The 140,272-nt window shown below is 48.2% G+C and overlaps 6 protein-coding genes and 1 pseudogene across 10 annotated transcripts in view; 2 read left to right on the top strand and 5 right to left on the bottom strand.

Moving 5' to 3' along the window:
• The window catches only part of NUP85 (nucleoporin 85), a 25,969-nt gene extending 11,906 nt beyond the window's left edge, over positions 1-14,063 (top strand). For both annotated transcript variants that reach the window (XM_052657504.1, XM_052657503.1), the window contains 16 exons: positions 15-85; positions 715-758; positions 1,776-1,845; positions 2,999-3,120; positions 5,753-5,887; positions 5,981-6,103; positions 6,305-6,436; positions 6,677-6,783; positions 9,884-9,967; positions 10,122-10,187; positions 10,380-10,531; positions 11,250-11,367; positions 11,470-11,570; positions 12,803-12,954; positions 13,463-13,564; positions 13,895-14,063. In XM_052657504.1, the coding sequence (XP_052513464.1) occupies positions 15-85; positions 715-758; positions 1,776-1,845; positions 2,999-3,120; positions 5,753-5,887; positions 5,981-6,103; positions 6,305-6,436; positions 6,677-6,783; positions 9,884-9,967; positions 10,122-10,187; positions 10,380-10,531; positions 11,250-11,367; positions 11,470-11,570; positions 12,803-12,954; positions 13,463-13,564; positions 13,895-13,996 (1,681 nt within the window). In that variant the 3' untranslated portion in view covers positions 13,997-14,063. The remainder of the gene's footprint in view (positions 1-14; positions 86-714; positions 759-1,775; positions 1,846-2,998; positions 3,121-5,752; positions 5,888-5,980; positions 6,104-6,304; positions 6,437-6,676; positions 6,784-9,883; positions 9,968-10,121; positions 10,188-10,379; positions 10,532-11,249; positions 11,368-11,469; positions 11,571-12,802; positions 12,955-13,462; positions 13,565-13,894) is intronic.
• A 417-nt stretch (positions 14,064-14,480) lies between these two features.
• GGA3 (golgi associated, gamma adaptin ear containing, ARF binding protein 3) lies at positions 14,481-28,906 on the bottom strand. 2 transcript variants are annotated; one of them, XM_052657564.1, is made up of 17 exons: positions 28,841-28,906; positions 23,435-23,519; positions 23,233-23,308; positions 21,783-21,881; positions 21,050-21,173; positions 20,786-20,889; positions 20,594-20,674; positions 20,136-20,273; positions 19,414-19,495; positions 19,193-19,309; positions 18,689-18,913; positions 18,283-18,353; positions 17,773-18,068; positions 17,371-17,579; positions 16,904-17,073; positions 16,689-16,799; positions 14,481-16,461 (listed from the first exon to the last, which is right to left on the bottom strand). In XM_052657564.1, exons 1-17 carry the CDS (start codon positions 28,878-28,880, stop codon positions 16,351-16,353), a joined length of 2,139 nt encoding a protein of 712 aa, XP_052513524.1. In that variant the 5' UTR covers positions 28,881-28,906; the 3' UTR covers positions 14,481-16,350. The 2 variants fall into 2 exon arrangements, 1 of the variants encoding a protein (XP_052513524.1); XR_008201008.1 differs by lacking the exon at positions 14,481-16,461 and having other exon boundaries at positions 16,904-17,008.
• Positions 28,907-29,180: 274 nt separating this feature from the next.
• On the top strand, positions 29,181-32,467 carry MRPS7 (mitochondrial ribosomal protein S7). Its single transcript, XM_052657115.1, has 5 exons — positions 29,181-29,280; positions 29,817-30,008; positions 30,126-30,189; positions 30,562-30,729; positions 31,819-32,467. The coding sequence occupies exons 1-5, from the start codon at positions 29,198-29,200 to the stop codon at positions 32,038-32,040; spliced, it is 729 nt and encodes a 242-aa protein (XP_052513075.1). The 5' UTR covers positions 29,181-29,197; the 3' UTR covers positions 32,041-32,467.
• MIF4GD (MIF4G domain containing) lies at positions 32,366-36,509 on the bottom strand. 2 transcript variants are annotated; one of them, XM_052657962.1, is made up of 6 exons: positions 36,438-36,509; positions 35,416-35,547; positions 34,161-34,270; positions 33,823-33,978; positions 33,634-33,726; positions 32,366-33,117 (listed from the first exon to the last, which is right to left on the bottom strand). In XM_052657962.1, the coding sequence occupies exons 2-6, from the start codon at positions 35,495-35,497 to the stop codon at positions 32,890-32,892; spliced, it is 669 nt and encodes a 222-aa protein (XP_052513922.1). In that variant the 5' UTR covers positions 35,498-35,547; positions 36,438-36,509; the 3' UTR covers positions 32,366-32,889. The 2 variants fall into 2 exon arrangements, with proteins under 2 accessions (XP_052513922.1, XP_052513921.1); XM_052657961.1 differs by lacking the exons at positions 35,416-35,547; positions 36,438-36,509 and adding an exon at positions 35,263-35,362.
• A 1,324-nt stretch (positions 36,510-37,833) lies between these two features.
• On the bottom strand, positions 37,834-49,308 carry SLC25A19 (solute carrier family 25 member 19). 2 transcript variants are annotated; one of them, XM_052658209.1, is made up of 9 exons: positions 49,247-49,308; positions 48,679-48,731; positions 47,685-47,759; positions 46,490-46,659; positions 46,154-46,309; positions 44,353-44,523; positions 43,164-43,347; positions 42,389-42,519; positions 37,834-39,318 (listed from the first exon to the last, which is right to left on the bottom strand). In XM_052658209.1, the coding sequence occupies exons 4-9, from the start codon at positions 46,619-46,621 to the stop codon at positions 39,136-39,138; spliced, it is 957 nt and encodes a 318-aa protein (XP_052514169.1). In that variant the 5' UTR covers positions 46,622-46,659; positions 47,685-47,759; positions 48,679-48,731; positions 49,247-49,308; the 3' UTR covers positions 37,834-39,135. The 2 variants fall into 2 exon arrangements, with proteins under 2 accessions (XP_052514169.1, XP_052514171.1); XM_052658211.1 differs by lacking the exon at positions 47,685-47,759 and having other exon boundaries at positions 49,247-49,302.
• LOC128065706 (uncharacterized) lies at positions 42,138-42,238 on the bottom strand (annotated as a pseudogene).
• A 24,677-nt stretch (positions 49,309-73,985) lies between the features above and the next one.
• GRB2 (growth factor receptor bound protein 2) lies at positions 73,986-138,443 on the bottom strand. Its single transcript, XM_052657353.1, has 6 exons — positions 138,252-138,443; positions 129,675-129,890; positions 84,669-84,766; positions 78,363-78,485; positions 75,270-75,438; positions 73,986-74,525 (listed from the first exon to the last, which is right to left on the bottom strand). Exons 2-6 carry the CDS (start codon positions 129,750-129,752, stop codon positions 74,340-74,342), a joined length of 654 nt encoding a protein of 217 aa, XP_052513313.1. The 5' UTR covers positions 129,753-129,890; positions 138,252-138,443; the 3' UTR covers positions 73,986-74,339.
• Positions 138,444-140,272: the final 1,829 nt, after the last annotated feature.

The following is a 140,272-nucleotide window of genomic DNA, read 5'->3' as shown; positions in this document are numbered from 1 at the left end:
TTCATCTTTTGTAGATTGGTTCGAGTGAGTAAAAATTACCGATCAGTCATAAGAGCATGCATGGAGGAAATGCACCAATTTGCAGGTAAGTATTGTGTGTGTGTGTGTGTGTGTGTGTGTGTGTGTGTGTGTGTGTGTAATTGGAGTATTTACCTGGCTATAAGTACTACAAGGTAAAATCTGATTGACATTCTAGTTTAACACTCACTTTCCTGTCTTACATAATCTTTAATTTTCTGGCAGTTGTCTTGAGTACTGCTACTGCTGCTGCTAAGTCGCTTCAGTCATGTCTGACTCTGTGCAACCCCATAGTCTTGAGTACGTTTTAGAGCAAATTAGAACATATTATGTTAGCAGGTATGAGGCTAAAGGGCCAAATTAAAGACCTGTGACAATTACATTCCAGTTCTTTGATCTTGGTGATTGAAGGTTACCATAACCCGAAGAGCCATGTGACTCGTAGGTGCTGGTAGAATCTTGTATAGCAAGGTGGTCTCTACGTTTGCCACATTGTAGTTGAAAGAGACACTTGTCATTTCTGGGCCGTGGTTTGAGATCATTGATGTACAGCAGAGATATGAAGCATGTTTCCAGAAAAATCTGTAGTGAAAATGGGTGGTCATTAGAAGGCACAAGCCATAGTACCTGCATATGAAGCTCTAACAGTAAGACTCAAGTTACATTGCTCACTTAAAATACTTTGTGTTTTGTTAGTTGCTGATAAAGATTCAGCCAGGGGCCGCCAGTTCAGCAGCCAGGTAAGGGGGTGGGGCCGCCTGTGTCATACCAGCACCATTCATGTCCTTCTGAGTCCTCAGTAGCCACTGGGGGAGGCTTTGTAATCACTGATACTGCAGACGTCTCTTTTCTTGCCAGGTAGACAGGCACCTCCTTGGAGTGGTAAGAAGCATCTTGAACCTCCTGGTGCCCTCTTGAAGGCTTAGCACCTTGGAGCACAAGGATGTGCTTGATAAACACTTGTACAGGTTTTTAGCTCTTAAGGGAAATATAAATCCTAACCACGTTGTGTCACCTGAGATAGTGAGCTGAGGTTTTAGAACCACTGGTTAGTCTCATGAACAATACTCAATGAACCAGTACTTTTAAATGGCAGATTGTTACATTTTAGTTGGAAGGTGACTTAAAGAATTCTCATTCTTTGGTTAGAATTTTGATATTATTCAAACTCAGTAGTCAGTAGGGACTGGTGCACCATCTCTGAAGTCATCAGACCATTTATTTTTCCTTATGATTAAGGTATAAAATTCTGTGATTGTATAAGGAGGATGATAGGGGTACTGCATATTCCTAAGGTCAGGGTCCACAGCTGATTTATTTTGGAGTCTTACATTGGGTTTACTTTTTTAATAGACTGTTTCCTAAACATCAGTCCCTTGAATATCAACATCATTAATTTTTGCTGTACCTGTATATTATTATATTATTTGCTAAATATTTTTCTAAAAATCAAATCTCCCTTTTTACTAAGAGCTGCTTCCTAAAGTATAATATTCATCAAGATTGGGTGTAAAGAGCTTCCTACATTTTCCTAACGCACATTAAAGTAAAACCACAACCATTAAAACAGAAACTATTATTCTGTGTCCCATCCCCTAAAATTCTCTGACTGTCTTGAGGGAACCCTACCATAGGAACAGTCTATAAATGTTGAGTTAATGAATGACCATCATGTGTTTCAAGCTCTGCTTTGTTTCTTAGCTCTAGGGGAAAAAAATCTTTGGAACGTTTTCAGTCAAAACTTGTTCCTTCCTTAGGTCTCCATTCTGTCGGCAATGGAACTCATTTGGAACCTTTGTGAGATTCTTTTTATCGAAGTAGCCCCAGGTGAGCACAGAATGATCTTGTCACAGCGGCAGAGGTGTCCCCCTACCCTGTCCTGTGCTGTGCTGAGTGTTCTGTTGCCTAGAATGCTCTTTTCGTTGCTTTTCATCAATATAAGCATTGGGAGGTGTTACAGGATGCCTGAAGAAGCCTGTGTTTTTGTCAAGATACTGCAAAGAGTCAGAGTATCTTCTGAAAACCTTAAGTTGTAGGCAGGTGACCCCTAAAAAATATGAAGAAACCGATATTAAACTAGTGTGCGAAAGGAGTGGTCCATATTTATATCATGGACTGGTGAAGCTTTAGAAAGTTTTAGAAGCTCGGGAGAGGTGTGTGCAGGTTCTTCAGCCTCCAAGGGAACCAGCCCTCCCAGCTCCAGAGACTTTTAGCCTCCTGAAACACGAGACAGTACATTTCTGTTGTTTAAAATTTTAAGAATGAAAAATGTTGTATGGATATGAGGCAGGATTAGGTGGTGGAAGGCAGAATCCCTTAGAGAATTCCTTTGCTGGTGATTGGGTCAGGGGCAACCCTACGGCTTCATGCGTCCACTCTGAATTATTCCCTTGATCTTGAATTTGATTGTGGTCAGTACAGTATCCTGGCTTGAGTGGGCTCTCTGTGGAGGGGCTGTAGACCTTTTTGCTTTCTTCTAATGGTTTGTATTTACTGTTGTCCATAAGTGTGTACTAGTAGTCTCTCTGCGGTCACAGCTTTTTATTCATACTCCTGCTCAAGTACTGAGCAGCTTGAAATTGAATTGGTTGGTTGTCTGCTTGCCTCCTCCAGTAGATTCTGAGGACTGTTGCTGTCTTTTTATCATGTTTGTGTACCTGGCACCTAGTCAGTACCATCCCCATATGGCCACTACTGATGTGGTCACTGAGTATTGTATAGTTGTGAAGAAGCTGGGGGTGGTTGGGCTTGTGAGATCTGGGTCTCATGTTCAGTGCCCCCGACGATTCAGTGAAAGGTTGAGCTGCCTGGCACAGAGGAGGCGCCCACAGAAGTCCGTTCGCTAGCTCAGCCCTGTTGTCAGGAGCACACGCCCGCTCACTGAAGAGGGACAAACCACTTCCACCATAGTTCGCTCGCCTGCCCTGCATTCTCTGTACTTCGAGAAAGTGGAATCTACTGCTTGTGTGTTTCCTCCCAGCTGGCCCTCTCCTCCTGTACCTCCTTGACTGGGTCCGACTACATGTGTGCGAGGTGGACAATTTGTCGGCAGATGTTCTGGGCAGTGAGAATCCAAGCAAACACGAGAGCTTCTGGAACTTGGTAAGACCCTTGTGCGTGCTGGGCCTCCCTGCCTTCCTCCTCGTATTCTCTTTGGCCTGGGCCCCTGGGCTGGCCTGCGGGCTTCCCTGCTGAGCCCGTGTGCGTGTTGTTCTTTGAGTCTGTGATCATGGAGATGTGCTTAGGGAGGTGTTTTCTTCCCTGCTCCATGGGAGAGTTTTGAACTAAGTTATCATGTAAGAAAAATAATGCTTTGTAGACTTCACAGTGAGAAGGGAATTTTGATCTTTTTGTGGATCTAAGAATGAGACTTGGTGAAGACAACGCAAAGCCGATGGATAGGTGCTGGGGTAGGGGTTTGATGTCAGTGAGCTGAGGGCTGTTTTGAGGTGTTAGATGTGTTCTGAAGCTGAGTTGTGATGATAGTGCCCAACTTCATAAACTTACTCAAATTCACCGAATTAGACACTTAAACAGGTGAATGTTTATAAGGTGTACATTGCAATCAGTAAAGCTATTAAAAACAAAGACATTGATGATCCCAGTCATTTTGGATGGTCAGTTTGAAAGTTAGTGTGTGTGTGTGTGTGTGTGTGTGGTCAGTTTGAAAGTTTGTGTGTGTGTGTGTGTGTGTGTGTGTGTGTGTGTGTGTGTGTATTCTATGTCTGGGAGAGCAGTACTTTTCCATTCACCTATACTGACCTATGACTCAGTATGGAGCGACCAGGGCGGAGGTTGCTGGTTGACTTGAATGTTGGAGACTTATAACATCTGAAATTCAGGTAAAGAGCTGCTGCCTTTGATGCTGTTTCTGAGGCCTTCGGGTGCTCTGAGATCTGTGCAGGTAAAGGGGAGAGCCTTTGTTCAGAAATGGTTGGGCCTAGGGTTTAAGTGTGTGATTCATTCACTGTGTATTTGAGTGGTGCTGTGTGCAGGCCCTGAGGAAACAACCAGGACCAAAGCAGGCAGTGGTTCCTGCCCTTACGGAACTTGCATTCTGGGTGGGGAGACAGGAAATAAATACAGAAGCAAGTAAAATATGTGTAAAAGCGAAGTGCTCTGGAGAGAAAGAGCAGGAGAGGGGAATTGGGAGTATTAAAGTCGAGGAAGGGCACCCTTGTGAGGTGACGTGTGAGTAGGAACCTGAGGAGGTGACGAGGAGTAAGGGCTCAGCTCCTAGAGAGGCAGTGTGGTGGTGATGCTTAGTCACTCGGTCCTGTCTGATTCCTAGGACCCTGTGGACTATAGCCCACCAGGTTCCTTTGTCCATGGGATTTTCCAGGCAAGGATTCTGGAATGGGTTGCTGTTTCCTTCTCCAGGGGATCCTCCCGACCCAGGGATCAAACCTGCATCTTCTCATTGGCAGGAGGATTCTTTACCACTGAGCCACCAGGAAAGCCCCAGAGAGGCAGGGTAGTTGAATGCTAAGAACAGGGTCTGTGGTGCCAAGCTGGCCAGGTTAGCATCCCAGCTCTGCCTCTTACCAACTGTGAGCTCTAGTGAGTCACTTGACTGCCTTTAGTTTCTTCGTGTGTAGCCTGGAGAATGTAACACCTGTCCCACAGGGCTGTTCTGATTCGGTTAGCTGAAGGAGATAAAGGTATGACCTAGTAGAACTCCCGTTCTACTCCTGAGTCAGCTGGGGTATGGAGGACATTAGAGAGTCAAACACAGGAACACTGTGATCTGACTTAGAGTTTCTTTTCTTTTTAAAAATATTTATTTGGCTATGCTGGGTCTTAGTTGTGGCATGCAGGCTCTTTAGTTGCAGCATGTGGACTCTTAACTGCGGCGTGTGGGATCTAGTTCCCTGACCAGGGATGGAACCCAGGCTTCCTGCATTGGGAGCACTGAGTCTTAGCCACTGGACCAGCAGGGAGGTCCCTGATTTAGGTTTTCAAAGGCTTTTCTGGCTGCACTGCTGAGAATAGAGCAAAAGCAGAACGGAGAGACCAGTCTGGAGGCTCAGGTCCTAAATCAGGCAGCTGTGGTGGTAACTTGGACCCGGGTAGGAGCTGAGTGGAGGAGGTGGTAAGAAGTGATTTGATTCTGGATGCAGTTTAAAGGTACAGTGATAGGATTCGCTAATGAATTGGATGTGTAAGAAATAGAAGAATGTGGGTTGGTGGGTTGGAAGCGACCCGGTGTTCACTTCGAGGCATGTTAAGGTGCCTGTGAACCCAGTGGAGCCATTGGCAACAGGATGTGCGTGTCCGGAATCAGGGAGAGGGACTGGGACTGGGCAGCATGTGTCTCCTTGGCTTGCTGCTTCTTCTTCCTTTTCTTTTGCTGTGGCTTGCAGGATCTTAGTTCCCCAACCAGGAACCCAGGCCATAAAATAGCATGCAAAAACTTGAACCAAATTTGGCTAACCCAGTATTTGAACTAGAACTTTTTCTTTTAACTGAAACTTTTACGGATCAGTGCTTTATTTGATGCACTTTGGTAATTTTTATTTTCTGTTTCATTTTTAAAAAGTCAGTCACCTGCAGTGCGATACAATAACACGCAGTTTGAAAAGCATGGTACGGGTTAAAACTAGAAGGTTGGATGAATTAAATTACCTCTGACGGAGAAACCATCACGCTTCTCCAGGATGAGGAAGCCAGAGCAGGCTGAGGGGACTGGCTGCTGAGCCTCCGCCTGGATGCTGTGTTCTTGGTGTCCTCCCAGGTGACCACCTTGGTGCTACAGGGCCGGCTGGACGAGGCCCGACAGATGCTCTCCAAGGAAGCTGACACCAACCCCACCTCTGCAGGCATGTGCCGAGTCCTGGGGGACCTGATGAGGACCATGCCTGTTCTCAGCGTATGTGAAGCCGCCCGGGTCGTGGAGAGGGGTTTATACAGGGAGCATGAGGGGCCGCCGTGGTGACCGCCCCTGTCTGCGTCTCTCCCACAGCCTGGGAACACGCAGACCCTGACGGAGCTGGAGCTGAGGTGGCAGCACTGGCACGAGGAATGCGAGCGGCACCTCCAGGACGGCACATTCGCCTCCAACCCCCACCTCGAGTCCCTCTGCAAGGTCTGCTGGGAGCAGGTCCTTGCCAGGGGCCAAGCCAGCTCCTCCTGGGGTCCTGGCATCCAGCCCAGCAGCAGCAGCTCCTCAGACGGGGCTCTGTATGGGCCCTGTTGGGAAGGAGTGAGCTTTTGACTCAGCTGCTCCAGCTGAGATGAGCCTTACGGGGAAGTGTCCCCAGAGTTAAGGGACGGCGTCTCTTCTCAGGTCCTGCTGGGAGATGATGCCGCCCTGCTGGAGCAGAAGGAGCTTCTGAGTAACTGGTATCACTTCCTGGTGACCCGGCTGCTGTACTCTCAGCCCACAGTCAAGCCCATGGATCTGCACCTCTACGCTCAGGTGCGTCAGCTCCTCCGGGAGGGGAGGGGAGTCGGCGTCCGGGGCTCCCCTCCCTGCCAGTCACTTTCACCGTGTGGCCTTGTTGACCTGACCCTCCCTGGAGAACAGAGGGGGCTTTCCTTGGGCCCAATTTGAAGGACCCCATTGCCCTTCTCCAGGATCCCCTACACAGCAGCCCTGCCTGCCCCCTTGAGTCTCTGCCACCGTCCAGGGACTGAATGGGTCACCACCTTTCCACAGTCCAGCCTTGACCTGTTTCTGGGAGGTGAGAGCAGCCCGGAGCCCCTGGACAACATCTTGATGGCAGCCTTCGAGTTTGACATCCACCAAGTGATCAAGGAGTGCAGGTAGGACCCGCTGTACCACCACCGTGCTGGGCACCTCGGGTGCAGTGCAGCGGCTGGTGCATTCACCGTGTCGCATGCCCGTCACCGCCGTCCTTTTCCAGAGCATCCTGCTCCTTCCTGTTGGTGTCTTAGGCTTCTTCCCACAGACCCGCGCCCCCCGCCACGGCCACATTAGGTAGACAGTGTCTTCTCTCTGGACAAGCCTGGGGGCCTTCCTGAGGCTTGCAGGCTCCTGTATCTGTACCAGTTTGCACTTTAGGGATGTTTACTTAAAGTAATATTGCAAGAAATTACTATGGTATTTAAAATCCAGAAATAGCCAGCCAGCTTGTTTCTTGGAACCTGATGGACATGCAGCTACCTTACAGGACAGCACTTCTCTGGTGAGCCAGGAGCTACCACGCCACCACACGGGGCTGGGTCTGTTCGGAGCAGACTCTACACCAGCCCTCTCCCCAGATCTCTCCCCAGACCTTCAGCAAGGCAGGAAAGGGAGCGTGAAACAGTGAATCTAAAGCAAAGCTTTCCAGAATCCACACGTGTAGTCGGTCAGAGAGAACTTCCCCTCCCTCCTCGTGCAGAGGGAGAAGGCAGGGAACCGCTGGGGCAGGTGGCCCTGCTCAGGCATCGAATTCACTGACCTCCACTGGATCTTTTCTTTGTTAGTGCATCTGGGCAGTGGGAAGGTCTCCCCGCTTCTACCCCCCACCCCCACCCCCACCCATGCTACCTGCTCTTCTGTTTGGCCAAAAGAAAGCCAAGGCCCACCATTCAGAAAATGGTGTTAGACTTGGAGAAAGGAAGGTTTGTGTCCATATTCTTTTCACAAACCTCTAAAATAGGGACTGGTTGGAACTGGAAGATAACTTAACAGAATTCAGCTGATTTTGGCGAGGGGTTGTATCTGCAGTGAAGGATCAGTGGGGATGGCTCCCAGAGGCACAGACACTAGTCTTTAGCTTTGTCAGTGTCTCTGTCTATAATTCAAAGCATAGGCATTCCAGAATGTGTTGTCTGTTACAGGCAGTGGGTTATTTCTTCAAGGGCTTCCTTCATAAGCCACATCTGGGATTTTAGGATCAAGACAGATTTGAGCTAAAGAGGAAGGAAGGACAATAAAAAAGGTAAAGCACCTTGGTGTTTTCAGTGGTTGTAGAAGGAAAAGATAAACAAGTGTAACGAAGAGGCGTGGTGCTAATGAACGCCGCTGAAAAATGCATCACCTCTGCCAGTCTTGAAGGAGGAATGATCAGACTTGCAGCCCCTCAGTCTGGGTGTCCGTCTACCCTGGCAGGCAGGAAAAAAATAGAGGTATTTCCATTAGCTCGGAATCTAGGAGCTCGGGTTTTCCTGACCAGTAAGCTTCTTTCTGCCGTACTCTGAAAAGCAGGTCCCAGACCTCTGCCCATTAATTGAAAGAAGGGCTGAAGTATCCTCAGAGAGAGAGTGCCCTCTTGGATGAGGAACGGTGGGATCTGGGGTCTCCTGAGCACTTGCTTTCTCATGGGTTGTTGCGGTCAGGCCCCAGCTCGCTTCCCAGGGGACAGTAGCGCCTCTGTTTGGGCTGGGGCACTGGTGGTGTAGGGGAGCCTTGAGCTTCAGGTCTGGTGTCAGCTGTTCACTCCTCTTAGGAAGAATGAGGGAACCCTTCCTCAGCTAGAAGGAAGCTTTCTATAGGGGTACTTGATGACCCACATGTCAACCATGCCTGGCCGTGGGGCAGACAGGGCTCCAGAGGCAGAGCAGAGAGACCCTGAAAGTGTAGTCACTCAGTCATCTCCGGCTCTTTGTGATCCTATTGACTGCATGTAGCCTCCAGGCTCCTCAGTCCATGGGATTTTCCAGGCAAGCATCTGGAGTGGGTTGCCATTTCCTTCTCCAGGGGATCTTCCTGATGCAGGGATTGAACTCACGCTGCCCGCGTGGTGGGCAGGCTCTTTTACCGTCTGAGCCATGAGGGAATCCCAGGGAGGCCCTGGGAGATCACAGTTTACCAGCTCCTGCTGAAGGGCCACGTGTTTGCCTGGCATATCCACAGCTGGAGGAAAAATTGGATTTCTTCTCTTGTGGGTTGCAGCTGCCAATTCTTGCCATCCAGCAAAAGGAAAAGGGGACCTGGCATGTACTTCACAGGACGACAGCAGCCGCAGGGCAGGGCAGACAGCCCATTTAGTCAGTCATTCAGTGTAAACCAATCCCTATTCTTTATATCCTGAGAGCAGGATTTTTTACCCTAGCAACATTGAAGGTGCTTTTCCCTCTCCCAAGATTTAAAAAATACTCAAGCATTATATACAGATACAGAAAGGCCTATGCCAAGTAACAAATTAAAAATGTAACTCAAAATGATGTGTTCACACTGCAGGAGTGCACTGGTATATTCTATACAGAATGCTCGTGAGCTTACAAAATTTGGCGATGTAAAAAAACATCTGGAACATTTAGAGGGCCCTAGAAAATGTCATTTTTAATAAGGGCTAGAGATGATTTTAGGTTTTGATTAAATGTGGTTTGGGGACGGACTTTTATACCCTCGTTATGTGTCAGATTACATATCCAATAAAACCAGATTATTAATCATGTAATCAAGCAAAAAATTTTTTATGCAAAGTATTAATAGACAATACAAGGTGGTTTTTAAAGTGCTGTCATGTATATATAATTGTGTTCATCAAATACGCTAATCAAAACTATGCAACAGTGAGAAATGTTAATAGGACGTAAACAGCAATCCAGATGCACACAGACATAGTTCTTTGAATTCCGTGTTTCATCAAGAATCAGATCCCATTGGTTTTTTCATCCTTTTCTTACCCATTACTCTGTATCTGCATTCTCTATATCTCATTGGGTCCTTGGATTTTATTTTTCGGTGTGACGTTCTCCAATGAAACGTCTTGCTGGCTGCTGTCTTGGGGTTGAATGTCCTTCTTGGTGTGTTATTAGTCCCCACCTAGCGGGCAGACAGAGTCCAGCTTGACACTGTCCCTCCCCTCCTTTTATAGCAAAGGAGGTGTTGGGCTCCTGCTTATGCTCCATACCTGGGGGCCGTGGCCGCTCATCCTGATGTTGCTTCTTGCCTTGCTCTCTGAACCCGTAGCATTGCCCTGAGCAACTGGTGGTTCGTGGCCCATCTGACAGACCTGCTGGATCACTGCAAGCTCCTGCAGTCGCACAACCTCTAGTAAGTACGCCGCGGCCATGCCAACCTTTCTGCTTGCTGCCACCCAGGCCCTTCAGGGTAGGGTGACCAGAATGCCTCAGGGGAGGTTGGGCTGCCGAAGAGGGCCCTGAAGAGCAGCCCGGGAGCCTTGGTCTCGTGGTCTGTTCTCTGCCAGCTTTGGATCCAACATGAGAGAGTTCCTCCTGCTAGAATATGCCTCAGGACTCTTCGCTCATCACAGGTAGGAAGGCCGCAGGGTTGAGGGGCAGCGGGGTGCTCTCCAGCAGGCACTGCCGGTAGACGCAGCTCTCTCCCGTCTGGTTCCTTGAGGGCACAGGGTCTGGGGAAGAGCTGCCTTGGAGGCTGGTTCCCGGCCCCAGGGCAGCCTCTGGGCTCTCCAGCCCTCATGTCTGTCCCCCTCGGACCCACGCAGCCTGTGGCAGCTGGGTGTGGACTACTGTGACCACTGTCCAGAGCTGGGCCGGGTCTCTCTGGAGCTGCATATTGAGCGGATCCCTTTGACCACGGAGCAGAAAGCCCTCAAGGTACTGCGGGTCTGTGAGCAGCGGCAGATGACGGAGCAAGGTGAGTGGACTCTCCTCCCATCCTTCAGAGAGTCTGGGCAGTAGCTGCGAGGTGAGCCAGAGCGTTGGAGAATCCCTGGGGCAGGGGGAAGAAGAGCTGGGGGCCCACTGGGACCTAGAAGCAGTCAAGCATGCTGCCTGCTATAAAGGTCCTGACCACTTCTATGCTCGTGCTTCCAACCAGAGGTCAGGCTGGGGCAGCCGTGGTTTGTCCTGTCCCAGGGGGGTTGCCGTTGCTGGCTCAGGCTAGCTTGGGGGGATGCAGGACTGGAGATGACTCAGGAAGAGCACGGGGAGACGTTGAAGTTTGCCCCGTCTCTTCCCCCTTCGCTGTTGAGTGGTACAGGCCTAAACAGTTATTCTTCCAGAGGCACTGCGTGTTTGACTGTCCCTGAAAGCATATAGCACTCAAGACCCAAAGCTTGGTAGGGTTTTCAGCATGTGGACAGATAATGACGTGCTGATATGTGGGGAGCCTTGCATATATTCTTGCTACCCCTGAAGTGAAACCTACTCAGAAAGCCAAAGCCTACCAGGGTGGGTCAGACTGTTAACGAGGCCAGAAGACAATTTATAAACCTCACAGTTCCTAGTTCTGCTGCCCAGAGAAGCCACATAAAACTCAGAGGCAGTGGGAAGGCTGTTCCTATCTCAGCAGGGTTTGGGAATGGAGCGATTTGTAGGGTGAACGGTTTGCCTTTTCTCTTTTCCCTGCAAAGTTCGCAGCATCTGTAAGATCTTGGCCATGAAAGCGGTCCGCAACAATCGCCTGGGCTCTGCTCTGTCTTGGAGCATTCGAGCCAAAGATGCTGCCTTTGCCACGCTGGTATCAGACAGGTGGGCTCCCCTTCTGTGTGCTTCCTGGGTGCTGCCTGGGAAGCTGCAGGGCTGAGGAGGGGGCCTGGGGCTGCCGCTCTCATCTCTGGGCTGGCCGTGCAGGTTCCTCAGGGATTACTGTGAGCGAGGTTGCTTCTCTGACCTGGATCTCATTGACAACCTGGGGCCAGCCATGATGCTCAGTGATCGACTGACATTCCTGGGTGAGTCTCTGAGCTGTCCCCTGGACCTTCAGCAGAAGCGCACAGAAGTTGTAGACTTCTCCAGTCCAAAACACATAGAACTCTGAGGGGCTTCCCTGGCAGTCCAGTGGTTAAGACTCCGTGCTTCCACTGCACGGGGCGCAGGTTTGATCCCTGGTGGGGGAACCAAGAGCCCACATACTATGTAGCATGACCAAAGGAGGCAAAAAAACATCAAAATACATAGGCGCCTGTGTGGTCTCTGCAAAGAGTATTTTTTGCTAACATTTTCTGGTAATTTGAAACTTAGAAATTGTGAAAGTAGTGTAAGGAATGAGACTACCCTGCACACTTTACCAAGTTAACCAGTTATTTGTTTTGCCTCATTTGTTTCTGTCAGTCAGGTTTTTGGGGAATAGTTTGAAAATATGTTGGAGACATTGTTTCTCTTCCTCCCTAAATATCTGAGCATGTATATCCTAAAGAATAAGAACATTCTCTTACTTAACCAGTTATGAAAATGAGGCGGTTCAGCATTGATAGAATACTCACCCAATCCATATTCTGATTCCATCAGTTGTCCCAATAAAGTCCTTTGTCATGAATTTAGTTTTCGTATCTCATCAATGCCTCTACCTTTGTTGGTCTTCCTTAACCTTGATGTTTTTGCAGTCTGTTCAGCTCTCTTGTAGAATATTCTTACTTTGGGTTTATTCATGAACAGCCTCAGGTTATATACTTGGCAGGAATTCCACTGAGGGGATGTGTTAATAGGAACTCCCTTAGTGGAGTTCACCTTGATCACTTGGTTAAAGCAGCATCCACCAGGGGTCTCCTCTAAAATTTATTAAACAGATTTATTAATCTGTGGAGCTGTACTTCAGGATTATTGACATCTCCTCAGACTTTGATCCACTAGTGTTCATAACTACTGGTGATTTTCTGACTGCCAATAAAATTGTGTTTTAGTTGGCATGGCCCTGTATGGAACTCCCCTTCCTCCCATTTATTCATTTATATCAGCCATGGCCTCGAGGGTTATTTTATTCAGTCTGTTATCACCCATATCTCTCGTTCATTTTGATGCTTGTATTCTCCCAGGTTTGGCACTTTGGAGCCCCCTTTAAGCAAGGATTTTGAATCCTTTTGGTCTTGTTGGGTGATGAGCTTAGAGGCCACTTTGGAAGAATTTCCTTGCTCTGGGGTCTCTTGTTTAGGGTCACAGGTGATCTAGTGCTCTCTCTTCCCAATAGGGAAGTACCGCGAGTTCCACCGCTTATACGGGGAGAAACGCTTTGTCGATGCCGCTTCTCTCCTCCTCTCGTTGATGACGTCCCAGATCGCCCCCCGGTCTTTCTGGATGACGCTGCTGACAGATGCCCTGCCCCTTTTGGAACAGAAACAGGTACAGGTTGAGTCCACAGTGTCTTCTCTTATCCCGTAGCTGTTGCAAATGTATATCATCCATCGTCTCCTAAGTAGGGGTGTGTGTTTGTACCCCCACTCTGGAAATCTAGTATCTCCAGAATTTAGTTTTTGTATCTCATCAATGCCTCTGCCTTTGTTGGTCTTCCTTAACCTTGACGTTTTTGCAGAGTCTGTTCAGCTCTTTTGTAGAATATTCTTACTTTGGGTTTATTCATGAAATAATAAATACTAATTCTAGTATTTGTAGCGCCCACTCTGGAAATCTAGTATCTCCACAAGAAAATGACTTGAAATGAGGCAGCCGTCCACTGACAGTGCTCAGCCCAGGACCCTGACGAGAAGAGCTGGGAGTGAGTGGGGCCTCTCACCCCCCAGCACACTTCTCCACATGAGATACGAGAAAGGCTGTCTTAGCCCAAGCCCTCGCACAGACCACTACAGGCGCTGGCTGGGGAACAGCTCTGCGAAGCAGCCTCTCCCCACAGGTGATCTTCTCCGCGGAGCAGACGTACGAGCTCCTGAGGTGTCTGGAGGATCTGACCTCAGGAAGGCCGCTGTGTGGAGAGCCTGACGCCCAGCAGCTCCAGGTCAGTCTGATGGTTCCAGGATGGAGAGGAGAAGGCCCCTGCCCCACAAGATGTTGGCCCCTTACAAACTCACACGCCTCTCACGTTACCACTTGTGACTATGGCACACTAACTTTTTAGGAGGAAATGGGGTGATTTTAGTGTTCTGGGATCTCGATTTTTTTTCCTTTCCTGTCAGTTGTGGTGGTCCTCTGCATGCAGCTCGGTCTCATATGAAGAACTTGCTGGAAGATACTACTGACTGTTGTGTGCCCTTTCTCTCCCTTTGGATTAGTCTTGGGAAAGAAGGAAAACTTCCTGCTGGTCTTCACACAGGCTCTTTGCTTTTAGGATGATGATATTGAGACCACCAAGGTGGAAATCCTGAGACTTGCTCTTGCGCGGAATCTTGCTCGGTCAATTATAAAAGAAGGCTCGTTGGAAGGTTCCTGAAGCTGGCTCCAACATGGTATCTTTGTAAAGGCAATGTATATACACTTTAAAAAGAATAAATGTTTCTTTTTGCAAATACAGGCAAGTTCTTACAGAACTTAACAGTTCTTATATGTGGGGAGGTTTTAACCTGCCAGCACTGGAAACCTGAAGTAGCCACCTTGGTGAGAAAGCATCCCTGAGGTTACAGGGAACACAGAGCCCTCCTGCCTGCAGGTAGAAACCTGAACAAGAGTGTTCAGTGGTTTGCTTGTGCATCTGAAACTTGGCTTCACCTCAGAATCATCTGTTAACTTTCTGGTTATCTTTTTTATTATTTAGCTTTTTATTTTGTGCTGGAGTATCGCCGGTTAACGTTGCTGTGATAGTTTCAGGTGAACAGCGGAGCGACTCAGCCATACAGATACATGTGTCCATTCTCCCCCAAACTCCCCTCCCACCCAGGCTGCCCCATCACAGTGACATTGAGTAGAGTTCCGTCCTATACAGTAGGTTCTTTGTTGGTTATCTCTTAAATATAGCAGTGTGCACATGTCCATCCCGAACTCCCTAACTAGCCCTTCCCCTCATCTTTCTCCTTGGCTGGTTATCTTCTTTAAAACAGGAAAGTCTAGGAACTCATCTTTTAACAGAAACCTCAGGTGGCACCGGCATAGCTGCCTGCCTGCCTACGTCTGGAATTCCCAAGTGGCACCTTTCCCCACATTGGGGTGACACTTTCCCTACTGGGGTGACAGGTATCTGTATTAGAAAGATTCCAAATAGGGCAAAAATGGTTTTATTTAACATGCAGCAAAACAAGGGAAGCAGCTGATGTATCCAGTAGTTTTTTGTCACGAAGTGACCTCAATAGTAACAAGTAACACTCATAAATAACGAAAGCCTAAAGCTTATTGTAAAGGTACATTCCATGTAGTAGTCCCACAGAGCTTCCCAGGGCTGCAGCAGCCCATCTCTGGAGAGCTCTTGGATTTACTCCTTAAGGAGTGAAATGGATTCACTTTCTTTCCTCTGTCTTAACAAAGCAGTGAAACCTGCTCGCTGATGAGGGGAGGGGGCGATGGCCTCTTGATTAAGGAAGCCTGGCAAGAGCAGGGAGGGGTCAGGGCTGCCTCTCCCTGGAGCTGGCTCTGGCTCATCCAGCTGAGCGCAGGTGAGCCACGTGCTCATTCCCCAGCGGCTGGGTCTTACCTGCCTGTCGCCCCGTGAAGCCTGGACTCCCCGGCCCAGCTGTAGCCAGTGGATGGGGCACTGTTGAAGCAATAGGGCCTGGTGACTCGATTCAAGCAAGGCCCCTAATCTCACCACCTCCAGACCCAACATATCGCCGACAGTGCCCCTCGGCAGCTGGGGACACTCGGGGTTTCTGGGCAACAGGCAAGGACATAAGTTTAGTGCAACGCGCCTGTTCCTGAGGCCTCCTGTTCCCAACCGCGAGCCACCCTGCAGGCCAGCTGGTAGGAGGAGGGGGCCAAAGCAGGACACGGGGTGCTATCCTCCCCTCGGAGGCATGAGGGCAGCACAGCGGTGTGCTCCACGCCAAGCAAGAGGTAGTGAGTGAGAGAGATGGCCTGTTCCTGCAGCAGGAGGCACCCTTTTCCCGGAGAGTGCTGGGCATCTGCTTCCGGAGAGTGCTGGGCATCTGCTTCCGGAGAAGGCGCAACACTGCTCTTCCATTTCCTTTCCTGGTTGTGGTTTAGGCTGCCGCAAGGCCAAGTTCTACTTCTACCAGCTGCAGTTCCTCATCCTACTGTGATGTCCATGGGACACAGCCTGCCGCCGCCAGGGCCCAGCACAACTCCTCGTGGCCGTTCCAGGGTCGTGCTGCCCACGAGGGCAGGAGCGGTGATCCAGCAGCACCAGCGCCCTGCTCTGGGCCCAGGGCCGTGCGGGAGCTGTGGGCTGTGCCCTCCTCCCAGGAGCCTGCCAAGGGGAAGCCTGGGTAGCAGCAGGGCTGAGAACTGGGGATGTGAGGACGTGGTCCTGAAGGAGGGCCCTGAGTCTCTGCATCAGAGGATGCCAGCGCAAGGGGAAAACCCACTCCAGCCTTGGGGCCATGTCCCGGGCCGGGGGTGTGGGGGAGAGGGGGTGGCACCTGGGGCCACTCCCCACTCCTGATGTATGTGGCCACTTCAAGTCACACAGGTAGATAAAAACAGGTCCTTCTGGGGGCCGAAGGAAGAGAGATCACAGCAGCGGCTCGGCTCCTGGCAGCGGCGCCCAGGGCCCCTGTTCCACATCAAAGCTCTTAAGCACAGCGGTTAGGATGTGAAGGAAGACCAGGCCTGGAGAGCCTTCCCTCTCGGGGTAGCCTGCCTGGGCTCCAAAGTGCAGCCAACATGTGTCCTCTGGGGTTATAGGTTCCCCCACTGCTCCACGGGGGGGAACTGGTCCACCTCACCCACCTCGGTGCTCAGCTGCTCCCCCAAGGCAAAGGTCAGCCTGTACCGAAGCCTCGCCTTCTCCTGCAGCAGAGGGGCCGAGCGTCAGACACCCCTTCTCTGACACCCTTGGGGCGCTTTTGTGCAGGGGACACGCCCTGCTCCTACCACCCCATCCTCACTTGGCCTTTGGGCCAGGGTGGAAAAGGGACGTGGGAGAAGCGGTAACAGTCCAGGCTGGGAGGCAGTGGACGTGGGCGTCCAGTTTTGGGAGCCGGGGCTTTCAGGTGGGGTCCCCAGCTCCAGCTCACCTTCAGTGGGTTGGCCAGCAGCATGACCTGCGTGATGGCTGCAGGTGGCTGGATGGGGCTGAAAGGAGAGAGTTCTGTCCCAGAGGGTGGCTGCAACTTCACTTTCATTGACTAGAGAGAGAGAGAGGCTCCTTTGAAGAGATGGCAGGTGCCCTTGAGGTGGAACGGGGTGTGGACATGTGGGTGCAGGAAGAGGCCCCAGGGAGCGAGGATACCTTGGGCACTGCGGCCTGCAGCACGATGCTCTTGATGGGCAAGGGAGCCGTATTCAGCATGGACACCACCACCACCAGCACGTCAGGCCGTCCTGGAGGACACTCCTTGGCAAAATGGAAGAGGATGCGGAAGCCGTTTTTATCATAGGCTGTCACAGGAAGGGCACTGCCTGTGTGTAAGAATGGGGCAGGTGAGGGCGGGGGGGAGAGGTGGGCCTGAGACAAAGCACCGCAGCCAGGTGGGAGGGCACAACGACCCCGGGACCAGGAAGCTCCTGAAGGAGCCTGGAAAGAACCTCCCGAGTGCACAGCCGGGACAAGCACAGACTGTGACACGGTAGGGAGGGCCGTGTGTGGCTCTCAGGGACTCTGGCAAGAAAAGCCTGGACCCACCCGTCCCTTGCCATGCGGCCCACACATCTGCAGGCTGGGACCCCCACCCCTCACCCCAAGCCTCCAACACCTACTAGGCTTGATAGACTCCAGGGGCACGTGGACACTGGCCAGGGAGAGCTCGGGCCCCTTCACAGGGCTGCCCTGGGCCTGGAAGAGAGGGCTGCTGGGCCCCGCGGAGAAGGGGAGGAGAGGCCGAGTGGAGGCGCCGCTGGGGAGCAGAGAAGGGGCGGCAGCGCCCGGGAAGCAGCTGGAGGTGGCGGGTTTCACCAGGCCCGAGGTCCTGGGCAGCAGGGAGGAGGACAAGGCATGTTGAAGACCAGGCAGAGCTGCTGACCGCCCCACACAGGCACCCCCAGACTAGAGCCAGCTCTCCCCTCATCCTGCTTCTAGATTCCAACTGACCCACCAGACTGAGAGGGAACTCCCACAACCCCCTGGGGCTGCCTCCCCAGCGCCCCTCTCCCACTCATTACACTTTGGCCTCTTCAAGAAGCTGGTCGAGGGCATCCAGCTGGTGCAGGGTGCTGTCGCCCAAAGCGGAACCACGGTGCCCAGGGGCGATGGGCTCAGCCTTTGGGGCCAGAGCTGGGGCCAGGCCAGTGGAGAAGAAGAAGGGGCTGGCTTTGGGGGCAGGAACGCCAGCTGGGGCCACCAGGGCCTGGGAACTGCCTGCGGGGGCCACCGAGGGCTGGAGGAGAGGCCCGTCTGCGGGGCTACAGGCTCCCGGCCTGGGTTTGGGGCTGAAGAAGTCCAGGTCCGACCGCTCGCTCTGGGGAATGAAAGTGGGAGTGAGGGGCCCTGCAGGTGGCGAAGGCTGCAGGCTCTCCACCCAGCCCACCCCCGACGCTGTTCCTGGGGGCTGGGCTGAGCCCTCTGCAAGAGCAGCCGTCCTATGGATAGAGCGCGCAAAGCGCTGTGTGCAGGATGGTGCCCAGGGCCAGGACAAGGCTGGGAAGTAGAGGCAACACGGCGCCCGCCCCCACCTGGAGCAGGGGCCACTGGCTGTTCCCAGCTGCCTTGGCGGGAGGAGCACTGGGTGCCGGGTCGGTGAGGCCTGAGGACAGAGGAGACGGCTGTGGTGGAAGAGGCTCTGGGCTGGGGCAGCCCCAGCCCCACCTCCCCTGAGGGAGGGCCACCCATGACCACCAGGCCGCCCAAGGGTGACAAGGCGTCCCCTGTAGCTTCTGGAAGGGAATGGACCCTCTTCCGTCTTTATGCTGCAGGGGGCGCCTGCTGAGGAAGGGGGAGCACAGCCACACAGGATGTCCACCAGAGGACACTGCCCTGGGCCCTCCTTCCCACCCTTGCTAAGCACGCAGGGTCCCCCTTGGGCCTCCCCGCCCCAGCACCTCTCCTCGCTGAGGCCCCGGAAGCCCCTACAGGACGCACCCAAGCAGAGCAACTCCTCGTCCAGCAGGCTGAGGGCGTTGCTCGTGCTGCTGGGCCCTGGGGGGGCCTCAGGCTGGCCGGGTGAGTGGCTGCAGCCAGGGCCTGAGGCCTGGGGTGGCGGAGGGAGGACAGGGATGCCTGAGCCGGCAGGGGTAGGGGCCAGTGCTGGGGGCGGGCCGCTCGGCACCTCCACCTCGGCAAGGTCGATGAGAGTGCCTTGGTTTCCTGGATGGATAACAGAAGAGGACAGGAATCACTGGGGGCCCCTCCCGGACTGCGTAGAGAGAGAAGGACCCTGAGCACAGCCTCTGGCCACCTCCCAAAGCACCTGTCCGGGCAGCGGTGAAGAGCTGGTGGAGACGGCAGGTGGGGGAGACCCTGTGTGACCTCCCAGGAGGGGCCTGGGGGGCTCAGAGTCCCCTCAGGCCCGTGGGCTGATACAGGGTCACCCTGCACCGGGGACCCAGGCTGCTCTGGAGGGAGTGGGGAACCAGAACACTTTACCTTCCGAGTCGGGACTGGCTGAGGTCACCACCTCACCGTTGACAACCTGCCCTTCAACGACTGTCTTATAAGAGTTGATGACCCGGGAGAGATTGTCACTGGCCTGTAAGATGTCCCCTAGTACCGGAGAGAAATCTGTCACTCCCGGCCTGACAATGCCCCCACCACACACATCTAAATCCCCGGGTCACCCCCCCAACCACCCTTCCCAGTCCACTCACCTAAACTATTGTCACTGTCCTCGGTCTCACTGGCGAGTTTGAATAACGTCCGCCTCTTATTCTCACACCGATCAAACAGCTCCTAATAGAGACCCAGAGAGGAAAACTCAAGCTGCCAGATCACCATCCACGCCACCAAGTTCCGGCTCCCCTGGTACATGGGTTAGGTGGTACCACACTTTACCCATATCACCTAACCCAGCATCCACGCAGAGTCCTGGCTCTCCTGGCACCGTGGTCAGCTATAGATCACCCAACCCAGCATCCACACCAGAGTCCCGGCTCCCCTAGTATCAGGTCAGCTCCTGGCAGAGTCAGGCTCTGCACACACGTCTTCCTGCTGCCAGCCTCGGCCACTCTGAGTCACAAAACACCTGCTCAGGCGGAGAGGCCGCCAGGACAGCAGGTCCCTTCCCACTCCCGGCCTGGCACACGCCTCAGAATTCAGAGTCTCTATGTGACCGAGGACGGAGGAGCACATCAGGGAACCAGGGTGGGCCTTTCTCTGCCCAAGTGTCCCCAGGCAGAAGGCGAGGTGGAGAGCAGGGGTGCGCCCCGAGGCGGATCTGCAGAGCCACGCAGACGGAGGGGGCATGGAACGAGTCAGCCACGGCTCATGGGCACTTGGGGGCACCACCCCTCGCAGTCTGGCTGCTGGCAGAGGAGGACTGCCAGGTGTGTAGCAGCGTCTCGGGGCAGGAACGCCCACTCTTGGGGCCTACCTTCATGAGCTCCTTGTCTGCCTCCGCAGAGCCCTCTCTGCTATAGTGACGCAGCATCTCACCAAGCAGCTTCACGCTGTTATCGACCTCCTCTAAGGTGTGCAGACGCTCGGTCACCTTCTGGACCCGCGCCTCATCCTGCGCCAGAGAGGACCAAGGAGCGAGAGCTCAGCTGGACTTGGCCCACTGCCCCCCAAAACCCCGCCAGGGAGGGTGCACACCTGCCCAGGGGACACGCGGGCCAAGGCCCGCCCCACGGAAGCTGCTTTCAACACATGATTCTTGGAACCACTGGCCTCAGACCCAATCGACAGCTCTTCTTTCAAAGCAGCAGCCCGCCTGCCCCCAAGCCTGGCCCCACGACTCCTGCTCCCACGTGTGGGTGAGCCCTGGGGACAGGGGAAGGGACCGCTGCTCTGGGGCCACGGGCTCCTCCCCAGGGCTCAGGGCCCACCCACCTCCTTCACCATGGACTTGATGAGCTTGTTGGCCTCCTGTAGGTCGTCCGGGTTTTTGCTTTTCAATAGCTTGGCTAAAAGCTGGAAGAGGAGGGCATCAGAGGCGGAGGGACGGCAGCACCCCCCGGGGAACACACAGGAACTGAGCGCAGCCCGGTGCTGAGTGAGCCCACGCCCCATCGAGGACTTTACCTTGGATTTCTCCTCATCATCAAAAACGGGGTTTTTGGGACGAGGCGGTGGAGACGGGATCAGCGTCCTGTCCACAGAGATCAGCGGGTCGGAATGCACGATGCCTGAAAGGGGATGGAGCAGCGGTCGCACAGGCTGGGCCGCCCTGGCACCCTTTCCCACACAGCAAGGGGGCGCCCCCGGGACCAGGCCTGCAGGCCGCACACATCTCAGCCCCCTCAAAGCCCAGCCCAGCGGCCCCTGCTTGGGCAGACATCCGCGTACCCTGTCTCTTCAACATGTGGTAGGCATCCTTGATCTTTGATTCTTCCGGCAGGGCCAACGTCCAGCTATAAAGCAGCTCAATAACCTTGGTCTTCACTTTCTCAGACACCCTGTCCCCCAGGTACTAAGGAGCAAAGGAAATGGGAAAGCTGAGTGTGTGCAGCCTGGAGGCAGAGACAGAGGGAGGCTGTGCTCACAGCAATCAAATGGCTGCTAACTGGCTGCAGTCCCCAAGCTGCCTCCAGACCCATGGGTGTGAGCCGGCGTGGGGGAGGGGAGCAGCATCCATGGGGCACAGACTCCGCTCAGGAAGGAGGCCGGGAGCTCGTCACTGTGTTCACGCACAACAGGCCAGACACACAACTGCACTTTCTCCCGAAGGAGTGAACAAGAATGCCTTCACTGTGAAGAAGTGTCCCCTCTGCCGTAAGCGGGGGCCCAGAGCTGAAGCAACACTAGTGTGTGGCCGTAGTCGAGAGACGAGGGCAGCCGCGTGAGCACGGCGAGGACCAGTGGCTGCTGTCGCGGGAGCCCCATCAGTGGGTGCAGAGGCCGGGAGGGCGGCAGAGACATCCCTGTGTGCACATCCACCCTCAGCACGGCGTCCTCTGAGCACAGGACCCAGGGAACCCCAACCCCGTGGAGGCGCTGGTCCGCGTGGTGAAAGCCGGTGAGCCAGGACCAGGGAGGGACACAAAAGAAGTTCTGAGAAACAGAACTGCCACCGACTGACCTTCGGAGAGACGACTTTGATCAGCTCATTCAAAAACCGGAACTTCCCCACTTCGTTATGGAACCTCCTCCCGCAGTTCTTCATGCAGGCTTCCAGCACCTGGAGCACAGAGGCCAGGCACTCAGACCAGGACCTGGCGCTCGGCCAGACCCCACACGCTGGCCGCACTGCAAACATACTCGCCCGAGGAAGGACCTAACCAGAAGAGGCAGCCCTGGGGGACATCAGGGCAGTGGGATTACTCACAGAAGAGTCCCTCAAGGTACAAACCCCTCTGGGGAAGCTCAGCAGAAACTAAAGTAAAAAACACTGAAGCCCAGATAACGAGACAGTCAGACGGTCAGCCCTGGAGGTGGCCTGCCTGCAGATCCTGCCCTCGGGCTTCACAGGTAAGGAGATGGAGGCAGAGACCACACGCTCCTCTGATTCAGGGTCCAGGGCTCTTTCCACAAGCTGATCAACATGTTGGGCAAGCCGGAGAGGATGTTTCAATTCTGTTTTCTTCATCTTAGACGGACATGCTATTTTCCCGCCCTGAGCCCCATCGATCTCCCTCTGGGGCCTCAAGTTCTCAGGTGCTGCTGTGGGCCTAGCACCTGAGTTTATGCCAAGGAGCGCACCACCCAAGTGCTGCCCCCTGCCCAGCTTCCATCTTTGTAAATCGGGGATTTTCAATCACACTACTACAAACCACACTACTTCTGGGCCAATCACTTGTTCTGGGAGCCTGTCCTGGGCGCTACAGAATACTCAGCAGCACCCTGGGCTCCACCCACGTAGATGCCAGTAGCACCCCCCAACCTGTGACCACCAACAGTGTCTCCAGACGCTGCCCAGGGTGCCTGGGGGACAGAGCTGCCCCCGCTGGAGAGCCAGGGTTAATGAAGTCTTCGCTCTGCAGAGCGCACGGCACAAGCATGCGTGCAGGCTAAGCGCCTTTCCCCAACGACCCCCTCCCATCCTTCCAGGAGCTAAAGGGAGTCAGGAGAGAACCCAGGCATCCTGGCTTAGGGGAAAGCCCGGAGGCACCCCAACACCGCACTCCGCTCTGAATCCCCCGAGTCTGAATAAACGCTAAGATCTGCCCACTGGGGTGATGTCTTCACTAGTGACCCGCATCATTTTTAGCTACAGGACAAATTACACTTGGCCAGCTCTTACCTGGCAAGACAGCTCTGTCAGCCTCTCTGTGCCCCACCCGGGGCCCACGGCCACTACCCCTCTGCCTTGGCCTCTCTGCTTCTCCCATCAGACCTCGTGTTCACACTCAGTCACCCGTGATGCTTGAGCCTGGCACGGGGCACACATGTTTGTGGAACAACTGACTGTGCAAGGTCCAGGTAAGTCTAGTGTGTATCCAGGATGCTCAGCTGGCCGAGGGCGTGAGCCATGACCCCCTCACAGATCCCAGTGGACTCGTGAAGATCCATCACCAGCAAGAAAAACCTACCGTCAGGGCCTGGACCGCCTCCCATTCCTGCGGAGACTGGATCTTATGGGCCAGCAGTCGGACGGCGATCTGTGGCCTAGAGACCAGCAAAACCACAGCTTCAGGACGCTGCCCCTCGGCCACCTGGCCAGCCCTCCTTTGCCAGTTTTTCACTTTCCCAGTCAACCATCTCTCACCTGCCCCCTACCAGTTTGAGACTCACCCTTCAAGCTCCTTGTTGATCTGATCACAAAAGCCAATTATGTATTCCCAGTCTTCCTGGCGGTTAGAAGGATTGGTGGCTTTATCTGGGGAGAGAACGAAGAAGACAACAACTAGTTGTTACAGAGAGCAAGGAGGACACCATGGAAGGTTTTCCTCACATTTTTAAGCCACTGATGTGATGGTTTCTTCTCTAATGGAGAAGACTCAATAATTCAGTCAGACAGCAACTCAAATACAAATACTTAAAAAAAAAAAACTTTTTTCTGCTTGTGCCACATGACTTCTAGGATCTTAGTTCCCTGACCAGGGATTGAACCTGTGCCCTAAGCAGTGACAGAGCAGAGTCTTAACCCCGGACCACTACCAAATTCCCTACAAATATCGCTTTCTGTCCAGTATTCTGAAAGTTACAAACAAGAAAGAAAACAAATCGGAAGCTTCCCATTTTAAGGTAAGCTAACGACGTTTACTGAGCCCTCTAAGCACAAATTGTGCTGTCTGTCCATGGGGTCACAGAAACAAAACCTAAGCTTGAGTAAGCAGCATCCCTCAGTTTAAACGGTCTTCCACGATCAAGGACAAAGACAAGCACCGAAGAGGGTGTCCCAGGGTTTAAACTCCAGGAGGTAAATGCCACGTCTCCTAACACTTGCCGTGTGTCGTCTTTTCTCCATTATGCCCAGATCCTGTGCTTAGAGAGGACGGCCCCAGCTGAGGGTGGTTAAATGCGTTCCCATCTCTGATTCAGATCTTGGAGTCAGCCTCTTCCAGAAAGCACTCTCAAGCTGTGTGCTAAATTTAGGGCTTCAGGTTCAGAAAACAAATGCAAGACTGAAGGCGTGTATCCCTTTTTAAGTCCAGGCTCCTCCAGCGGATTTCCACCAGGGCCAAAAGCAGAGTGAGGGCCTTGAAAAAACCTTTCCCAACAAGGGGTGATGTTAGAGGTTCCTGAATTCTGATTGCTCGTGACTGTGTTTCTTTACTTCCCTTTTCCTAATGTTAAAAATCACTAGCTCCGCGCTCAAATCCTAACAGGGACTCCTAGCCAGCCCCAGCCCCCGCCCCTCAACAGGCATCACAAGGCAGCAGGCGCCACCCAGTGGCCGAGGGAAGACCTGCAGTGTCCAGCGCTGTGCGTGTGGGGCAGCTTTTCTGCTCTGGTGGTTTAGGATCATATTTGGGGGAAAAGAGAGATGTCAGTCCTCAGTCTTGAAAAGAGAATTAGCAGGCCCTTGAAAATGTCATGCTTGGAGGGAAGGGAGATTAATTCTATCCAGAGGGACTGTTTGTTGCCACAGGGACCTACTAGCTGTCACCCTCCAGAGAAGCTCTGCGTCTCCCCGACCAGGTGCCTAAAATTTTCTCAGGTGTCAGCATGGCTTTGTTACTAATCCCTAGCATTTGAGATGCTTGGAGTTCTCATATGACATTAAGAGGGTGTGGGATACAAAAATAAGATGGTTTGAGGAGCCATACCTGCCCCTGTCACTACAATCATTTTGGGAGCAGTCACACGCCTTCCACTGTTTGCCACTGGAAAAGATGCCACAGACACAGGGGACACGTGCACAGCCCCTCCCCTCCCCACACACAGACACAAAGCCACGGGCGTTCACCAAAAATGTGTCCTGCCTGGAGCTGCCACGACTCCATTTCTGATTCCAGGAACGCTCCCACCTACTTCTCATTTTCATTCAACAGCTCGAGAATCCCACTTCCTGTCCCCCAATGACTTTTCTACCGCAAACCCGCAGGGAGCTCTCGGCCTACACATGAACACAAAGCCGTGGTTTCAGCCACGGTTCGCCCCACTTCTGAGTATCTCCCCCCACTCTCCAGCCAGCTGAGACAGCAGACCTCAGTCACCCATAAAACTGCAAGAACCTCTGGAGATAGCCTGGGGTGACTCAGGCACTCCGCCTGCCCACCGCCTCCCGGCAGATGCACACACCCACCACCCACTCAACGTTCCCCTTCACCTGCAACGGAGGTGACGCCGGAGCCTCCCCTGTAGATCTTGCCTTCCAGAACGGCCCCTCTGGGCTCCAGGTTTCTGTTTTGGGGTCTCTGTTGAAAGCCTTATGCTAGTCTGTGTCTCTGCCTCTATACACCCTGCTCTCATTTTCAACTAGCCGTGACTGTCGTGGGACCTCTGGTCCAGAAGGGAGGGGAACAGCAATGGCCACCTCGCCCCAACACGGCTCAAACAGTCCAGTGACAAGTTCCACATAGCAAGGATAAGGATGGAGGGGAAGTCAAGGGTCAAACTTTAGTGCGAAGGTCTTGAATCAAGGAGACTTAGTCAACCCCCAAGTCTTTTGTTAAACAGCCACAGAAAACTAAGCAGATAAGTCACGCCCTGGAGGAACCACAGGAAAAGTACAAGATTCGGACCCTACCCTTGAGGAGGTTATGCAGCACGTGAGGAAACAACCAGAGCAAAACAAGACGGGAATTTTAAGTGCTCATCTGGTGCAGAAACGAGTCTAAAAACACTCATCATTTCTCCTCCCTGACTTCCCTATTTCTATAAATGGTGCCACCATTCCAAAGCTCCTTTGGCCCCCACCCAGGCACCCAGGTCTGAAGGCTCCTTCTTCCCTCTCCTCATCCATTTTCATTTGGAGAAGGCAATGGCAGCCCACTCCAGTACTCTTGCCTGGAAACTCCCATGGACGGAGGAGCCTGGTAGGCTGCAGTCCATGGGGTTGCTAAGAGTCGGACACGACTGAGCGACTTCACTTTCACGCATTGGAGAAGGAAATGGCAACCCACTCCAGTGTTCTTGCCTGGAGAACCCCAGGGACAGGGGAGCCTGGTGGGCTGCCGTCTGTGGGGTTGCACAGAGTCAGACATGACTGAAGTGACTTAGCAGATTTAGCAATCTCTTCCTTCTCCATGTCTTTACTATGTTTTTTCCCCTCAAGGCTGAGCCCTGGCCCTCGGCAGTTAAAGTGCAGAGTCCTAACCACTGACCTGCCAGAGAATTCACCTCAATGTCTTTTTGTGTGTTGTGCTCAGTCACTCAGTTGTGTCCGACTCTTTGCAACCCCACAGACTGCAGCCCACCAGGCTCCTTTGTCCATGGAATTTTCCAGGCAAGAATACTGGAATTGGTTGCCATCTTGTACTCCAAGAGATCTTCCTGACCCAGGGATCAAACCTGAGTCTCTTGCCTCTCCTGCATTGGTAGGCAGATTTTTTTTTACCACTGAGCCACCTGGGAAACCCCAGTGTCTTTTTAAAATTGTTTTCTTACTCCTGCCCTGACCTCCTGATTTCTCACTTGCTTCCAGAACTTCTGCTCCAATCCATCCTATGTAAAACACCTATAGGAACCTTTCCAGAACACTGAGTTAACAGGTACAGTATTAATGGGAATCCCTTAACTGGAGACACAGACTTCTTCGGGTGCAATTGGAGCCAGTCCAGAGTTTGGCTCTTCCCAGCTTCCTCTCCCATGTTCCCACAGGAACGCCCTGCTTGAATCAAACGTCTGTTACTGCGTGCCCCAAACATGGCCTGCTCCCTCCACACCACTGTCTGCTGTTTTCTTAGCCTATTTTCCCATTCTTTAAGGCCTAGCTTGAGTGCCATCTCCCCACTCGGAGAACCATCTCCCATTTCACTTATCCCCAATTTCCCAAAATAAACTGCCCTCATTTTAGCATTTAAGGTTCCTGCTTCTTTACTTAAAAATGCTTTATCTACTCCAGCACCACTATCATCACACTGAAGGCAAAGACTTTGAACTTAGTTTTTGTTAACATCTCACACAGCAGGTATTCATTAAGCACTGATTAACTGCAGCAATGACAGGACTTTAGAGAAGGCTGAAGTCATCAAGAGATGGTTTGTGGGGAAGGAGATGCTGGGATGGGTTTCAAAGCATGTAAAGGGGAACAGGGCTTTCAGGAAAGGAGAGGAATGTGTGTTGGTGGCTCAAGAACATCCAGCTGACAGAAGCAAGGAAGAATGCCAGGAAGTCGCAGCGAGGCAGGGGGACAGCAGTGCAATGACCTGACTGAGCAGAAGGGCTCTGGGAGCAGAACTGGGGGAGAGGCGGGGAGACCTGAGACCTGCCCAAAACGTCAGTCTAAGTAACAGGAAAGGGCCAAAGGCCAGTCTCAGCTCTAGTCTCTACAGACACCTTCCCTCTCCCCCATCACCATCTCCACTCTCCCTCAAAAACAGGTCTAAACTCTAAACCTAGCCTATTAGACTCAGCTGAGGTCATTTAAATTTCTACGAAGTCCCCATTAACATCTGTAAATGGAACCAATTCCAGAGTATTTATATCCAGTTGGTGGCTCTGGGCAAGTGAGCTGATTAGAGCCCAGGTGTCCTCTTGTGACACTGTGACACCAGTACCTACTTTGCTAGGATTCTTGATAAATGAACGTCTTTGGAGCACTCTGAGCTCCTGGGAGAACAGTTCCATATACACAGAAGGCTGTGACCTGCCTGCAACTGCAGACCGTGCAAATGTAACCTGCGTTCAACCACCTGAACAGGGTTTCTTATCAAGGGGACTCAGGCAATTGGAGGAAACGGGCATCACCCCTCAAGAGGCTGCAGGCTCTAGTAAGTAACTGACAATGCACAAGGCAGCGCCTCGGCTCCAGCCTGTCTTGTCACCCTGCCCAATTTGTCTTCACTTAAACAGGGCTCCAAGGACCTCCTCTAGCCCATACTTAGTAAACTCAACGTACTAACCTTTCAGCCAAATGCAACCTGCTAAAGTTAACCTATAAATGAGCGATCATAGCAATAGGCCGCAATAACTACAATATCGGGCTGCGTCTCTCAGCTTTACTGAGTAGTTTACCAACGAATGACTCGTTAAGACATGCGGGGGGGTGGGGAGAAGGGTCCCCCAACAGAGCTTTCATCATGCTTCGGTTACTGCAAGGAAAAGTACTCTTTTTTTCCTCTCTCTCTGGATTATTTTCACCTCAAACATTCAGCCTGCGCGAAGCAGTCACTTCTACTGGAATACACGGTCAAAATTCTGAAGCTATGTGGGTATGCTCAGCACCACCCACCGCTCCCGGAGTTTCAGCCTCAGTTCGGAGCTTTCCCCTGCGTCGGAAGAGCTCAGGGGTCCCGGAGTCACGGCCTTGCGCGGCCCCACCACAGTTTCCCCAAAACGCCTATGCATGTCATCCCGACGCACTTGGCTGTCGCTTTCGGGCAGCGCGCAGGAGCGAGAGGAGGCGCCGCGGCTCAGAGAGCACGGGCCGGGCCGCCGAGCTGAGGAACGGGCGCGATCCCGGGGCGCTCGTGGCGCGTGCGAGGCTTGGCGCGGGCTGCCGGGCGGCGCCACCGCAGGGCCGGGGGAGGCAGCCGAGGGCTGGGGAGAGGGGAAGCTCGAGCGCGAACAGACTCGGCCGCGGATACTCACTCAGCCAGGACTCCAGACTCTCCCCTTCCGCCTCCGCCATATTGCAGCCGCCCGGGCCGGCCCAGAGGCCTCAAACCTCGCGAGAACCTGAGAGAGACGAGCCGGGGCGGGGCCTGCATAGGGACCTGAGAAGACCGAGCGCCGCCGTCTAGGATCTTGCCAGGCTGCGGCGGATAATGCGAGGGCGAACGTTTCCTTTCTGACTCTCCGCCTTAGACCTCGGAGTGAGAGACTCTTCAGGCCCAGATTAACAGGGTGATGCGCAGAGCTAGGACCTTGTAGCTCTTTTCCCCCGTCTTTAGTCACTCGGTCAGGCACGCCAAGGGCAGTCTCAGTGGGGTCCTGCTGGCAGCCAAGATGGCTGCCCCCACGGTGAAGGTTGCGCTAGGGTGGTCCGGCTTGGGTCTCGGCGTGCGGAAAGCTGCCGTGCGGCTTCCAGGGTGAGAGGGTGGCGGCAGCTGGGAGTCCTCTTGGGTCTTCACGGAGAGACCTGCTAGGGAGGAAAAGAGGGGGCCACAGGCAAGCCTCGCAGGGACCTGGAGAGAGCCTGGGAGGCCGGGATAAATGAGTCCAATCCTCTTTAACCCTCTCCGTGAGTTTGGGTCAATCTGAAAGCTTAGTAGTAGCTCCCTGCCTGAGGAATTCTCACTTGGAACTGAAAGTGCGATCTTGTTGAAGAATTCAGAACTGGGATTTTCTTTGCTGGGAGGTGGGGGGGAGAGATGCATAGGCGGATTGTCTATATTCTGAAGTTCAGGAGCTTGTCCTTACTGTTGGCACTTGAGGAGCAGACTTTCCCGGCCTCTTTAGGGGAGGTCCTCCTACCTCTTGGGACAAGAATTACTGCAGCTGAGCTATGGCTGGCGATCTCCTCGCTGCTCGCTTGGCGGCGGTTTGGCATACATGCCTATTGTTAAGTCAAGCCTTTTCACTTGAGTCAGCTTTTGCCCTCCTCTTCCTCTTCCCCCCACCCCAGGCTAGTGCAGGTGAGGTGGAGCCGCTATGGCCCTGAGTACCAGGATCCCCAGACTGACAAGGAATATTACCGCAAGCCCTTGGCCCAGCTGACTGAGGAGGAGACGTATGAGCGGGAGCTCAGGAAGACTCAGGTTATTAAAGCTGCCCCAGCCACGAAAACATGCTCTGTGTTTGAAGACCCAGTGATCAGGTTAGCAGACAACAAACTGTTGTTCCACAGAGTGGGACTATACGGGGGAAGGCGGAAGGATCTACACTAAGGATATTGTGACAGCCTTGGGAACCTAAACATCTTTTTTTCTTAAAGTAAATTCACCAATATGATGATGAAAGGAGGAAACAAAATACTGGCCAGATCCCTCATGACACAGGTAAACAGTACCTCTCTCTGTCATCTTTGTTTTCCCCATAGCTTTGTGTTTGGCTCTTTCATCTTAAGACAAAAAACAATGGATTCTGTACCTGTCATTAAAAGTACAGAGTTTCTCTGTATTTATGTGTGGGAGTGGAGGCTTTAAGAAGTCCTACCGGAGTCAAGCACTGCCATCCCCCAGCCCCACATTACAAATCTTAGCTCATTCTTCTGTCCTAGTCCAGGGTTTTTGTTTCAGAAGTACTAAAGGAATAGCTGGGCAGCTATAGAAGAAGAACAGGATGATGGGAATAAAGGACAGGGTCCTAGCCCAGCTGGGTGAACCCTTTAGGGACCCTGGGGTATCCTCTTCCACTGTATCCCTTTGCAGACCCTGGAAGCTGTGAAAAGGAAGCAGTTTGAGAAGTACCATGCTGCTTCTGCAGAGGAACAGGCAACCATCGAACGCAACCCTTACACCATCTTCCATCAAGCACTGAAAAACTGTGAGCCTGTTATTGGGCTGGTACCCATCCTCAAGGGGGGCCATTTCTACCAGGTGAGTGGTCAGGGTGGAAAAGCAGGGCTGCTCGTGTGTGAAATGGTGGGGGTAGAGGGGGGTATTTAGAGTTGGGCCAAGATTGATAGCTTTCTTGGGACTGCAGAGTGCCAAGGTCTCAGTCCCATGGTATAAAGATTACAGGCAGAAGATGGAAGAGCGAAAAAATTATCTACATGACCTCTTTAGAAGGCCCACAGTACTTCCCCCATTGCCCCTTCTGTCCAGCATTCTGTGTTCCAAAGTATAAGTTTCTGATGGTGAGGAGCTATGTTTATACCTCATCTTTATACATCAGTGTCTAACATAGTGTTTGACTGATGCTTCATCACTGTTTAACTGAACTAGGTGAAGTGTTAGTCGCTTAGTTATATCCGACTTTGCGACCCCATGGACTGGGACTTGCCCTACTCTTCTGTCCATGGGATTCTTCAGCCAAGGATATTGGAAGTGGGTTGCCATTTCCTTCTCCAGATCTTCCTGACCCAGGGATTGAACTCGGGTCTTCTGCGTTGCAGGCAAAGGTGGCTTTACCGTGTGAGCCACCAGGGAAGCTAGCATTTAATTATACTTCATTGTCATAAGTGGGTGTTCTTTTCTTTTTTAAAAAAATATACGTTTGTTTTGTCTTTCCTTTTTCAGCGTAAACCTCACAGGGTAGAGACTTTCTCAGTGCCTGTGTTCCTAGGGTCTGGCACAGTACCTGGCACATAGTAGGGGCCTGGCAAATGATTCTTGGGACAAGAGGGACCTGTTTCTAGGCGTTCATGATCTGTGTTGGCTAAGTCATGCCAGCTGACAGGGCTTTTCCCAGTGGTGCTTTTATCAACTTGGCTGAACTCCCTTTAGAGGTGAAAGAGGCCAGTGCTCAAGGAACGTTTGTTTGATGAATGCCTATGATGTCTGCTGCACTGAGGTCAGCCAGGGGTGAGAGGAGCTCAGAGAGGAGCAGTCAGGCCCTCCTCCCCAGCACCCTTGCCAGGGCTGGCCCTGAGTGGACATGTGGCTACTTATCGGAGCTCTGGCAGGAAGGAGGCTGCAGTCCTGGCCAGTTCTCAGCCTAACTTGCCCCTGTCCCGTCTTGCCCAGGTCCCTGTGCCGCTGGCTGACCGGCGTCGCCGCTTCCTGGCCATGAAATGGATGATCACCGAGTGCAGGGAGAAGAAGCCCCGGCGGATGCTGATGCCGGAGAAGCTGTCTCAGGAGCTGCTGGAGGCTTTCTACAACCGCGGCCCTGTGATCAAGAGAAAGCACGACATGCACAAGATGGCCGAGGCCAACCGCGCGCTGGCCCACTACCGCTGGTGGTAGAGTGTGGGCAGAGGGTCAGGGAAGACGGCACCGCGCCCTGCTGCCAGAAACAGCGTGAGCCGCTGCCACGCTGCAGAACGCTTGTGGGTTAAGGGTACCGTTCCCTCTTCCGGGCAGGCGGGCCTCCTACCAAGGACGGAGCCGCGTGTTTACTGCCTGTTCGTCGTTTCTTTGGGGGCTGGAACTCGCTCTCCCTGTCCCATCTCCTTGGAAAGAGGGGGCATATCAAGTTGGATTTCCTCCTAAGAAACCTAGGGCTCACCCAGCCTTCTTTTCCTTCAGCTTGGGGTGGACCTTTGGGTGATACGAAAAGAAGCAGTTTTAGTGTCAGAAAGAGTTTATTAGAAAATTCTCGTCCTGAGCTGGTGTAACACGTGATGTGGTATTACGATTCATTAAAACCAACTGGAGAAAATACACTCAGTTCTAAAGTGGTCCTTGTACAGAATGTATAAAAAGCAGTTTCTGGTGTGACTCTGTTCGTCCCCTTTGATATCCCTAAGTGTCCCCACCAATGGCTCTGGGCACCCATTTTACAGATGGGGAAACAGGTACCAAGATAGCTATTGCACCGATGGTTCCACAGGGCAGGGCTTGTCGGGAGTTGCCCAGGTCAGCAGTGAGGGGAGAGAAAGGCTGTTGGGACTGTGGAGCAGGTGTGCCTGCCTTCCGCAATCCTGGAATCGGAGAGAAGGTGCTCAGGGCAGGACCGCTGCATTAAGTGGGAATCATCTCAGGCGCTCTTGAGTCTGGAAGGGAAGAAGTCTTTGGCAGAGGTGAAGACTCCGCTGCCAGGTTGGAAGGTGGGCAGAAGAAAGGCCGGCGCCACTGGGGAGGAAGCCTGGAGGCCTAGTCAGAGACCTCGCTGTAGTAATACTTGTGGGCAGCCGGGGTGGTCTTCCAGCCGGCTGCCCGGAACTCGATGATCTCCAGCAGCAGCAGCTGGGCCAGGGAGCTGAGGCCGGCTGGGAGCAGGAAGCCATCCCGGATCAGGACAAAGAGCTCATCCATGCGCTGCCCGTTCATCTTCTCCAGCTGCTCCCCGACCCGATGCAGCTGCAGCACCAGGCAGTCCACCTGCAGGGGCAGCGGGAGGTGACCCCAGGCACGGCCCTCCGTCACACAGAGCAGCCATTTACTGAGCGCTCGCTGTGTGCCAGGCTCCGGGCTTGGCCTGTGCACGTTTCCCCCGCTTCATCCTCACACGACCCGGTGGGCACTGTCGCTGCCTCACGTGAAAGGAACAAGCTCAAAGACTTGCCTCAGATCTCTCACCTGGGCCAGGTGGACGCAGGCCCCGTTCCCAAACTGCTTCTCAATCCCACTCCCCCTGCCCCCCCAACGCCCCCCGCCCCAGTTTAGTTTCTGGGCCACCAGTATCCACAGTTGCTTTCCTACTGGGAACACGGCCTCTGAACCAGGAGGTTCTAGCTGCACTGTGTTCTGGGTAAATCCCAGACTTTGTCCTGTAACCCTGACAGGCCATGAACACCCCCACCAGGTTCCTGCCCCACAAGTGAAAGTCTCCATGGACAGGGGCAGGCATTCCGAGTTGAGCCCATCTCCATAGTCTTCGGTGCCGGGGCCACCCACCTCCTCCTCCTTGCTCAGGCTGTCGGGCTGGGCCAGCCGGAAGAGGCAGTCGTAGACAGGGTTCACCAGGGCCATCATAGGCATGTTGTTCACCTGCGGGGGGAGAGCAGGGCCCAGAGCACTGGCTTAGTGGCGCAGGAGACAGGTGGGCCGCCTCTGCTGCACGGGGTGTGGCTGGCGGGGCCTCACCCTCAGGTAGTCAAAGATGTTGCAGATAAAGGTGACGTAGCAGACCCAGCCCTGCAGGGAGCGGGCTCGAAGCTGCTCCCGAGTCTGGTACTCCTGCTGCAGCCGGTTGAGGAGTCCACGGCGGAAGACACTCTGGCCCGCTTGCTTGCTCTCTGCCTGTGAGCCAGGGAAAGGAAAGGGCAGTCCCGGGGCCCAAGCTTCCCTGGCCTAGTTCCCTGCTGTCCTCCTCTTCTCCTGCCTCTGAGGCCAGCCCTTCGCCTTTCTGCCCTGCTGGCCTCTGCCCACTTCAGAAGCACCTTCCTCAAAGCGTCTCCCCTTCTCTGCCAGCCCCACCCAACCTGAATGATGGCGTGGCACATGCGTCCTGCTTCCTTGCTGAACACACTGTCCTGCAGAGAATGGTCCACAATCACATTGGCCACTTTCTCCAAGTCCACGGCACCTGGATCTAGGGTAAAGACAGGTGGGGAGTCTAGAGCTGCTTAGTTATATATGCCTCCACCTGCTTCTAAAGGATTTGAGGTGTTCACTGACGAGCACTCCCATTATATACTTCCACTGCTGGGAAAGATTGAGGGCAGGAGGAAAAGGGGACGACAGAGGATGAGATGGTTGGATGCCATCACCGACTCAATGGACACGAGTTTGGGTAAACTCCAGGAGTTGGTGATGGACAGGGAGGCCTGGCATGCTGCAGTTTATAGGGGCGCAAAGAGTTGGACACGACTGAGCGACTGAACTGAACTGAAAGGACCAGAAGGGGGAATTCCTCGGAGGTCCAGTATTTAGGACTCTGCTCCCCATTGCAGGGAGCACAGGTTCGATCCTTGGTCAGGGAACTAATCCTGCAAACCATGCAGTGCGGCCAAAAAAAATAAAGAGATCAGGAAACAGAGGAAACATCACACAGGAGCAGCTGCAGCCATAAGCCTCCTGGTGACCCAATAAGAGAACAGGGTTGTGTGGCTGATAGTCAAAGAGCGCTCATTTTTTTTAGGACACGTCTTTTCCTGGCACTAGGTTGAAGATGGGACACTGACAGCCATTTTACGGAAGAAAGTGTTCTTACAACACACACATGAACCCCTGACAAAAGCAGGCCAGGGAGGGCCTCTCTGCAGGCTTAGCTTGGCACGCTACAGGCATAGCTAATCGTTCGCTGAGTCAAACTTCTGTCCTGAGCGCTGCGGGAGGGCCTTGGCCCAGGACAGTTAGTGGAGCTCCTCTGCCAAGCAGAACACTCCATCTTCTGTCCCAAGTCAGGCAGCTCCGCATATTCAAGAGAGGGGCTGCAGCAATGCAGAAACCAGGTCCAGCATAAGGACTTAAGGGGCAGGAACTGGGTTTTCTGTGCCTCACCCTCCTTTCCTGGGTACTTTAAAAACACTTTACAATCTGAGGGGTGACTATGATCTATGATTCATACTCCCAAATACTGGCCTAAATGTCTTCCAGTTCCAGAATTATGTTGCGGACTCCTGCTCTCAGAAAGTGAAGGGAGAGGGTGGTGCCTTCCCAGGGTCATCCCGGTCCTCCGGTCCGGTCCCCTCTCTGGTGCTGTGGAGCCAGGCTCAGGGGGCTCCCCACGCTCACCTTTGAGAGCTGTCTTCAGCAGCTGCTGGGTCTCCGCATCAAAACACTGGATTTTATACTCCTCTTTACCCGGATCCCCCATGACTGTCCAGCCGCAGCAGCTCTTTACTGGGGTGGGACTAAGGACAACACCTGGGTTGGGGGAGAGGCGAATGGAGAGGTCTTAGGCGTGGAGCGCGGAGGCAGGGCTCCCAGCCCTATGGGCCCTGGATAGGGCTGGGCAGTCCATGGCACTCAGGGGTTGGCTGGGCGCCCACCAAGCTTGGCTTCTGGTGGAGACTGGGCAACAGCCAGGCACCTGCTGCTCAGTTAAAGAATCCTGATAGTCTCTGGGATTACACAAGAGTAGAGATGAGGGGTGAATGTGTTTGTCCTCCAGTCTGCCTCAAGGTTATTCTCAGCTGACACCAAAGCTGGGGTGGGGTCAGGTGCACTGAGATGAGGGGTGGATGAGTGGATATCAGACACTTTCCATGCCTGTATAAGACGATCGAGAAGCTACTGACTGGTCCACCACAGCTCCCTGCGAGTGAGAGGGCCGGGGCTCCAGGCTGTGGGCATCTGTCCCAGCAGGGTTCCAAGCCCCATCTCCCCATCCCTCTCCCTTATGTCAGAGTCCTCAGCCCAGAAAGCCCAGTCCCGGGCTGGGGCCGGCCAGAAGGTTGGGTGCCGCCTTGACTCCCCTTGTACCGGCCAGTTTCTCCCCGGGATGGACTGGTTAAACTGGCCTCCAGAGGGGCAGAAACCTGGCCCTCCCTTCTCAAGAAGGGGGCAGTGCTAAGCTCCATTCTGAGCCTTCTTCTGAAGGAGGGGAGAGCGATGACGTGACCCACAAAGGTGGTCCCCGCTGGGGTCTCCCCTCCGGACTCGGTGCCTCTCCCTCCGGCCAAAGGAGCGGATCTTAAGGGTCTCCAGACCTGGGCAGCTTTCCTAAGTCCGGAACGCCCCTCCCGGCGGCTCAGTGGGGCCCGCCGTCCGGTGTCCCGCGAGCTGTAGGGGTGGCGAGAGAGCCGGGGACCCACCTGCCGCGTCGGCGCCGCGCCCGCGTGCCCGGAGGCCGCTCGGCCGACATCGTGCGCGCGCCCCGCGTCCGCGGCGCTGCAGGCTGGGCCTCCGGCGCCTCGCCGCCGCTGAGGTCATTTCCTAGCGCAGGGGCGGGGCGGGGCCTCGGGCGGCGGGGCGGGGCCTCGGGCGGCGGGGCGGGGCCTCGGGTGGCGGGGCGGGGCCTGGGTGGGACCGCGCACGAGCGCCCCCTGCCGGAGCCCCGACGACGCTGCCCTCGCCAGCCGGCCGCGCCAGCTCAGAGGTTCCCGGCGTGCGACGGCGCAGGACGCCCGCGACCCCTGCCCCCACCGCCCCCTTCCTCTCCTCACCTCGTTCTCCCTGGGCCTGCCCGAGACCACGCCGGCTCGCGGGCGCTGGGTCGGACCTGCTCCTTGGCCTGCGTGAAGCCCTCGGTCTTGAGCAGTGGCACCCACCGCGCCCCGCCCCACGCCGGGGCTGAGGTTAAAACGGGGTCAGGAGCCGGGCCGGGCCAGCGACGTAGGAGGGGCCTGCGGGGGGCGCGGTCCGCAGCCGGGCTACAGGCGCGGGCAGCAAGGTGGGAGGGCAGAGCAGTCGGCGGGAGGGGCCGGACCTCACAGAGGGTAGGCCCGGGCTCCCCGCCCGCTGCCCCCATCCGAGGTAGAGAAGGCTAGAGAAGGCGAGGAAGCTCTCAGGGCTAGATCGAGTTCCACGAAGCCCCCCCCGACCCCACTCCAAGTACAAACGATATTGGTAAAATAAATTGACAATCAATGAACCAGCTCAAGAGAAAGGGGTCTGTTTGCCAACTTTTGATGCCCCAGGAGTTGGGAGTAACCCTGACGTTGAGCTTCCCCGGGGGCTCAGAAGGCAAAGAATCTGCCTGCAATGCAAGAGACCCATGTTCAGTCCCTGGGTGGGGAAAGATCCCCTGGAGAAGGAAAAGGCAGCCCACTCCAGTATTCTGGCATGGAGAATCCCATGGACAGAGCAGCCTGGCGGGCTACAGTCCGCTGGGTCACAGAGAGTCAGACATGACTGAGTAAACACATCCACATCCTGACTGATGGATGAGCAAGCGCCTGGCTCAGTCCGACTTGGTCTGGGCTTGGGGAGAGGTGTGGGCTCAGCAGCCCAGACAGGGCCAGGTCGGAGGTCAACCCTGCGCCGCAGGAAGGCATACAGGAGAGGCTGGGAAAGAACTGCCTTTTCCTGTAGCTTGGACAAGAAAGATGTGTTGATGGTGATTTCTGTATCCAGGGCTCGCTTCTCCTGCTCACAGAGCAGCCAAAGTGGTCTCCAGAAAATGGATCGAGGAAGAGAACCTCAGCTGCTGAGAAAGAAAACCAAAGAGCGGAGAGCTGAAGAGAATAAAGTTTACTTCCATGGATATCAAAAAAATACATTCGGACAGCGGCCCCCTTGGGCAGCCACAAGCCTTGACTGCCAGACACCCTCTAGCCACACGTGGACCTTCATAATCAGCAACCAAGGGCAGGGAGGTTCCAGGATTCCAGACCAGAGAGGACACGGTAATGGTGAGAAGGGGCCCAGGACCCCGGGAGAGCCATGACGCCCACCCATGGCTGCTCCTCGTTGCCATCTTCCTCGGCTGTCAGTGCAAGGGCTGGAGCTAGAGCCGAGGTGAGGTCAGGGGAGCAGTCTTGTGCCGGGCTCCCCCTGCACAGCCAGCCTCTAGGGCCATGCTTCCCAGCGGGTGGTTTTTCTGTGATTCTCTTCTCCTTTTGTACCCCTGGCTGTGTCTAGACTGTGGGTTCCTGTGCCTAGCAACTGCCAGGGCACCAGGTGTCCCCGCAGCAGGCAGCCTGCTCAACCCCTTCCTGCGGGGATTGTAGAGGATGCACCCAGCGCCATGCTGGACCCAGGAACTCACAAGCGGGCAGCTGATGCCCCCTGGCCCAGCCTAAGCTCCCACCCACTCAGGAGGGCTAACCCAGCCTCCAGCGAAAGAGTGATCCTGGGAGACTGAGGCAGAGGGCTGCTGCCTTTACCCACAGCCCCGCCCCATCAGCATACCCCTACTGCCAGTGGTGCTGCTGGGATCAGCTTTCCCTAGAGGCCCACGGGCTGGGACCAGTCCCGCCCAGGAAGAGAACAGCTTGAGCAGTGCCTTTATAGATACGGAGATCTGAGTATGGTGGAGTTTTTATATAAAGAGACCAATTCAGCTGGACTCTTCCCCTAGAACTAGAAGCAGAGCTGCCTGAGGGACACAACTGCAGAGCGAAGTAGAATGCAGGCAAGGCAGGGCTCCCTTCCTCCAGCTTTGGAAGGAGGGATGTGATTTGGAAGCGAAGGTGGAGGGGAAAGATTGCTTTCAGCTTTAACGTCTATTAAATAGGTGGTGGGAGTAAGTGTGCAAACCCTGTACAGGGCCCAGTCCCAGCCTCACGCTCACCCTGCGGCCCCGCCCAGAGTCAGGAGGGCTCTCTGGGCAGCCTGGCTAAGCAGGAGGGCAGCTGCTGTCCCCAGTGTCCGCCACACAGAGGACAAACGCCCAGCTCCTCCTGATGGGCCTCCCGGTGCCCTTCCAGTGGAATCCCGACGACTCTTCGTGCCTGAGACAGCTGGCCTGGAGGGAAGGACCAGGCAGCACCTCTCTGTGCAACAGGAGACCATTGATCGAGTCTTCTTCCAGGAGGGGAAGACCGCAGGCCACCCTTTCTGCCCTGGAGGCTAGCTGTCTGCCTTGCTTATGTGATGGAAGAAGTTACAGAAGAGCTCATACCAGAAGAATACCAAGCCGGTGGAGAGGGCGGCCTTCAGCAGGCTGGGAGACAGGCCTTTGAAGCAGCCCTGTGGCCCCTCCTCTCGCAGCACCTGCCCGGCACAGTCCAGGAGGCCCTTGTAGCTTCGCACCTGGGGAGAGGAAGGGTACCCTGGTTGAGGAGAGAGGTGAGGGTGGACACGTGGATATAAGCTCTGTTCTGTCAACACAGGGCCTGGCACATTCAGGCTCCCAGCAGATAGCTACTGGAAGAAGGAATGAATGCCAAGAAGACGGAAGAAGTGAACCTCATTCTTTCTCTTCCAGCTGGGCTAATTCAGGCTTCACAGAGAAGGGGTGTGGAAATCAGCACCGGACAGAGCTCCTTCCTGCTCGGGAAGTTCCCACAGACTGAGGCTCTTAAGGACCCAGTGAGAGCTCTGGACCCTCTTCCCAGAGGTGCTCTGACCGTGTGCCCCGTCACTCCCTGCCCTCCTTGGGCAGTAGATCTGAATCTGGTCCTTGTGGGCTCTGAGCCTGACCAGTGTCACCAGGCTGGCCACCTCCAGTTGACCACAGATGGCTGCCGTGTCCCCAAGACACAGCTCGGCTCAAGCCTTGCTCAACCCCCAAAGCTCCAGGAACTCCCGAAGATGATGATCAAGAATCAAGTCCAAGCCACGTGGCCTGGTGTTCAGGGCCTTCCACCATTTGGCCTCAGCGTCCCTCGCTGATCTGCCTTTATCGCCCCCTGGTCCACTCACGCGCCCCCCCCTCCGGCCATGCCTGCTCACACTACATCTCTGTTGGGAGCAGGGCCTCCCTCCTGTGTCCTGGTCTCTCACCAGCTCTCCCTGTCCAATTCAAACCATCTCTTCAAACCAAGTTGGTCAAACCAAGTTGGTAATTGGAAAGAGGAGGTTATAAAACCTTGTGTACGACCCCATTTTTATTAAGATGTCCACGTATTTTCTGCAAAGAAACAAAACGGCAGCGAGGATGGACCTGGGGGTGTTATGCTTAGTGAAATAAGTCAGAGAAAGACAAATGGTGCATGTTATCACTAATGTGTGGAATCTAAAAAAATAAACTACTGGTGACTAGAGGGACGTGGGGAGGAGCAGGCGAGGGGTAGGGGATTAAGAGATACAAACAAACCACTATAAAATAAATTACGTGGGACGTCCCTGGAGGTGCAGTGGTTAAGACTCCACGCTTCCACTGCAAGCGGTGCGGGTTTGATCCCTGGTTGGGAAACAGATTCCACGTAGAGCCAAGAAATAAATAAATAAGCAACAAGGATATACTGCACAGCACAGGGAAATGTCGCCATTATTTTGTAAGTAAGTGGAATATAAACTATAAAAATGTTGAATCAGTATGTTATACACCTGAAACTAACATAGTATTGCAAATCGAGTATACTTCAGTAAGAGAAAGAGAGTGGGGAGAGGAAGGGAGACAGAGAAAGAGAAAGAGAGGAAGGAAGAGAGAGAGCTACTACAGCTCAAGGTTCTGTGTGATCCTCTCGGGGTGGGTGGTGGTTGGTTTACCTGTGATTTTATCTTCCTTTTTGTCTAACATCTCTGAAATTTTCTACAAAGAAACTGTACTATAATTTGTAAACCCACTTCTTTCTCTCTGAGTAAGGCGTGCACTCTTCCCTTCCTGACTCCCATTCCATGCCCTCTTACTCCTCTGCCGTCTGTCAGGCACGTGGTGCTGTGACATCTTCTTGCTGTGACATCCCAGGGTCCCAGGTTAAAGAGGGAGAAGCCCTGAAGTCACCCAGCCCTGCCTTCCACCCCCCACCGCCCCACCGCCTACCACCTTGGCCTGTCACAAAATCAGCGCCCCACAAGGAGCAGATGAAAACCCAGTATGTGAAAATCGAAGCAGATTAAGGAATGACTATTAAGATTAAAAAATTACCTACAACGGGGCTTCTCTGATGGCAAACCCTTCAAGTGCATTTAAAATATAATTTAGTTGGTCAGATTTAATTCACCCCTATCCTGGGACATCTATAGCATAAAGCAAAGAACCCCATACACCAGTATGAGCCTGCTTCTCTGTGTTGATATCTTGGGGATCTTTCTGCTGCTGCTGCTGCTGCTGCTAAGTCGCTTCAGTCATGTCTGGCTCTGTGCAACCCCATAGACGGCAGCCCACCAGGCTCCCCCATCCCTGGGATTCTCTAGGCAAGAATACTGGAGTGGGTTGCCATTTCCTTCTCCAATGCATGAAAGTGAAAAGTCAAAGTGAAGTCGCTCAGTCGTGGCTGACTCTTCGCGACCCCATGGACTGCAGCCCACCAGGCTCCTCCATCCATGGGATTTTCCAGGCAAGAGTACTGGAGTGGGGGCCATTGCCTTCTCCGTGGGGACCTTTCTTATATGAGTAAACTGTCGGTCCCCAAATGAACTGAACGCTTTGTAAGAGCAGAGCCTGAGTGTGCCTTCTCCTGGGTCTCTGCATGGTGCCCAACACACGCAAGGCTTTGCTTGTGGCTTCCCATGTGCTCAGGGGTCCCCGGTGTGAGATAAAATTCAGATTTCAGGGCAAGACAAGAGAAATCTAAACATAAAAATTCTTCTCCGCTCTTCGGCTGCCCTCTCCCTGCACTGTGCCTCACGTTATCTGTATTTTGCCTTGACCAGACCTTTCCCATCGGCGGCAATACCTGCCCAACCATAGACAGCAACATTCTCTCAGCATCGGAAAGGCAACTCCTTAAAGACAATGCTCCTTCTTGATCTCATAAGGGGTCACATGACCCACTATGATGGTGCTTAGATCCGGATTACATAAACTGTCAATAATATTTGATGCACAGCCCTCTGTCTCAAAACTTAATCTAAACTGTGTGTCAACATCCAGCGGGAAGGACAGTTCTCAGAGCTTTCTGAGATGCTCCTCCCAGGTTATAATCCTCAATTTTTCCAATTCTCTCTTAGATCACCTTTTTTTTGTTAATCCAGAGCACTGCATGAATTTGCGTGTCACCCTTGCACAGGGGCCATGCTGATCTTCTCTGGATCTTTCCTAGTGCATGTGCTCCCCAAGGCAAGCACTGATTAAATTTCCACGGACACCAGGGCCAGGTGGGGGGTGAGAGGGCTGGGGGAGCTAAAGATGCCTGACGGGCAAGCGCCGACCCTCGCACCTTCACACGCCCGGTGAGCGGCCAGGATCAGAGCTGTCTGCGGGGGGACGGCTCACCTGGCCAAAGGAGGCTCGGGCCTGCTCAAACCCTCCGACCTGCAGCCGTTTCTTAAAGAGGTCCAGCGGGTACGTGAGGGTCTTGCTGATGACGCCAGCTCCGCTGCCACAAAGCAGGTTTTTGAAGTTCCCTGGACCAGAGATGTGGGATGGAGGGGGGACAAAGGAGAGAGATGCAGTCTAGGGTAAACGTCAAGGTTATACCTTCTAATTCGGGGCCATAAGACAAAACCCTACAAGCATCCTCAATCTCAGAATTTAACCCGGAGCGAGAGAACCTGGGAATGCAGTCCCTTTCATCAAGGATGACGGCGGACTGCAGGTTGGACAGGCTGGTGGCAGAAGGGGTGTGAGCCTGGAACACGCATCGCCCCAGCGGGAGGCAATCGGGGCCTGCAGGCTCTGCCACGTGACCCGGGTCATGCTCGGGAGGGAACAGGATGCCCATGCCCCACCCCGGCTTCCCCGAATGAAAACCAAACCAAACACGTAAACAAAACCAGGCTGTCTGCAAGTTGGACCTTGGACAAAAATGAAAACCATGACTGGTGGCTGGAGATAACAGTGGCGAGAGCCGAGAGAAACAAAGTAATCTGTGAGTGAACGGATTTGTTTTGTTGGCTGCACTAGAGCGGGGGGTTCAGAGGTCTGCGGTGTCCTAGCTGCTGCGGGAAAGCCTTCCTTCCCACCTGACTCAGAAAGAGATGCTATGGCTGGGGAGTGGGGTGGTGGGGGAGCGAGACCCAGATCCCCTTTCCCGGGAGGATGGTCTCACCGTTTTTCTTGCCTTCGGCCGGCAAGGCCCACTCGTAGGCACGCTTCAAGGAGCTGTAGATGGAGAACTGGAACCCCGCGTAGGGGAAGATGGCGATCAAGGTGGGGTTCAGGCCTTTGTAGAAGACCAAGGGGCCTTCAGTCCTGTACATAGTCACCACGGCGTCTCGCAGGGTTTTATAGACCTGGACACCACACGTGCGATGATGAACAAGGCTATTTCAGTCCGAGAACCCAGCCCGCCAGGTATATTTCCCCGAGCCTAGAAACCAGCTACCAGGGGTGTTACTTCTCCTGCCAGGATGACAAAGAAAATGCTGGGCCGAAACTCCAAGGGTGGGATTGCCCAGTGGCTCCCATTTTGGCTATTTACACCACGGGCTTCCCAAGGAGTGCACAGAAATATGTGGCACTGTGAAAGGTGTGAAGTCCACCCTTGGATGATCTGTTTTATAATTTACAGTGTGCGTGCCTGCATGCTCAGTCTCACCTCCCTCTTTTGTGACCCCGTGGATTATAGCCCGCCAGGCTCCTCTGCTCATGGGATTTTCCAGGCAAGAATACAGAAGTGGGGAGCCATTTCCTTCTCCAGGGGATCTTCCTAACCCAAGGATTGAAACCAAGCCTCCTGCATTGGCAGGCGGATTTTGTACCACTGAGCCACCGGGGAAATCCATGCATATACTTAACCCTTCTTAAACTGGCAACAGGCAATCTTTATGATAGAGATCGAGGACAGTTTTAAGTATACTTCCATTCGACATATATCCTATATATTTTTTGCAGTGGTCCAGCGGGGCTAACTTTGCCTGCCTGTGGGCACCTACAGCAAGGCATGGCACTGACCAAGGGTGACTGATGGAAAAGTCTGCCCCGGGCAGGGAGGCCCTCTTCACACTTGCTCCCAGATGCTGGCAGCTATACTGAAGGCTTCCGCCCTCGGAACTTGCACGAAAGGGTTGGGAAGGCCCTTTGGTGTTTGTTGTCTTTCCCACCAGGTTCTGTGTCCCCTCAGGAGGCTGTTAGCACCTTGTCTGGTGCTGAGAGCAGTCACAGTTTCGGGGACAGACTGAAGGGCCTGAAGACCCCCACTCCCCTCCCCCAGCTTTGTTCCCTCTAAGGAAAAGGGCCCCCACCCTGTCACACACCCCCAATCCCTTGGGCACCCCTTTTCTGACCTGGCCACTCACCCTGGGCTCACCCTGAGCTGCAAAGCGGGTGCGCAGCACGTCCACGGGATGCACGGCGAGGGTGGCCACGCAGGCAGACAGGCCGCCGCACAAAAAGTGCACGGAGAAGTCGCGGGCATCGCGCACATTGGCCCTGTGCACCAGCTCGGTCAGCACTTCAAACGACAAAAACTGCAAGGGTGCGTGACAGAGTCATGGATAAACAGCCCCGGACGCTTCCCCTCCACCCCGTGACCGGGAGATGCTCTCCTTGAGCAGGGACAGAATTCAATAAACACGGAACCTGTGCCCTTTCACTCTGAGCAGAGCCAAACACCCAAGGGCTAAAGAAACATGCGCGGGAGTTTTTACATCAAAAAATTCTACGCAGAAACTAGACTATGAGTTGTCTAAAGTAACGGCTAACAGTTCACGATTTTAGAATTATCTCTGACATCCTTTAGCAGCTAAGAATGGGAGGGTATTTTTTTTAAGTGGATGAACAATGAATTGTATATTCAGCTCCTGGCATCATTCTATCTTCTTGGATGCAAGTTAAAATAAACAAGCAAATAAGGACGCAAAAAAAAAAGAAAGAAAATTCTACTCAGGAATTCCCTGGAGGTCCAGTGGTTAGGACTCAGTGCTCTAGCTGTCATGGCCCTGGGTTCAATCCCTGGTTGGGAACCTAGGATCCTGCAAGCCACAGAGTGAGGCCAAAAAAAGAAGAAAAAAGAAAGGAAAGAAAATTCTATTCATCCCTTAGTTTCCTGACAACTGAGAAAAGATGGCCATCGTCTGATTCTAGGCTGGGCACCCTTTCAGAGCAGCAAGCCGTGGCCCTGAGACTGAAATTCCACTGGGAGAATTCCATACATTCCATATTCCACGGTGAAAGCCCCCCTTGGGCTCAGATCCTTCTCCATCCAACTCACGGAAGCTCGGGGTGCTGAGAGCACATGTCGCTGCATGCACCCACCAGCATGCAGCGTCCGCGCGCTGGCTCAGGGCTAGAGCTGCAGCGCATGTGACCTGAGCGACCCCTGTGATGTCACAGGAAGAGCAGGCAGGGCAGCTCTGTTGCTGGCCGCCCGGCAGGAGTCCTGGCTCGGCCACTTTCCACCTAGCGACTTTGGCTGGGCTAATTACTTATGCTCTCTTTTACATCTTCTCATCCGTAAAATGGGGGTGACAACAGAGCCTTTGAAGGAATGCTGTGAGATAGTGGATACGACATGCTTTTCCAGGCCCCCAATTAGCATGGTGCAGGGCTGGCTATTTCATCACCACCTCTGTACAACTACAGACTACAAGTTGAGGGGTGAACTGGCACTCAGCTGAACAAATGCGTAACAGACAAGAAGCCTGGACCCTAACCCTAGCCTCGCCACCTATGGGCTGTGTGGCCTTAGGCAGCTTGCTCAACCTCTCTGTGAGCCACAAAATGCCTGCTGCACCTTCCTCACGGTGCTACTGGGAAGTTCAGAGGAAGCACAGACATGAAAATGCTACTTTGAAAAAGAAAAGTGTTTGTACTGCCATCTGCCAAGCCCTTCTGGGCCCGGCATCAAGACAGTCTCCTGGATGCAATGCCTCATGTTCTGTGGGTGCCAAGTCCCCAGGCTTGGGCGACGTGGGGAAGGGGACGCTTCTGGTCTATGTCTTCCATTTGCCAGGTAGCTTCCCCACCAAGGCAAGTGGGAAGTGTGTGACTACCTCCTGTTGCCTTACCCCAGGCAGCCCTGGTGCCCACCGTACCACCCCCGGTTCCCCCATTGTGCAACGTGACCCCAGGGGCCTGGCCGCTTCCCCTGCCACCTACTTGGACAGCTCCATAGCCTATGGAGAGAAGCTGGGCTGGGATGTGCCCTTTCCAGAATGCTGTTGGGCCCTCCTCTTGCAAAATCTGTCTCCCGGCCTGCAGGATTCCGTGGTATTTTGCATTGGGGTCACTGCGAGACAGGCGCTCAATCTGAAGCTAGGTATCAAAATGGAAATGGTCAGGATGATGGGGGTGGGCAGGGGTAGGCAGGAGGAATTTCAGAGATGGCAATAAAGAGCTTCTCCTTCACAAAACTCCAAGCCCCAAGAGCTGCTCTGGCAAAAGAGAGTGAATTGGTCCTCCAGCCCATTACACGGATAACAGAGGAAAGGGTACCTGGAAGCGGATTTTGATGACATCCAAGGGGCTGATCAACACCCGAGTGACAAGTCCGGACACAGACCCAGCCACGGCCACCTCAAGATTGGAGATATTCCTGTCGTCTGCTTTGGGGTCATAGCCCACCATCCCTGCCTCTGGCCCATACAACGTCCATCGGCTTCAAGCTAAACGGGAGAGACAAACAGTAAACACCGTAGCAAGTGCTTAGGGTCCCTGCTCACACTCCCCAGAGCAGCCCTCCTGAAACAACCCCCCAGAGCAGAGCCCACATCCTCTCCTTATCCTGCTTTATTCTTCTCTGGAGCATTTATATACTGGACATTGATTCTATGCATCTGTTTCTTGTCTCTCCTCCCCACTAGAATTCGAGCCACTCTTTTGCAAAAGAAAAACAGCAAGATATACATGCACTCAATTGGTAAAGAATCCACCTGCGATGCAGAAGATCTGAGTTCGATCCCTGGGTTGGGAAGATCCCCTGGAGAAGGGAATGGCTACCCACTCCAGTACTCTGGCCTGGAGAATTCCATGGACTGTATAGTCCATGGGGTCACAAAGAGTCCGACATGACTGAGCGACTTTCACTGCACCAACGTATAAAGAATAGGGGGAAAGTCTGCAAGGACACACACACCCTGACAGGTTGGTGAGGTTACCTCTGCGGGGAGTGTTGGCAAAGGAAGAGGGAGGACAGGTCTCCCATTTTCTATATGGACTAAATTCATTATGCCCCACCCCCCCGCCTCCCAACCCCCAGCTAAAACGAAATATAAAATGATTTCCAAAGAGACTTCTGGGCTTCCCTGGTGGCTCACTGGTAAAGAATCTGCCTGCCAGTGCACAAGACATGGATTCGATCCCTGATCCAGGAAGATCCCATGTGCCGAGGAATAGCTAGGCTGGCGTACCACAACTTCTGAGTCTGTGCTCTAGAGCCTGGCAGCTGCAACTCCTGAGCCGACGGTCCGCAACGACTGAAGCCCCTCGCCCTAGAGCCCGCGCTCCACAAGAGAAGCCACCGCAGTGAGAACCCCACACCCGGCAATGAAGAGCAGGCCCTGCTCACTGCAAGCAGAGAAAGCCCATGTGCAGCAATAAAGACCCAGCACAGCCAAAAATTAAGTATATAAAATAAAAAATTATTTAAAAAAGAGAGAGACACTTCAGAATTAACCTAGTTCTTTAATACCTGGTGGCAAGGCTGGTAAGGAATCCGCCTGCAAAGCGGGAGACCTGGGTTTCATCCCTGGGTTGGGGAGATCCCCTGGAGAAGGTAAAGGATGCCAACTCTGAGCGACTCGCTTTCGCTTTTGAATACTTTTAGGAACAGGACAATCAGGGTGCACACAGTGACCCCCTTCACCCCGCTATTGTCTCTTTTTCTCCTTTCATCCTCCCAAGTCCTTACTTTTCTGAAACTTCCAAAACAGCACTCCAATCCGTCCTTAAAATTAACAAGGCACATCCATGGGGCTCGACTGGCAACGTATTGTAAAATAATATCTTATTCAAGGTCTAATGGGGGACTTCCCTGGCAGTCCAGTGGTTAGGACTCAGCACTTCCACGGCTGGGGCCCAGGTCTGATCCCTGATTGGGAACTAAGATCCTGCAAGCCTTGCAGCGTGGCAGGAAAAAAAAAAAAATACTAATGGTATGAAACCTCCCACCCCCTGCCAGGAATATGCCTGCCCCTTGGTAACTTTCCCCCAGACCCTCAAAGGAGACCTAGGTTTTTCCATCAAGTTCTCTTTGATGTTAACTCAAGCTGCGACTCCCAGGGCACCTGTGAGGAGCTGTTTAAATGTGAAGCAGGTGAATGAGAGGCACGGTCTCTCCACAGGTTACCCAGAGACTGCTCGGGTCACACAGAACAGTGTCAGTTCCCTGCTGTCAGGGAGGGAAGGTGGCATTTCTATCAGCAAGTAGCTCTACATAGCTGGTCATAATCTTAAACCTCAGATCAAGAAGCCTGAGTTCAAATTTCTGATTCGCTCATGTACCGTGGGCAGGTTTATTTATCCTAGGCTGTTTTCCTTCTGGAAAATGGGAATGACAGTGGTCCCGCCTAACGAGATTCCTGGGAGGATCATGCAAGATACTATATATGATAAGCTCTGTCAAAAAGGGAAAAGTCTTATACACGTGAAGGGGCTTGCTGAATACAATTCATGAGTGGCCTTACTTTTTCCGCTTGCTCAGAATTTTCTTCTTGTACCAAAAAGCCTTGATATTTATCTAGAGACAAAATGAACACGAAACACGATTATAAGCATGATATAATAAAGTATCAGAAGGTGGAAGGGGTGCCTTGGAGTGAACAAGGGCAGGTGTTGGGGGGGTGGGGGGGTGTGTGTCCGCTTTCGCCACCCCAGGCGGGAGACCCTGGGGTTCAGATATGCAGGAGCCCCGCGGTAAGTGCGTGCGCCCCTGAGCCCACGTGCTCAGCCGAGGGTCTCTACAGATGTCCCCGCGTATGGATACCGGTGTCCCTATGTGCTCCAGGGCGTGTGTTTGTACCCCGGGTCCAAGAAAACGCCCGCGAGGCGTGAACCCGCGTGTACAGACAGGTGCCCCGGGTGTGTCCAGGGTTTCGCTTCCTGCGTCCCTGAAGATGCTTCTCAGGTCAGACACCTCACGTGTGGGCACGGCCCCCGCCCCCGCGTGAGTACCTGCGCCTGTGGTCGCCCCCAGGGAATGAGGGTGCAGGTCTCCGAGCGGACAGCGAGAGGGCGGAGGCAGAGGTCACTCACCGGGATGAGAGGGCTCGGCTCCTGTCGCTCGCCTCTCCCTCCTCGCGCAGTCTAACAGTAAAACTTAACTGAGCTTGGCGGTAACTGACGGGCTTCCAGGCCAATCACAGCACAGCTTCCGACAGACGCTAAACCAATGGTTGTACTGGCGCCCCCTCCTCATCAACGCCTATTGCAAGGGGTTGCTGGGTAGTGTAGTCCTCTGCGACGAAGGCCGGCCCCTGCGAGGCGCAGAGCCTACTGGGAGATGTAGGCCCTCGGCGCGCGCGTGCGCAAACGTCTCCCTCGCGTTCGAGGGAGGCGGGTCCAGAAGCCCGGCTGCGCCCGAAGAGGTTGCCGCGCCGAGTGGGGCGTGTGCGTTGGGTCAGACTGCTGGCGGGCGGAAGTTTAGGTCGCGATGGACTTGACCCGCGTTCGTCAAAACTTTCTTAGTTCCTGTACCCGGATACTCTAAACTTGGAAAAGATGGTGGGAAGTTTAGCAAAAGCTTGGGGAAGAGAACAGATGAGTTTTTAAGACCGGGACGAGGACGGCAAAAATACAGAGATTTTGTTTTCCCCCTAGGGTTTATTATGCGTGAAAGGATTAGTCGCCCAGCTCATTATGAAAATAATATAAAAATATATAGACACAGACAATGTAGAAAAGGAAGGGGGAAATGACTCACCCTACCACTCTCGCCCAAGAAGCATCAGCATTTCGCAGGACAGTCTTTCTTCCCGATTTTCAAACGGTGTTTTTCACATTAGCGCAATAATTTTGATGCACAGTTAAAAAACATTTTTATTGCACAGTGTAAAACTGTTGGCGGGGATCTTCCCTGGAAGCCCAGTGGTTAAGACTCCACACGCTTCCAATGCAGGGGGCATGCGTAAACTAAGATCTGGCACCTGGAGAGGCAAGCAAGCAAGCAAATAAATAAATCCATACGTATACAAAAGTAGAGCGAACAGCCCAATGAACCATCATGGAGTAGTTACTCAACTTCAACAATTAACCAACTCCTGGTCAGTCTCTTTTTCCTCTATATCTGCACCTAAGTGTTGCTGTTACTGAGTCTAATAATTAATTGATTCCCTAATACCTTCCAAAGGTTATTGGTCAATGAGTTTATCATCATTATGAATACATATTTTATATCTATCATTATGAACACATAGATTTGTGTCTCTCAGTCCGAACACTGTATTACTGTTTGTCCTTTTTCAATCCACTGTGATTTCCGTCCACAGTAATTATTATCCTAATTGATACTCGTATTTTCCCATCGTTGGCCAGTGGGTGCCTATATAAGTTGGAACCTGAATCTTTCTGACACACCCACTAGTTTCCTTGTTTTCTGGCATGACAAAGCATTCTAGGCTCCTCACAGTTTTCTGCACAGCTTTATTGAGGTGTAACAGACATACCGTTGGCACGTTTCCAAAGTGAACAATTTTATGTTTTGACCTGTGGTGTATATTACTATGACAGAGTGAACCTACATCCATCGCCTTAAACGATTCCTCGTGCCTCTTCACGATCCCTCCCTCTCGCCCTCTCTTCTCCCTTCCCAAGCAATCTCTGATCTGCTGTTAGTTTGCATTTTATAGACTTCCATATGAATGGAATTATACATGACATGACGTTCTTTTTCTCTGGCTCCTTTCCCTCAGTATAATTATCTAGAGATTCATCCATCTGTGTGTATTATTTTGTAATATTATTGTTTTTAAAGAAATATTTATTTATTTTTGGCTGTGCTGGGTCATTGTTGCTGCGCGAGGGCTTTCCCTAGCTGCGGCAAGCGAAGGCCACTCTCTAGCTGTAGCTTGGGCTTCTCGTTGCAGTGGCTTCTCTTGAGGAGCACCAGCTCTAAAGTGTGGGGGCTCCAGCAGTTGCTACACGTGAGCTCAGTAGTTGTTTTCACGGGCTTAGCTGCCCTGCAGTAAGTGGGATTTTCTGGGACCAGGGATGGAACCAGTGTCCCCTGCATTGTAAGGTGGAGTCAATCACTGTATCAGTAGGGAAGCTGTGTGTGTTATTAATTGATCCCCTTGTATTGCTGAGTCGTATTCTATTGTATGGGTATACAAGAATTTTTTTTATCCATTCACCTTTAGATGGACAATTGCGTTGCTTCCAGTTTTTAGCTTTTACAAATGAAGCCCTATTGATAGGGACAGAGTAGGAGAATGAAATAGTTTCGAAATCCTGCTAGGGAATAAAAGACAGACAGGGAATTTTAAGGGAATTTGGGAGACTGTTGTAAGCTAATAACTACTCAGGAAAAGAGTCGAGTAACCTAGCAAAAAAGAAATGCAAGTAGGCAAAGAGATTGTCTGAGGAGGCTTTACAAATAGTTGAGAAAAGAAGAGGAGTGAAAGGCAAGGGAGAAAGGGAAAGATATACTTAACTGAGTGCAGAGTTCCAGAGAATAGCAAGGAGCAATAAGAAGGCCTTCTTAAATGAACAATGCACAGAAATAGAGGAAAGCAATAGAATAGTAAAGGTTAGAGATGTTTTCAAGAAAATTCGAGATATCAAGGGAAAATTTCATGCAAAGATGGGCACAATAAAGGACAGAACTGGTAACGACCTAACCGAAGCAGAAGAGATTAAGAAGAGGTGGCAAGAATATGTGAAGAATTATACAAAAAAGATCTTAATCACCCAGATAACCACAATGATGTGGTCACTCACCTAGAGCCAGACATCCTGGAGTGTGAAGTCAAGTGGGCCTTAGGAAGCATCATTACAAACAAAGCTAGTGGAGGTGATGGAATTCCAGCTGAGCTACTTCAAATCCTAAATGATGCTCTTAAAGTGCTGCACTCCATATGCCAGCGAATTTGGAAAACACAGCAGTGGCTACAGGACTGGAAAAGGTCAGTTTTCATTCCAATCCCAAAGAAAGGCAATGCCAAAGAATGCTCAAACTTCTGTACAGTTGCCCTCATTTCACTTGCTAGCAAGTTCAGTTCAGTTCAGTCACTCAGTTGTGTCCGACTCTTTGCAACCCCATGAATCACAGCACGCCAGGCCTCCCTGTCCATCACCAACTCCCAGAGTTCACTCAGATTCACGTCCATCGAGTCAGTGATGCCATCCAGCCATCTCATCCTCTGTTGTCCCCTTCTCCTCCTGCCCCCAATCCCTCCCAGCATCAGAGTCTCTTCCAATGAGTCAACTCTTCTCATGAGGTGGCCGTAGTACTGGAGTTTCAGCTTTAGCATCATTCCTTCCAAAGAAATCCCAGGGTTGATCTCCTTCAGAATGGACTGGTTGGATCTCCTTGCAGTCCAAGGGACTCTCAAGAGTCTTCTCCAACAGCACAGTTCAAAAGCATCAATTCTTCGGCACTCAGCCTTCTTCACAGTCCAACTCTCACATCCATACATGACTACTGGAAAAACCATAGCCTTGACTAGACGGACCTTAGTTGGCAAAGTAGTATCTCTGCTTTTGAATGTGCTATCTAGGTTGGTCATAACTTTTCTTCCAAGGAGTAAGCATCTTTTAATTTCATGGCTGCAGTCACCATTTGCAGTGATTTTGGAGCCCCCGAAAATAAAGTCTTGACACTGTTTCCACTGTTTCCCCATCTATTTCCCATGAAGTGATGAGACCAGATGCCATGATCTTCGTTTTCTGAACGTTGAGCTTTAAGCCAACTTTTTCGCTCTCCTCTTTCACTTTCATCAAGAGGCTTTTTAGCTCCTCTTCACTTTCTGCCATAAGGGTGGTGTCATCTGCGTATCTGAGGTTATTGATATTTCTCCCGGCAATCTTGATTCCAGCTTGTGCTTCTTCCAGTCCAGCGTTTCTTATGATGTACTCTGTATATAAGTTAAATATGCTCAAAATCCTTTAAGCTAGGCTTCAGCAGTAGGTGAACTGAGAACCACAAGCTGGGTTTAGAAAAGGCAGAAGAATCAGGGATCAAATTGCCAACATTCATTGGATTATAGAGAAAGCAAGGGAACTCCAGAATATCTACTTCTGCTTCCCTGACTACGCTAAAGTCTTTGACTATGTGGATCACAACAAACTGTGGAAAATTCCTAAAGAAGTGGGAATACCAGACCACTTTACCTACCTCCTGAGAAATCTGTATGCAGGTGAAGAAGCATCAGTTAGAACCAGAAATGGAACAATGGATTGTTGAAAATTGGGAAGGGAGTATGTCAAGGTTGTATATTGTCACATTGCTTGTTTAACTTATATGCAGAGTATATCATGCAAAATGCGGGGCTCAGTGAATCACAAACTGGAATCAAGATTTCCAGGAGAAATATCAACAACCTCAGATAAGCAAATGATACCACTCTAATGGCAGAAATTGAAGAGGAACTAAATAGGGGTGAATAGGTGAATAGAGGAACTATTCACCCTCTGAATAAGGGTGAAAAAGTTGGCTTACAACTCAACATTCAGAAAACTAAGATCATAGCATCCGATCCCATCACTTCATGGCAAATAGAAGGGGAAAAAGTAGAAGGAGTGACATATTTTATTTCCTTGAGTTCCAAAATCACTGCAGATGGTGAGTGCAGCCATGATATCAGAAGACGTTTGCTCCTTGGAAGGAAAGTCAGGACAAAGTTAGACATCATATTAAAAAACAGAGATATAACTTTGCCAACAAAGATCCGTATAGTCAAAGCTATGGTTTTTCCAGTAGTCATGTATGGATGTGAGAGTTGGACCATAAAGAAGGCCAAGCACCAAAGAATTAATGCTTTCGAATTGTGGTGCTAGAGAAGACCTTTGAGATTCCCTTGGATTGCAAGGAGATCAAACCAGTCAATCCTAAAGGAAATCAACCCTGAATGTTCATTGGAAGAACTGATGCTGAAGCTCCAATACTTTGGTCACCTGATGCGAAGAGCTGACTCATTGGAAAAGACACTCATGCTGGGAAAGATTGAGGACCAGAGAAGGGCAGCAGAGGATGAGATGGTTGGATGGCATCACTGACTCAAAGGACATGAATCTGAGCAAACTCTGGGAGATAGTGAAGGACAGAGGAGCATGGCGTGCGCTGGGGTCACGGGGTCACAAAGAATCAGACATGACTTAGCAACTGAACAACAACAAACCTAGCAACAGTCTACTCTGCCTTGAAGGAAGACCAGGCACATTGAAGCCCCAGACACACTCAAGCCACAAAGTCCTGATAGTTAAAACACAACACATTCGGGACTTCCCTTGTGGTCCAGTGGCTGGGACTCCACGCTCCCGGTGCAGGGGGGCCCGGGGTTGACCCCTGGTCAGGGATCTAGATCCTGCATGCCACAACTAAGAGTTTGCATGTGGTAACTAAAGAGCTGGCACGCCTCAAGGAAAATCGCAGATCCAAGTGCAGCAACTAAGACCTGGTGCAGCCACGTAAATAAATTAAAAAAAAACCACAAACACATAAGGCAATAGGTACGGGGTCTACTTCTTGTTTCATGGGAGTAGTCCTTGAAGAGTAGCACTTCGGCAGGCAGCCAAGTCAGGGATAGAGGTGAAAGGGGAAAGAAGACGTTATACCAACACCTGACATGATATCTCAGTACGTTATTGTGTGTGTGCCCCGTCGCTAAGTCGTAGCCCACCCTTTGCAACCCCATGGACCAACCTTCTGGTAATAGGCATATGATTTCAGCAGTGCCATGGCAGTCCTTATTAGACCAGATAGGGTTAAAGGAGGAACTAATGATGGAGGTCTTGACGTCTGCCCCCAAATGAGGAAGAAGTTGGTCTTCTCTCCTCCCCACATTTTCTTTGATTATACAAACGTATCTGAGTGTATTCTGGGGGCTGTGCTCCCCTGCCTGCCTGCTTGTCGCTGTCACAAGCCTTCTAGGCTAATAAACTCCCTCATCGCCTGCCACTTCACCTCTTACCTCTCATCAGATTCATTCTGCACTGAGACAGAAGTCTAACTTCAGGAAGTCCTCAGACCAGGTGTGCAGTTTCAATTAAAAGACAGAGGGTTCAAGTCTCCTCCTTGGTCAAGGATTGTGGATTCAAGTCCCAATCTGAGGTGTGACTGGGTCCCACCTGAAGGAGTGTGGTTTAACTATGCGTATTCGTATATCTCTCTGTAAGGACAGCTGTGTTAATTTCTCTTGGGTACAGACCTAGGAGTGGAATGTCTAGACCATATGGTCAATGTGTATTTAACCTTTCGAGATACTGCCACACTATTTCCCAAAGTGGTTGTGTATTTTACTTTCCCCTGGCAGTATGACCACCCTAGTTCCTCCACATCCTTGGTAAGGTTACTTTTAAGAAATTTAACCATTTTCCTAAATACGGAGCAGTGTCTCATCATTTTTCTTTAGTCTTTTGGCCACACCCCCAAGGCATGTAGGATCTTAGTTCCATTTGCCCTGTCAAAGCAACGTGTCCTAACTACTGGATCAGCAGGGGAGTCTGCAGAATTTCTTAATTTTAATGAAGTCCAATTTATTGATTTGTTTCCTTTTATGAATTTTTTTTTTTTCTGCACCACGTGGCATGCGAGATCCTCTCCTCCAGGGATGGAACCCCTGCCCCCTGCACTGGAAGCACCAGGAAAGTCCTGGGTCATGTTCTTGGAATCATACCTAAGAATTCCTTGCCTAAGGATTTGAATTTTTCTCCTGTGTTTTCCAATAGAAATTTCATAGTTTTAGTTTTTTTGTTTGTTTGTTTATTTAGCTGTGCCAGGTCCTAGTTGCAGCACGTGGGATCTTTAGCTGTGGCATGTGAGATCCAGCTCCCTGACCAGGGATTGAACCCCAGGCCCCCTGCACTGAGATCTCGGAGTCCTAGCCACTGGACCACCAGGGAAGTCCCTGGTTTTAGGTTTTACATCTAGGTCTCTGACGCATTCGGGGTTAATTTTGGTGTAAGGTGTGACATATGGGCTTCTGGTAAAGAATCTGCCTGCCAATGCAGGAAATGCAAGAGATGTGGGTTTGATCCCTGGGTCGGAAAGATCCCCTGGAGAAGGGCATGGCAACCCACTGCAGTATTCTTGCCTGGGAAATCCCTTGGACAGAGGAGCTTGGCGGGCTCGATGGAGTCGCAAAGAGTCGGACATGACTGAGTAACTCAGCACGCACGCACACCTCCTTCGTTTGGATATTTAATTATTCCAACACCTGGAACACTGCTTTTTGTTGAAAAGTCTATTTTCTTCCCCCCACTGAATTGCCTTTGGCACCTTTGCTGAAAATGAGGTGACCATAGAGACACAAAATTTTTACTTCTGCTTTTTCCCTTTCAATGTAAGTGCTACAGGCATTGTCCTCATGGGAATAAAATATTAAGGTGGCCCACAGTAGGCAGAGCCTGGTACAGAAATGTGACTTCCTGTTCTTGAAAATGTCCCCCACTGTGTCCTCAGGGTCACCTTTACCATCAGTCACTTTCTCGGTCTCCTTGCTTAGAGATTGCTTTATTTCCCCCATGAAAGCCCTGCCTGTGTTACATCTGCATTTTCCAGCAGTTTTGTGGACTGGCCACTAATTTCTCTCCAGATAAGCTCGTTGGCTATTGAGATCTTCGGTTCTACTTTGTTCTTCTGGATTAGAACAAGCCCACATTAAAAAAAAAAAAAAAAACACCACTTTTGTTTTCCACTTACTTATCTTTGGCTGTGCTGGGTCTTCATTGCTGTGTGCGGGCTTTCTCTAGTGGCCGCGGGCAGGAGGCTGCTCTCTAGTTTCCAGCTGCAGTGTGCCGGTTTCTCTTGTGGCTTCCAGGCTCTAGGGCGTGGTTTTCAGTAGTCAGGACGCACAAGCATGTGGGATCCTCCTAGACCAGGGATGAAACCCGTGTTCCCCGCATTGGTAGGTGAATTCTTAACCACTTAACCACCAGGGAAGTCCCAAGCCCACATTTTAGAATAAGTTTCCCAATGGTCATTCAACAGATAAGCCAGCAGGACTTCTGTAGAGTGCAGACTAATTGTAGAGTGAGTTAGACTGAGGGAACCACAGAGCATCAGAACTAAAAAACACTCAGAGCCAGGGCCCAGGGGCCGGAGGGACTGGGTGATTCACCCAAGGTCCCCCAAGGTCAGATGGCAAGTTGGTGGCCAAGCTGAGGTGAGATTAACGGCAGGTGCCCGTTTTTCGGGCTTACACCCTGGTTCTAGTTTTTGCATATTGGAAATCTTGTCATTTCATTTTAAGTTTAAATATACCAAGTAAATCAAATCATGTGAAAAGAGAAACCGGAAAATAATGGTTCCCGTCAGCTTAGGGAAGTGAATCCTCCTGTGACTTCATCATCACTTACCCAAAGTAGACTATTAAAAGTTCCTTTGGACTTCCCCTGCCTCCTCGGAGGGAGTAAACACCTCCTTGACCTTGACCAAATAGAGCTGGTATTTATCAACTGTCTAGATCGTTGTCAGTGAAGATTAAGAGGTTGGGAACTTCCCTGGTGTTGCAGGGGTTAAGAGTCCGCCCGCCCATGCCAGGGGGCATAGGTTCAATCCTTGGGCCAGGAAGATTCCACATGCTGCCGGCAACTAAGGCCGTGCGCCACAACTACTGAGCCTGCGCTCTTAAGCCCGGGATCCGCCACTGCTGAAACCTGCGGGCGCCAGAGCCCGCACTCTGCAGCAGGAGACGCCACCGCAACGAGAGGCCTGCGTACTGCAACGGAAGAGTAGCTCCCACTCACTGCGACGAGAGAAAGCCCCTACAGCAACGAAGACCCAGCGAGGCCATACACAGAGAAATCATGTTTAAAAGATTCATCTCTTATTGAAGGAAAAAAAAAAGATGAAGGGCTTGGACAACAGGGTGTTCCAAGCCTTGCTGCCTCTGCTGTCTGTCCACAGGTCTAAAATCATCTGCGTTTTAAATAAGCGTTTCAAGTGTTCTTCACTTCAGCTGACACAAGCATCATCTGGGATGCTTAATAAAAATGCAGATTACCCTCTCCTTCAGGACATTTTGGGCTTCCCTGGTGGCTCAGCTGGTAAAGAATCAGCCTGCAATGTGGGAGACCAGGGTTCAAGCTCTGGGTTGGAAAGATTCCCCTGGAGAAGGGAAAGGCTCCCCACCCCAGTATTCTGGCCTGGAGAATTCCATGGAGCATATACGGGGTTGAAAAGAGTCGGACACGACTGAGCAACCTTCACTTCGGGACATTCGTCCTAATCAAGCAGATCTGCCGTGTGGTCTGAGCATTTTGATCGGTGGTCCTCATTTGGAGAGAGACTGACTTCGGGATCTACTTCTTAGCTGATCATCCTAAGTAGCCCTTGTTTCTTCCTCCTTTCTGACGACTCAGAATGAGAGGAAGGGACTCTCACCCATCATTTATTTTCCCCCATTACATATTTTTTGAGGGTCTACATGGCCAGAGCAGAGGATATAGCAATGAACAAGTCAGAATTTCTTCCTTCTTGGAGCGGACTTTTTCACTTAGTGATACATATCCAAGGTTCTCCCATATCTTGACAGCTCTTTTCCTGTTAGAGCTGAATAACAGTTCACTGGATGTCTGGATGTATCACACAGCTTGTTTATCCATTCATCTGTAGAAGGATATCTTGGCTGCTCCCATGTTTTAGCAGTTATCAATAAAGCTGCTATAATGAAGCGTGGGTAGGTTTTTGTGTGGACATGAGTTTCCATTACCTGTTTATTTATGTACTTATTTTTCAAGCTGTAAGTTTGAAAAATCAACTGTTGGAAGATTCTGGGAGATGTTCTGACAGGCTGCAGGGGCCAAAGATAGAGACGACACTAATCCAGTTCCCTTTTTCATCCTTTCAGATTCACTCAGCAAATGATTAAAACACCAGTAAACGAACCAGGAGAAAAAAAAAAAAAAAGAGGAGTCACTGTCCAGTAACTTTCAAGAGCTGATTTCTTATGCATTTCAACTTTTTTCTTTTGCTCTTCTCAGTAGAGCCAAAGGGCAAGAAGCTATGTGTGTGCGCTCAGTTGTGTCTGACTCTTTGCGACCCTGTGGACCGTCACCCATCAGGCTCCTCTGTCCATGGGATTTTCCAGGCAAGAATACTGGAGTGGGTTGCCATTTCCTCCTCCTGGGGATCTTCCCGACCCAGGGATCAAGCCTGCGTCTCCTGCATTGCAGGAAGGTTCTTAACTGCTGAGCCATCGGGGAAACCCAGCAAGAAGTTATAGGAAGTGTCAGTGTCAGTCTGAAGAGGGTTTTCCAGGCTTCCAGCTACCTGGTTTTCAGCATCCGGTTCTCTGTAACCAGATCATCCACCTTTGTGTTTGACAGCCCTTCACCTGTCACCCACTTCTGAGCTTCACTGAGAAGGTACTTCCTGTCTGTGCAGAGCCGGTCTTCACTCACCACCAAATGCAGAAGGAGGCAGTGGATGCAGCTCTGTCATGAAGGCAGGGTTGGCGGGCCCTACGCTGACCTCAGTCCATACCTTCTTCCTCTACATGTCTCATCCCGGCAGACTGAGGGGGTGACTACAGCTGGGAATCTCAAATCTGAATGTCAAGTTGACATTAAAAAGATGAACAACCCCATAAACAAATTAAGCCAGAGATTTCAACAGACATTTCACAAAGAAAGATAGGTAATAAGCAATCACAAACAAATAGGTAATAAGCAATCAAAAAAGCACTCAGCATCATTAGTCAAAGCAAGTGCAAATTAAAACCATGAAGAGATACCACCACCCAACCCCCAGAATGGCTAAAATTAAAAAGGCTGACAACTCCAAATGCTGGCAGAACTGTGGAGCAACTGTGTAATTCTCAGGCATTGCCCAATGCCTCCCAGCATCAGGGTTTTTTCCAAGCCAGTAGGAGTGTAAAATGGTACAAACACGTGGAGAAAGGCCCGGAAGTTTCTTATTAAACCAAACATCTTATACCTATGACCCAACAATTTTACTTCTGGGTGTTTATTCAAGAAAAAATGAGAACATGGTTACCATAAAATTTGCATAAAAATGTTCATTGCACCCAAATTTGTAAATAGTTTAAATATCCATCAATAGAGCACCATACTGTGTAGTACATTTGTGCGTGTGCGAAGTCGCTTCAGTCATGTCCAACTCTTTGCAACCCCATGGATGGTAGCATGCCAGGCTCCTCCATCCAGGGGATTCTCCAGGCAAGAATACTGGAGTGGGTTGCCATTTCCTCCTCCAGGGGATCTTCCAGACCCAGAGATCCAATCGGAATCTCTCATGTCTCCTGCACTGGCAAGCGGGTTCTTTACCACTAGCGCCACCTGGGAAGCCCAGTATATCTACACAATGGACTATTATTTGGTGACAAAAAGGAAAGAACCATGACATGGATTCTCAAAAACGCCCTTGCCTTTTGCTGTGTTACATCCTGCTCTGGTCCTCCAGGCCTCTGAGGGTAGAGTTAGGTCACCGGGCGGTAGGAGTGGAAGAAGGTGAAGTGGTGAGACGGAAGCCACAGTAGAGACCAGGACAGTGTCTGCACATCCTTGTCGTGACTTGCTATTGTCTACTTTTCTGATGCCGCGTGCTCGTGCGTATGCAATCTTCCCTTCTTTCCCCCGGTGTCTCTCTGAAGCCCTTCTTGACCCGTCTAAGCCTGTGGTCCCTCTCATCTTCTTGTCCCCTCCCCTGTCCTGGGATAGATCACTGTTCAGTATCCTCCTCAGGTCTGCAGCGGAGGTCGGTGTTTGATAACTTTCTTATTCTGGGTCTGTCTCCAGTGCCTAGCGCGGTCCATGTTCAAAGTGCTCAGCAGATGCTGTGAGAGCAGCAAGAAACGAGACTCGGCCAGGCTCCCAGTGAAATGACTTCCCCTTTCCACGTCCGCCTCCACCCCTGGAAGGTATTTATAGACGGGCAATGTGGGCGTGGAGGAGGATTAGACGGGTGGGAGAGTCAAACAGAGAAAGACTGTGGGGGCATCTTTGGATGTCTTTCTTTGGCTCACTTTGGAGGGAGAGACACTTGCTTCTGAGGTACCTTAAATTCTGGAGAAAATGCGATGTCAGGAAGTGTGGAGACTGGCCACTTGGTAGACAGTCCTGAACAACAGGGTACAGGATAATATTCAGAGGCTGGGAAAGTGACAGGGTTCCATGATAATTGCGCTTTAAATTCATCAAAGTCCTGTCCAGGTCTGGTCTGGCAGCTATCCCCACAAACTTCCCAGGGGCATGGACTCTTTCCAGTTCACCATGCCCTGCTTCTAGGGTGTGGTCCTCACTGTCTGACCCAGGCCAGCGGGTGGAATTCCAGCAAGAGGATGGGGGATGGATGGAAGGAGAAAGGGGTCCTGGGGAGTATGCCTGGAGCTGCCGGGGGAACTTTTACTTGGACCCTATTGGTCAGAATTTAGTCACATGGCCACACCTAAACGCTAGAGTGGCGGGGACAAATACTCTGCATAACCAGGTATGGGCTAAAAATCGAGCATTCCTCTTGTATAGAAGGAAGAGGGGAAAATGGCTTACAGACAGCCTCTCTGCCACCGATGGACAGATGAAGAGAAACATGTACTGAGTGAGACTACTGGCATCGTGCATGGTATTTCATATATGAGTCACTTCTCCCCAAAACCTTGGGAGCAGACACTGTGTGCCATGCCATCATACTTGCGAGGAAACAAGCTCAGAGGCGTTGGGTAAGTCGCCCAAAGTTACACAGCTAGTAGGGTCGGAAGCTATGGCTACAAACTTTGTCCTGGATTGCACGTTGAGTGAAAGTCGTTCAGTTGTGTCCAACTCTTTGTGACCCCATGGGCTATACAGTCCCTGGAATTCTCCAGGCCAGAACACCAGAGTGGGTAGCCTATCCCTTCTTCAGTAGATGCTCTGGACCCAGGAATCAACCGGAGTCTCTTGCATTGCAGGCGGATTCTCTACCAACTGAGTTATCAGGGAAGCCCGGACTAAACGTTGGCATCCCCCAAATCATATGCTTAAGCCCTAATCCCCAAGGCAAGGGTATTAGGAGGTGGGGCCTTTGAGCTGGAATCAGCTGTAGATGAGGTCATGAGGGTGGGGTTCTCAGGGTGAATTAGCGTCTTGATTTCCAGAGTGCTCTCTGTCTGTGTCTGTCTCACTTTCTCTCTCCCCTCGTGGGAGTCTCCACAAAGAACTGAATCTGTTGGCACCATGATCTTGGACTCCCTGGTCTCTGGCATTTTGTTACAGCAGCCAGAGCTGACTGAGACAGGCTTCAGAGCTTTTTGCCCACTTTCTTCTGCCTTGGGAGTCTCAGAGGAGCAGAGGGTGGAAGGAGAAGGATGTTCAACCACCTTTTTCTCCTGTTCAGACCAGCTCCTCAGGCCAGGACAGGAAGCAAGGGTTGGGAGGGAAAACAGTAACTTATAAAATAAGCATCTGGCGACTTCCCTGGCAGTTCAGTGGATAAAGAATCTGCCTGCTAATGCAGAGGTCACAGGTTCGATCCCTGGTCCGGGAGGATTCCACATGCCGTGGAACAGGTAAGCCTGTGCACGACAACCACTCGCCCTAGGGCCCGCAAGCTAAAACTACTGGAGACTCTGGACCCAGAACCTGTGCTCTGAAACAAGAGAAGCCACCGCAATGCGAAGCCCATTCACCACGATGAAGAGTAGCCCCTGCTCGCCACAATTAGAGAAAGTCTGCATGCAGCAATGAAGACCCAGCACAACCAATACATAATATATATATGTAAAGAATCCCGCATTGGGTAACTAAGATCCTGTGTGCCACAGGGCATGGCCAAAAATGAAACATAAAATATTCATTTTTCTTCTGATTTTTAACTCTTAGGGTGAGGGGTGCAGATGGCGTGCAGGAGGGCAGTATTTTTGCTGGTCTGGTCCTCACCAGAGCTGTAACTGGGTGACTGTTCACGAGACGGCTGAGATTCTAAGGGCTCTGGCAAGACCCTTATTACCGCCTCTGGGTGTTTGTTCCCCATGCATCCCAGCAAAGGAGAAGGGTCGGCCGGAGCAGGGCTCCTCGGGCACCAGAATCCTGGCGGAGCTTTGCAAAGATTATTTTTGTTCCTCGTCACATGGCTATTACCCACTTTCCCTCTCCCATGAGGTTCCAGAACCAGCTATTATAGTCAAGTGATCTTTCTTTATATTTTCTAATTTTTAAAATGTTATTGTGGTAAGAACACTTGGCATGAGAGCTACCCTCTTAAATTTTCATGTGCTTAACACGTTATTGTACAACGTTGTACAGCAGAGCTCTAGGACTTCTTCATGTTGGTGACCTGAAACACTCTGCCCATTGATCAATAACTCCCCGTTTCCCCCTCCCCCAGCCCCTGGTGACCACCATTCCATTCTTTGATTCTATGAATTTAACTACTTTAGATTCCTCGTCCAAGTGGAATTATCCTTCTGTGACTGGCTTATTTCGCTAAAGCATAGTGCCCTCCATGTTAACTGGTGGTGTTGCATGTTGCAGAATTTCCTTCTTGTTAAGGCTGAACAGTATTCCCGTGTGTGTGTGTGTGTGTGTGTGTGTGTGCGTGTGTGTGTGTGTGCGATACCTTCTTTATCCATTCACCTGTTTTTGTTTTTTCCTTGTATAATCTAACATTTTTTGGAGGATTTGATGTTTTGTTGTTGTTTCCGGTTGTGCTGGGTCTTCACTGCAGTATGCACGCTTCTCTAGTTGTGGTACGTGGGCTTAGGTGCCCTGTGGTATATGGGATCTTAGTTCTCCAACCAGGGATCGAACCCATGTCCCCTGCATTGGAACATGGATTCTTGATCTCTGGACCATCAGGGAAGTCCCATCCATTCATCTGTTGGCGGACATTTGGGTTTTACTACATCTTGGCTATTGTGAACAGTGTTGCAATAAACATCGGAATGCTAATGTCCCTTTGAGATCTGGATTTCAGTTATTTGGAATAACCCCAAAGTGGGAGGGCTGGATCATCTGATTGTTCTATTTTTAATTTTTTTGACACATTGTCTTCAGTTCAGTTCAGTCACTCAGTCATGTCCGACTCTTTGCAACCCCGTGGATCGCAGCACGCCAGGCCTCCCTGTCCATCACCAACTCCCGGAGTTCACTCAAACTCTTGTCCATCGAGTCGGTGATGCCATCCAGCCATCTTATCCTATGTCATCCCCTTCTCCTCCTGCCCCCAATCTCTCCCAGCATCAGAGTCTTTTCCAATGAGTCAACTCTTTGCATGAGGTGGCCAAAGTACTGGAGTTTCAGCTTTAGCATCAGTCCTTCCAAAGAACAACCACGACTGATCTCCTTTAGAATGGACTGGTTCGGTCTCCTTGCAGTCCAAGGGACTCGCAAGAGTCTTCTCCAACACCACAGTTCAAACGCATCAATTCTTCGGCACTCAGCTTTCTTCACAGTCCAACTTTCACATCCATACATGACCACAGGAAAAACCATAGCCTTGACTAGATGGATCTTTGTTGGCAAAGTAATGTCTCTGCTTTTGAATATGCTATCTAGGTTGGTCATAACTTTCCTTCCAAGGAGTAAGCGTCTTTTAATTTCATGGCTGCAATCACCATCTGCAGTGATTTTGGAGCCCCCCAAAATAAAGTCTGACACTGTTTTCACTGTTTCCCCATCTATTTCCCATGAAGTGATGGGACCAGATGCCATGATCTTTGTTTTCTGAATGTTGAGCTTTAAGCCAACTTTTTCACTCTCCTCTTTCACTTTCATCAAGAGGCTTTTTAGTTCCTCTTCACTTTCTGCCATAAGGGTGGTGTCATCTGCATATCTGAGGTTATTGATATTTCTCCTGGCAATCTTGATTCCAGCTTGTGCTTCTTCCAGCCCAGCATTTCTCATGATGTACACTGCATAGAAGTTAAATAAGCAGGGTGACAATATGCAGCCTTGATGCACTCCTTTTCCTGTTTGGAACCAGTCTGATGGGCTTCCCTTGTGGCTCAGCTGGTAAAGAATCCACCTGCAATGCGGGAGACCTTGGTTTGATCCCTGGGATGGGAAGATCCCCTGGAGAAGGGAAAGGCTACCCACTCCAGTATTCTGGCCTGAGAATTCCATGGAGTATACAGTCCATGAGGTCCCAAAGAGTCAGACACGACTGAGCAACTTTCACATTATCTTATTTTCTTCACATACCAGTCTGTTCCATGTGGTCCTGGAGCACTCAAACAATGAAGCAGATATAGTCACATACCAAAGATTGGTCTTCAAACATCACAGGTGATGATGCCACTCTTGCCCAGGATCTTGCCAACATAAAACCACATCCACAGCTCAGTGGCCACCAAACCGTTCAGCAGAGCTTCCTTAACTGTGAGCTGTTTGCAGTTACCAGTTCGAGCAAAATGGACAGTTTGTTCCAAGCTCTGATGAGCTGTAGGGACCTCAGCAGGAGTTGGAAGAACCTGCTCAACTGTTTCAAAATATGGCCAGTTGGGGCTTTAAGTCACAGCAGCATCGACCAATGGCAGGGCTTCTAGGCAAGGTTATGGACAAACTGGGCCATGGTTCTAGAATGGAGAGTCCATTGCCCTGAATGGCTGGCTGAATTTTACCTGCCCGGAAGGCTATTTTTAATTTCTTGAGGAACCTACATACTGTTTTCCAAAGCAGCTGCACCAATTTACATTCCCACCCACAGTGTACAAGATTCCTTTTCTCTGCCTTTTCATCAATACTTGTTGTTTCTTGCCTTTTTTTTTTTTTTTTAAATAGCCATCCTGACAGATGTGACATTTTGTCCTGAGAAACATAATCGCTCCCTGTGGGTTAGTTTTCTCAGGCTCCCCAAGTGTTGGAAAGAGCAACTATATGGTCAGGAAGTGTTTACAGAAGGACTTATATCCTTTATTCAGAACTAAATATTTTGAATTGTATTCACACAAGATGTCTGAGCAGATTTAAACAAATTTCATTATAGGAGTCGTAAAGCATCTCATCTAAGAGAGCACCTTCAGCTCTATTTTATGGTTTTTGTTTTAACATTTATTTATTTATTTGACTGTGCCGAGTCTTAGCTGCAGCACATGGGATCTTCCATCTCCATTTTGGCACATGGGATCTTTAATTGTGGCTTTCAGGCTCTTACTTGTGGCATGTGGAATCTAGTTCCCCGACCAGGAATCCAAACCCAGTCTCCCTGCATTGGGAATGCAGAGTCTTAGCCACTGGACCACCAGCGAAGTGAAGTGAAGTGAAAGTCACTCAGTCGTGTCTGACTCTTTGAGACCCCATGGACTATACAGTCCATGGTATTCTCCAGGCCAGAATACTGGAGTGGGTAGCCATTCCCTTCTCCAGGGGATCTTCACAACCCAGGGATCAAGCTCAGGTCTCCCGAACTGCAGGCAGATTCTCTACCAGCTGAGTCAAAAGAGAAGCCCAGATGACCAGGGAAGTCCCCTCCAACTCTTAGCCTCAGTATTTGCTCCCTAAGCTAATTCTGTCTGCTTGGTTTCGGTGCAGGGAGCTCTGGAAGCAGTGGAAAAGCCTTCTTGGAGCTTGCCTTCTCGAGGGGTTTAAATGGGAGATTTAAACACAGCACTGTGTGTGAGATCAACTGCCAAACACCTTCAGTTCAGTTCAGTTGCTCAATCGTGTCCGACTCTTTGTGACCTCATGGACTGCAGCATGCCAGGACTCCCTGTCCATCACCAGCTCCCAGAGTTCACTCAAACTCATGTCCATTGAGTCAGTGATGCCATCCAACCATCTCATCCTCTGTTGTCTCCTTCTCCTGCCTTCAATCTTTCCCAGCATCAGGGTCTTTTCAAATGAGTCAGTTCTTCACATCAGGTGGCCAAAGTATTGGAGTTTCAGCTTCAGCATCAGTCCTTCCAAAGAATATTCAGGTCTGATTTCCTTTAGGACGGAAACTTCGAACCATCCAATAATTAAGTAGGGAAATGAGATCAACATTTGTCTAGAGAAATCGATACCTTCCCATATGTAGACAAACACCAGTGAGATGAAAAGACCAGGGAAAAGATGGCTGATTTAAAGTATCAATACGGGACTTCCCCAGGGGTCCAGTGGCTAAGACTCTGTGTTCCCAATGCAAGGGGCCTGGGTTCCACCCCTGGTCAGGGAACTAGATTCCACATGCCACAACCGAAAGATCCTACGAGCCACACCTAAGACCCAGCACAGTCCGAGAAATATATAAATATTAAAAAAAGAAAAAAAGAGAGCCTTTCCTGTGCTCTCTCCTGCTTCCTCATCTTTAAAAAAATAAATAAATAAAAATCAATGAAACACAGGGAGTTCCCTGCTGGCCTAGGATTTGCTTTCACTGCAGAGGCCCGAGTTCCATCCCTGGTCAGGGAACTAATGAGCTCCTGCAAGCCATGCAGTGCAGCCAAAATAAAAATAAATAAAAAGTTAAAAAAAAAAAAAAAGACAGTAAAAAAGTAAAATGGGCTTTCCAGGTGGCGCTAGCGGTAAAGAGTCCACGTGCCAAGGCAGCAGACAAAAGAAATGCAGGTTCCATCCCTGGGTCAGGAAGATCCCCTGGAGGAGGGCATGGCAATCCACTCCAGTATTCTTGCCTGGAGAATCCTGTGGACAGAGGAGCCTGGTGGGCTCTTCTGACACGACAGAAGCAACTTAGCTCATGTAAAGAAAAAAAAAATCCACAAAACAGATGAAATATTAATATCTGGGAATAAATAGGACAAGAAATGTGCAAAACCTCCAGGAGGAAAACTTTGAAACTCTCCCAGGGGACATGAAACTGGAGATACACTGTGTCCTTGGACAGGAAGGCTCAACGTCATGAAGATGTCAGTTCTTCCGAAGGCAGCTTACAAATCTAACAGGATCCAAATAAAAACACCCAGAGGCATCTTTTTTTCCTGGACCTAGACAAGCTGATTCTAAAGTTTACGGTAAAAATGTAAACAAGAGGAGCTGGGACAAGGTGAGAAGGGAGAGCAATGGGCGGAACGGCCCCATCAGGGGTCCTAACTGCTGGGGAGCCTCGGGGAAGCAGCCCCTCCACGCTTTGCAAGGGCCGAGGAACAGGACCCTGCCACACGGAAACTCAGTACAAAACACATCCTCTCACTCTGCTGAAGGCTATGGGGCAGCCTGGAGGGGAGGGGAGTTTGGGGGAGAATGGTTACATGTATATGTATGCCTGAGTCCCTTTGCTGTTCACCTGGAACGATCACAGGATTGTTAATGGGCTATACCCCCATACAAAATAAGTGTTTGTTTTTTTTTTAATGCATTCTCTCAAATCTGAGAGCTGACAATGGCTCTTTTAATACATGGTATCTGAGCAACTGGGTAGCCATCTGGAAACAGAGATGGACCCAAACTCTCACTGATCACAGCCTTCAAATGGATCAAAGACTTAAGTATAAAAAAATTGAAAATACTGGATGAATTCCTTTGCCCTCAGTAAGAACAAGAGTTGTGGGTGAGCACAGGGCTGAGCAGGAGTTCGCTGGACCCTGAATGAATTGCCAGCTGTGGGAGCCAGCAGTGAGTAACAATTAGCCCGTGCAATCTTCACTTTCTTTTTATCGACTTGTTTCTTGACCTGAGGCTTAGAAAGGTAACTTGATTAAGGTTACCGACCTGGTGACTCACTCCCCAGACACAGGTGACCTGTCCGAGGCCACCGCAGCCTCTGGGTTCCTCACTGTGGCACCACTGCTCCCGGCTGTAGACAAGATCCACCGGCAGCTGAAGCAGGGCCCGGGGCTTGGAGGTGGTGGGTGGGGTGGTGTTAACAGGACGGGTCAAGGAGCACTCCTGCGTTTGGGGCTCTGAGACGGCGGTGGAGCAGTGTTCACTGGGCGCTGGTCAGGAAGTGTTCTCAGAGGGTAGGGTATGTAGGGTTGGGGGTAAGTGGACAAGCAGAGAGGAGGAGAGACCTTGGCTTCAGATCAGAGAGAAAGGTGGATGTTGGCAAAGCCAGGACTCAGAAAGGGCTCAGTGGGCCAAAGGGCTGGAGGACTGGCTGACTGTAAAAGGCTTTGAACAGCAAGGGCATCATCAGTACCGGTCCCATCGTACTTACTTTTTTCCCCCAGTTACCTTTACCACAGGACTGCCAGTGAAGTCCCCCATCACGCTTTAATGGTCTGTAAGACGTCTACAGATCCCTCAGGGCACCCTGGTGACAGGGCTTGCTTTTAAGCAGATGAATGAAGCGGTCAGAGGTGAAGGGCTCTGCCCAAGGCCACACAGCCTGGAACAAAGCCCTGGTCTCGCAACTCTGAGCTCACTCTGTCCTCTCAGCACACGTGTGGGTCAGGAAGCTGCACTTCGTCCTCTCAGCAACCCGGCAGCCGGGGAAGGTCTCTCGGCAGAAGGGAAAAGGCATGCTGGGCAGTCTGGGGACCATCAGGACGGGCTGGGAAAGACAGGGTGGGGGTCAGGGAGCCTGGGGAAGAATGGCCCTGGGGGCCAGCTCCTGGACGCACAGCTACCCCCACGCCGGCAGCCCTGTCTGTATCCTGCCTCTCTGTCCCCACCTCCTCTCCTTTGCTGCTTCCTCATCCAGGTCTCAGGGCTTGGCTTTCCTCAGGGCTTCAGCAGGCAGGTGTGATCTCTCGCCCAGGGCGGGGACTTCAGGGCCACCTCCACACCTCTGACCCTGATCCAAGTCCCTTGCCCAGATCTGTCTCCCGAGCGAGAGGGGAACACCTTCTCTGCTCCAGATGTCTGGCTACAGGCACCTCACACGCAACTGTCTACCCTCCCTCCCCACCGCACCCCTGCTCCCTGTCTCAACCGACAACCGCCTCAGGGCCCCTGCTGCTCAAGAAGGATCCCCACGGTCATCACTACCCTTCCTCTTCCTCGACCCCCCAACCTGTCCTCCCACACGTGGCTCAGATCAGCCAGCTTCTGGTGGCTCCCCCTGTGCCCCCTCCTGCTCACCAGGACAACTGCTCACCAAGAGGCTCTTCTTCGTGGTCCCCGTTCTCCACTGTTCCAGCTGAAAAGGACTGTCTGCTCTTCTGCTTCAAGTCCTTCAGGGTCTGTCCTTGTACACCCCGACACATGAATGTTCATAGCAGCATCGTTCAGGACAGCTAAAGAGTGGACACAACCTGTATGCCCATCATTGCCTCTGTTTACTCGCTAAGCTCCGTTCGACTCTTTGTGACCGCATGGACTGTAGCCCTGCCAGGCTCCTCTGTCCATGGGACTTCCCTGGTAAGAATACTAGAGTGGGTTGGCATTCCCTTTTCCAGGGGAATCTTCCCAGCCCAGGGATCAAACTCTCCTCTCCTGCACAGCAGGTGAATTCTTCACCACTGAGCCATGTGAGACGCCCCCCATCATTCTATGAATGGATAAAAAAGACGTGGTGTCTCCACACCAAAGCGTGTTAATGGCCGTAAGGAATGACATCCTGGTATGTGTCACCCCAGGGATGAGCCCTGGAAACATGATGCTGAGTGCAAGACGCCCGTCACAAAAGACCACGTATTGTATGATGTCACCTATGTCAAATGTCCAGAATAGGTAAACCCACAGAGACAGAAGGCAGATTAGCTGCTGCCAGGGCCTGGGGGAAAACGGCAAGTAACTGGTCATAGACGCGTGGTTTCTTTGCGGGATGATGAAGTCCTAAAGTCGACTGCATCATCTGTGAACACTACTGAACACTGTTGAACGGGCTACTTTATTAAAGGGTTCCCCCCGCTCCATTTTAATTTTTGGCCACATTCTGCACCATGTGGGACGTCAGTTCCCCCACTGGGGACCAAACCCCCAGTCCCTGCACTGGAAGCCCCCGAATGGTCTACGTTGAGTGGGTGACTTGTGGGACTTCCCCAGCAGTCCAGTGCTTAGGACTCCAAGCTTCCATGTCAGGGGACCTGGGTTGGATCCGTGGTCTGGGAACTAAGACCCCACAATCTGCATGGCATGACCAAATAAAAGAAATAAGTGACTTCCACATAGTGAACTGAATCTCGGGAAAGCTATCCTTGGAAAAACAAAAATCCCCAAACCCCAACCTTCCAGAGCTGCCTACTTCCAACTCCTTCTAGTGGAGTCCTGCTTCATCAGGCCCCACCTGGGGTCTTGGGTGGAGGGAGGGGTCTGTAACTCCCCAGCCCTAGTCTAAGAAGCCCCCAAAGGCACACACATTCCGTCAGTAAGCAAGCTCTCCATGCTGTTCTGTGAATAACAGGGCTCAGATGGAACCTGGAGAATTTGCATGTCAATTCAGGTTTGCTGGTTCACTTGTTTGGGAAAGCAAGATGTCCTGACTTGAAGGTCAGCTACTAGAGGGACGAGTGTAGAGGAAAGGCAGACACGGCGCCCATGACCTTTCTCCTTCCAACCTGCCCCCTGCCTGGGAGCGCCGGGCAGGCACTATCACCGCCATCCCCTCCACAATCAGGTCTCCATCGAGCTTCTGTTACAGACTCCCAGGGCACTGGTAAGAAGAGTGTCAGGAGGGCTGCTCAGGAGAGAACAGCGCAGAGCCCACTCACCCAGCAGAGCTTTCGGTCGTCAAAGCCGGCTGAGCTGTCCCACAGCGGAGTCTCTCCCCAGAGGTGCTCCCCGCCCAGAGGTGACAGACCCAGTGTGGGAGGAGGGGGACACAGCCACCAAGAAACTTGTGACTGGACTAGTGCAAAAGCAGTCATTTTCCTATTAATTCTGAGGCTATTCTGAAGCCACGAGTCAAAAGGGGGCAAAAGAACCTTACGGAGCCTGCAGGTTCTCACTCCAATGGCCCCGTTTTGGATCAGCTTCGGAGAAGCCAGCCTGAGTGGACCCTGAGCCCCTTGGCTCCCAGCAGGCTGGACACAAGCAAGGCAGTGCGCTGGGCTCCAAGGACACAAGGGAAACTCCTCAGGTTTGGTGGTGTTTTCTCTCTAAACAAGTCCTTCTTCACCTCCTGTTGCCAGTGCTGTGGGTGGTGACAGGCTCGGGGTCACCCTGAAGAGGCCTACTGCGCCGCCGAGACTGCTGCGGTGACTCAGGACACCGAGACTCCTCCCGCACGGCTCCTTCTGTCCGTCTTTCCTTGATGGAGGTAGCGGGGCGGGACGAGAATCAGGCCAGCCACACTAGGTCCTAAGTACTAGATCTGGGCTGGTTTTCAAAGTGTGGCCCGGGCCTTCGGTCAGAACCATCAGGCGTACCCGTGGGTGCCCTCCGCCCTAATGGCGGAGCTGAGGGTGGGGCCTCCTACGACACTAGGAACCTGCTCCCAGGGATTCTGATCAACATGACATGGGCATCACTCCTCCCGGGGCCCAAGAGACCCACGTGGTTCCCCAGAGTGAGGTGAGTCGGAAATAAGAGCACAAGCACCCCCAGTCCCTGACAGTCTCTATCTAGGTTTTTTAAGGCAAAGGAGTAAAAAAAAAAATACAGTGAAGAATTCATTGTATGTTTATTATTCACAGTTAATCACTACCTACCAAATGCTATCCGCAGAGTTAAAGGATTAAGTACATAGGTCTTTTTAAACACTGATTTTCTTTTAAATATATACACACAAAACTTAGTTCTGCAAGGCTGCATGATATACACCAATTCCAAAATAAAACAATCAAATGGTCCAGGTGCAGAATGCCAGAGATTCCTTGTATTATCAGGAGAGAAGCAAGTGGAGAGTGGAGGATGCTCTGTCCAGGGAGGCGCCTCCTGGGCCCCAGGCGCTCCGGGCTGAGCCTGGTCCACGACCAGAGTCCGGCAGAGACGCTGACTGACCGCTTCAGGAGCTGAAGGCCACCACCAACTCCCAGCGGCTCTTTGTCTGTTGTGGGAACGGGGCGGGTGGAGAGAGGATGCTCACGGGGCATCACCACGAGGGACAAGAAGCCGGCAGGAGGCAGACGGACAGAGCTCTGCCACGGACTTGGCCTTCCTAGTTCCAACCTTCCTTCCATCTGCCCCTGCGTCAGAGACACTTCCTTCTCGGGGGGCCAGGTGGAGCAGCTACGAACACAGCCTGCTGTGAATGCAGAAACGAAAAACCCCCCAGATGCTTCCCGAGTGTGGCCTGAAGCTCACCTGGGCGGGTCAGGCAGGGGACACAACAGTTGAGAGCCATGAACAGATACCCTCAGCTTTCAGAGCAAGGAAGATGAAGCGAAAATGCTCGTTTTCTCCCCCAGTGTAGAACATGGTAGAACCTGATACAGTTTAAACTCCTTGGACTTTCCTGCACTTGAAACTGGCTGGCTCCAGAGACTGGTTACTGTGGCTGTCTGGGACTAAGGAGGGGACAGATAACACCCGAGACTGCAAGGTCAAGGACCCAGCCCCCGCCCCCCACGCCCCCACAGCCAGATGCAGTCAGACGTGGGGAGGGCGGTAACCTGGTTCCACTGTGCCCTGGCTCCCTTAACCTCCAGGGGCTACAAATGTTAAAGCTGAACCTTAAAGGTTCTGGCTGCCCACAGGCAGGACGCCCACATCCTCCTCTCGCTTGCTCCTCTTCTCTACCCTGTCCTCCCCTCCCCGGGGGGAAAATATTTACACAGAGTAGGAGACAAATTGGCTGACTGTCTTTAACTTATTTTTAAAACAAAACAAACAAGAAAAAAAACACCACTCAGAAGCAACCCTCGAAATAAGGCAGAAGGCACTATGAAAAACAGCATGCTCAGGAACACCACTTGAAAGGGAAATGGAATAGAAAAGACACAGGTTTGGCGCCTGGCTCGCAGGAGGCCCTGGGGGGCACCAGCCCCTCCTGTCACCCCAACTCACGCCCTCCCTCCTCTAGCAGAAGCTGAAGGGCAGGGGCCGCCTGCTCCTGTGTGTATATAAAACGCAAACACGGGAGCGGCTGTTCTGTCTTCCCAACTAAAACAGACATTTTGCATAGAGAAAATATCAGCCCACGTGGTTTCTTTTCTTTTATTATTGGCATCAGCTAGGACTATATGTGGCAGTAAATGTCATGCATTGATGGACAGAAGAGGAAAAAGGATGAAAAAAGGACAGAGGAGGAAGAGCAGGAGCAGCAGTGAAAATCTGTAATAAAAACTCTTTTCTTAATTTATAGGTAAGTTTTGGCATTGTTATATCCAACTCCCCCTCCCACCCCCCCGAGTTCCAACCAAAGTGAGCCGGTCACCAGGTGACCCAGCCAGGTGCTCTGAGCTCCCTCACAGGCTGCTGACAGAGGCAGCTCGTGGGTTTAATTCTTTTGTGTGTGTTTAAAATTTTTTGCTTTCTTTAAATAATCTCTTGACTCTTAGACGTTCCGGTTCACGGGGGTGACATAATTGCGTGGGAACATGCCGGTCTGCCCGTGGCAAGCCCCTTTCCACCAGTTGGGGTCTGAGTTATCCATGACGTGGATAAAGTCTCCCCGACGGAATCCCAGCTCTCCATCCTCCTGGGGGTCAAAGTCAAAGAGGGCTTGGACGTATGTCGGCTGCTGCAGAAGAGGGCAGGGAGAAAACACATTGCACCCTTGACCGTGGCCAGCCCCCTGGAAGCGGACCAGTGACGGGGAAACGAACGCGGGCAGCCTTTCCACACCTTCTGAAATAACCCCTCATTTCTCCTCCCCCCTCCACAAATCTTACGGAGTTTACTCCGGCGGGGGGGTGGGGGGGGGTGTTTGTAATCTTTCACCAACGATGGAAACCACTGCAGGGTCCCCACTGCGGTGGCCAGCCTCGCCCCAGCATCCAGCAGCAGGTACTGCTTCAGGAAAGAACTGCAGAAGCAGCTCCTGGAGCTTTGCTTACAATCCCAGATGAGGAAATATTTCAGTTCCATCACTGTGTCACTTAGGGAAAGTCAAAAGGATAAAGCTTGTACACAACAGGGTGGTGCTAACCAGTACATGAGGCGTAGGATTTCAGCCATGAGTGTGGACCCCACCCCCTTACAGGTGTGACTTTCCTCACAGTCTACTTCCAGGCAAAGTGTGTGTGAGGGTGTGTTAAAGACCCTCGTCCTAGAGACACAGGGTAACTTTTGCAGCACACTGCTTCACAGAAGCAGACTCTGGGAAATGCAAAACTGTTTCAAATCCAAATCTTTAACATGAGTTAATAATGAGCATAGAAGGCCCTGAAGTAACCCTTCAAAAAACAAACAAAACACACCTGCTTGCCTAAGGAGCTATTCTTAATTGCTTAAGAATGATCCCAACCTCTCTTTTGAGGCTTACCTGTGGCACCTGCTCTATGTCCCGGAGAAATATCTGCTGGTTTCTGGAGACGGATGTAGATCTGTGATAATCTACCAGCTCATTCAAAGAGTTGAACTTGACCACCCAGAGGAAATACTTTCCAGCCCCATCTCGGAGCACCTTGAAGTGCTGCACATCATTTCCAAACCTGGGGAGGGGCAGAGGATACACGTGAGACGGGGCCAGAGGGCTCTGTCCCGGCTGCCCAGGGGCCACCTGCCCACCGAGCAGGACCCCTGGAGACCTGGTGTCTCGGCCACGCCCTCCCAGGCTGAGGAGACCAGGACTGCAGCAGAACTTGACTCCCTAGTGGGTGGAGAGTGCCCCGAGACCCTCCATCAGGGTGATGACTGCCAGCGACAACAGGAAGAATCCTCGCCGGACAGGAAGCCCTATTAACCTAATTCTGAAGACATCTGTTCAAAAAAAAAAAAAGCCCCAACCTACAGAATGCTTCTACATGCCCTGGACTGTGCCAAATGAAAAAAAAGAACTGAAATCCTGTGTGACGTCTGAAGACTACAAAAGGTAGGATAAGAAATGAGGTGAGAAAAGGAGGGATTGGACACACTTCCAACAATTCTCCTATAACTGGGAAGAATTTAAAGTTGTGTTTTCTAATCAGGGATTTTAGTTCTACACACACTGAAAAGGTCTCAGAAGAAAAGGACATGTAGGGACAATAAATAAAGGCCCAGGCACCTCCTCACCCCCCAAAGGCTTCTCTATCACCTGGAGAAATGACAAGTGGTTTCTCTACAATGGCCCAGAAAAACAGCATGACCTGGTTGAGTGGGAATGGCCCACCACCATCATGTTCTCTGCCTTGAACATCAGCTCAAGCAAGGGCCCACCTGTCCTGCTCTCTGCTGAGTCCTCAAGGTCCCCACTGGCATCCAAAGATGCTCTATGAACATCTGTTAAATGAACAAATGGGAGCCTCGTCCTCCCATCATCCGTGTTAAAGCGAAACTACTTCTTAAAACCAGCCCAGCAGGTGGCAGCACTGAGCTGGAAGGCAGTCACTGAGTACAGGCGCAGAGAGCCTAGAAACTGCACTGCTAGTTCATGAGAAAAAAGGTGGATGAGCAAGAAAGCTTTACTGAAGGAGGACATATTTAAGTGGCACTTCTGGGCTCAGGGAAGCCCTCTACTGCTGTGCATAGCACGTGGCTTCTGAAAGGGGTACAGGGTCCCTGATGGGGTGAGCTGTTAACGACAGGAGTCTTTTCACCACAGATGCCCAACACCTTGAAAACTTGAGGCTGTGGATTCTTGAACCTCCTTGGCTCGGAAGCTTGTGTTATTAAGAGGTGGTTATGACACCTGTTTCAAATTTTATTTCTAAAGCACGGAAAACATGAGCTCTTTAAAGATTTTATTTGATAAAAATGGGAGCTTTCCGGCAGCCACCTGGCGAGTATGGGCAGGGATCATGGTCATCAGACAATCAAATGTGAACAGCCAGGGGCTTGTGGGCACCAGTCAAGGATTAACTGCCTGTACCTCGTCTTCCACAGCTGGGTTTATCCTTGGGTCTGTGTAAGGCGTAAGGAAGAGAAGGAAACGCAAGTTAATAAGAAGCATAAAAACCCTGCCAGCTCAAGGTGCTCCTCGCCCACCAGATGCTCGTTTGCATGCGTGTAGTCAGGCGCGTCAGAAAGCCACTGTTCTGCGCGTGTGGGAGTGAGGGGCACACGGGAAGCCTCTGCACCTTCCACTCAACTTTGCAGTGAACATAAATTCTGCTCTTTAGAAAAGTAAAGCCTATAAGAAGAAAAAAGAAAAGCCACTGCTAGAAGAGGAAAGCTGATCATTAGAGGGCTTGATTTTTTTCACGATGGGACTAAAACCAAACTATACTGGAAATGTAGCTGAGAATACTGAAAACATTACCTGAAACCACCTCCCACATCTTCACAGAGAAAAGGAACACAAAAATTTTTCGATTTAAACCTACAGTAAAAAAAACCCCAAGACTTTAACCGCACATTTGGTCCTAAAATGAAACAAGATATTGAGTTGATTTCTGAAACTGAAAAATCTTGATATCATTCGTAAATGGCAAATAAACTGTTTTACAGTCTTCATTTTTAATGTATATTAAAGTGACCTGAGTTTTAATTTAATCAGCCCCTCATCACATAAACGATGAGGTCATCAGTAAGATTTCTGGGGTGGGGGTGGGGTCAGGGCAGGTTTCCTGTATGTGAACTAGAAATGGACAGAGTCAAAACACATATGGAAAGGACAACTGGAGTCAAAATCCTTGTGTCGTGGGTGGGGAGTGATTAGCTTAGAATTCTCAAAGTTCCAGTTTATATTCTCCATGATCCCCACAGTGGTATGACTCCCTGCCTTCCCCCACTGCCTATCAGCTCCCTTCCACATTTAAATTTACCCCTGGGAAAAGCAAAAAGCCTCCAAACTCCTGTGGTCGACTTTTGCTGATGCTGGCAGCCTTTGGCTGGAGACCTGGAAAAGGTGCACGAGGCAGCTGACCTGACGACCAGCTGCTGTCAGAGGGTGGCGGGGAGCACTGCGGGCTGCTGGGGGCAGGCAGCAGTAACAAGTGCTTCCTCTCTGACACTCAGCTGCTCGGCCACTGCTGCTGCGGAGCCGCTTCAGTCGTGTCCGACTCTGTGCGACCCCACAGACGGCAGCCCACCAGGCTCCCCCGTCCCTGGGAGTCTCCAGGCAAGAGCACTGGAGCGGGGTGCCATTGCCTTCTCCAATGCATGAAAGTGAAAAGTGAAAGCGAAGTCGCTGAGTCGTGTCCGACCCTCAGCGACCCCATGGACTGCAGCCCACCAGGCTCCTCCGTCCATGGGATTTGCCAGGCAAGAGTACTCCACACGGGAACCTAAATCTAGTGCTGCGAGAGACAACTTTTAAGAGGAGCCAGAGATGAGGATTTTAATATACAGTTTTCCGATTTAAAACAGGCAGTTTAGACGAAACCTCTCCTAGGTTGCCACCTTCAGTGTGTGGAGCCAGACACCTGGCCCCTGGTTTCACAATGTCCATCAGCTGGAGACAGGATTCCAGGCAGTCAGAGCAGGAAATACTTACTTGACGGAGAGGGAGAAATCCCCAGGAGCACTCTCGCTCTCTCGGATAAGAAAGGCCCCATCATGCCGCTGTTTGCTGAGCATTTCTTCTGCTTTGGCTCTGGGGATTTTGCCAAAAAACCACCTAAGGAAGGAAGGCAAGCCAGTCAACATCTGCTTCCCCACAAAGAAACGGGATGTCCAGCCTCCCAAACGTAACAGCACACTCCTCGCCAGGGGAAAGGCCTCCCTCTCAGCCCTCCTGTCAGCACACGCCCGTCCCGGCTTACGAGGGGTACTGACTCCTCCCTTCCCCACTCTCCAGAAAGTGACTCATAAGACACGATCGTGGGCCACTCTCTACAGAGGAAGACACTTAAAGATGGGCCTCCTGAGCCAAAGCGCAGTGGGCCCCTGGCTGACTCATCAGCAAGGCACCAGGGGAAAGCCCAGATCTACTGATTGGAGCACAGAATGAACCACTTAAGGTGAGACAGGCCTTCCTGCAGCCTCTACAGTGGGATGAAGAGAAGGCGGGGCAGGAAAGCTGGGAGGCCCAGAAGCTGGGCCACTTCTAAGGGTACCAAGGGGAGAGGCTGGGGCTGGGAGGGAGCAGCCCCGGCAGGCAGCTGTGGCTGATGCTCCTTTCAAGGCCTCTCTCTGCCGTCACGGCTCAGAGGTTGGTTTTCAGGAACCACCAGGAAGGCTATGGTCTACCCGGTGCAGAGCTAGCTCGTTGTATTTGGAGCAAGTTACAGTCTCCTCTCCCAGTGCTGATTCACTGGGGTCACAAGAAAAAGTGGGTGAAGTCATGGAAAAGGGCAGGAGTGGTTGGGGCGGGCAGGAGGAAGAGAAGAAATCTCTGAAACAGCTTCAGGTCACAGGCGCCTCACTTCTCACAGGAAAGCCACAATGAATTAGGACAGAGGACTGTGAGAACAGGGTTCTCTCTGCAGAGCTGTCTTTACTGTTGTTATTTTAAAAAAAGAAACTGACACCACTTGTAGCTGATAAAGACCTACTCGCTTCATCTGACTAACATGCATTAAATGTGCAAACTAGAATAACACAGGCAGCGAAGGGTCCTTTAAAGTTATACATCTAACATATATCTATCTTACTTATAAGGGACTACATGCAAGATGTCTCTGAAATAACTGTCATTACTGTTCAGTCGCTAAGTCACGCCTGACTCTCTGCAACCCCATGGACTGTAGCACGCCAGCCTTCCCTGTCTGCCGCTATCTGCCGGAGTCTGCTCAAGTTCATGTCCATTGAGTTGGCGATGCTATTTAACCACCTCATCCTCTGCCGTCCTCTTCTCCTTGTGCCTTCAATCTGAAATAATACACTCTGCTAAAATTCAAAGAGAACGATGGGGGCTGCTGGGAAGGGTGCATTCAGAAGCTGCCATTAGTGACTTTAAACAGGCCTGAAATCTGCAGCCCTGTGTCTACCTCATTGGAGGCAACGCACTGCCAAGCTGCTGGGGAGCTGGTACCCCCTATCTTCCTGTGCCTACAAAGAACTCGAGGGTGAGTCCTCCAGTGCCTGGAAGGAAGGCTACACCAGAGAAATCAGGCAGCCACACAGCAAAATGACGGCCAGCCAGGAAAGGACAGCTCCCAGTGCTGCGCCCTTGTAGGTACTTTCTGGTTTGGTCTGTGCTCTTGGGTAGACAGTGCACATGCCCTCGGCAGTCCTTGGGCTAAGAGGTAGGCAGAGTGAAGCTCAACTCTTTCTTCATAGACTGCCAGCCATCTTCCCACCAGGCAGGCATTTTCCTTTCTGTCTTCCTTTTTTAAGGTATAAGTAATGGATCTAAATTAAAGTAGCTTAGATGTGCGTGAAATAAAAATAAAAAGCAAGACTTTTCTCCCAAACTCCCCAGAGGCAGTGATTGTTGGCAGGTAGGTGTGTGTGTGTGTTTAGACCTTCCCCTTATGGTGCACGGTGATACAGATACAGAGGAAGTATTTTTTTGCTCCCAGCTTGAAAGTAACTAATTTTTATTTTCAAATTGAAAAAAAAAAAAAAAAAAAAAAGCTGTAGTGATGCAAAGTACTGATTGGAATTTTTACAAAGTAAACACACTTTTTATAAGTACCCCGACTGAAAGATAGAAAATTAGTTGGGGAGTTTGGTGTCTGCTCCTATTTTCACTAAACACCCCCGCAACCTCCACCAAGAGAAAGGATGTCTTACAATAGAAGGGATATGATGCTACGTGAGGAACAGCTGTCACTCTCAGTTAAAACATTTAATACTATGTACACTTCCTTAGCATTTCACATTATTTATAACTAACTTCTTTCAATGGTGATATCTGGGCTTTCCAGGTGGCTCAGTGGTAAAGAATTCATTTGCCAATGCAAGACACACACACAGGAGACTAGGGTTCAATCCCTGGATCAGGAAGATCCCCTGGAGGAGGAAATGGCAACTCACTCCAGTATTCTTGCCTGAAAAATTCCATGGACTGAGGAGCCTGGAGGGCTACAGCCCATGGGTCACAAAGAATCGGACATGACTGAGCATGCATGCAATGAAAGGTGATATTTATGTGGAATTATATGGCTATGGTCAAACTGTTTAAACTTTTTTAAAAATATGGGTTTATGCTATAATACCATGGGAAGAAGCAGCTTATTTCCAATTCAAGTCTATATTACATCCCATAGGCACACATCCACAGGCATTTAATGTGAAGAGCATATATTTGGATCCACCCCAGTATATACAACTCACGCTGCAACACTAATGCCAACAATCATTTCGCAGTCTGTGTTTAATTTGTTAGCTCAAATGCTGTACTAGGTCATACTCCATTTTAAACTTCCCTCTTCCTCCCTAACAAAAACTTTAAAAAGGGGGAGAGAGGGGACGGGGAGGGAGGGTGTTCCATGCCCTCCCACAGCTCTGAAGCCAACTCTGACCCTGTGCTGCTGGGCATCCATTCACAGGGCAGCTCTGCCTCGTGAAACAGGCCTAAGAGGCCAACCACACCCCCTGGTTCAGGGTCGTGGTCTTTTCTGTACTATGGTTTCTTTTTTCAGAGCTCGGATGGATGAGCATTGCTTGCCTTCCAGTCAGTCTGGGAAGGAAGCACCACGGGGCCTGGACTCAATGCTTCCTGATCAATTATTATTCTGAAGTTCCCTACAGTGGGGAGACAGGAGCAGGCATGAGAGTGGTTTTTTCAACCATCAGGCCAGTAACCGCAGCTATCCTAGGAGGATGGCCTTTTCCTATGTTTTCAACAGTCAGATCTGAAATGCCTAAGTCACCTGAAACAATCTGAAGAAAAACAAAGATTTAGAGCTGCAGACAGTTTATTTAATATAAAAAATTACAGCCTGCTGTTCTGCTGAAATTTCCCTTCAGCCTGGAAATACGAAAATGAAAGGGAACTTAAGTTGATTTTGTTATCACTGGATCTACTGCTGAAGTCAGCAAACTATGTATGACCCTTGGCCTAAATCTGAGTTTGGTATGACTTACTAAGACTATTTTAAAAATTTTAAGAGTTATTTAAAAAAAATTCAAACAAAGATGAATACGTGACATGACAGAGACTGCACATGGCCCTAAGGCTTAAAATATTTATTATCCGGCCCTTCACAGAAAAGCCTGAGCAAATCCTGGATCTCTTGAGGCAGGACTGCAGGAGCTGACATGCACTTGGCTTGCGTGGACCAAGAGGTAGGAAGCCCTGTGTGACTCCCAGTGACTACTCCCCAAGTGCTTTTCCTGAGGGGTATATTCTGTGATGCAGTCCGTGAAAAGCCCACACAGTCCCCAAAGCAACTATGGAACCTAAGTGGCCACAAGAATGCAGAAGTGTGCTTAGCACACGTCCCAGGAATCTGTAATGATCTGCCTGTCTTTTGGAGTATCCTGGATAGTACTACTTGCACCAACATTTTAGTAACCCAGGCATCAGTTCAGTCGCTCAGTCGTGTCCGACTCTTTGCGACCCCATGAATCACAGCACGCTGGGCCTCCCTGTCTATCGCCAACCCCCGGAATCCAACCAAACCAGTGTTCATTGTGTTGGTGATGCCATCCAGCGTCCCTTCTCCTCCTGCCCCCAATCTTTCCCAGCATGAGGGTCTTTGCATGCCTAAATGTTCAGTTCAGTTGCTCAGTCGTGTTAAAGTGTTAAATGTTAATGGCTAAATGTTAAAACTCGCCAATCTAATGTTACAGGGACCTCAAATGAGGGACGTTACCAGTCCATTGACAAGGGGCCAGGAATCTCTTCCATGGAATGCCTCTGAGTATTTAGTATTTTGGCTTTTATTGTCATGGACAAATTGGTCCCAGCCTTTCTGCAAGCATTCGGGTCTGAGTATCAAATTCAAAACTACTTACAGAGCTACTCTGTGCAGAAGCAAGGCATGAGTTGCAAGGGAGTATAAAAGCAGAAGACAAAAATTCCTCAAGGAATCTAGTATCTTTTTAGGGGAAGTGGGGAGAAATCAATCTCATATAGCTATAAAGATACAAGACAGTCCAAGTGTCAAACAAAAACTAGAAAAATGTCCTTCATAAATTAGACTGTTTTTCTCCTTGTAAATCATTCCATGAAACATTTAGTGAGCCATCAAAAGGTGCTGGGTTTTTTTTGAAGCATAAGCAGTTTCCTTGAAGACCCCACAGATGCTTCATTACAGACAGTTCTGTATCTATACAGAATAGACATTAATAGGTTTCTTCCCATTGCCAAACTGAAGGGTAACCCACCCCTCACTCTCCAGGTGATAGCTTCCTGGACGTGATCTCTCAAAGAACTTCCTATTAACTGTGTAGCCATTTTCTTATACCATAATTTAACTACAGAACCTAACTTCCCAGTACCAAGGTCGGTCTCTGCACGTAATGAGAAACTGTGTAAGAGTTCAGTGACCACAACCTGAACCTGACAGATGGTTCAGGGGGAAGCTCCGGAGTCATTTGTTTTGTTCTATGGAAGGCAAAGCATCATCTTAGAGCTGACTCGGTTCATAAGGGCGCATTTAAGTCCCTTCACTTGCTGGAAAAAGGGGTACATCTGTGGGGAGAAACTCACATTGCTCTATAGTTTTCTACACTGATCGTCTTTTATAACGAGAACTATATTCATACATCGGGAGCTTAGGATGTACACACACTACTGTATGTAAGACAGATAACCAATGAGGACCTACAGTATAAGACGGAACTCTACTCACTATTCTGTGATAACCTTTATGAAAAAAGAGTCTAAAAACTAACACAATATTGTAACTCAACTATACTCCAATAAACTATTTAAAAAGATGAGAACTATATTCATAAGTTAGTCACTTTAAAACTGAAATACTGGAAGCTTCTCAATTTGCAGGACAGAGGGCAATGCACTATGCCATGATCAAGGCCCTTGTGCACTCTATGGCACCTGGGTAAGACGACGTGAGATCTGTGTAAGACAAGCGGAGGTTAAGGTCTTTGCTCCAGTATCTGGGGGAAGAGAAGCACCAGGGACACATCACCACAGTGACAGTGAGGGAGAGGGGCAAATGGGCAGCCGTCTAAGAGCCTTCTTTACCATTCTGTTGTTCAAACAAGTAGGAAAGATCTACCACTTCTCTCTGTCTCAGCGGCATTCTCACCTGAGCGCTGAAAGCCTCTGTTCTCCCTGACATATAAGAAAACGACTGTGTCTGAGGCAGGAGCAGAGAGGATGCAAGATGGGGGAGAGAAGGGTGGGAGGGAAGTGGCCTGTAAGGGCTCCCAGGACCCCACCCTGTCACATAGCAACATAAAAGGTTCTGGAATTAAAAACAAAAATTTCCCCACTGTTCGCAGCAGCCTGTTGTTTTCTCTGAAGTGGGAACACTCAAATGGAGGCTAGGGCAGTGATTATAGTAACACTGACGGAGACCCAATTACAGGCCCGGTACAGTGCTCTGGTGGTATCAAGATTATTAAGACATGGTCCCACAGGAAAATCAAACATACCAATACAAAACCATGTGACAAGTACCTCTTCTAAAAACTCAAAAAGCGCAGAATCTGGCATTTTTTTGCAGAATGCAAAACACATCTGGCACCAAGCGTTTCATAGAATAATAATTACGGACCTAACTTTCATCATTTGCAGATCATTGACAATTATCACTGAAAACATAGACAATTACTGACTATTATGCTCTCGTTATATACTCTTACGAACATGGAAAATCAAGGTACTTTGTTAATTCCCTGGGAAAACAGAGTAAAAAGCATGATATTCATCCCGATGATCTCAATTTTAGAAACAAGCAGGCGTGTCTGACCCTGGATGGTCAAGCAGAGCCCAACTTACGGATGTGGTTTCATTTCTATGTAGTTCTTGGGGATGAAGCCGTCTTTCCCATTGAGCTCTGCCTTGTACCAGTTCTGATCACATTCTTCATTCAAAACCTGAAAATAATTCAAACAAGGAGAGAAAACAGTCATTTCCTTTTCACTCTTGGGCGGGAAGCCATGAGGGTGATTATGGTGTCTTTTGGGTTTGTTTGTAAAAGGTGTTCTTTTGGAGTATGCTCACATGGACGCCGAACTTGTGATTTCCAACAAGCCGAGTTATGGCAACTTAAAGAGTTGTCTCTGGAAATGAGAAGTTCAGGCTCCTAAAAATCTAGCATTAATGCCTCAGCAGAAAAGGAAAGGGAGGGAAAAATAAAAGGTGAGTTTCTGCGAGGAGATTCTGGAGGACAGCAGGCCAGAGAGTGAAGGCACGGGAAGGTGTGCCTGCACAGGTGGGCGGCAGCAGAGCGCGCTGAGGCCTGTCCAGGGGTCTTCAGGCAGATTTCCACCACAAGACCCCACCCAGGGCTCTCCCCATACCGTCTCTGGGTTACCCCAAGTGTGGGTCAGCCACTGGCACGCCGCCACCTGCAGGCACCGCTACGTGCCCTTGTAGGCGAAAAACGTATTTTCACGAAGAAACACGGCAAGTCTTACTTCCCTTATCCTCAAGGGCAGTTAGAGAATGCTCAAAGCACACCAAGCAGCCTAATTAGGGGAAAGACCCAGAGACCGTACAACTGAGCCACTGCATTCTACGAAGTGAAAACAGACCTAGAAATGTGACGGAACCCAAGGCTACGAGCTAGTGAAGGCCACTCAGATGTTCAGAACTCAAAGGAAGGTGCTCTCCAATACTGACATTTATATGGACAGGTCAGGCCAAGACACTGTCATCTGCAGAGTATTAAAAGAAGCAGAATAGAGCTAGGCACAGTATAAAATCCGCCCTCTGAATCCCAGATCTCTAACAAAAGGCAAAGGGTATAGGCATTTTTAAAAACTATTAACTTAAAAAGAGAAACTGAAATGTGAGGCCAACTCCACAACGCGAACAAAGGAAAATGTTAATGAGCTGACTAGGACAGTGGTAGCTAATCTATCCTACGGAGCAAAATTCTAAAAGGAAGCTGGTAAAATTCTTTAAAAAATTATTTATTCATGATGCTGAACAATGCTGGGCTCACTGCCAATTTACAACCTGGGCTGCTTGGTGTACATGTAGCACTGGCATTTCAAAGTGAGACACAACTTTGGAAAGGACAGATGAGGCTGACAGATACCAACGAATGGTGAAGCTGCACTAAAGATGCCTCCCAGAGACTTCACTTCTGAAAGGAGGCTGCAATGGAGGAGTCTTACAAAGCTGGTGCCTACTTGCGATGCTGCCTAACCTGAAGTCCTCAGAGTCAGTCACCGAGCTAAGTGCGCACAGGCCAAGGCAGCAAATCTTGCAAGGGCGGATATATGTGATAGCTGGGGGGGGGGGGGGAACCAGCTACTGGTAAATCCCATCAGACTCAGATGAAAACCTTTCTCTTTCCATATTTTCCCTTAAATTTTTTTCAAAAACTGTACTGTGAACAGAGAAGTCATTCTGTTGCTAGGCAAGCATAAAGCGCACACACACCCGCACACCAAGGACAACGGCTGGACAGAGAGGGGCTCCTGAGGTACTCCCTGCCACAATGACATCAGTGTCTGGCCTTGAGCACCATGGCTAATCCACCCGGATCACAAAAGATTCCAGAGCACGAGAGCACCAGAGCAGAGGAGCTTCAGGCCAGGATTCTCGTGTCTACCAAAGAGAAGGGCCGGGAGAAAAATGCAGTCTAGTAATTATCTCATAAAGCATCATGGCCTGTTTGGACCTAAAAACAGAGTAAGGTAAAAAAGGACAGTTTTAATTCGTGACTAATAACCCTGCAGCAAAGGTGCTACACACCAAGTTTTTGGAACTGTACATTCTTCTTGTAACCTAAGACAGAGGCAAACTTCCCCCTAAAAAAATGCCCACAACCCAACAACAAAGGAACCTCCAGGGCAACCCCCAGATTTGGCCCCACTTTTAGAATTACGGTTTTCTGCAGAACAAAATTAATAACTGTTGTTTAGTATGCTCTTCTTCCAAAAAGGTAGGGAAATATGGAACCAACACATTGAGATCATCATCATTACTTTGGCTGCATGGCTTGTGAAATCTCAGTTCCCCAAACAGTGATGAACCTGGCCTCGGCAGTGAAAGCCCAGGATCCCGACCACTGGACCACCAGGAAGCTTCCCAACACTTAGATTATTTTTCATGTACTGTTTGGATATCGGAGGGTAAAATTTTAGTTCTCTGGAACATTCTAGTATCCAGAATACTGCTTTGCCAGAAAGCCCGGTGCTGCTGTGGTGTGTTTCTAAAGCTCCATACACGATAAATTCAGTGCAGACTCGTTCTGCAAGAGAAAGGGCCCTGGCTAAGCCAGGGCCACGGAGAGCGAGGACCAAGGCTGCCTGCCACCCAGCAGGCCAGCAGCTTTCACAACTCAAACCAGGAAAGCCCAGATGGCATAATGTGAGAGCTGAAAGGAAATTTAAATGCTTGAGAGAGTGAAGGGCACAAATTGACACAAGTGAGTCTAAAGCAGAACTGAGAAGGGCACCAGGACCAGACGCATCTGTGCCTACAGAGACCCTGCTGGATGTGCTGTGGCCCTAGATGAAGTTCCCGCCCTCCCCAAGTGATCTGCTCAAGCCCAGGCAGAGTTCTGAGAAGGAGCAGACTGCTCCTATCACCACTTCCCCGAAACACAGGCAATTCACCCTTCACTCATTCATGACCTCTTAATAAAAGAGATGACTGAGTTCAACCACCACATTTTCATTCTGGTTTGAAAATTCCAGGGAATGTTTTTAGCTGTTACCCCATAGCTGCATGTTCTATGCCAACCCCCATATTCCCTCGAGTGATGACTCTGTAGCCATCACAACACTTGGTTTAACGGAAGCAGACTGATCAAGAGATGAGATTATAAGAGGAGGAAGAGACAAGTTTTAGTGAAGCTTCCATTTGTTCTTCTGGTTGCAAAAAGACTGAAAGTAAGATCACAGTCACAATCAGGAAGAAAACTAAAAGATAAGGAATGGTCTGAGGTTTGCAAAGGACAATTAAAACTATTGCAGTCTGTTCCATGGAAGGGACACAATGGCTGCTTTTGAGCTGTCGCTAAAGCTAAATTTCTCAACCTGCAAGCTGATAAACCTGGGTGTATTCAGCCTGTGCAAATTCACTGAACTATGCACTTACGATACACAATTTTTCTATATGTATATCATACTTCAACTGAAAGAAATATTTCAGTCAAGAGAACAGTAATATTATAGTCCAATTTACTTGTAAGCAACACACACCAAGGCCTCATTCACCTCCAGGATAAACTTTTCACACCAAACATACACAGGCGAGCTGAAAAGAACACAGTGAGGCTTCAGAAACCCCCGCCATGATAGCCTGACATCACTAACCTGTGAAAAAATTTAATTCCTGGAAATAAGAACTTTCTGCACAAATGATAATTCAGAGGATTCCACATGTTATACTTCTGCACATATATGTTCTATTGGAGTATAATTGCTTTACAGTGTTGGTAGTTCTGTTGTACAAAGTGAATCAGCTCAATGTATACATATATCCCCTCCCTCTTGAACCCCCCACCCCTTCTATATTAGATAATTCTGATAACATGATTCACTGTTGACCCCACCCCACCCCCAATCTGAGACTATTCTAAAGGCAATGCAAATTTCCATTCATACTGCCAACTTAAAGGTTTCCAAATAGTTTAGAAAAGAAAGGAAAAAAAAAGCCAAAGGTCAAAGATTCAGGTCTCAGACCCCTTAGCATACACCTAATGCGACAGGATTTGACAGGCTCACATGGGTTCAAATTTCAGCTTCCCCAACAAGGAGCTGTGTGGCCTTGGGCAAACGACCACTTTCAAGACTTTGGTTTCCCATCTATAAAGCGGTGATAATACCTACCACTGAGCGGGTTTTCAGTGGTAAACGGCACTGCATTTCTATACAAATTACAGAAAAAAAGTTGTCTTTTAGGGAAATGGAAGATAAAGTTTGTTTATAGACTGCTGTATTTTGAAATATGGGGGGTATTTTCTTGCCTGAACACATCCAGTCATTTGTAAATAAATAAACAAAATAAGGAAACCATGATTTAAAAGAGACAAAAAAGCCGTGCAGTTCTAGAACAGTACCCATCAAAGCTTTCCATATTCATTCTAACAGCTTGCATGGGGTTCAACACTTCCTCAGGGAAAAATTATCCAGTTTTGTATCAGTTTGTGAAGCAATGTATAAGAGAGAGCATTTGTAAAAAAAAAAGAAAAGAAAAAAGGAACGATTACATATTTAAGCTCCTTCACCACATAAAAATAAAAATACCAGTACAGCTGGTCCCTGCTTTACAGAAATTCTACATAAGGAAGTGAGATTTCCCAGCTCGTTAAAGATCAGCCAATCCCACTCAGGCAACACTGAAATACTGCCCTGACATGAAGACAATGTAAAGAGCTATGGTGATGCTACCACATAATTTCAAACACACACACACAGGCTTTTTTAAAGATTATAACCCGAAGAACAACTGTACACGGCCCTGGCTAGGGTAACAGTACTGGGACAGCCATTGAAAGTCAGTTCTCTTCAGCCTGTTACATATTTTATTAGAAACTCTTAGGATGCTCTTCGGCCTCTCAGACTCCTTTAGTACGGATGACGGTGTCGGCCTCAAACTGCACTGACTCACTCTGAACACTTTAAGTACGTGCTCTACAATCACCAGCTCCATCTGTTACAGTTTTTGCTCAACGTGAAAAACGTCTTGGCTATGCTGCTTGCTCTACTGTGTGCCAAATCATGAAAAACACCCACACTGTAGACGAGTTACTCTGAATTTCAATGATGAGATGATCAACTTATACGTAGTTTAATAATTAAGGCTCCTGGCCCCACAGAAACCTAAGTTGCTCATGTAAGCGCACAGAGCGACAGCCCTCAAATTCGCGGCAGGCCAGTCTCCATAATGGAAGCCTACACCTCCGTAAAGACACAGCAGTACCTTTCAACTCCATCAAGACAGCTGACAGGTAGTGGGCCCTTAAAGACCAGAAAGCTGAGAAGTGCATATATGAAGTTTTAAAGCTCTCTCAATTTTGGCAGATTTATAAAAATGTGTGTAAACACCAAATTATGTTTTATTAAAAGAAAATCTATTCATTTTAGAAAGTATTCATGTAATGATATCACATCGAGGGGGTATTTCTGCTTTATGGTGATGATCTCTTTCAACAGAAGTATAATATCTGTGCCAGGAAATGTGTTTTTTGTTCCCTTTGAATTGGATATTTCCAGAAGATTCATTTCTTTGGGGATCAAGAAGCCCTAAATTCTTTTTACATTACTTTCCTTTTAAGAAAGGGTTCTATTTACCAAACTAAAGAAATCCAAAGGGCATTTGTTGATCAACTTTACTTTCTGACCACCAGAGACACAGGCATGCTAGGTTTTGCCCAGAACACCCCCAAACCTTCCACTGGTAAAACTCACTCATCGCTTGTATAATCCCACTTGAATACAACCAGTAACGTGGTGCCTTTTCTCCTGTCGCCCAAGAGAGGTCTCGCTACCCTCCCTAAGCAGCTGCTATGAACGGGGATCAGTTCAAAAGAGAAATACTGGTGAATCAAGAGGCCAAGTCTCCTAAAGGTCCAGGTGTCATCGTTTAAGGCTGACCAGGTGTGACCTCAATCTATATTTGGTGCTCTGAATCACTTCAAACACCACTGTCTTCCTGTTAAGAAGTCTTAAGGAGCCTCCTATGGGTCCAAGCTATTCTCAGTTTGGCATTCCACTTTTCGTAATTTAGCCACCAACTACTTTCTGTCCTTCTCACCCACTTCTCTAAATGAACCCTTCAGTTTGCCAAGCTAGCCAACTCAGCCAGCTCTGAGCAGTCCTCCACGTGCAGCCTCGCGCCGTGCCGCCTCCCCATCTGCTCACACCTCACCGCCGCTGTTTTAGTGCCGGGCACCCAAAGGCTCTGTCCTCTCCTGAACTGCAAGCCTAAGAGCCGGGCTCCACGCCGCTCCCATCCGTGTTCTCCGCAATCCTCAGAATGGCATCGAGCATACTCTGAGGAACTGATTTGTATGTAGGGGGGTTTGTTCCAAGTAATGCACATGGGGTCAGAGCTAGCTGGGCCTGGGGACAAGAGAAAGGGCACCATACATTACACGTTACCATGAAATGCCTTGTGAAAATAATCTCTCTTAAAATGACCCTCAAAAGAAGACTGATCGTCATGAATCTGTTCCCCCCAAGAAAGAGAGGCAAAATAAAGAAGTAACAGAATTAGGCAATCCACATTCCTGTAACTTAAGCACCATGTGGACTACTTCAAAAGGGAGTACCCCAAATCGTTCCCACAACACTACCACTTCTAACTTTCTCCAAGCTAAAAAAGTAGAAGAGTGGGGTGGGTAGGCAGGGAAGGAAATTTCAGTATGACTGATGAAAGAAAGAGTATGTCCTGGGTGGACGAGGGAGGGAAGGTCTCTATATGTGTCCCAACTGACAGCTCTCAGCATGGGGACTTCCTGAACCAGTAAGATGCCTGGTTCAGCATGCATGTCTGGCTGCTGTTGCTGCTGCTAAGTCGCTTCAGTCGTGTCCAACTCTGTGCGACCCCATAGACAGCAGCCCACCAGGCTCCCCGTCCCTGTGATTCTCCAGCCAAGAACACTGGAGTGGGTTGCCATTTCCTTCTCCAATGCATGAAAGTGAAAAGTGAAAGGGAAGTCGCTCAGTCGTGTCTGACTCTTAGCGACCCCATGGACTGCAGCCTACCAGGCTCCTCCATCCATGGGATTTTGCAGGCAAGAGTACTGGAGTGGGCTAGTGACTTACTTTTGCAGGCTGCTAATTTTACAGCTACAACTCCTCCAGCAAAAGGCTTACAAAGGACAATAATGAAGATCTTCACCTTTTTCCTTCTTCTGAATGGCAGTCAAGATGATGCAGAAAGAAAAATGTCCGTACGCTCTCTCTCTCTCTCACACACAATCATGATCGACTATTAAGAGTTCAGGATCACTCCCGCATTTTTTTTTTAAATGAAAAGATTTCCTTTATAATGTTCACCTATGTAGGAGGATGGACAATTAGGAAGACTAACCAAATTATTATCATAAGAATAATTATAAGAATAACCAAAAGATTATTTTTGAGAAATATTTCAGTACTCAAAAAAAAAAAAAAAAAGGATTGGGTACTCTTATCAACCTCTCCAGGTTTGGCTGTCATTAAGAAAGTTGCCCATGACATTTTAACAAAACAGGAAGGTCGTTTACACTTATGTAACTATTACTCCACCCAGATGAATCTGGAGGCAGTGAAACCTAAATGCACAAGCAGTACCCCAAAATAAACTCTTTAGATACCAAAGGGGTACAAGAGTTTCCATTCAAAATTGTCTTCTGTATTTGGCGACTTGCGGAAGACCTATTACTCTGGTATAGCTGACTGCTCACCAGAAGAATGCAATGCTCTCAAGAGTGTCACGATTTCAACCGTGGGGGTTTGGGGCAGTTGGTGGGGGGTGGGGAGCATGGTGGACAGAAACAAAGATAAATATGAGGGAGTTTCAAGAGAAAATGCTGTGCATTTGAAAAACTCAACAATCCTGCCACAGCCTGCCAGGAATGAGATTGCTAAGCCCTGAGCCAGGTGAACTGAGGACACAATGGCCACCCTTCCCTCCCCAGGGAGCTTGGAGTCTGGTGAACCGCCTGTGGCAACACCATAGGGGGATGCCAGGAGAGGGGGGAATTATGGGCACTACGGCAAGGACTGATTCAACAGAAAATGTCTGAGTTCCAAATACCACAGGGAAAGACCTAAGTCCAGTTTAGGGTTACAGGAAAGCCTCTTGGGTGAAGTGTGCTTAGTCACTCAGTCCTGTCTGACTCTGGTAACCCCATGGACTGTACCCACCCCCAGGTTCCTCTGTCCATGCAATTCTCCAGGCAAGGATACTGGAGTGGGTTGCTATGCCCTCCTCCAGGGGACCTTCCCGAGCCAGGGACTGAACCCAGGTCTCCCACATTGTGGGCGGCTGCTTTGCCGTCTGAGTCACCAGGGAAGCCCGGGTGAAGTGTGAGGAAGGTTACATTCCCCTAGTCCCAACCGCAGGTTACACCGTCTGCATCTTTAGTTCTGCTCGGCTCGCACAGAACTCTGAGTGGAAGGAACACGGCAGACTTCCCAACTTGCTATCAGGCAAATGGAAGGGTGGACGGTTCCCTCGGTCCACTTGGCAGCCACTGACCAACAGACTGGTTAAGCTTCCCTAAGTTAGTAAAACCTTTACTCATGATATCAAAACTCCTAATTGGAAATAACCAAAATAATCACAAAACTTCCTGGGTAAAGATCCCTGGGTTGGGAAGATCCCCTAGAGAAGGAAATGGCTACCCACTCCAGTATTCTTGCCTGGAGAATTCCATGGACAGAGGTGTCTGGCAGGCAACAGTCCATGAGGTTGCAAAGAGCCTGGCATGACTGAGCGACTAACACACACACACACGACTAACTCTTTAATGGCATATATTTAGCTGCTGTCCTTGTTCATTAACGGAAGGCTTTCAACTTTAGGCTAAATCCTACAACTCTCTCCTCAAAAAACACCAAACAAAATAAAAAAAGCCTCTCAAGCCAGGGAACAGCAGTCACCTGTTTTCTAATGACAGGCAAACCTGCTCAGGTTCATCAGCTCTACGCTCTATGACCTAACTCACTTCCTGTTGCTTCAGCAAAAAAAAGCAGGAGTTTCTAAAAAAGTCCTTTTCTGCCCCAAATTAATGACAACAGAGTTTATTAAGTTTTACTCAGGCTATTGATCCAAGATGTGAACTAAATAGGGTCTATTGATTTATAGTCATTGTGGGACCCAAGAGCCACCCCACAGAATCTAATAGGAAAAAAAGGCATCCGTCACTGAGCTTAATCACTGTCAACTGCATGAGAATCTATGACTGCAAATCTCAAGGCCAGGGGTCTTTACACCTAGGGTGCTACCGTTCTGAACCGAAAAAACCTAGTTCCAAAAGCATTTCCCACTTCTGAAGCAGCTAACCCAGCTCCATGGCAGGAGAGTCCGTAATCCCATGAGAGACAGAGGGACTGGGCTGGCATGGTAAGTCCCCACTCCACTGCCAGGGTGGAGGCGATGCAGGCCATTAAACAGGTTAAGTATAAATACTAAACTGAAAATGTGCATTCGTGCTGTGTCAAGTGCAGGATTAGGGAGCAGAAAAGACAGGGACCTCCTTTAGTCTGGGAGGGAGGGGGAATGTGGTCAGAGAGTAATATTTGAGGGGACACCCAAAGAACTGCCTATGAGCAGTCCAGGCAGAAAGCTCCAGTGAGAAAATCAGGAGCTCAAAGTGATCAGAAGTCACTGAAGAGCGGCAGTCAGGTTTGCCTTTTTCAAACATTCCAACGTGAGGATGAAGCAGAGGGAAGACCAGGTGAGACCCACCACAGCCGCCAGGTGAAAGATGCCAGCACCAGGACTGCAGTGTCAAAGTGCGGTGGAGGGAAGCAGACAGACTCAGGATACCTACAGAGGCGGAATCAAAAGAGCTCAGTGGGTAGATGGGACTCAGTGGCCTCCCTCTTGACCATCGATTCTCTTTTTCTCTCTATAAAGCACTTTAGAAAACCAGCTATATAGAGCTGCTGGCGAATGTACTTTTAGCGTCCTTGTGAGTAAACAGCCTAATTGCAAAGGCAGACGGTGCTACTGAGCCTCTCCAGGTCCAGTGGGTACTCTCCTTCACCTCTCTGTGCCCTGCATGGACCTGCCATGGCTCTCTGGTTCCCCAACCCCAACGGGAGGCCCGCAGACAGAGGCTTCCTGCTGGGGATTCTGTGGGCGGCCTCAACCCCTCAGCTAAGGTCTCAGCCCTCTCAGCTCAGTTGCCTCCTCCTCCTCCTCCTCCGGGCTCTGCTAGCGCCTCCCCCTTCCTGCACGCTAAGGTTTTCTTTCTCCAAGCCTCAAGATGGTAGTCCGCTTTCTAGCTCTGGGTACTGCACCATCCCCTGTGGTTTCCAGAGAAACCCTGCCCATACCTTTCCTGTAAATAGTCTCATTAATAAAATCTCTTCAGGTTAGCCAATTTAGGTGTGTCATGTGTTTCCTACCAGGACCCTGGCTGAGATTCCCCTCAAATCAGTTCTAGCCATGCTTTGGAACTGATTAAGGAGATATTCCATCATATAAAGTGACAGTTACAGGGCAAACAGATCACAGGAAGTATTCCAAATTCTACTAACTACTTGGGAGAAGAAAACTTAAAAGACTCTTGAGGTCCACCACTCTTAAGCTGCTAAATAATTCTCTCTACTATTAAAGTAGTTACAGGGAACTAAGCAATGAAGACCTAGGATCTGTAATCCGGCCAGTGCTAGGCGGTCCTGACGAGTTAGCTGCAGCTGCTGTCCTCTTTGAATTGCACTTTGGTCCATGTTTGAGTGTGTACTACACTGACAGCTGTGTGCTAGGAAGCTGTGATGGGATCTGGGGCATGGGGGAAGAGACACAGTCCTACCTTTGGAAGTGTTTACAGCTAAGGGAGCTATGCATGTAAGATAATAAGAGAATAAGTAGAAAGTGGGATAAGGGAAATGGCTGATTTTGAGCTGACTATGGAATTCATGGGAGAAGGCGATGGCACCCCACTCCAGTACTCTTGCCTGGAAATTCCCATGGACAGAGGAGCCTGGTAGGCTGCAGTCCATGGGGTTGCTAAGAGTTGGACATGACTGAAGCAACTTAGCAGCAGCAGCATGGAAGTCACAGCTACATGTTTCCAAATGAGCTGCTTGGTTGATGTAGAAAAAATTCAGTTCATGTCTGGAGGAGCTAGAAAAACGGCAACTTCAAATAGTCCAGGAATAGAGCAAGAACTTAAAGGCAGAGCAAGAACTTAAAGGCAGAGCAACTCAGAGTAGGTAAGAAGGTGTGGTAAAACAAGGCCATCGTCCCTTTTATATTTTAATTGGGGTTCAAAAAAGGAGGGAGTTGCTGTTAAGTCACACAGCTGGTATCCTCTCTCTGCAAGGCTACAAACTGCCCTCCTGCGACATGGAGCGGTCACATGTTTAAGCGACAAACGGTAATAACAGGCACTGTGGATGACTGGATGTGGCTCAATGGCATGGCATTGCCTCTCAGAGGTAATTTCCAGGGCGAGCTACTCCACTGCCCCTCCTCGCTGTCTCCACCACGCTGCTCAAGTGGCACTGGGAAGGCTGAAGAGTCTTAGAGCCCAGAAACCTTCAAGGCTGGGCTATCATGTAGGCCTGCCTGGGGTAACTAGATCAAGTGGTCTACTCCAGTCTTCTCTCACTCAGAGATTGGACAGAATACCCCCTTCCTCTACTTTTTGGATGACTGTACTGGCAAAGATGAAAACAAGTTAATATTCAGTGATGACGACTGGCTGTTCCTGGTGGGAGTATAAAAAGGTGTATGGTTTCACTGAGAAGAATTTAGCCTTAAATATCAAAGATCTGAATTTTCATACCCAGTGAAGCCTAGCCATTCTTAGGACTCTATTCTAATCAAATGATCAAGATGTACTGAGTTAAGACTCAAGGAGCAGACAATTATGACTGTTCATTTTGAGTCAGCATCTGTGCTCAGTCTTGGGGGGACCACAAGACGAAAATGATCCTTCCTTACAAGGGCTGACAGCAGGGAAGGGAAGGGAACCATGTAACTTAAGGCATCATAGGTTATGATGCAAAGTTCAGAGTGCTCTGGATGCGAGCACACCTTGGGGAGACCTAATCAGATCATGCATAAAGGTGGCAAGGAAAGCTCACCTGGGCAGTATCATTTCAACTGGAAACCCTAAGTATGAGTAGGTCTTAGCCAGGTTTAGGGGCGGGAATGGAGGACACGTGTGAGAGACAGAAGAAATACCCCAAGCAGAGGGATGAGCACACGTAGAGGCTCTTGGGTGGGAAGGGGTTTGGTGTGGTCTGGAATGGAAATGACAGATCCAAAGGAGTTCTGTGAGAAGTCGAGGCTTGGAGGCTAGAGAGACAGGGAACTGGCTACACTGCACAGGGCTCCGAAGAGTGGAGTACGGGTCCTGGGAGACCAGGGACTGCACCTGCTCTCGAGTATGCTGAATCTGGTTTCTGTGTGGCACAGAGATCTGGGAGGGATGCAAAGTGGCAGCAGGAAGACCACTTAATTAAGGGGCTACTGCAGTAAGCCAGGCCAGAAGAGACGGGACATTCTGACTAGGGTGGGGGGATTCTGATTGCCTTGAGAAGACTCTAAGATGAACACAAGAAACCAATACGCATTATTTTCACACTCTTAAATTTACCCCCCCACCCTGTTTGCAGGAACAGGGAACATAGTAAAGGGTGAGATCTAATTTCAAGTTGTATCACTAGCTTCCCAAGGCCACATAATCTAAAACTTAAAGTTTATTCTTCACCATAAATAAAGTGAAAATGTATAAAAGGGATAATCCCTCAGTTGTGCTGAGGTGATGTTTTGATTGCTATTAATGTATAAGTAAATGTCTACAAAAACTTTTTCAAACAACCAATTCAAATAACTATAATGTACAAACTGTAGACTCTATGAAAATAATCAATTTGAACTAGTATACCCTAACATATGCTTACTCACATATTAAACTTTCTCTACTCCCCAAAGTGACCCCAAATACAGACATTTTCATTAAGAACACAGACGTGAGAATTCAGGATATAGCAACTTTTTCTGGGTACCTCTCTAACGGAATTGGAGACAAATATAGCTGTTGTTGACAGACAGGCTGAGTTACCCCTCCTTTTACCGACAGAAGGGAGACTTGTCCTGTAACTAACTAGTTTTCACGGCCTCCTCCAGGCAGCTCCAAGGCTCAGAAGGCAGGAGGGAGGCCCGAGGGATGGGGAGGGTGGTGGGGCGGGGGCAGCGGGAGCACAGCCACGCAGCTCTGCTCTCAGCCTGTGCTGTCAAAGGGAGACAAGCCCAGCCCCGCTCCGCCTATTAGGTTTATCTGAGCACCTACACGCTGCTTCATGCAGAAAATCAGCACTTTCGTCCCACAGAAACGTCACAACCTGCAGAGAATAGGGGGACTGAGAGGACTAAATAATAGGATGTATTAAAGCAAACAACGGGCTTGTCAGGCCCTCAATTCCAGATTACAAGAAAGACTTCCTGATTTCAGGCAGTATTTAAAGTGGGAAGCTAGTGTGCCACCCACAATTCTGGGTCGCTACAGGACGTAACAGAACAACGTCAGTGCTGCCTGGAAACTCAAGGGGAAACCAGGCATACGGGGTTCCTCTCTTGCCCACAATAACAAGGAGCTTTCCAAACCATAAAAATGATCAGCCATATGATGATCAACTCAGGTATGACTACTGTTGGCCACTGCAGAATGATTATTACTGAGCCTTTCTAACCTCTCGATCCCTCCCCATAAGGTCAAAGGCTATGAATGACTATGCATAACACACCTATAATGATTCAACTATTAAATCTGAATTGACCAGAACCAAAATGCCCCGGTGAATTCTCACTGTTGAAGTCAGTTTGCAGCCCTGGGAGGTACAGTGAGGCTGGTTTTAAAATCTGTACTCCCTTTACTGGGTGGCCTTCTGTTTTCCCTAGAGTTCTAATGGATTTAACACAATTTCTCTGGCTTTTATATATTTTAAAATTATTACTACTTTTCAAGGATGGTATATGTAAGAAAATGTCTTAAATACTCATTTCCCTCTTCAGTCTATCACTCTGGGATTTTCCTGATACTTTCTTTGGCTGGACATGTGGATTCCTAGACTTCAAGGCTTCCTCATTCTTGGTTTTTACGGTAGGGCACCAGTAATACACCCCAAGAAAGGGTGCTGGGGAAGCAAATGATTTCAGTCCTGGCATGTCTGAAATTGCCTTGATTTGTCACTTGTAACTGAATGCTGGTTCAGTGAGGTATAGAATTCAGCAGAATTCTAGGCTGAACAGCATTTCTTTCAGAATTAGGAAGCTACTGTTTTCTGGTATTTGGAGTTGTTCATCCAAAGTTTACCGGCAATCTGATTATCACTTCTTAACAGAGACTTGTTTCTTTATTTTCTAGATGCTTTTAGAACCTATTCTTTCTCTGGACATTTTGAAATTTAACAATAACTTATCTGAGGGTGGATCTGTTTTTATACAAATTGCTGGGTAGACTCAGTGGTCCCTCCTCCTCCAAAAATTCACATCCATCACCTGCGAGAAATTACCTTCTTCTTCTTTTTTTTTTTTAATCTGCTAGTCTTTCCTTTGCACTGTTCTCCTTATTTGACTTCATGAAAGACCTCCAGCAGGCTCGCACGGCATTTCCTGAATCCATTCACACCCTCCTAGACGACGATCTCATTTTCTCCTTAAGCCTCAACAGCTCCTCTACTATCTTTCTTTCTGCTGCTGCTGCTAAGTCACTTCAGTTATGTCCGACTCTGTGCGACCCCACAGAAAGCAGCCCACCAGGCTCCCCCGTCCCTGGGATTCTCCAGGCAAGAACACTGGAGTGGGGTGCCATTGCCTTCTCCGGATCTTTCTTTCTATTTCACCGAAAATACGGAAGCAAAAAGAAGAGATCCTTAAAAGCTCCCAACACCTGTGTACAACCACTTGTACCTGTAATCCTTACCCTCTGCCTTCTATTTCTTTTGTCCATGCTCCTAACCACATAAAATTCTACTTCTGTGCTAGACCCTACGTTTTTGCCTGCTCAAGGACATTAGTGCAGTAACTTTCCCTTATTTCTTGCGCATCATCAATTTTTTTGTCTCTACTGGATCTTTTCTATCAGTAAATAAAAACGCTATTATTTCTCCCAACTCTCAGACTGGGATGAAAACAGACCTCTTTTGATTCTACATCAAAACTCCCTGGAACGTTGTTCACATCCCGTCTCCAGTTTCTTTCTTCCTGTTCTCTCTCCCTAACATTTTATTATGAAAGCTTTCAAACACAGAGCAAAGTTTAAAGAATTTTACCAACCAAGACACATTTACCCACCACCTAAATTATGCCATTAACAATATGTACTTTGTCACATATCTATCTATACAATCTCCCATTAATCCATTTTTTAAATGCAACAAAGTTACTGTCATCAGCATTCTCCAAATACTTCTCCAAAAACATATTAACTATTAGTTAAATGTTAGTTTGCAATGTCTTTTTAAATTTTTATTGATTGGTCTATCTTTGGCTGTCCGGGGCCTCTGTTGCTGCACAGGCTCTTCTCTCTGGGGAGCACAGCCTCTTCTCTGTGGGGAGCACAGCCTCTTCTCTCTGGGGAGCACAGACTCCAGGATGCTCGCTCGGGCTTCAGTAGTTGCGGCACATGGGCTTAGCAGTGTGGCTCCCAGCCTTGGGATCCTCCCAGACCAGGGATCCAACTTGTCTCCTGTACTGGCAGGTGGATTCTTTAGCACTGAGTCACCAGGAAAGCCCTATTTTATTTTCTTCATGTATCTCAAAATTGCAGACATCAGTACTCCTTCTCCTACATACTTCTGCATATATATTATTAACTACAGTTAAATATTAGTTTGCAGTGCTTTCTTTCGGTGTAGCATTTACACAGCCACTGCCACCCCCCAGCAAGGCTCCCCATGCCCCACTCCCCGCCCTGACTCACCTTGCCTGAACCCACTCCCAGTATGTTTCTGCTCTCTCCACTGCGACTACTCAGTGGTCCCCAGTGATCGTGATGGCCTGTTGCTGCTGCTGCTGCTAAGTCACTTCAGTCGTGTCCGACTCTGTGTGACCCCACAGACGGCAGCCCACCAGGCTCCCCCGTCCCTGGGATTCTCCAGGCCAAGAACACTGGAGTAGGATGCCATTTCCTTCTCCAATGCATGAAAGTGAAAAGTGAAAGGGAAGTCGCTCAGTCATGTCCGACTCTTCGCGACCCCATGGACCGCAGCCTACCAGGCTCCTCCGTCCATGGGATTTTGCAGGCAAGAGTACTGGAGTGGGGTGCCATCGCCTTCTCCGATGGCCTGTTACTGAATCCAAAGGTCAGTGCCCCGCCCCCATCTGACCAGGCCCATCAGAAGCCACAACAGAGTGGTCACTTACTCTGCAGTGAAGAGTTTGGCTTCTAGGATACAACACATCCTAGGTTTTCTTCCTATTGAACTGGCAGCTCGTTTGGTCTCCGTTGCTAGTTTCTTTTTATCTTATTAACTGTTGAAGGGCCCCAAGGGCTCCATCCCAGAACCTATTTTCTTCTCTACCAACACTCATTCTCTTAATTTTCTCATATAGTCAGATGGCTTTTATATACCCTAAATCAACCCCTTCTCTCCACTTCCACAGCTAGAACTCTGGAAGCTGCCAATAGCTCTTGCCCAGATTCTGCCCAACTGGTCTCACTGCTTTCACTTTATCCCCTTCAGAATAACATTATTAAAATGTAAGCCATACCTGTTGTCACAGCCAGGAGGCAGTGAAGCAAACGTGACAACTAAGTATACTGTGGTACCCTGAAACAGAAAAAGGACACTAGGGAAAAGCTAAGGAAATCTGGATAATACCAACTTTAGTTAATCACATTTGCCCGGAGCAGTTCACTAACTGTTTAAAAAAAAAAGGTACTAATGCAAAATGATAAAAAGAGGGAAAATTTGGTGTGGGGCATACCTGAACACTTTGTACAAGTTTTCTGTAAATCTAAAACTGTTCTGAAAAGTAAAGCTTACATATTAAAAAAAAAAGCTAGACTGTGGATCTGCTTAAAATCCTTCAAAGGTTTCTCATTTCTCTAACACTCACTGCTCCTCAATTGTGTATTCACATTTAAAATTGAGGCAACACAAAGGCAGTCTAGGGACTTCCCTGGTGGTCCAGTGGCTAAGACTCCACGCTCCCAAAGCAGGGGGCCCGGCCAGGGAACTAGATCCAACATGTTGCAACTGAGAGCCTGCGTGTCACAACTAAAGATCCTGCAGGCCTCCACTAAAAGATTCTGCATGCCGCAGGGAAGACTGAAGATCCCAAGTGTTGAGGGCTGCAACTACGACCCAACGCAGCCAAATAAATATTATAAAAACAAAAGCAGCCTAGGAACTCTATTGGAAGTGGGTGAGGCTTGACAGAGTTTGCTTTATTTAAACAGAGCTCTAGATGCAGGAAACTTTAGCAAAAGTACCAGAACACTATTTCCAATGCCACAAAGTTTTTCTGAGACAATTTAATGCAGAAGTACTATTGTCTATTATTCTCAACGACAGTTCTACCTTTGTTGACAACAAATTCTCTCATATTGTGACCTCTCTTTGTTGACTGTTCTTTGTATTATGTAACAGTTAAACACTGGAAGGGAGTGGGGAATGAGTATATTCACAGAGGACCTACGAAAGGCTATAATGTAACTTAAATTGAGATTAAAAACCACCATCATCACCACCACCAACAGCAGCAGCAAATCACCTATAACGGAGAAAATAGTTAATAAAACTCATTATGTCTTTACAGCTCTAAACAAATGTTAAATATAAGGATTTTTTTTAAAAAACAAGGTAAAATGCAATTTGCTATCAATTCATCTTAGCAGGCCTAATGGTGTCATTTTTACTTTAAATATTTACTTACCTACAGAGCTATTTTTCTTACTCTATACTTACCTGTGTGGACAATGAATCTTGTAACTAACGTAAGTGGAAAGACAAGAGATGATCAATTCATTTGGCTAATATGGAATATTAGCGTGGCTAACCTTATCAATCGTTTGGCCAAAGCCCACAGCATTTCCGGCCCGGCGTGAGGCAGCACAGCAATGAACACTGTGCCTCCCACTACTTGGCCCCCAACTCTCCAGTCTTCCTGCCATTTCATTCCTTGAACTCCAAATTCCAACAATACTACTGCTACTGCAAGCTGCTTTCCAACTGCCCAGCTGTTTTATGATTTTTCAGACTTGGTATATGTGTTTCCTCTGGTTAAGACGGCAAAGTCAACGTTTAAGGATCACTTTCTGTCTGCAATCATGGATCTCTGTATTATTGCCACAGCTCTATCATCACACCAGCTTCAATATATTGTGACTACCTGTCCTTTCTATGAGACTGAGCTATCTGAGGGCAGGTGCCACATCTGTTCACTTTGGTGTCCTCAAGGACATATCTTCCAAGAAAAACCTTCATTGGTGAAACAGTATGTCCCCAAAATATTTTAGATCTTCCTTAAAAGAAATGATAAGCTATCTCCCAAATGCAAATGAGGAAATGTGATTATTACATAATCAATTTTTATGCCTGGTTTTCTTTTTGTTCATGATAAGCAAATGCTTCAGTAGCTTAAATCTCAAAAATATGGTTTCAACAGATTTCAAGCACTAGTGTGTGTGTGTCTCTCTCTCTCTCACTTTCTCTCTCACCCACCTACACACATACATACACACTCACATCTTAGAAAGACAATTCTGGACAACATGGGCCAGTTTTACGTGTTTGGAACAATTCCTGGTAATTTTAAGTCCTTCACACACAAAAATCAAAGGACCAGATGGGATTTTAGGAGATTTTCCAATCCATTTTCCTATTATAAAATCTAGTAAGTAAATGAAGTCACCAATATGGGAAAGATAATTATCCTATTTTAGAAGGCTTCCACAGAACTATCCTTAAGAATGTACCCAAATGTAATCCCTACTGATGCAATTTAGGTCAAACTCAGCGTTAGCTCACACAGGAAAGCAAAATACCATCATTTCCGTGCGTGTGTGCAGAGTAAGGAACAACACGACACAGAAGGAAAGCGTAGTGGAGTGAAAAGAACACCGAGAACCAGCGACATACATGCCGTCCCTGCGGCTGACCTTGCCCCGGCGCCTTGGCCTGTCTGGGCCTCATAAAATCCCCCGTAAAATAAGAGTGCTGGGCTGGAATGCTAGGTTCTTTTTTAAAGTAATATCTTAAAAAGGCACAACGCACTTATTGTGCACCTGCTGTATGACCTTTTATGTATATTAAGGACGACCTTCCCCAGAGAGAGCATTTTTACAGATGACTGCACAGTTAATAAAAAGTGAAACTGTAATTCAATTCAAATTCAGGTCTGCTTGTTCTAAAAGACATTGTGCTAACCTGCCTCCTGGGAAAGGGAAGAAGGGAAAAGAAAGGAAGGGAGGGAACTACAGACTGGCAAAGATGCAAGTAAGTGTTCTTCCTGCAGGCAGCATACGGACAGAAAAATAGGCCAGAACAAACCACTGTGGCATGAGCAGTGACAGGGAAACTAAGAGAAACGGGTCCCCATGCTTGGCTCTTTAACTGGTATCACAAATGCCAATGGCTTCATCTGCTAGGATATACCGTCCTACTTCTTGTGTGTGTGTGTTTGTGTGTGAGCGTCGCTCAGTCGTGCCCGACTCTTGGCAACTCCGTGGACTGTGGCCCGCCAGCCTCCTCTGTCCGTGGAGTTCTCCAGGCAAGCATACTGGAGTGGGTTGCCATTCTCTTCTCCAGGGGATCTCCCAGCCCAGGGACTGAACCCAGTCTTTTGCATTGCTGGCAGGGTTTTTTTTATCGTCTGAGCCACTAGCGAAGGCAAGTCTCACATATCTACTTGCAACATACCAGACATCCTGATTGAAGGTATGAGGGAAATACTGAAGAATCTGAGGAACCAACCTAAAATCCATGGTTTGAGGAAGGGTGAGGAGTAGGCATGCAGGACAACACTCCTCAAATTAGGGGGAAATTTCCCAATTTAATAGGTTTTAATATCTCTGAAAACATGATTCCAGGAGCAAAATATATTACGCCCGTTACATACCTGTTACTAAGCAACTCCACTCATACAGACTATTAAATCAATACCGTAAATTGTAATGTTGCAAATATCACAGGATTCATGTCTTCCCCTTCCCACATCTAGTATTTTTCTCAGCTTATTTCTGGTTTAAACCAAAGTTTCCCAATGAACTGTATAAATATATTTTTCAAGCATTACTGTATTTCCTAGTGTTAGAATCACACCTTTTTTTTTTTTTTTTGGTCATAATCCTAATAATACCCATAAGCATTCAGATTAGTGACAGAGCTTATCACCCTTAGATCAGTTTAGAGAGAACAATAAAGAAGGTGCAGTAAGATCCTCAGAGCCTTGGGCTCAGGGCATAGCAGGTACCAGTAAAAATGCCCACTATGTCTCAGCCTTAAAATTAAAAAAATCACCCCCTCCAGACACATGAAAAGTTGATTCACAGATACATGCGTATCAATTTCTGTACTGTATCCATAAAAAGAATAAGATTTTTTTTCACCCTCCAATCACTAAATTTCTCCCGTTTGGGGGGAGTGGAGAAATCACCCCTGTTGAGAATATAAGACCCAGCTCATTTACTCTACTGAACTACTCAGAACACACACAAGTCAGGAAGTACTAACAATCTGGGAGCCAGCAAATATTTTTTAATATACTGATTTTTACCCAATAGATAGCAATAGATAGTTAGCAATAGATGACAGATATTAAATAACTGTCACTTTATTCTTGTTCTCAGTATTTTAAATGGCTGGATATAGGACAAGAAAAACAGAAACAGAAGTGCTCCTTTGTAAAGTTTATCCCACCCGCCCCGCTAGGTGCATGGGCTTTGTCTTGTCTTTAAAGATTCTAGAACTATATACTCTCCCACCCACAGGATCACGCTTTTGCATTCAAAATTCAGCCAGCTTGCCTCAGCTCCTGTGTGGGCACCTAAGTACAATGGTGTGTGGGCCAATCTTCAAAAGGGCAGAACAGCCCCCCACCTCCAGCCAGAATCACCCAATTACTAATCTGAAAAACACCGACAGCCAAATAAAGTACTCCAGTTAAAAGTGAAAGGCTTTCTCCGCTGGGGAGTAGAGGAAGAAAAGTCAGTCTAGAAGATTAAAAAAAAAAAAAAAAATCTACTATTGTTTGAGCTGGGTAACTGAAAGAAACAGAAGCGAAAATAAAGGTGTGACTGAGAGTTTGTTCTAATGCCATACTTTTCACAAAGTCTATGTGTCTGCTTTGGGGGGAAGGGAGATTCTTCTTCATTACACAGATCCCCTGGTTTCTAAAAAAGAGTCAAGAGACCCTTCCTCAAAGGTTTTGAACACCCAAATTATCTTCTTCATGCCTAATCCCTAACCACTAAGGAGTGGGTGCCAGGTCTTCCACTCCTGACCTCTAAAATCAGCCTATCATTTACACCCATAAAAGCACCTTCCACTTGGAAGGTTTCTCTCTGGAAAACCTTTTCCACCTTGTAAAATTATGTGGATTATCTAGAGGGTAGTGATGGATCTACTCTTTGATCAGAAACCCAAAGTGCAAATGCAAAGAATGTTAAATCTACAAAATGTTTTACTGAGTCTTTTTTGTGAAATCACAACTCTAAATTTTTGTTAAGCTTGTCCTAACAGCAAATCAGACAAAGATCACAAAGATGCAGCTGACCCGTGTACCAGAAAGTCAGTATAAAAACTGTGACCCAGAAAGTCCATCTAAGAGACGCTCGGTAGATTCTACAATGGCTCTTTCCTGTTTCGGGGACAGCAGGGATGCCTCCACGGACAGCACCGATTCCTGCTGGTTCCTTGTCACGTGCTCTCTTTTTGGTGGTGTGCTAAGGCTACATTTTCACTTTAGGAAAAACTCACCTCTCCACAAACTTCCATTACTGGCTATATTCTACTTCAGTTCAGTCACTCATGTGTGTCCGACTCTTTGCGACCCCATGCACTGCAGCACACTAGGCTTCCCATATTCTACTTGAAGTGAAGTTGCTCAGTCGTGTCTGACTCTCTGCGACCCCGTGGACTGTAGCCCCCCAGGCTCCTCTGTCCATGGGATTCTCCAGGCAAGAATACTGGAGTGGGTTACCATTTCCTTCTCCACCATATTCTACTTGGATATATGCAAATATCTCTAGCCCAAAAGAACCTCAACAGCTAAATCTCTTTCCCTGGAGGTCTCTCAAGCATCTCAAACTTAACCACAACCAAATGGAACTGAAGATGTTCCAGAAAGTATTCATCTCCCATATTACCTTTCTCAGTTAACAGTACCCATAGCCACCAAGTAGCCTTAGACTTCTTTCTTATCCATCCCTGAGTATAGTTCCTTCTACTATATAAATACATGTCCTCTTCAATTAAAATGTCCATCATCTCTACAAAACCCTGACTTCCCTTCCTTTACCACTCTGCTACAATTTCTCTCATAAAATGCAACTGATGTTATTTCTGTGCTTACTGTCCTTCAAAACTTCCGACCCTTGAAGAATCAAGTCCAGTACTTTTTAGTCCGGCATATGATCTCCCTAATGATACAGCTTGTGCCCAACTCTCCAACTACCTCTGCCATTTCCCCCACGAAGATCTCCCATCTTGTCTGCAGCCACCTCTGTCTGTCCCGGCTCACCTGCTGTGCATTCAGCCTCTGCCTGGAATGCCCTTCCCTCCATGTTCGTTCACCTAGTTTTAGTTCACTCTTCAAAACCCAATGAAGTATCCACTCTGTGAAATCGAGCATCACCACTCTCCTTGTGAACATCTCTACTAGTGAACAGAAACTGCACAAGCGAAGCGTGTATGCGGCCACGCCCTCACAAAGTCGGGCCTGGTTTTGCTGCAAACCTACAGCAGGCGAACACTTGGTGCCTGTTCGGTCAATCACCTCTCCTCTGATAAACAACTAAAATAACACAGCTTACATTTATTAAGAAATTATCACATGCCAAAATGTACAACATATTAGGCCATTTCTTCCTCATAACAACTCCATAAGGTGGGTAGGTATTATTCCTGTTTATAAATGAGGAATCTAAGGTGCATTCAAATAGGCCAGAGAACTTGCCCAGGAGCTACAGCTTAAATGGAAGAGATGGGACTGGAACTCAGGTCTGACCGATGCCAGAGTCCATGCTTGTAACCTCTGTGCTTAATTCTCGCTACTCTACACTGTCCTTAACAGGCCTCCCAAAGAGTGTTGTCCACACTATTTTGTCTAAAACTTCCAGAATCAATTATCTAGCTAGGTTTCTGTTAGGGTTTTATGCTTTCTGCAGCTAAGGGAATAGAGTTATTCTGGATTAAGAATGCTATGGACAATGAGCTCAGAATGATTGCTCTAAACTGTCTCATATGCAAGTATCTGGCACCCAACCTAAACTCAGTCAACCAGAAAAGTTTTTCGAAGTCCATGTAGGAAAAAAGAAAATGAACAACTACTATTTCCTCAGATCAACCTTCCAACAGAATAACTCCTTCTGTTTTTTTTGGAAGGCAGGGCAATCTGCAAATACAAAGATTCCTTTTATTTGGGAGTTTTGAGCCATATACCAAAACTCCTCATAGCAGTCTATGAAGGAAAAGTTAAGATAAACTAATCTTGTTAAGCCCCTCCTCCTCTGCTCCTGGCCATTTTTATTTTTAGGACATTCTCTGGCAGTTGTAGTATCAAATGATGGTGACACTGAGAGTATGTGAGCTTCACAAGCTGGCAGGTGTCGGATGGCGACCCTGCAGCAGCCCCATCGGCAGCCCACCCAGACGCTTATGTTTAAACTGGGAAAAAGTCCACGAAGCGGGCAGAAGCCAGTGGCTCATCTTACACCAGACCCCCTACTTTCAGCTGTCTCAAAAAAAAAAAAAATCCCAAACCCTCTAAATTAGAATCATTTCAATCTTCCCAGACAGAATCTTGTATCAAAGAAATGCTAAATCCTACTTTAACGATGTCTACTTCGTTGCAACGGTGCAGGAAATTCAGCTGTCCTTTTACTCAGAGGAAACCAGTGTGCGTTTAAAACAGAAGCTGAACACAGTAAAACCTGAAGGGGACAGACATCTTCTGGCATGATGCTACCTTCACAACTGAGCTGGGAGTGACTGGCTGGTTTCATCTGAAAGAAACATCTGGTACCATCTATACCAAGGTGGAAAAGCTCAAATCAAAGTATAATGGAAAGATGGGGGATAGAAAATGAGCAAAAGAAAAAAAAAGCCATCATCATTAGTGTTTTTAAAAGATAAAACAGAAGAATTTAAAAGATAAAACCAAAGAATTTAAGTGGGAACAGTTAATAACCAGCGGGTACCAAGAGATTGCTCAAGTATGCCCAAAAGATGAATAAAACGGCCCAGGACTGGACCTCATTCGACACCAGAAGCACTCATCTTCCTACGTCTCCCCACGATCCAACTCGCTGAGTCTATGGTGCGACCGTTTTCATAATTGCTTCTTCTTCCCCTTTATATTTAAGTCGTACCAGGTATTATATTGGACTCTTCTTTAAAACGCCTTTAAATATAATAAGGATGGTCAACTACATTTATTTAAAATAGTGAGGGGAGGGGGGAGGGAACACTGTAAAATGTCCAGCAGCAGCAGCAGTGAAAGGGTTAAATCAAGCATACTCAGCCCTGGAGACACTCTGCAGCTGTTACTAATGTTCTTTATAACAGCATGGGTGGGGTGGACAATGGGTGGTCTCCTAAACTGTTGGGCCTCTAGGAGGCAGCCATGAAGCTTGGGTGGGACCGCCCCCTCAACCAAATCCCCCAGAACAAGTCTATCTCCTCTACCCGACACAGACTGGCTTAGTCCTGTAACCTGGACCAATCAACCCAAACTGTAAAACATTTGCTGTGAGGCAAGAAGGGCTGTGTGGATCACAATAAACTGTGGAAAATTCGGAAAGAGATGGCAATACCAGACCACCTGACCTGCCTCTTGAGAAATCTGTATGCAGGTCAGGAAGCAACAGTTAGAACTGGACATGGAACAACAGACTGGTTCCAAATAGGAAAAGGAGTACGTCAAGGCTGTATATTGTCACCCTGCTTATTTAACTTCTATGCAGAGTACATCATGAGAAATGCTGGGAAAAAAAAAAAAAAAAAGAAAAGAAATGCTGGGCTGGAAGAAGCACAAGCTGAAATCAAGATTGCCGGGAGAATTATCAATAACCTCAGATATGCAGATGACACTACCCTTATGGCAGAAAGTGAAGAGGAACTAAAAAGCCTCTTGATGAAAGTGAAAGAGGAGAGTGGAAAAGTTGGCTTAAAGCTCAACATTCAGAAAACGAAGATCATGGCATCTGGTCCCATCACTTCATGGGAAATAGATGGGGAAACAGTGGAAACAGTGTCAAGACTTTATTTTTTTGGGCTCTAAAACCACTGCAGACGGTGACTGCAGCCATGAAATTAAAAGATGCTTACTCCTTGGAAGGAAAGTTATGACCAACCTAGATAGCACATTCAAAAGCAGAGACATTACTTTGCCAACAAAGGTCTGTCTAGTCAAGGCTATGGTTTTTCCTGTGGTCATGTATGGATGTGAGAGTTGGACTGTGAAGAAGGCTGAGCACCGAAGAACTGATGCTTCTGAACTGTGGCGTTGGAGAAGACTCTTGCGAGTCCCCTGGACTGCAAGGAGATCCAACCAGTCCATTCTGAAGGAGATCAGCCCTGGGATTTCTTTGGAAGGACTGATGCTAAAGCTGAAACTCCAGTACTTTGGCCACCTCATGAGAAGAGCTGACTCATTGGAGAAGACTCTGATGCTGGGAGGGATTGGGGGCAGGAGGAAAAGGGGACGACAGAGGATGAGATGGCTGGATGGCATCACCAACTCGATGGATGTGAGTTTGAGTGAACTCTGGGAGATGGTGATGGACAGGGAGGCCTGGTGTGCTGCGATTCATGGGGTCGCAGAGAGTCAGACACGACTGAGCGACTGAACTGAAGAAGGGCACACTTCCCTTTCCCTGTGATGCTAACGAGATGTCTTCTGATTTAAAAAGGCAATTTCATATACAGTACCATCTTTAAATGTCCAGAAAAAAAAAAGATTATTAGGAGAGATAATAAAATAAACTTATTATTTCTGGGCAACAGATTGGGTTGGATTTGGGTACTGATCATTAACCATCATATATAGTTTTAATTTACAAAACAGACTGCCAGATTAATCACTGTCTTTGAAACTCATATTCCATTCATACTCTAACCCTCTGTGAATCCTTTCACCTGAAATGCCATTCTCTCTTTTCCCCACAAATCAGTCACTTAGGATCAGGGCTTCTCTTTTTCCCTACCTATAACCCCCAACAACTTCTTTCTCTGAATGCCTTCAACAATTAGCAACCATTACAGTAACTAAGTCATTTACTGAACACCTACTATAATGTACAATCCTGGGCACTCTTATGTTATTACATTTAAACATAACTGTTTCTAAATGAGTCATTTCTACTCAACCCAATATGAAATTCTTGGGGGGCAGGAACTATTTTGTATTTATGTTGATTTGTCTTATTGCCTAACATATTCTATCACAAAACAAGGCAGACGTTCTAAATATGGATTATTTACATACATTTGGAGGGGGGAAATACTTTTACCAGAGCCTCAAGGGGTATGACTTTCAACTAGGTTTAAGAACCACTGCACCAGAGATTCAACAAATAGTTCTTCAATCATAACTAAACACATCACCAATAAGCCCAGAAGATTTCCAGGAAAAACAGCTTGTGATACATATCAGGCTGCACAAATGGAAGAACTTGTTTTTAGTCACATTTTGAGTGTATGACAAGGTACTGGAGTGGCATGCGGACAGGACTCTAATGACATGGAGTCAAACACAGTTTCTCTTTGCCAACTGACAGCACTGTTAACAGTCCCTCCACCAGACCTGGGGAGGAGTGCCTTTGTTTTCGTCCTTCTGTTTATATGAATCAGCTGTTGAACCTATAATCATTTCACCCTAGTCAGAAAGCTCTTCCTAAGCATACCATAATAAGCACAGCAGCATAATGGGGGAAGCGACAAATATGAAATTAACACAACGTGGCAGTACTTCAGGGTCTTACAATCGAGAATTCTCACTTGAATTTTTCTAAATCAATAAGGCTTCCCCGGCTCAGCGGTAAAGAATCCACCTGCAATGCAGGAGCCGCAGGAGACACGAGTTTGATCCCTGGGTTGGGAAGATCCAAGGAGGAGGAGATGGCAACCCACTCCAGTATTTTTGCCTGGGAAATCCCATGGACAGAGGAACCTGGAAGGCTGCAGTCCATGGGGTCGCAAAAGAGATGTGTATGACTGAGCAACTAAACAACAACATTCTTACCATTAGCTACAAATAGAATTTAAAAAACTGTAACTAATTTAGAAAATCTACAGCAATGGAATGAGGCATTTGCCACAAAGGGTTATGCTCCCATTTATTACTGTTTTGAGAGCTAGTGAAATATTAATAGGAACTGCCCAGAGCAGTCCATCTCATGTTCTTCAACATTCAGGCTGCTTCTTGCTATGGAAGATGCAGAAAGAAGTTCCCTCGTGAGAATGAGTTCGACACTGCTATTGTTCACAGCCAAACCTCTTCCTATGGTTTAACATCCAAACCTTTATCTTCCCCAATAGATAACCACGAACATTCCCATCCTGCTAAGGACGCCAACACTCTCCCCAGCCTCAAAGCCTCAGCATGCTCCCACTGGACCGCATCTCCTCCCCAGTCATATGGCCTCTTCCCTTGTAATGCCCTCTAGATTTGGACTCTTCTCCATTTCCATTAGGGCACTTCCCTTGTGGCTCAGCTGGGAAAGAATCCGCCTGCAATGCAGGAGACCTGGGTTAGATCTTAGGTGGGGAAAAATCCCTTGGAGAAGGGAAAGGCTCCCCACTCCAGCATTCTGGCCTGGAGAATTCCATGGACTGTATGGTCCATGGGGTCGCAGAGTCGAACACAACTGAGCGACTTTCACACACACCATTTCCACTGATTTATTTCAGGAGCTTGCATGCAACAAAACTACTTTCTGGGAATTTCCTGATGGTCCAGTGGTTAGGATGATGTGCTCACACTGCCGATTGGGTTCAACCCCTGGTCGAGGAACTAAGATCCAACAAGCCTCCATTTGCCACCCATCCCCCATTAAAAAAAAAAAATGCTTCCTATTTGATAATAACTAACTGTATACTTGCGGTTTTAACTGCTTACATGTTTCAATTAATTTAATCCTCACAGCAATCTGACAAGGTAAGTGCTATTATCATCCGTTTTTCCAATGAGGAAAGTTTGGCACTAAGAAGTTTAAAAACTTGCCCAACATCACAACTATGGCAAATGAGGTACCGCTGACGCCTGAACCGAGCTGGCCTGGCTCCAGCCGGGCCTCCATCCCTGTGCTCCATCTTGCTTCTACTCTTTCTCCTCTTTAATCCCATACTACTCAAAACAGTCTTTCTAAAACTCTGGGTAATTTCACTGCTCCAGGACCTGTTAGAAAACACTGCTCTTTCATCACATGAATGTCGCTTTCTGATTAGTTCAAAATGTGAACCAGATCAAATTATGCTCAAAAATCTATTCTCTCACCGAGTAGCTGTGCAATTTTATGCAACTTACTCAACCTGTGTGTTAACAAACTTGAAAAAGTTCTTTCACTGTTGAGAGGAATTGAGCAAAGTACTTGGTACAGAGCCTGCCTGGCTCTCAAGACTGCATGAGCTCAGTTAAGAGCTAAATTTCTGGGCTCATATGAAAGCTTCACCTTCTGTAAGGTATCGCCAGGCTCAAGTCCATTCTGTTCTCTTGTTTCCTCCCACCGGGAAGGCCTGATTACTCAAGACAGTAGCTACTATTTCCCAGTACCTTGAGTCTCAGAAGACATACTTAGCGGAACAGTCTTCTTTACAACCTGCTTCACAGGGATGTATACAGAGAGCCTCACCAGCTCAACTCTAGGTCCCCAGTATACTGAAAATGTCTCCCTGGCACACACACTCAAAAGCTTGCAGACCAACGTAAATGTAGTCTATAAAAAGAGAATCTGAGAAATGTATTACATGAGAATTTTCTACATTTAATGTCAAGGTGTCACTAGATGCGCCTCAGAATTCAAAATGGGACGTATCGGAACTATCTTATTTAAATGATTTGAAGCTGGACCAAAGGAGGAGCAGGCTGAACTGAACGTTTCTTTACATTATAAGGCCAGAACCAAAAGAGAAATTTAAGAAGACATAAACAACCACATGCAGCTTTACTTAGTTGAAAGATGCTGACAGACCTGATGGAGAAAAATGCCAGTTTATTCTTTGCTTCTTCTGAGCTCAGCACAGAGTCACAAAATAAGACTCCTGAGATGAGGACTGTGGGTTGATCCGGACTGCGCTGGCCAGACGCTGACTGACTCCAGCCAACCAGCCTATCTAAGAATGGCACCCGTTAAGACAGTGAGGGTGTTTAAGAACTTACTGACCGCCCCCATTCCCACCCCCTGTATATACCCACCACTAGAAAAACGACTCAAAGCGTATGTACTCCTTTAAGGACAGCATTATTTCCTCAAAATATGAACCAAAATCTCATCAATGAAGAGACACAAAAACTTAAAACTAATGAATCCTTAAAACTGAGACTTAGATTGACTTAACGGAGTCAAAGCTAAAGCCAGGCCCTACTAGAGATGTGAATTCGTAATTTTTTTATATTCTAACAACATTCAAGCTCTGGGTTTATCACCAGAATACACACATTCCAAGAGAAAATTCATGAGCAAATTTAAAAAGAGACATTAGCGTCTTGTTGACTGAAACCAACTATTCAGGGCCTAGAAGAACCAAAATGTTAAGTCTATCAACAAACTGTCATTAGCCTGTCAGATCCGCCTGCATTTCCCTCTCCTGAAGACTTCTAAGAGCACCTGCACCACTTGCTTGTTCTGACTTCAGGATCTTACTCGGGCTGGGCCAGTTCTAGGCTGGCTTCAGCGATGTTTGGCACCATGAAGCACACTGCCAGTCCTGGGTGTGTTGCTAATGGGTCAGAAAGCGTCCCTGGAAACACAGGAACACCAATAAGAGTTCACACAGTTGTTCGTAAGTGAAGTGTTCTGGCAAAGCTTGACAAACAAGAAGAAATTCTTCCCCCAACCTACCTCACTTTTAGCAGCAAAGTAAACTCAAGAGAACATCAGATAAGACCAGCTGCCTCTTCCTGCAGTCCAGCCCCTGCAGAGCGGTTCTCTATGGACCCTAAGGCTGGGAATTGTATAAACTATGTAAATTAGAACTATGTAAATTTACATAAAACTATGTAAATTAGAACAAATCATCAGGGTTACTTAAAGAAAAAAAGAATTCAACAGAGAAAGCAAAGGTTTGCAATCTCCTTCTATATAGCAACATCTTATGAACCATCTGCTGAAATAAAATGCCATCATGACTATAGATGGAATAAATGTCCAAAAATAAAAATTGGTGGAAATCGGGAATGTTTTTTGGACAGTAACAAAAGTAAAACTGGCTAAACAGTCTTTAGATCACATGCATAGTAAAAGTGTAATTACACCTTAGAGAGACACAAAGGAATAGTAGCTAAGAAGCATAACTCAGGTGGTGGCAAAGTAAGGGAATAACAAATTACAGCAGAAATTCCAGAGTTCCTATTTCTGGTTTATGTCATCTAAATAAATGCAGAAACAGCTGAGGCAACATAAGAACCCAGTCTGACCTCCGACAGGGCAATACTGGGTAATAAAGACAACATCCAACTATGGACTCAATTTACACTGAGAGGGATGGACCTGGTGTGGGTTTCAACGCTTCTTCTGTTCCAACAAACAAAATGACCATGTTGCGGGACGCTCTGCAAGACAGGGACACACAGGAACTTGATTCCCTACGCCAAGGGCCAGCACACAGTGGCACCTCTTCTGAGGCACCTGAGGGAAAGAAAAGCGTCGAGAAAGACTTCTGGAACTCAGGCAGGCTTGCTGTAAGTCACAAGAGAAGGATGGGAGGTGACCAAGGTTACACTGGACAAAAGGAATGGCAGGTCTGAAGACCACAAAGTGTGAAATAGCTCAGTGTTCAGGGAAACGATGCACCTCGTTTTTGAAAACTGACCAAATACTGTTTAAACATAATTACAATGGTTCATCATCCCATTATTTGACATTTCTGGCAAGTTATGTTCACTAATGAAACACTGTAGAGCTTTTAGGGTAAGGATAGTTAATTGTGCAAAATGTCAATGTAATTTAACACAAAGAAACAAAATGACTACAGTAAGAGTAAGATTTTGCCCAAGATATTTATGTAAAACAGAGTTCTGAAAAGAAAACACGATAATTATGGTTTTGCTGAATTCAGAGAAACGCTGCCTCTGCGCTCTGGATGGGCCTCAGATGCTGCAGTCTGCACATTCAGCTCGAGACCACATTACACGTCCAATGACACAAGGAACTCAAATTAGAAGAGGCAGCACTGGACTCCACAACACACTGTGTGTCACCCCAGTGGAGCCATTCGACGAGCACGCTTCAGACTCCACGGGATGACTACAGGTCCCTAGTATCTGCCTCTGTCTGCATGGCTGGTGGTAGAAAAGGCTCAGCGCTATGGAGAAAAGGGTCTGGGAAGTCAAAGGGCCACAAGGAAAGGAAGAGAAATCCTGCCCCAGTTCCACTGTCGGTCCACAGCAGCCACCTCCTCTCCCTCCCCCGGCCTGATTCTGCCCAAGGGCCCCATCTCCAAAGACCAGGGTCACCATCAATGGCTTGCACCGAGAGGGAAGATATGATTCCCGGCATTTCCAACTGACACCCAAAATACTCTGAACACAAAAACACCGTTATTTGGTGGTGACATTCTACAGCAGGGCTGTCCAAAGAGGCTTCTTACAATGACATAAATGTCCTACAGCTGCACTGTCCAATATAGCAGCCATTAGCCAGACACAGCTAGTAGGACCTTGAAACACAGCCAGTGCAAGTGAAGAAGTGAATACTTTACCTAATTTCAACAGTCATATAAGGCTACTGGCTACAGTATGGAAGAATGTGGTCAATATCCAGCATCATCAGTTCAGATGGAAGCCAAATACTTGAATGGTCCAACCTTAAAAATGTCAATAAGCGTTACATGAGCAATAACATCTTCCACAAAAACAACAATTTATGAGCTTTTAGGAAACAATTCTTAAGTACAGACTATCAAAAAATCAAAAGGTCATATTAAACTTTGAGCGTTTGTGTTTTAATCTATGTTCGGCCAACACAGCCAAGATAAGCCTAAGGAGACACAACTCAACAATGTAGCATCCTGGATGGAATCCTGGAACAGGAAAAAGGACGCTAGGAAACATGAAGGAAGCCTGAGTTATAACAACACGTCCTGAACGCCCCTGGTGACCCAGTGGTAAAGACTCTGCCTGCCAGTGCAGGGGACACAGGTCTGCGCCCTGGCCCGGGAAGATGTCACAGGCCGCGGGGCCGCAACTGCTGAGCCCGCACGCCACAGCGACTGAAGTCCAGGTGCCTAGAGCCTGTGGTCCGAAACAAAAGAAGCCCCTACCAGGAAGGCCTGCTTGCCGCAGCTACAGACGCCCATGCGCAGCAATGAAGGCCCAGTGCAGGCATAAAAATGCTTAAAATGGTGGCTCAGTATTGGTTCACTAGTGAGTGGTTAACAAATATACTACACCAATGTAAGACGTTAGTGAGAAACTGGGTGTGAGATATAGGGGATCTTACGTGCTCTCTTTGCAAGTTTTTCGGTAAATCTAAAATGTTCTAAAATAAACTTGCTTTAAAAAAAAAAATCTATGTTAAAAAAAACCCCTAGGTTCATAAAGGGAACTCTGCTCATTATTACGTAACAACTTAAATGGGAAAAGATCTTTTAAAAGGATACATGTGTCACTGCTGTGCACTGGAAACTACCACAACATTGTCACTCAACTATGCTGTTCAGTCGCCCAGTCGTGTCCAACTCTCTACGACCCCGTGACTGCAGCACATCAGGCCTCCCTGTCCCTCACCATCTCCCGAACTTTGCCCATGTTCATTCGTGTCCACTGCGTCGGTGATGCCATACAGCCATCTCATCCTCTGACGCCTCTTCTTCTGCCCTTAATTCTTCCCAGCAGTTAACTATATTCCAATACAAAAAAGTAAAAAACAAAAACAAAACCCGGGAAACTACGCTCAGTAAAGACGCTGTTGCAGTTTCAGTTTTATCTTAATGAGAGAATCCTGTCAAGGGACCCTGGCTAAGAGCGCAAGTAGCACTGACATTTTATTCTACCCTTCCTGTAAACAGAACACTGAACTTTGGGGCTCCCTTTCTTATATCTGATAAACAACTGAGTACATGTTTAGCTCAGTAAATGTTTTCAAGTCTATGAAGAGGAATCTTGAAGTTCTTTATTTACTTGAGCAATTTTCTTTCAAAGGCTTCATGAAAAGGTATTCAATTTTCCACTTCTCTGACCACAGATTTTTTAAACTTTAGAAACTAACATCTAGATAGCAGATTTCAGGTGTATACCATGCTGGACTATAAACTTGTTAAATATAATTCACATTCATATGGTGTTGGAGAAAATAAAATGTTTAATCCTTTCCATTTCTGAAGTTACCAAAATACTAGTGTAAAGTTCACGCTATTTTAAATAGCTGGAAAGTTCCACTTTAAAGTAATCCCCCTTAAAAACATTACTCAGCATGTTCTAAATACAATTGTGTAACAGAAACCTATTTCATAAATATTTCCTTAAAAAGTGGGGTGGTGGTGTCATGGACATAAAATTGAGATTGATGGTTACAAAACATGAAGTGTCATAATTACTGGGAAGCTCTGTGCATGGGCCATGTTGTTATCAGAATGTCTACTTTTATAACTGTCAAATACACTGAAAGGCAACTGACCTTTCAAGTTTACATGTTCTAGGACAATTCCAACAACTCTTCCGAGTTTGACAGTAAGCTCTGTTAATGTTAGAAACAAAGGCCTCAGTACGTCAGACATACCTGGATGGACAGAGCAGTTACGAGTATTTCTAAATTAGCTCAGAAAACTTTTCAATACACCTGTCTTACCAAGTCTGTTTTCATTCAGAACACTGTGCATACCTCTAGCATAGCTCTCAAAATTGAATTATTAAATACATCTATATCTCAAACCCTTTGCACTAAGCACTGTACCCTTAGCCTAGGAAAAACTCAGTTTGTTCATGTAACTCACCAGGACACCGGGGTAAGCAGTCTTAATGTACTGCTGACAAGAGACGTATTAATGCCACAGGTGTTAGTTTCTGCAAAAATCCACCAGTCAATAATGTGTTAAGAATTCATCAAAATTCTACAACTATCATGACACATACTCAAGGAAAAAAAACCGACTAGACCTAAGAGACATCCAGAGAACACTCAAACCAACAGCACACAGCAGAACCTTCTCCAGGACAGACCACATGCCAGGCCATAAAACAAGCCTCAATAAATGTAGAAGAACTTTAATCAGCATGCTCTGTAAGCCTAATGGAATTAAACTAGAAATCAGCAGCAAAAGGAATTCTGGGAAATTCACAAATATGTGGAAATTAAACAACACACTCCTAAATAACCAATAGGTCAAAGAAAAAAAACAACAAATTGGAAAATATTTTGAGATTAATGAAAACAAAAACCACCGCACACCCAGATTTATGGGAAGCAACTAAAGCAGCATTTAGAGGGAAATTTAAGGCTATACTCTTAAGTATTTATAAATATTTACATTAAAGGAAAAAGTGTCCCATAGTTCACTTCAAATTGAGGTTGCTATTCTTCTATTTATAAAAGTCAACCCCCTCCCTAAAGCAGGTAATCAATCATTTTCATCAGGTTATCGGAGAATATGCAAATGAGAAGTCTGCTTCGTCTGCGAGACCTTTAATATCTAATAAGAAAGAAGAGTGAGAGAAAGAACATGCAGAAAGCTTACACTTTTGACACACAATACCAACACACTAATAGCTATGTTTGAAAATAACTTCTATAGTCTTTAAGGGCAACAACTGTTCAGGTATGTGTATGTACATCAGCTGCTCCAAGAAGGCAGACAGAGGGCACCTGAACACAAAGAGAATGACTTTCCGAGTCAAACGCTAGTTCCTTCTCAGTCAGCAACCTACATTTGTCGTTCAGTGGCTCAGTCGTGTCTGACTCTGTGTGACCCCATGGACTGGAGCATGCCAGGTTTCCCTGTCCTTCACTATTTCCCAGAGTTTGCTCAAACCCATGTCCACTGAGTCAGTGACACCACCCAACCATCATCTCGTCCTCTGTCGTCCCCTTCTCCTCTCCTCCTGCCCTCAATCTTTCCCAGCATCAGGGTCTTTTCCAGTGAGTCGGCTCTTTGCAGCAGGTGGCCGAAGTATTGGAGACTTTATTGGTCTCCAGGAAAAGACTTGCAGGGCTACAAGTTTCCACTTCTAGCACTAAGTGAGGCCATTAGCCACAGGTTCATTTGGATATCAGATGCAGACAATGTTAGCACAGCTTCTGGGAAAATTAACACCAATTTCAGGTTCAAGATCTACTCTGACTCAGCTAAAACAATGTGACTCTGAGAAAGTCTTAATCATTATTATCTTCTCTGATAGGCTGGCAAAGAAACCTTTCGAGCTACTGCTTTTTTCTAAAGAGGTTCAGTACATTTAAACAGAAACCCCATCCTTCCTTCCAAAGACGAAGCACCTGCTTTCTTTCATTATTACAATTTTGCATGTGGATTCACTGTGCTTCTCATCATACCCAGAAAGTATAGTGAAAGCACCTATGGCTATATTCGCTAAATGCTTTTCTTTTCCTGAAGGTTACAGAAAAGCAGAACAGTTATTTTCTATGGGAGGAATGCCTGCCTGCCTTTTACATCTGCTAACAAGTACAACATATGTTTATTTAATTTCAAAAAGTTATCTGGCTGACAGGAGGGATTATGTTCCTTTATACTTTTCTATTAAACTACTTTGATAAACATTTAAAAAGCATGAAATACAGACATCTGATTTTTTTGAGCACACTACAGATAATTAAAACCCACTAATAACTGCAAATCCTTATTTTTTCTCTTAATTTTACTTTTCAAAGCTAAACATTTTTATAGATGTTGATAAATAAAATGTGAACTTGATTAAAGCTCAATGCAGACAGCAGACAAGGAAGGAGACATGGATAATTAAACCTCTGAAAAACTACAATTTGGCTGCATTACTAATCTCAGTCCAGTTTGGAGACAGACTGAAATCAAAATTACATAAGTAAGAAAGCACATTACATTAGTTTTGTATCAGGTGCAGGGAAAAGATAAGCGAGATTTAACTAGAAATCTGGGCAGCAATACCAGTTTTAGGGCCAATCTCAGTTTTTCATAAGGAAAAGGGCAGAGCAGGCTTTTAGCTTATTGCTGTACATTCTCTATTTTACATCTAGTCATTCTATGGAGTAGACCTAGATAATGTGGAGATCCTTGCATGCCTGCACCAAAAAGAACTGAAACAAATTTAGTCTATGAAGCTGTCCACTGTGATTTCTTTGTCCTTCGAAGAAAGCAAAAGAGACTCTAAAACGTTTGTTGACTTATACACTGACATCTGGAAGACTACTGTAGTGTTTTTGTTTTTCTTACGGTTTTTCTGATTATGAAACTAATATATGCTTATAAAAATATCCATTATAGAAAAGCATGCTATAGAAAGCAACAGTTCTCAGTCATCCCAACAATCAGAGAAAACATGACAGCTTTTTTTTTCCTTTGTATTGCAGTACGTGTAAGAGCGTGAGGATGTTTCAATAAGTCTCTCTACTTTTTTCTCCAAAGCTCTCAGCAGAGCCTCCTGGCTCTAAAGCTAAACATTTGCAGCATCAACTCAACAAAGCCTGGTTTGTCTGTCTTCCCATCTTTTTCCAAACATGAGTGAGGATGGATGATCTATCTCCCTCTAGAAGGGATTCATTTAGCCAGAGAAGTAAAACTGAATTAAAACTACATCTATGAATACACATTAAATTTCTCAGCTATCAAAATTACTTGTTTATATGACACAGCTATAAAAAAGCCAATTAATCACCTGAAAGGACAGTATGAAATAAAACATGCTTCAGAAAAACTGTATGCTGCTGTGAGGTGTCTTAGATGCTGAAGAAGGATTCAATCACTTCACAGATCTGGTTCCACAGTCTCATAAAACACTGTCAAACTGTGAAATAATGTTCTATTGTTAAAGGAGGACAGAGAAGGAAGCCAACACTAGCTGCACCATTATTGTGTATTCTAAGATTACAGGCCATTCTCATTTACCATGATCTCAAGTAGGTAATCTGTTCAGTCCTTTAGGACAATAGAGCATCAGACATAACCAAAAGCCTCCTCTGAGATTATGCACTAAATTTTTAATAGAAACAAGAATCCAGCAATAGGAAAATATCTACGTCAATTATAGAATATTAACTTTACAAATATCTAAAAATACTAAACCATTAAAAATAATTAGTAAAACAAATATGAGAATGGTAATATATGTTGGATTTTAAGTCTGCTACAATTCTAGCACCACAAAAGTGTCTGTGCAATGATAGAGCCCCGAAGAGACCTGTAAGAGCAAAAATGCTGCAGTGAGGAGTTTATGGAGGCCTTTGAATTTCCTATTTTTTTCTATTAACATTTGTTAAAATAACTTTAAATGTTAAGAAAAATGGAAAAACTGATAATAAAATGAAAATATATTCTTCTTCCTCTAGCAATCCATTTCAAACCATACACATTCGTCCAGGAAAGCAAAAGACCTATGAAATAATGACACGAAGAAGACACGCAATGATCAATATTCTGACTGAAAACACACTGCTCTCTTGTTCTCTGTGAAGTTTACAGTTTCAAGGTCCAAAATACATTTCTTCTCACTTAAAAAAAAACTGATGCTTTCTGTAGTTTTCAAAAGCAAAGTATTACAAAAGTCTTTGCCATTTTGCTAAATGTAGATTTTAAAGCTCCGCTGTTAAAGAAAAAACAAATTAGTTAAAAATCAAAGCCATTGTTAGCATGAAAAAAACACTATTTAACCACTAATAATTATTACCTGTTTCAATAAAAAATATTAGGACAGAAAATGTAAGCGCTACTGCTAGAAATGAGACCAAAGCAGGCTCTAAGCTTTCCTACATGATAAAGAAGGAAACGTACCAGGCATTGTTTATAGCATCCTTAAGATTTCAAAACGCTGTCTGAGGGGAAAATATACCTCTCCCAGATACTGAGACCATAGAGAACATTCTCCCACAAGTCCTGCCTGGGGACGTCTATAATAACCAAAGACTCCAGGCTCCTCTGTCCATGGGATTCTCTGAGCAAGAATACTGGAGTGGGTAGCCATTCCCTTCTCCAGGGGATCTTCCCAACCCAGGGATTGAACCCACGTCCCCTGCATTGCAAGGGAGATTCTTTACTATTTGAGCCACCAGGGAAGGCCTAATAATGAAGGACACCTTATATAAAATATAAGGAGTTTTTCCCAAGGCTGTTTCATCTATCATTTCTAATACTAGCCAAAAGCATAATCCCAAAGCTCCACTCAGCCCAAGAAATACACAACAGCGAGGTCCCCAACAGGACGCTGGGCTAAATACCCACCTCTCTGCTTTCCGGTTTAACCCTAAGAGAGAAGAACAAAGGAGCTACTGTCTTTCACACACCCTCCACCAGTATCACGCTTTCAGCTCAGCTCCGGGACAGGGGACACAGTTCCGAGTCTGAGGTAATTTTAGGACAAGCACCTGGCCAGTTATGTGCATCAAGTCATGTGACTTAAGTTACCTGAGCCAGCGGCTGAAGACACCCTCTTGCCTCTTGTGTGTCTGAGAAACAATACAATTAACGGCAGGGAGCACAACTATCTGCTTAATGCAAGTCACTGCCCTAAGCACACTAATGTATTAGGTCTTGAATCCTCACTGTGACTGTAGGAAGGCAGATGCCACTGTTCCCATTCTGAGGACGGTAGAACCAAAGCAGAGCTTCCCAAGACCCCACGGCGGGACCTGCCAGCGGCAGCGTCGGGGTCTGCAGGGGAGTCAGGCCTGGAGCAGGTCACCACTGCAGGTGTCTCTCGTTCCACACCCACCAGGAGGCAGGAGAGAGGACACACCTGCCAAAGAGACCAGCGCTGTCCTCAGAAAAGGCATTGCGCTTTTCCAGTTGCTCAGTTGTGCCTATCTCTGCAACTCCATGGGCTGTAACCCAACAGGCTCCTTGGTCCATGGGATTTTCCAGGCAAGAATACAGGAGTGGCTTGCCATTTCCTCCCCCAGGGGATCAAACGCACATCTTCCACAGAGCAGGCAGATTCTTTATACCACTGAGCCACCTGGGAAGCCCACTTTACAGGCACCATAATCAGTTCTTGTAAGGTTTTTTCCCCCAATAGGTAATTCTATGGATTCGAAGATGCCTTTGTTTACATCTTTTAATATCTCTGAAGTGCATCTTAAAAATGATCCTATTTCATAATTTAACTGCAGAAATTTCTTTTCTAGGTGGTATACAGATTCACTGAAATAAATATCCTTACATCTACAATTTTTAAAAATATGTGTGTGAATTTTCTTAAGACTGAATTCTTAAAAGCAGAATTGCTGGGTCATTTTATGGTCTAACCTGTATCACCAAGCCACTGTTGAGAAAAACCAACTGTGTTCACACAAACCTCTACTGGCGGGAGGCGACAAACCCATATCCTCACACCCTCGCCAAGAGAGGGTGGGCCAGTGTTCATCAGCTCTTCTCACCGGACAGGCGAAATGCCCGTTTCCCCACCTCATTTCCTTTATTATTACCCTCAGCTTACTTTAGGTAGGATGTCTAATATGTCACTACGCACAGACAGTGCCATGAGACGGCTGTCCGTGCCTCCCAGGTGAGCAATTCAGGACTACCGATAAGTTTCCATTTCTGGTTTACTCACACCTGATGGTTAACAGGGGCATTAATGTACTGCAGGGGAAGTACTGTAGCCAGCTGAAGATCAATCCCCAGCTCTGCCTCTTACCTGAGCCCATTAGTTAACTTCTGCACCCATGAGATGGCACTAATAATGCCAACCTTTCGATGCCCCAAATCAGAACTCACATGTAACTCTGAGGCACACATTAAATGCCCCATCAACAGTAGCCATTCAATGATGACTCAACTATAATGGCTCATGTGGTCAGAACTGAAGACCCCAAAGGAACAGTGTGTTTCCTTAGACACTTCTTTCTCCAAACAGCGATGACTGGTCTTCAGCCAGTTCCCCCACCTTCCCGGGCCCCAGTTCCCTTGAAAAGGAACACTGCACAGGAACTGAAAGTTCATCCTTAGCACCTTTTTAGAAATAGTCCATTCAGATGGCAGAGGGCGAAATACATACAATGAAAGGCAAACTGTTGTAAGAGAATGCAAACTGCCCTCCTTCTTAAGGGTTAAACGCAACATTTTCAGTTTAGTTAACAAGACTGGTAACAATTCTTATCAATAGGCAAAGAAATACTTCAAAAACGATATCAATATGCTCATTTTGAAACACTGAAGGAAAAAACCCTACCCTATCTTCTTATTTTTTAGGTATGATGTTCAAACACCTGAAATGAGACTTGTGCACTGAAATTCAGGACTTACGAGCTGTTGTGAAAACTCTAACTAATCAAACCCTAGCTCATGTTCCTGGTTCTCAGGAGCATACTCAATGGACATTCTTTTCTCAGTTACACAGGAAATGTATTCAAATGCCCCCACCACCACCCTTGACAGGCAGAAATCCCATTATATTTCCTTTAACTCAAAGCACCCCTGTCCTTCACTCCTAGTCTCCAATACCTGTGCAGGCCCATATCTCACAGCCTGATAACTGTGACCAGGGAGGCTGGGACTCCAGGCTCCCCTCCTAGAAATCATTAGATTTACACAGAGAATACTTTCATCATCAGCTAATAACCTTCAGAGGCTTAAGGACAAGATCAAACTCTTACTGAGTTTTCCTTGCTTGGCTCCAATTCTATCTTATTTTCCATTCTGTCACAGATTATCATCTTATTCTAACATTCCTGTCTGAAACACAATAAGCCCAGTCCCGCTCCCCCTCCCCCTGCTCAACACAAGGACCAGTGCAAGTCACGCCTCCTGCACGCAGCTCTCTCCGACTTGAGCCCTTACCAATCTCTTTCCCTCTAAGTTATACTGGCAGTTAAAGTGTGTGACCCAACTTCAGCATTCTCTCAAATACCAGTTCAGCACTAACAGCTGTGCCACGTTAACCTCCACGGCCACCATTTCCTCACCTGTAAAATACGGATGTCTCTTCCAGTTCTGAAGATCCTCTAATTTTACACACTCTTGCACAGTTTCACATATTTACCTCATTTCTCTTATTTTAGAGTTCCTGAAGGGACAAAGTACATCTATTTTCCCCCCAACTCTCAAGGCCACTTACCCCAGAATGTGGCTCATGGAGATGCTATGTAAGCGTGAAACAGGGCCACCAGCACTGAACGAGTTTTAAAGCCACCAAGACCGAGTTTTGAAGCAGTTTAGGAACCTGGAAAGGAGGTTCGTGCCAGACAAAGATCATGAGATGATCTACTGCTGGTATTCTTCAAGAGTCAAAGGTCTGTCTCTAGAAAATAAGGATCCAGCTCAAGAATGCAATGAGCCCAGGTTTGAGAGCTCAAAACAGTCTCTTAATTCCTAGCTGAAGTAGAGGTACAAAAAAGCCACTAGAAGGCAGATGCAACTTCAGATAAGCTCAGCATTCTGTGTATTCTAGGGCAGAGGATTCAGGGCCCCAGTGGAGAACCCCTGGGGCTATCTCAAGGCTGCCCTTCAATGGGGGTGAAATTTAGGTTCCTTTCAGCCTTGCAGGACGGGGGAGCCTGGTGGGCTGCCGTCTATGGGGTCGCACAGAGTCGGACACGACTGAAGCGACTCAGCAGCAGCAGCAGCCGTGTAAGACCTGAAACTGCAGAAGCAGAGCAGTTCCCTTCATTCGCTATGTCCCAGTGCCCTCCCTGGCCCGCCTCAAAAAAAAGACAGCTTTTTTTCAGAGGGAAATTAACAAAGGCAGATATACTGAAGCCTTACTTAAGGGTTCCAAAAAGCCGTTTTAACTTGTTCTCTTTTCTCAGGGCAGTACAAATCGATACACAGATAGAAATTAACGAAGTGGTGTGCTGGAGGACAGGCATCAACACCCACCAAAAGTTAACCAGGAACTCTAGCCAGAGGCAGAGGGCCAAGCCCCTTTCTATTTCATTATCTTCAAATAAAATGTATTCAACGCCCATGTGTATGTATCCCTCTTATCAACAAAGAGAAAATATATGCTTATTTCAATCGAGGGAATCTGGTCAATGCTTTCCAGCCACTTCTAACCATAATTTAGCTCACAACTAACAACCTAAAGAGTTAGCAAAACAAATCACAGCCACCCAAATGAAGCCAGTTATTCTTTAATAATCAAAAGAAAAAAAAATTATTTTTTAAATAATAGCATTTAAGACAAAGCACTTCTCTTCACTCAGGTGTTTCACAGAATTATGAGACAAAGGGCAACTACTGTATCGTCACTCTTTTTTTTTTGGAGTAAAGCCACAAGATTACTAACAAACAGCTAACGGCTACCATTCAAAAGCAATAATGGCATTATGACTTCATATGCCAGTTATCTGCCAAACTGGAAAGAACCAAACATATGTATTTTCTCTTTCCCCAGACACTCTGAAAGTAAATGTGAGCACTCTGATTCACTTTCTCCTCCATCATAAAAATTTCATAAAAAATTTACAGTATCAAACTCATTGTGGGATGGGAAAGGATATTACACTTGTTCAAGAAGTTTGAACAAGTGTCACTGGACAGCAAAGAGAGCAAACCAATCAATGCTAAAGGAAATCAACCCTGAATATTCACTAGAAGGACTGATGCAGAAGCTGCAATACTTTGGCCACCTGATGTGAAGAGCTGACTGACTGGAAAAGACCCTGATGCTGGGAAAGACTGAAGGCAAGAGGCGGAGGAGGCAACAGAGGACGATATGGTTAGATGGCATCACCAACTCAATGCATATGAGTTTGCGCAAATACCCCAGGAAATACTGAAGACAAGGAAGCCTGGCGTGCTGCAGTCCATGGGGTCGCAAAGAGTCAGACACAACTTTAATGACTAAACAACAAGAAGTTTACTGATTTAAGGTGATCAAGACTCACTTCAGTGGTAGTACCAACAGGGAAAGTTCTCACCTAAAAATTCTCTAAAACAGACCTCAAGCTCACAGTTTTGTTTTGATCTGTTGCTTCAGTGCTAAATGTGCAGCTGGATAGACTTAAAGGAAAAACATGAACTTCCAGGTGCAAGTTTCAAGTTTCTAGGGTAAGCTTAACAAAAACCTCCAATTTGTATTTAAGTAAACAAACAAAAACCCGAAGCTTAACCCCCTCAAAGCATTTTTGCACAAGTGACAAATGTGGCTACTTGACTTCTTTTCTTCCTCTTTGAAGAGCCAATCTTATTATGGTATCAGGAGAAGGCTATCTGCTGAAAATAGTAATCACCTAAGAAAACATCAATTTCCTCTGTACCTCAATGATAGAATAATTTAGGGTCTAAGTTTGGTGATTTCTACCTAAAGAAACAGAAACAGACGACGTATAGTATTTCACTCAGCTGGTTTTGTCTGCTTTCTGACAATTTCGTGCTTACTTTGAGAATACTGTCAAAAAGCTTGGCATCGCAAAAACAGCTGAAGAGAACACACGCAGTCTCCTTCTCCTTACAGGGCTCTTCATCACCTTCTATGAAGCACAGCCTGCATTTCTAACATGAGGGAAGCCACCGTGCAGGTAGCTTAGGAGCAGGACTCTGCGCCTCCGGTAGCCAGAGCAGGACTCTCCTCAGGCCCACAAAACTCAAAAACAAGCCACAAGCCCTCTGATAAAGAATCATACTTCTGTATTCCCACTTTCTTCTTTATAAAATGATAATAATTTCATTCAAGAGTAATAAGCAACTGGTTGGCAAATTCCAACCATCTGACTGAGGGTCAGTGGAAAAAAGTCAAAACTGAAGACACAGTGAAGACTCAAACATTAAACTTTAGGTTTTTCCCAGGGTTGATGCACTATTCGATAACACCCACCCGTGTAAAAATGAATTACGTATCCAAAAGGGCAAGCTGCCATCATGCTACCCTAATTAACACGTGCCAAGTGGAAGGCGAATCTCAGGTAAATAGTGCGGCTCAAAATGAGCTGCAAACTGTAAAGAAGCTTATTTTTAAATTGTCAGCAGGTTTCTTTCGTGCAACTAAGTGTCTTAATATGGGGGTAATTGCTCAAGTTTCTTTCAAGAAAATCGATTTCTGTTGTACAATAGCAAGTTGAACCTTGTTATTTAGAACGCCATTGGCTGTTTCACAAAGAATAAGAATACACTGAGGTTCTTGAATAAGTTTTGCCATGTACTTCTAACCCTCTCTAAAGTAGGGTAAATTAATTTCTAACCTACTAGAATCACATTCCAGAATGCAAAAATCTTTTGACTACGTAAAATAAGACTGTTGCTGTTAAGTCGCTTCAGTCATATCCGACTCTGTGCGACCCCATAGATGGCTGCCCACCAGGCTTCCCCGTCCCTGGGATTCTCTAGGCAAGAATACTGGAGTGGGTTGCCATTTCCTTCTCCAAAAATAAGACTAATTGAGTGCTTTTCACAAATCCTTCTTAAAAAAAAAAAAAAAAAACTCTACATGAACTACCAATATTAACAAGCAAATATGAATACTTAGGCATTCACACAAAGGCAGTTAAGGACCATACATCACCCCAACCACCTGAAGTCATATTTGATATTCCACCAGGTATCTAGCTTTCCAAATCACCCAGGATGGTAAATGTTAAAGTGGGCAATGAAACAAGGACAAGCACAGCTTCTTTGTGTGTTATCAGGGCAAAAGAAGGCAGGTGAGCACACGGAGAGGCCGTCTCACCGCCAGCTGGGCATAAGTACTTACCTTGAGGATGTCCCCCCTTTTGAAGCTCAGCTCGTCGTCTGCGGTGGCTTTGAAGTCATATTTGGCGATGGCTTCCATTCTGAGCGGGGCTCAGGGCTCAGCAGCCTGGAGCAGGGGGGAAGGGAGTCTTCCCTGCTGAAGCGACCCAGCGCTCTGGGCTCAGCCTCGCCTCTCTTCGGGGACTGGCTCCCGCACGCCGGGACACACAATGCCACCCTGAATCAGGAGAGCGCAGATTGAGAGAAGTGGCCCGATCGAAGGCAGCCCCGCCCTGCCCGTCGGCCTGCCGTCCCAGCCCCCACGCCCCCTGGCTCGGTCGGGCTCAGCCCTCCGCCCTCCCTTCCAGGCAGGAGCCCCGAGCTCCTTCTTCCTCTTTTCAGCCTCAGCCCCCAGGCGACTGACAGGCCTGCCGGCCAATGGCGGCGGCGGCTCGGGCCTTTCCCGATCACACTTCCTCTTCCCTCCCGCTGGGTGTGCTCGGTGTGCAGGAACCGGCTGGAGTCCCGGTGGTCTCCGCCTTTCCTCCCTCGACCCTCTGCTGCTCTCCAGGCACGAAATGCAGTCCACCGGAAGAAAGGCCTGCCCCAGGGGATGGCCCCCTAACTCTTCTCAGTGATACAGGCCCCTTCCCTCCTTTCTCCTACCAACCGATCCGGTTTTTTGAAAAAGCTGGGTCCCCTTCTCCACAGTCAAAAGGCAGCAACGTGGGTTTGGTCCCGGGCTGCTTTAACTGTTTTCTGAAACGAAACCTCCGTCTCCCCTAGAAAGTGGGAGCATGACCGTGCGAACTATTTTATTCAGTTGGCTGCTCTGCACTCGCGATCCGTGATGGGCAAGCTCAGGTGACCAGAGAAAGGAGATAGAGCTCAGAATCTCTGGTGGGCGGAGACGGACTCCTGCACAGGGCTCCCCTACCAAGACCCCCAAGACTTCAGGGGCCCCAACAGCCCTTGAAACAGCCGTCCAAGGCTCAGCATTCCAGAAGCAGCCTGACTCATTCCTAACTAGCCTAAGGAGCACAGTTAAGTCCTGATCTACACTTGAAAGCAATCCCTTTTTCAGAATCTGAGCTGCCAGATAGCTTGCCTAGGAAATGGTGCCAAAAGGCCAAACAGAAGCCTCTCACAGTTACCCTGAGAACAGCTGCTTTCCTCAGAGCCAGAGGAGTACTAAACTGATCCAAACAGCATCTTGCAGGCAAAGACGCTGTAATGACCCTTGGGTCATGTACCAGGTGATGGGGAAGGAACCTGGGCAGTACAATCACCACAGAGGAGTGAAGAGTTTGGAGCCCTGAATTTGAAACACAACCTTGGCCTTTGCACAACTAAGGGAAAATGAAGCCCCGTTCTTGTTTGGCCAGTCACTGTTTTCATACAGGCTAAATAAAAGCAGAAAACAACAATGACCCTGGCAGAATGAGGACAGATTATTTATAGTGACACCCTTTGGTGGATAATTACTATCTAGCAGAGGACTCATTTGAGGGGCAGGAGTGATTATCATTCTTTTGTTCTAAAGTTAACAATTGGGGCATTAATCAAGCATAGCTGCAAAAAGACTGAGGCATAAACCAGCTGGGAATATTAAGATTACAGGGAAATGAGTGTTACCAAGGAGGAGAGACTCACCAGGCAACAAAAGTCCTTCAGTCGAATTCTGAAGGCCAAACATTCCATGGCAGGTAAACTAATAAACTAAACTCATGTTTATTCAGTCAGGCCATACCTAGGATATATTATGCTGTGCTGGCTCTAAGACAGGAAAGCAAAGAAAGAGTCCCAGCAAATATATGTATAAAAAAATGAACACTAGTCTCAGAGTATTTGTGTGTCCTTAAACACCCTTTACTTACACTCACCATAGTTACTTTTTAATGAAATGAATCCATATACGTAATTTTTAAAGTCAGGGTAAATAAAAGGCTTATTAAAAAGAACAGTTCCCTACCCAACACCCACAAGCAAGGACCCTCAATTTTGGTTATAGTTTCTCTTTAAGTTTACTATTTCTAAATAATATGCTTCTGCTGCTGTTTCTTAGTTTATTCTAGCCATCACCTGTCACCTAAAAGACAAGGACTCAGCTGTTTCACCCCTGCCAATTTCACCTTGCCCCATCCCTATAGCTTCCCAGGTGGTTCAGTGGTAAAGAATTTGTGCTGAGCAGGAGACGTGGGTTCCATCCCTGGGTCAGGAGGATCCCCTTGAGTAGGAAATGGCAACCCACTCCAATAGTTCTTGCCTAGAGAATCCCACAGACAGAGAAGCCTGGTGGGCTTCAGTCCTGCTGCTGCTGCTGCTGCTGCTGCTGCTGCTGCTAAGTCACTTCAGTCGTGTCCGACTCCGTGCGACCCCATAGACGGCAGCAAAGATTCAGACACGATTGAGCGAAAACAGCCCATCCCTATAATGCCACACATTTTGGTTTAAGCAGCTGGCAACCTACTCCAGTATTCTTGCCTGGAGAATCCCATGGACAGAGGAGCCTGGCAAGCTACAGTCCACAGGGTGGCAAAGAGTCAGACACGACTGAGCAACTAACACTTTTTCATACTATTACATTAGGAAATATAGTTCACTGGTGATTTAAATAACCTATGATAACCAGTCTTCCTTTCTGGTACAATCTTTCAGTTTTCCCGGCAGTAACAACTTTCTCCTTTTTCTGCCTACTTTTCAGAGTATACATTTTAAAAAAATTTTTTTTACAGCTTCTCCAAAAAAATCTCTGCTACACGCCTATCAACATTTTCCATACCCTTTTCCCTACCCTGACCTGATCCTTTATTTTCACTTGTCTCCAGGTCTGACTGTTGGGACAGGTCAAAAAAAATTAAAGAGTTTCATTTTTGAAAAACAGTAATCAGACAAAAACCCAAAGCACTGTGGCTCTAAAGGTACTATGCGTCACGGGGTATAAACTTCGTCATTCAGGATTCCAGACAACTGCAGTGTGACCAGACAGCCAGACCCTAGAAATCAAGACGGTTTTCAACATTTGCTTTCCTGATACTCAACTTTCTACCTTAGGTTTTCTGTAGAAAGCTTAAACAGACTAACACTCATGAAAACTGTGTTTCAAGCAATAATTGCTTTGTAAGATACAGCTGAATAGAAATGAAACCAATCAGTAGCTCTGTAGCTGTGCCAAATAAAAATTAGTGTCTCACACAGTAAACGAGAGGAGGTCAGCCTGTTAGGCTAGCCACAGAAAAGAACCCAGGCTAAAGAAATTCAAAAGGGTGTGTTTCACTAAAGACAGAAACAAATTCTACCACGTACGCCACACTAATTACTTAAAAAGAAATCAATCTAAAAGTACACACAATGTATAATGATTTTAAGAGTGTATGTTGCTGTTGATTCCCCAGGAAAATGGACTGGGAGTACACTAAAGCCTGATGAGAGTGTGTCTGAACTGTAACCAGCCCACACCCTACAGCCCATCTCAAGCAATGTTAAAACGGCGGTGAGTGCAGCTGGAGTTGTTCATTTAAAGCAATGTGCACCGCATCCTAAAAGGCAGTCTCCTAAAGGTATTTGTGGGCTTCCCAAGTGGTACAGCGGTAAAGAATTTACCTGCTGATGGAAGAGACTCAGATTCGATCCCTAGGTCAGAAGATCCCCTGGAGACGACGGCAGTCCATTTCAGTTTTCTTACCTGGGGAAAACTCAAGGACAGAGGAGCCAGGCAAGCTACAGTCCCTCCGGTTGCAAAAAGTCAGACATGAGTGAGCACACACAGGCACACAAAGGTATTCGTAGGATTTTATTTTCTCTATGCAACTCTCTCCTTCCCAAAATTCATAGAAAATAAAATACAGGGCACTGGACCAACATAGCTTAGTGTTATGCCTGCATCGGCAGGCTGACCCGGGTTCAAGTACTGACCCTGATGCATATCAGCCGTAATTTTGAATAAGCCTTTTAAACAAGCCTCAGTTTTCTCTTCTGTAAAAATGGAGATAATATCACCTACTGATTTAGTAAGCATTAAATTAGATAATATAGATAATATACATACATGAAGCGCTTTGGATAGAGACTGACATTCAGTTCAGTTGCTCAGTCATGTCCGACTCTCTGCGACCCCATGGACTCCAGCACACCAGGTTTCCCTGTCCATCACCAACTCCCGGAGCTGACATCTCCATAGAGACTGACAGTAAGTCACTCAAAAATAAGTTAAAATGGACTCTACTTAAAATGGACATCTACTTAGCAGATGTTTATCTTCATTATTAAAATGGCAAATTAGGGCCTTCATAGCCATGGCCCAGGTTCAAACCCTGGTCAGGGAACTGTTCTCTCCCAAGCTGTATAGCATAGCCAAAACAAACAAAAAACACCCCATCCCCAAAACCCCAGCAAATTAAACAATGAGATTTCTTTCACCTACTAATTGTCAACTTTTAAAAGATTTATCCAGTCTCTGCAATACTATTCTCAGACTCTTTATCCAATGTTTATTAACATTTTAAAGAATTACTATATATCTAACAATATGCTTGGAACTGGATTACAATTATTAAAACCGTTACAGTCCACACTCTAGCAGGGAATTAATTCAGTTTTTTTGGAGAGTAATTTTATAGCATTTATTGATAATTTTAAGACATCTATCCATCCCTGAACAAGCAATATCACGTTCCAGATTTATCTCACTGAAACAGTGACACAAATACCATGTGCAAAATACATATAACCCTGATCAATATCCATGAAGCTAACTAAGAAATACCTTTCTATATAAGCACCAAGACATATGCTCATGTCTTTAAAGAACTGCAGAAAAATTAGTTATTCCATTTCTATAAAACAATTATATCAGTGTGTTATTTAAACATTTTAAAGGTTAACAATGACTATCTCTGGAAGTAAGACAGAGATATTTTTGTGAGACAGAATATTTTACTTGCTGTACCACATGCCTCAACTGTACTTTCACTGTTTTCACCATAAGCATGTATTGCTGTTGTAGTTAGAAAGAACAAAACCCAAAACCTTCCTGATGCTCTGGAGTTAGACCAGGATTTAGTTATCACTTTACCACTTATTAACTGGGTGGGCAACACTGGAGAAATAACTCACGTTCTCTAATTCCTAGTGTCCCTCAGCTGGAAAATAAAGAAAATCACAGCACCTACACCTTATAAAGTCATTTTGCTAATTAAAAAACCTGTAAAGGCTGAGTCCCTGCTGTAAAGCGCTAAGAGGTATTAACCAGCATCACTAGTCCCTCTTCAACATCCCACATGCTCTCAGTAAATCTAGAGTTCCAACTACACACAGACTCAGGAGAACGCTCTGGTAGGCAAATTAACAGTCCCATTAAATATAGGTTTCCATGGTGGCTCAGTGGTAAAGAATCAGCCTACAACACAGGAGACACAATGCAGGAGATGTGGGTTCGATCTCTGAGTCGAGAAGATCCCCTGGAGGAGGAAACGGCAACCCACTCCAGTATTCGTGCCTGGGAAATCCCACTGACAGAGGAGCCTGGTGGGCTACAGTCTATGGTGTCACAAAAAAGTCGGATGTAATTAAGCACACTGACCAGTAAATATAAACTTCAACAGCTCCAAATCCAAGTCCTGAAAGTGAAAGTCACTCAGTCATGTCTGACTCTTTGAGAGCCCATGGACTATAGTCTATGGAATGCTCCAGGCCAGAATACTGGAGTGGGTAGCCTTTCCCTTCTCCAGGGGATTGTCCCCCCTACCCAGGAATCAAACAGGGATCTCCTGCATTGCAGGTGGATTCTTTACCAGCTGAACCAGCAGGGAATCCCAAGAATACAGGAGTGGGTAGCCTATCCCTTCTCCAGCGGATCCTCCCAATCCAGGAATCGAACTGGGGCTTCCTGCATTGCAGGCAGATTCTTTACCAGCTGAGCCACCAGGGAAGCCCCAAATCCAAGTCCTAACAATGCACAAATATTCCCACATGTAAAACTGATCACATCTGTAGTCACTTATTCTGTTAGGCTTTTAATTGTTTACTGTCTACATAAAGTGTAATTTTAAGTTGAGAAATTTAAAGTCACACTGCAGTCTCACGAATTTACAGATGCATCCTGTAACAACAATTTTGGCCCTTGGTCCAGTTACATCAGAATCAGCCCATTCAGAGACTGCTTCACTGTGAGGCACCTTCTGGAGTTCTGCAATGTAGTGTGACCTTAGCCCCGGAACCTAATTTTAAACAAGATTCACAGGTAATGTTTTCTGTTTTGGCCTCACCACGCCACATGAGATCTTAGTTCCCCCACCAGGGATGGAACCCTCGCCCCCCTGCAGCAGAAGTTCAGAATCTTAACCACTGGACCACAAGGGAAGTCCCACAGGTAACTCTTATGCATGCTACATTAAAACAAAACAAAACAAGGCTGTACTGTAAGGGCTTCTCCACCAGATTTCAAACTTTGTATCTCAGACCGTGCACTACCATGTCTTTGCACAGAGTGAAAACATATTCACTTGGCACAACTGGGAAAAAGCCAACTTTGACAAACAGAACCAAAGACTCTCAGTGGAATTCAAGATTGCCAGAAAGTTCTTCTGAATTAAGGAAGTAACTATTAGTTTCTCTCAGGATGGACAAGATGGGTCTCTACTCCGTATTACTTCATTTCTCCAAAATCTACTACTCTTCTAAGTAACAACTAGAGCTGTTGCTGTACAACATGCAACATGATAACAGGAATCATGCAGAAAAATCTCTAACCGTAGTATTTAAAACCTAGCAGTCCCTCAAATCTGTATACACTGGCTGAGTAAGTAAACTGCCTCAAGCATTTCAGTGCCTGCTTTTAGTATCAAAGAAAGTTGATTACAAGAATTAACCTTTTTTAATTTGGGGATTCAGAAAATTCTCAACAAAAGAAGGAGTAACAGAACAAACAAAGTTATTTCTTTCTGCAAAAACAACAACAACAAAGAAGGCTGATTATAACAGATGCAGGAAAAGACGCCTGGTCTCAGAAGCCTGGTAAGGAACAGATTAGCACTATTACCACCAACAGGCTTTTACTTAATTCATCAATGGTCTAAATAAGTTTTATTTCCTTAAATGTATCAGGCTATCTTAATTCTACTGTAATACAGGGCTATCGCCGGTTTTCCCTTTGAACATTCATCACCCCCACTATAAGCCAATATAAGCCCCAAAGTGACCCAATCTCCTTCACTAACAGAGACATAGGAAGAGAAGCGTGAACAGGCAGAAAACCGTGACCTAAACACGAAGAAAACAAATAAAACACAGAAGCACAATCAAGCTACACTTAGGGCCTAGTGGCAGTATTGATTACTTATGGCTGAATTCAATCCTTCGCACCTCCCAGTTCCCAGGGGGGAGAACTTAAGTCTCGCACGGCTCTCTAGCAACCCTTCTGGCTGGCTGCAGGAACACAGTGAACGCTCAAAACTAAAGGATAAAGCAAGAAAGAGGGCATCTTCCCGGGAGAGACACGGGATCTTTAAATGAGGGAGAAAACAAATTATGCCAAAGACCGAAACCTCAAAAAACTGTACCAGAGAGGGGACAATAAGGAGGAAAGGGAAGTAGATAAGAAAAAAACGGGGGGGAGGGGGCAAGTGACTTGCATTATACAAGTAAGCATTTAGTGTCCGCAGTGGAAAGAGAGAAATAGAACGAGACAACTGGGTAGCAGGGAAGCGAAAGAGGCACTAGAAAGCCAAGGAGACTAACGCTAATTTCTCTCACATGTCTTTCTCGCTTTTTCCGAGAATCAACAGTACCCAAAGACAGACTTCGAGGGCACCTGGGCTCCCCTGCAAATTATACTGTTACTGTACGTGAAGCCAACCTTGACTTAACTCCCTAAATAAGCTGTAACTCACAGGGCTTACCATCAGATACACGGAGAGCGCTGCAAAATGAAAAACACCAGGGATTCCCTCCCATCTCCCCTCGAAGCATTCCAGTGAACTGCTGCTTATTTTTCTTGACAAATGTTTTTTTTCAAAGAGTAGTCCCCCACAAAAAAACAAAACGCGACAGAAACAAAGCCACTTCGACTAGCTCCGGTAGCAAACGTCCTCGCTCACAGGATTTAATAGGAGTGGTGGGTTTTCTCCCAAAATTCGGCCCCCAAACACCCGGAGATGGTGACGTGGTGGCCGAGCAGGTTGAAGAAGCATCAATTACCACATTCGCAACCGCCGCGAACCCCCCGCCTCCCGGTGCCGAGTCAGACTGACTCACGGAATGAGCGCCCGGTGCTCTGGGGCTTCTTCTCCCCGGGCCCCTGCGGCGCAAAACCCTCACGGAAAAGGCGTGAAATTCAATTAGGAACCCACCCACCCCGTCCTCCTGCGCCGCGGTCTGGGGCTCTGTCCAGGGTCAGGGGAGGAACGGTGCCCAGGAAGGAAGCGCCCCAAAAGGGGAAACGTGGAGCTCCGAGCCCGGGGGTTCCACTCTCCCGACCTCCAGGCCCAGCAGCCCCCGGTTCGCCAGGCCCGGGCCACCCCTCCACCCCGGGCCAACTCCCGCTACCGAAGCGGGGAGGACGGGGCACCGAGGCAGCGGCGCCGCCACCGGCCGCGCTCACCGTGGCGCAGCTGCTCGGCTTCTGGCCCGGCCGGCCCCTCTTCAGCGGTGCGAGCGGCTGCCGACGCCGCTGCGGCTCCCAGAGGGCAGCGCCTGTCCCCGCCGCCGTTACCGCCACAGTCCTCCCCGTCGTCGCCGCCGCCGCCGCCGCCGCCGCCGTCCGGTAGCTGAAGCAGCACAGCCGCCTAGCTTCCGCTCCTCCTCGGGGTCCCGCGAGAACTTGCGCGCGCGGCCCCGCCCCGCCCCACCCCCGCGAGACTTCCCCCGGCGGAAAAGGCCCAGAGCGCAAGCGCCCCACCCCCGCCAGGCCCCCGCAGGTAGACCGGCGACGGGCCGGGGCGCAGGCGCCGGGCCGCCCCGCAGCAGGTGGCACCGGCCGGGCTCCACCCACCCCGGTCTTTGTAACCCTTTCGGTGCCAGAGCGGGTAAATTAGCGCTCACTCGGAGAAATGATTCTCCTCCACGTCCTGATCGCTTCCTTTCCCCTTCCACCAAACCGAGGCAATTTGGCTGGGGTTGAGGGGCGGGGGGGAGGTGAGGAGGAAGGAATCTCCAGCGTGAAGCACTCCAAATAGAGGACCAGGTCTTGAAATATTTGAGAATTTGGTCCAAACAGATTCTCCAGTATGCTTGGGCTTCGCTGCTGGCTCAGCTGGTAAAGGCTCCGCCCGGAATGCAGGAGACCAGGGTTCGATCCCTGGGTTGGGAAGATCTCCTGGAGAAGGGAAAAAGCTACTCACTCCAGTATTCTGGCCTGGAGAATTCCATGGAAGATTCGGACACGACTGAGCGACTTTCACTTCACATCAAACTCTGCAGTATGAGATGAATTAACCTGTTCGTTCATCCGTTGAATCAAGTGCTTAATATAGGCTAAGCCCAGTGCTAACTATAGAAGGTACAACAATGAACAGAAATGGGGTCACAAAGATTCGGACACGACTGAGCGACTTTCACTTCACATCAAACTCTGCAGTATGAGATGAATTAACCTATTCGTTCATCTGATGAATCAAGTGCTTGATACAGGCTAAGCACAGTGCTAACTATAGAATGTACAACAATGAACAGAAATCCTCGCCCTCAAGGAATTCAGGATCTAGAGGCGTGGAAGAAAAAGAAACAGAAACAAATAATACCACAAATACTGTTAGAATTATTTGGAGTAACGCTGAGGAAGCTAAAAAGATGGAAGAGAGGGGTTGCTACTTTGCCCATCTCAGAAAAGCCTTCCCAGAGAAGGTGATGACTGAGCCGGGTCTTGCAGGATGTGTAGGAGTTCGCCAGAGAAGCCAAGGTAAGGGCATTCCAGGCAAAGGGACCAGCATGCACATACAAAGGAGCGGAGGCGTGAGAGTCGTGTTCCCTGCAATGCTAACGAGTTCAGTTCATAACCGGGGAGTGGCAGAAGATCAGGCTTGGAGGAGTAACTCTTATTTTTCAGTTCCAAAAGCTCCTTGCAGTTAAAGGAGAGAACAGAGCATCCAATGGTAATGTGCTTCCTGGAAGCCAAAAAAATAGCTAGAGGTGAGAATAACCTAAAGTCTGATCCTATAGAGAAAACAAGCCCACTAAAACGATGAGAATCAATTGTTCTTTTACTCAGTATTTGTTGAGCATCAGCTGCATGCCAGGCACCATGCAGGGTGATAGACGAACCTGACAAAGCCTCTGCTTTCAGCAGTTTGTCTTCTAGAAGACAGTTGCCTAGTCTGCAAGGCAAAACAGTTGGTCCTGAGGGCCACTGAACTACATACACGACTGCAGAGGAGGGAGCCAGTTACTTGGTGCTCTGGTAGTCAGGGAGGACTTGGTGTTTGAATTGCAACATGAAAGCAAGGAGGAAAGAGTGATGAAATCAGCCAATATTTCAGATTGACCAGAGTTTAGGATTTAGGGGGAGGATAATTTGGAAAACTCAGCAGTGGCCACAGGACTGGAAAAGGTCAGTTTTCATTCCAATCCCAAAGAAAGGCAATGCCAAAGAATGCTCAAACTACTGCACAATTGCACTCATCTCAC

The sequence above is a fragment of the Budorcas taxicolor genome, chromosome 19 (genome assembly GCF_023091745.1).
Source record: "Budorcas taxicolor isolate Tak-1 chromosome 19, Takin1.1, whole genome shotgun sequence".
Classification (NCBI taxonomy): domain Eukaryota; kingdom Metazoa; phylum Chordata; class Mammalia; order Artiodactyla; family Bovidae; genus Budorcas; species Budorcas taxicolor.
The sequence above is the reverse complement of the archived record's forward strand: the minus strand, read 5'-3'. Positions and strand labels throughout refer to the sequence as shown.

Coding starts and splice junctions, on each gene's coding strand:
- GGA3 (XM_052657564.1), bottom strand. CDS start 28,880: ATGGCGGAGGCGGAAGGGGAGAGTCTGGAGTCCTGGCTGA. Junction 17,580..17,772: donor CTTCTTGAAGAGGCCAAAGT/GTAATGAGTGGG, acceptor CCTGCTGCCCAG/GACCTCGGGCCTGGTGAAAC. Junction 16,462..16,688: donor TGCTGGCCAACCCACTGAAG/GTGAGCTGGAGC, acceptor CCTCTGCTGCAG/GAGAAGGCGAGGCTTCGGTA.
- MRPS7 (XM_052657115.1), top strand. CDS start 29,198: ATGGCTGCCCCCACGGTGAAGGTTGCGCTAGGGTGGTCCGGCTTGGGT. Junction 29,281..29,816: donor GCTGCCGTGCGGCTTCCAGG/GTGAGAGGGTGG, acceptor CCCCCACCCCAG/GCTAGTGCAGGTGAGGTGGA. Junction 30,730..31,818: donor AGGGGGGCCATTTCTACCAG/GTGAGTGGTCAG, acceptor CGTCTTGCCCAG/GTCCCTGTGCCGCTGGCTGA.
- MIF4GD (XM_052657961.1), bottom strand. CDS start 35,347: ATGACCCTGGGAAGGCACCACCCTCTCCCTTCACTTTCTGAGAGCAGG. Junction 33,727..33,822: donor ACATCTTTGACTACCTGAGG/GTGAGGCCCCGC, acceptor CTCCCCCCGCAG/GTGAACAACATGCCTATGAT. Junction 33,118..33,633: donor GCCTGAGCAAGGAGGAGGAG/GTGGGTGGCCCC, acceptor CTGCCCCTGCAG/GTGGACTGCCTGGTGCTGCA.
- SLC25A19 (XM_052658209.1), bottom strand. CDS start 46,621: ATGGTGGGCTATGACCCCAAAGCAGACGACAGGAATATCTCCAATCTT. Junction 44,524..46,153: donor TAGGCTATGGAGCTGTCCAA/GTAGGTGGCAGG, acceptor GCACCCTTGCAG/TTTTTGTCGTTTGAAGTGCT. Junction 39,319..42,388: donor CCCGAGCCTCCTTTGGCCAG/GTGAGCCGTCCC, acceptor TCCTCTCCCCAG/GTGCGAAGCTACAAGGGCCT.
- GRB2 (XM_052657353.1), bottom strand. CDS start 129,752: ATGGAAGCCATCGCCAAATATGACTTCAAAGCCACCGCAGACGACGAG. Junction 75,439..78,362: donor GATTTCTCCCTCTCCGTCAA/GTAAGTATTTCC, acceptor GCCCCTCCCCAG/GTTTGGAAATGATGTGCAGC. Junction 74,526..75,269: donor ACATAGAGCAGGTGCCACAG/GTAAGCCTCAAA, acceptor CCTCTTCTGCAG/CAGCCGACATACGTCCAAGC.